This window comes from Anas platyrhynchos, chromosome Z, assembly GCF_047663525.1.
Source record: "Anas platyrhynchos isolate ZD024472 breed Pekin duck chromosome Z, IASCAAS_PekinDuck_T2T, whole genome shotgun sequence".
In the NCBI taxonomy this organism is placed as follows: Eukaryota; Metazoa; Chordata; class Aves; order Anseriformes; family Anatidae; genus Anas; species Anas platyrhynchos.
This window is the reverse complement of record NC_092621.1, coordinates 27,825,305-27,969,483: the sequence shown is the minus strand read 5'-3', so window position 1 is coordinate 27,969,483 and position 144,179 is coordinate 27,825,305. Positions and strand designations below refer to the sequence as shown.

Genomic DNA, 144,179 nt, shown 5'->3' with positions numbered 1-144,179 from the left:
CGAGAAGATAAAATCACATAGAGACAGATAGAAACCACCTTCCTAGCAGGACCCCGGCTGTGCCACAGGCTCTCTGGCAGCAGGAGGCTGCCATCAGGGCCAGCTGCTGCTCTTCTCTCTTGGCCCCACACACCCCCGCTGAGCAGCCCAGGTCCCTGTGGACAGAGCCGCTCTGCACCTGACGTCCCCGATGGGCATCTGGTGCCTTCGGCCTCAGCCTGGCAGCTTGGCCAACACACGGCCCCTAGGAGGGTCTGGCAGAGGACAATTTCCAGACCTTCAAGGCACAGAGGGAGGAACAATGTTGCTGCCTGCTCCAGGCTGGGGTGCATTGGTGAGCCAATTGCAGTGCTGTCCTAGCAGTGGAAAACAGCAGCAGAGCTTTACTTCTGGTTTCAGGGCCTTTTATTTTGATATTTGCTCTGATGATTTTGATATCTGAGCCGGCTAGCAGTCTTTTTTTTTTTCTTTTTTTTTTTTTTTTCCCTCTGAAAGCTCACAGTGATTGAATGACATCAGATTTTTGGAAATCCCTGCAAATACATTATCATTTTTCTAGTAACTAATGTTCATGCCCCAGTGGATAATAATCCTGTGTTTGCCAGCATATCAATCAGCTGTTTTTTGATCTGGCTATTAAAAGCTCTGTGGTAGAGCATCAATATTCAGTGCTAAGATCTCCTTGCCTTTTTTTTTTCTTTTTTTTTTTTTCCTTTATGTTTCTACTATGTGCTTAACTCTATCTACAGCATTGCTGTGATGTTTTGCCTTTAAGTTACCAATAAATACTTAAAGCCTGCATGAAAACAACGTTACGGTCAACTGAGAAAATAACTGCAAAGCAGGGAAAGGGAGAAAGAAGGGTGTAGTACATGGAGAGTTTGAGGTAAGGATGGTAAAATGATCCACTCACCTTGTAGGTCTATAGAAGCTTCATGGCTGCTGTAGCACTGCTGAAGAATATGCTGAAGAATATACTGGCCATCTCTGCCAAGAATATTATGCTGCTGAAGCCCTGCTGTTACAAAAGTTACATTCAACTTGTGTTTATCACAATTTTGCACTCGTGGTGGTCTATGTGTCTCCTGTTAAAGCTCCAAACTGAAGCACTCACTATAAACAGTCTCATCTGAAGTCACACATGTGCAAGGCATTCTTGCTTTATCACATAAGCAGAAAACTTCTAGTGACACAGTGGAAACCAGTTAATTATTAGGTCTATAACTTTGGGGAATTGTGCCAATCTTCTCTGTGAAAGAAATCTAAGTAGGATAAATAAAGACTGCAGAGATTCAGCAATGCAGTTGTTAACAATGATTCATATTTGAACAAATAAACGAGGGAATGCTGAGGAACATTGTTAGGAGGTGAAGACATCAAGGTACCAGGAGTACCTGTGTTTAAATGCCATCCCACCAGAGCTGTAAAAGTGTCTGAAAATTGCATTCTGCAAAGGTGAACATGGAAAATCTTGTCCTGGAATGGCTGAGCCACACGGATGTCACATCTCTTCTTGACAGGATGAGGAGGAATAGGCTAAAGTTGCACCAAGGGAGTTTTAGGTTGGATGTTAGGAAGAACTTCTTTACCAAAAGGATTGTTAGACACTGGAACAGGCTGCCCAGGGAAGTGGTGGAGTCACCATCCCTGGAGGTCTTTAAAAGACATTTAGATGTAGAGCTTAGGGATATGGTTTAGTGGGGACTGTTAGCGTTAGGTCAGAGGTTGGACTCGATGATCTTGAGGTCTCTTCCAACCTAGAAATTGTGTGTGTGTGTGTGTGTGTGTGTGTGACATTTTAGGAGCAAATGAGTCAGCACAAGTATAGACTCTGGCAAACAGCTTGTGAACTTGGGTGCCTTGAGCATTCCAGCCTGATATGTTGCAGAGGTCTTATTTTTGTGCTGAGTCTGAAAGTCATATCTTTTGGAATTAAACACCCCAAATGACTCCTTCTCCTTGGAGACCAAGATGAGCATTCACTGCTCACTCAGAGGGATAAGGCATGGACTTGTCTGTCCTCACATGATGACATCCACTTAACAGGGGTGCCACAGAGATTCAAACAGTGGAGAGATGGGCTTGAGTATCCTGTCGAGGTAAGATCCACCCGACGTTGGCACCACGGAGGTTCACATAGCTGAGAGTGTGGACTCCTGCCACTCTGCCAGACATCATCTCTCTTCTGCAGCACAAGATATTATAGCCACTGCATGGTAAGATGAGTGATGGAAAGCAGCTTTCAAAAGACCATAGCTGGTATGATAGCCGAAAAAAAAAAAAAAAAAAAAGAAAAAGAGATGCAGCCATTTTCCTAGCTGAACCACAATGTATGTGTTCATACTCTTACACTGGGAGCTCTGTACAGCCAAGTGATTTATAGCAGGGTGTTAAAGCTATCTTGTAGATCACATACACATTCCTTCTGTATTGCCACGTGAGATGCAGAGTGACAGGCCTTTGGCAGTGGTGTATGACCTGTCGCCTTGAGATCTACTGAGCCTGACAGCCCTGAGCCACCTCTACTTGTGCTCAGCCAGTGACAGGGAGGTGCACACAGCAGAACTCTGGCTTCTCCTGGGGAGGCCAGTGGTGTGTCACTGCCATGTGAGTACACATTGTATTTTTACCCTAGGCTATATACATACATGTAATATCTTGTGAACACTGCTTAAAAAATTACTACCTGCAGCAGCTCTTTCTCCATGCCTGAGAATGAAAACTTCTATGTTAGAGGGAATTCATTGTGACTTAGAATCTCCAGTTGATGGGGAGCTGCTGCAGCACACCTAGTTGATAGTTACTGGAACACAACTGGTGGGCCAGTGTGTCAAAGTGCACAGCTTTAGAGTATGCAATAAAATAACAGCATGATATTGCTGCTCATTAAGTTATGGTCTATTGTTCCATAAGCACCTTACACCCCTTGCCAGGGATTGTTGTATTTACCTGCATTGAACCTAGTCAGAGGATAGTTTTCTGTGTCTAATAGTCTAAAAGGTCAGACAACAAAAATTGAGATAGAGGAGCTCAAATCTAAGCAAGACAGCAAAGAGCTTGCATGTCCTCGGGTAAAAGTCTCGCTCTCCTTTGCTTCAATGCTCTGTTTGCATAGTGATGCCTAATATTTTTCTATGCCCCAGGAGGACTGCAAAAATTCATGTGAGGCAGTTGGAAACTATTGCCTTGGGAAGCAGATAAAGAAGCCTTCCTGAAGTGCACTTGTAACCTAGATAAGATGAGTTTCATCCCACAGAGACATGGGGATGCATTAAGAGCACAAGGAGTACCTGGTGGAGTCAGAGCAGCAACCTCCCTGCCCAACAATCTGTTCCCTGTCACATCAGTGGGAGAGGTTTTGGGGATGCAAATGTAATCACCTGGGACCCTTTTTCCTCCTATGGTTTTCTGTAGCTATTGTTATTGTGGGAGGTATGTTGGAGGGTTCATCTTTGACCAGTCTTGCCCAGACCCCTTTGTAGACCTGTTGTCTATGGGTTTGTCTAAACCTTTTCTGATCCTGCTGATACCATCTGCCCCAGTCTTCTGTGGCAGCAAATTGCACAAATTAGTGCTTGCTGGGTACACAAGAAGTTCTGTATAAAAATCAGGAAGTACTTTGTTACTGTGTGGGTGACATGCAGGAGCACTGGCACAGATTGCCAAGAGGCTGTGGAGTCTCCCTCCTTGGAGGTCTTCAAAAGCCTCCTGGACATAGTCCTGAGCAACCTGGACATAGTCCTGGGCAACCTGCTCTGTGTGTCTCTGCTTGGGCAGGAGGAGTGGATGAGATGACCTCCAGAGGTCCCTTCTAGCCTCAACCATTCTGTGATTCCATGGTTATTTCCTATTGATTTAATTGCATGTCTCTTAATTGCTCAACTGCAGGATTTAGATCTATTAGTATTTATCAAGAAGTGGATGCACAAGCATTTTCTATAGCAGCAAAACTACACGCTCACTCTTGGTCTCAGCACACTCCCCTGTGATGCCCAGTTTGTTGTCTCTTTTAGCTACCCTGGAGCACCAAGCCAGACACTCCAGGACTGCCCACAGTGTCACTAAGACCTCTGATGTCTGCCACTCCCAGGTTCAGTATTGTGCAGGTACAGTTAGAATTTACTGCCTTACATTTATTTTTGATACCAGTGTGCCCACACATTCCTTGGTCTAACGTCGTTCTGGAGGACTTCACCATCAACACAGCCAGTGACTAATTGAAGGAGATCAGCTGCTCTCTGCAAACTGAAGTATTTCACTGTTGAGCCTATTCTGTAGGTTGGTGATGAAGGTGTTGAATAAAAATTATTCCAGCACCTTCCTTCAAGGGCTCCAGGACTGATTCTTCGCTGTCCCAAGCTGTGACATTAAGCTCTGCTCTTTGCTTCTCATCCATTAACTGACTTTAAATCTTCAGAAGGACATTTCCATTCCTGGCAACACACCATCTATAACAACCTTTGTTGTGGAACCCCGTCAAAGGCTTGATGAAAACCCAAGCACACAGAGCCTACTGTGTTCATTTTCTCCACTAGTTTGCTGACACCCTTGAGGTTCCTTCTACAGCTCTTGGGTTTATAAATCTAAGCGGTCTAAATTGTCTGGGATATTTTTTCCTGGAAGTTTTGTTTGTTTGTTTGTTTTTCTCTGACATGTAACATTTTGTTCATTCCCGAAAATGCATCTTATCTCTGAACCAAACCATTTTTCTCAGAATCCCTAATCAGGTAATTCTGTGCGTCAGGTGATTTAATCCTTACTCACTGCCTCTGGAGATTCAGAGTGCAGAAACTCTTTTGCACATCAGTGCCACAACAACCTGGAAGTCCACTAGCTTGCAGGCTGAAGGAATGAAAGGAAGCATGAGAGAAAAATTGCCAAGCAATGATGCTTCAATTCTGCAGACTTCACAAGTGCCTGTTCTCCCCAAACTCCCTCAACTGTTAATTCAGTTGAGGACAAAAAACAACAAACAAACTTGAAAGTGAAGCTTTCCCCATGTGTTTGCATTACACTGTCACAAAGTTCTGCTGACTCCAGAATCCTGGTGGTACCAGAGGTTCATTATCACAGTCCAGGAGGAATTTCCATGTGTTATTACATTGCTTTATGCTTGTCACAGCTTAAATATGTATTTGTTCTTATTTGAAACAGCTGTTTTTTATTCTGCTTTGCAAAGTGCTGGTGGCTTTCTGATTCATCCATGCCCTTACAGGGGGTTCTGCTGCTTGTGGTGTTATCACCAAATGAGATCAGCATGTTCTTAACATGTGCATTGTAATTACTTGCTAGCTTCACAGAGCCCACAGAGCAGTGTTGTCTTTTCCATGCTTACTTACTGTCTATCTTGTTACTGGCAATGGAAAGCTACATGTAAAGATTAAAAAAAAAAAAAAAAAGTATATTTTAACAGTATCAAACTCATCACAGGTCTGGAGACAGGCCTTCCTACTCCTGTTTCAAAAGCAAATACATTTATTTGAAAATGTGCTATTTTCTGTTATGTCAAGAGGCTAAATATTTACTGATTGATAGATATTATGACATCCTGCTGGATGTAGATTGTGTGCCTGGTCCCATTTTCTAGTAAGAGTGGTGGCATGTTGAGTGCAAGCAAGAGGCTTCCTGCTGCTTCTTCCACCAGCAGCATTAGGCACAAGAGGGGATGTCTGCATCCTGAAGAAGTGGTGGTGATGGACCAAAACCTCTCAGAAACAGCCTATTGCACTGATCTCTGCACCCTCTGGAGAGATGAGAGCGAGGAAGTACTAACAATTGTAGAGATTGTTGTGCCTCTCCAAAGTGAGCTTGACATCTTGTATTTCCATGTTTTTCAAGTCTGACCAGTCTTGGCTTTTTTCTTTTTGGTTTACATAGGAACAGTTTACAAGCATTTATAAGCATTTTGTTAGCAGTATTAATCTGCTCTCAGTACTGAGACTACCTATACACTCCAACCCTTGTGGGTTTACAGGAAATACCTCTCTGCAGCAGCAAGTACTGTGGTCTAAGAGCTAATATTTTAAAGTGGTCTTCTTTAGTGTGCATTGAATTCTGCATGTGCAAATTTCTCAGTCCTGAAGAAGTTGCTCTTTGTCCCTTGCATCTCAGAAGGTAGAAGGTCGATGTATGTGACTCCTGCTGTTACTGGTCTTGCACACAGGTGGCTGGTGGCCCTGAGAGCTCTGACTGTCCCTTGTGGAAGTGTAGCTGCACCAGGAGCACCCAGTTCATACATTTATAGAAAGCAGAGTGCGGAAACATGATCCCAAGAAGGCTACGGTTATTTCAGACAGGTTAAGAAATACATATGTGAAATACAAATTGCAGAGCAAATTTGAGCTGATTTAAGAGATATGGGAATGCAATGATTTTGTGAAAGGCCTGATACAAACCAGATGAATGAGGCAGTCACAGTAGATGAGGAATGAATGAAACCACTGATAGCGGCACCAGGGCTTTTGCAAAGAGCTGCAGTTAGGGTGTTTGTTTTTGTTTTTGTTTTTGTTTTGTTTGGTTTTGTTTTAAACTGTCTTCACTGAACTGTAAGAAGAGCAATATCCCTAAAGATATACAAATATAAATGTTGCAAGGAAATTTTCAGGAAGCCACTCAGTAACCGTACCACGTTGCAAATAGGCTGTCCATTTATGTTCAGACTGGTAGCATCATGCAACCATAAGGATTACTGGGTGCCCCAAAGGAGATACCCCCACACCCTTCCACCTCACCAGCAGGTGAATGATGCAGGCAAAGGATAGCTGTTGGGATGTTGAGGTTGCTTCTGAGGGCTGCCAGCATCAGATGCCACTTAGAGTAGCCATCTGGGGGCTCTCAGTCACTGCCACATCTGCGTATGGAGAAGGCAGATGTGCCCTTGCCTCCTAAGTTTACTTCTGAACTTCAGCGCTCTTTTTAGCTTTTTACTCCAGCTCAGAAGCAGGTCCCGTATCACAAAATCTCCATCTTTGGTGACATAGGAATAAGCTGTCTATATGGGGACACTGATACTGCGCCTAGGCTATACACATAGACCTCTCAGTGTTAAAAGCTGTCTGTAGCTTATTCTTTCCCTTCAGAAATTTAAGCAATAAAGAGTAGTTCAAGCTTGGATCTGTAGATGACAGGTGAGATTTGGAAAATGAGAACTGTCCTTCATCAGTCTGAAAAATCACATCTGAGCCAGGACTAGAAATATTCAAATAATGGGAAAAGATGTCCCCAAAGTCTTTTGGCAGATAAGAATGACAATTTGTCTCAGCTGTTACTTGTAGAGTTACAATAAGCACAGTCCTGTGTGATGCTGTATTCATGAGCATGTCTGCAGAATTGAGAAGTTTTGCAAGGCCAAGCACAAGCAACAGCCACTTGAAAATTCATGCCCAAATGTTCCCTGCTTCCAGTTCCAGGCTCATGATTAGTTAATAACCTGTTCTAAAGTTTGCTGTTCAGGCAGGGGAATGAAGCCAGATCCTGTGACTACAGTAATCAATCACAACCTGGGAAACGAATGGCTTGACAAAGACAGATCTTGCAACGCCAGTGTGGAGCCGAGTCTCCCTAGAGCCCTGATGCCCTGAGTCTGAGATAAGGAGCATGATAGTCCCCCTCCCCCAAACACCAACACCATGCAGGGAAATGGATGATGCACAACTACTGTTAAATGAGAGATGGGCACATGCTATGCTTCCCAACTAATGACCCTGCTGAAGCAAAACACATCCTGAGCTGCTGGAGGTTCAACTTACAACTCCCTGGGAAGGTTTCAGACAGCAGAAGGTTTGCAGTACGGCTCGCAGTGAAGAAACAGATCTCAAAAGGAAAGCACTGCCCTGCCTTTATTGAGGAGATTTGCAGGTGCAAGTTTGTCAGTATTATCAGAGCATGCATCTGCTTTGACATGAATTTGTATATATGCTTGTATATAAATAAAATATGTAATATGTAATTTATCGCAGATTTGACCCATCCTTTAAACAGAGAGGGGAAGAAGAAAGGAGCTTTCTTTTTCTTCATGTCTGCAGTGCCAGAGCTGCCACAGGGGTGTGAACTGCTCAAATCAACAGTGCCGGGAGTGTGGTTAAAAAGGAGCAGGCAGCATGAATGTAGGTGTGGGAATGGGCCTGATCTCTGCATGCTCTGCACAGTTATCTCACCTTTGGGCTCACCACTGAAGAAACAGTTTGTACCACAAGCAGAGGGACACTGCAGGACCTCAGGATTTACTTCCTGGAAGAGATGCAAAAACTGTGTGAATACCATAGCTCTCTTTGCTCTAGCAGCAGTTATTCTTGGTGGCCACTGCTGATGTGTTAGAAGCAGGAGAGAGACCTTCAGGCTGCTGTCTCCTTTAGAAACAGTATCTTAAACCTTCTCACTTCTAGCACTCATATAATGACATTTCCTGTGCCAGCACTTAAAGCTGTTCTGGAAATTATGAATTAAATATTTTTCATTAAAACTGTATTTTATTTTATTTATTTATTTTTTCTGGTAGAAGAATGCTGGCTCTCATAATATTTTCATCCCATACTTTGCTTTGGCATCTTCAAGTGAAAATGTTTACATGCTCTTCTTGTTTTGAAATGTCTTCTCATTTGAACAGCAACACTAATTGAGGTAAAGGAAGCGAAACATACAGAATATCTGAAAAATATATGGAAAATATGTTCAGTGATTGAAACTGAAAATGTTTCAGTTTACCTGGATTACTTCTGGAGTTCCAGTTTGTGGAAATGTGAAATTTTAATTTTTGTCTTGGAAAACTCTTCGGCACCTCAAAGGGTGCTGAAAACTCTATCCACCTAGGAGCAGAGATGGTGCCAAAATCACATGGTGTACCATGTTTAGCACCTCATACTCCAGCAAATAGGATGGAGAAGCAGTGCAGAGTGCCCTGCAAGCATTCCCCTGCTTTCTGCTATGTGCTGTTCAGCACCAATGCAAGCTTGCAGCCAGGGAACAGGTGCTGTGTTGTGCTTTCTTGCTTCCACTGCACCTCAGAGCAGGGTCCAAATCTCCTTTCATTTTGATACATCTAAAGCCACATTTGATAGTAGGTACCCCCATGGCTACCTTTTACAGGAGGCAGGAGAAACTGATTATGATTCTTCCTTTTTTATTTCTGGGTTTCCACAGGTAGCAAGATTTGTGTTACATGAAAACAATACAAAACCAAGCTGTTCCCATGCTTGGCAGAAGTGTTGGAAGTGGATTTTGACTGCACTTTATCTGACACTAGCAAAACACGTGTCTGTTAAACAAATCTATCTGTGCTTTTCCCTGCCCTAAAACCTCTCTCACAACTTATTTTGTCACTGGGGTCAGCCTCAGATCTGTGCTCCACTGTGGTGTGAACAAGCAGGTGAAAGGTAGGCAAGAGTTTTGCATTTATCCCCTAGGGTCATACTAGGCTCCTTGTGGTCTGTGCAAAGCAAGAATCATGTCACACTTCCCCAGACCCCCAGGTGGAATAGTATTATTTGCCCAAGTACCTACTTCATTTCAATCTTCTCTTACACTGACTTCAACCAAAAACAGAGTCTCCAGCTCTCATTTTTTAACAGCAGTGTAGCACTGCACAATCATTCTACTCATAGCAATAATGAGGCATCAGCAAAATGCATAGGCTGCTTCAGCTGATCATTTTCAAAAAGTCTCATCTTTGAATTTTTTTATTTTTTTTTTTCCATTATACTGAATAGCAAATAGGTTTAGAATGTGTGGTGTAGAGGAGTAGAAATATTTTCCTTTTGAATCACAGACATCTAAGCAGAGTACACATGTGGACTGAGGTCCCGTATTAAGAAAATTGCCCCATTGCACTATGGAAATGATGACAATTGTACAGTTTTGCAGCCAGTATAATCTGAATGGATTTTTTTTTCCACCTTGCAGTAACCGTAGCACTATAGGATAGTCAATATATAAAAACAAGATTAAAGAAATCACATTGTAGGCCTCTGTAGTATACTTTGCTTAAGTGTATAAAGACTGAAAATTAGAGTAGTGTTGTAAGTAACTTCGGGTAGCATTGCAAATCTTTGTAAGCCTGCAAAAAAGCCTGAAAGACTACTGAGGTATTAGACCTCTGTGCATTTCTTATCCCTAGTGTCACATTCAGTCATCTAATTTAATGGTGGTCCTGTTTTTTCTGTACCTTTGAGAAGGTGACCAAAGACATTTTCTGCTATGTGAGAACCTAAAAGTTGTATTTTTGCAGTAGAGAATTACTTTTTTGTATTCCAAGGTAGCTGTGTAGTCATAATAAGGAGAAATGCTAAGTAGATAAGTGGACAGTAGAAGGGAGAAATTAAAGGGTTGAAAGGAAAAAGGAAAAATGTACATATATGGTATAGAGGAGTGTCGAGTAGTTTGTGAACCTGTAGTACTCAGCCAATGTAGTACTCAGCCAGAGAGGTGATCAGGTGTTGGGTATTAGGGAATAAAAGGTTATGGTTTGTTTACTATAATGCACTCCTAATTGTCAGGATGCCCACCATTGCAATTGCGAATAAAATAGCTTTACAGAAGATCCTGTCTGAAGAAAATTATTTGAGATTTTTCTCATATGCTATGCTTTAGTTGACTGTACATTTTTATTGGAATTTAGAGCCAACTGTGGAGAAAACACATCTTGAAGTTGGATCAATAAACAGGAGGAGACTCTTCCCATAACAGGAACTGAGACTTCTCCTGAGCAAGTTGTACCATGGCATGTAGCACAAAAGGTGGTGGCTGGAGAGATCTTTGTCTCAATTATTAGCATTTTCTTTTTACAGCTGGACATAAAATGGTAGTAGCAGAGATGTTCTAACATACCTTAAACTCCTTTCCCCATTCACTTCTGCAAGTAGCTATGCATGTAGCATTCTGCTTGCTATGAAGCAAATGTGACTGCAGTCTGCCACTGGCACAAATTGGCACAGCTCCCTTGACTCTCACAGAGGTACAGTGAGGATGCAGTCCTTGGGACCAAACTGAATGTGACTGAACTGCAACCTTTGAAAAAGATCCCACGTTGCCTGAAACACAGGTACAGTGCCATACTTGATATCAAAATCTGCCTGACAGTTCCTATTAATAGCATAGATGTAAATCTTCTGCTAACTAGCACATGTTCACACAATATGTTTGCCAAACAGTAAGAATCAGTTCGGTGCAGCTTCTGAAGTATTTTTTATTTTATTTTTTAATGATATAACGTTTGCTTGGACAAAGCTGGACATTTTTCTAAGGAGACGGCCTTTCTCCAAAAGGGGCAAGGCTACTCTGGCTACTCGTAGAGAGGTGTGGAGATCAGGTCACTCCCTTTCATTTCAGAGGGAGCAGGTGTTGATTTTTCTGAAGCCATTTCTATCTTTTTTTTCAACCAACATTTGTTTAGTGTAGCAAGTGTTGAAGAAGCAACTTGTAATTCTGCACAAGATAGAAGCTGATCTGAGACTACTTGAAGATCTCTGCTTCAGAATTTGCTCAAAAAAATAAAAATAAAAATAAATAAAAATAAAAATAAAAATAAATAAAAATAAAAATAAAAATAAAAATAAAAATAAAAATAAAAATAAAAATAAAACAACTACATGAAGGCCTCTGGGTGTGGTCCCTCATTTTTTAATGCATTGGAAATGATCACCAGTGAATCTTTTGACTATTGGAAGGAAGCATTTCAAACCCTCCTCATTAATATTCAGAAACAGCTTGAAAAGATACGTACATTGTGGCTTCTTGTCCAGTAGGGCACATGCCTTTATTTCTCTTGTAAATTTGCCCAGGGAGCGTTTCACAGGACACCCGCCTGATTTACATTGCTCCTGACAGTGATGTCAGACTGAGGAAATGCTGAGGTCATCTGTGAGAAACGCTGCCAGCACATTACAGCAGTCCCTGATTTGTAGGTGGCTGCCTTCCCTGTGGTGAGCAAAGCTCAGCCCAGCAGCACACCTGCCCTTCAGCCCCATGATTTGCTTGCACACACCATTTACTCCCACCTGCAGGGACAGCAGGTGACTGAGGCACTGTGAGAGAGGAGAGGAAGGGCTTCAGCATCATGCAGTGCATGGTGGTGTTGCACATCTGCTGGCATGGGAATGCAACCTCCCATTGCTGCCCTGGCTGTGTTTTGCTGTATTTCCAGTCAGTGGCAGTGAAGAAAGCCTCTGCCAGCATGGACCATGGGTCTTGGGGTGTCCTGTGGCATGAGGCTCACCTTGTGGTACCCAGTCAAGTGCAGGGCCCCCTCACTGGAGAGGATGCTGAGATGGCTGCTTAGAGCAAGCACGTCTTTTCTGCAGGACTGGACTACTTAGGAAGGATGTGTGTGCTTTTTTTTTTTTTTTTTTTTCCTCATTCACTGTTCCAGAAAGGAGAGGAATTATCATTGTGACTGCAAAGCTCAACTCTCTGCTGATGAAGGGAGAAAGAAGGATCAGCTGTCACTGTGGGAAGCGGATGGTAAATGCTGCTGGCAGTCACTAAGTGCATTGAAAATGCCCAGCATCTCCAACAGTGTTGCTTTGCATGTCTCAGGTTACATGCCCCAAAACCTAAGGCATGGAAATTTCAATAGGTGCCCAGATACACTGCTGCTGATGTTTTTTCAGAGTTACTTTTTATTCTGCAGAGCTCTATTTATTCTTTGCCATCTAGCCTCTACAGCATTTCCCTGCCACTTCTATAGTATCAGGGCTGAATGAATCTTTATTGCACCTGATACAAAGCTGCTTCCTGAGCATCTCTGTGCTAGTCCTTGCTTCTGCTGTACAGTTCTGGGTCTCAGCAGGGTGATGTTACTTGCTGTAGAAGAAAGTTGAGGGCTTTGGCCTCCCTGTAGAGTCTAACACTGGCTGCTCCAAGTTTGAGACCTACCTGGTATGCTTTGAAGACAGAATTTGTGTGGCATTTACAAGTGATTAAAAATGCCTTTAGAGAAAATAATTGCTAAAATTCTATAAGAAATGAGAGATGGTGTAATTCTAGGTTTATGCATAGTGTTATCAGAGATGTGAGCAACACAGTTATGGGGAGCAAAGCTCTCTCTGACCCGATGAAGTTGGGCATCTATAAGAGCAAGGAGGAGCAGGACCTAGTTCAGGACATGCTGCCTGAAAGACCCTTTGATCTGCAGTACAGAAAGGGTTTCCTGCCAGCACTGAGGATTTCAGTGCTGTGACCTCTTGTCTGGAAATACACAAACTATGCTGTCTGTGTGTGTCGGCACAGGCTGTGGCTTGCTTTTCTGGAGCTGACCCACTCATACCTTCTGCCAGAAGCCACAGTCTGCCTTCAGCCTGCCTTGGGCTAACAGGCACAGGTGTGGTAATATTCTGCTTTATATGGGGATCTTGTTTTGCTGTCTCTGACAAGATAACAACACTACAATGCCGAATATCCCCTCTAAATTTAGTACAAGGACCTGGAGTACAAGTGCATTACAGATCTTTGAACTGAGGCAAGTCATGTAATAGAGGATTCATGCCAAATCAAAGCTGCTGTTGAGACTGAATTCAGTGTAATAAATATCTCCCATGTGCTGGAGAAGTCAAAGCCAGTCTTCCATTCTTCATCTTAGAGGTAAATGCAGAATTTCACAGACATATGCTGTCCATGCATATCTGACATGCTGTTTTGAATTCACTGCTTTGAATACATGCATGTAGAAGTGTGTCTATGAGACAGCAGAGAGAGAGATGGTGTGTATATATATACATATATATTCATCTTCATGAGATACACTCTGCAGCTCCTTGTTGCACGCAGCACGGTGGCTCGGCTGTGATCTCTAGCCAAAGTCAGGCTCTCTGCTACCTGCTGCACAAACACATAGCCATAATAGTGTCTGTTATGATATATTTACAGCGTAGGTGAACAAGGCCAGCAAAGGACTTAGGAGAGTTTAATTTTGGAGCTGGGGACCTGAGGCACCGAGGAATTAAGTTAATTGCCTGAGGTCACATCAGAAACTGTCTGGAAGGTGCACACCCCAGCACAGGGCTGCAGCCCTGTGGAGAGTGCCCAGGAGGGCAATGAGCCTGCTTTACACACCCACAGTCCCTCCTGCACGCTGTATGCGTGGAAACTGCCTGTCACACACAGTATTTTAGATGTCCTGTGTGTAGCACAGGGCTGTGGGTTTTTTAACAATTGCAATCTGTCATGTGCGTCTCTTGATTTTGCTTTTAAGTCCCAGAGACTATTAGCAATGTAAAGTAGCTCTCCCTATGTTTCTGGAGTTTGCTGCCATCCATCATCCTACAGCCATGGCCTAGCAGGTTGGTGTTTGGTGACTTGGGAATGAAAGAGAGTCAGAGGAAAAAAAAAAAAAAAAAAAAAAAAAAAGGAAAGAAATAACTGAGCTTGTTGCTTTCTATCAAGAAGTATCAAAATGTAGGCTGGCATACGTCATAAAACAGAAACAGGTATGAAAGCTGGGTGCTTCTTCTGGACTGTGTATACCAAGAAGGGTTTTTCCCACTGCCTCACCTACAGATGGCTGGCCACTAAGGCTCCCTGCCCAAGGAGATCTGGGGGGCTGGCATAGCCTGGGGTAGCACAACATCTCTTCAAACCGTCTGCCTTTTCTCATGATGGTATTTCTCATTCCCATTTTCCCTCCCAGGGAAGAAATGATTGTGCTGGGACAGAAGACTGCATCATTTCTGCTTCATGTCTTTTGGCTTACTTAACCTGCCTGTTGCTTTTCTTTTGTCTTTTATTACTCCTTGGCTTCTCCTCTCACCTTCATCTGGTGACAGAGATCTGATCTGTACATTTAATTTTTTCTTTTATGAACTTCATAGGATTCGTACTGACACAAGCTTCACACAAAGATTTAACATGAAGTAATTGAGGGTGGGTTTGGGTTGCTGCTGCATGCATGGTTCTCATCTTATGGGGGGCTTCTGGGACCCTGTTGCAGCACATTGGATATACATAGGAACAAACTTTTTGTTTAAACACTTTTCTCCAATGTGGAAAACCATTCCTGGAGCATCACAAAAGCACTTTGACTGCAAGCTTTACCACCCGTGAGGCTAAAATCTCTTCCCCAACCACCAAGCCTGCAGACCTTCTGCCACAAACAAATCTGTGTAGCAGCAGTACTGCAAAGCTTGGACCAGTGATGGCACACTTTAGTAACCTTAACCAAAGTGGTATAAACTCAGAATCAACACTATGATGTAGGCTGTAATGACCTTAATATTCTGGGGAGCGTATTGTGTTGCTATCACAATAGCTTTCTCTTTTCTCCTGTTGATGACTTCTCTTCAAAATTAACTGCTTTATTCTGGGTGTTCAATAGGTGAGGCTGATAGCAATCTTTCTTGCTCATGTTATGCTACCAGTCAATGTAATTGTCTACAAAAGCAACAAAATCAATAACTTTTCTTCCCTCCCCCATGTGATGCTGAGACAAAGGGGATGAATTACCTGACTTCATCGGATGTGAACATTGCTTCCTCTTTTAAGACAGGATCATGGTGGCTGTGTGACCAATACAAATATTTCAGGTGATGTGTCAAAAAATGTACCACTTCAAAGCCTTTATTGCAGTTCATCTTGACTCTGTAGAGGATTATATGACATGTGAGCAATATCTTCTGGGTCCAAGATGAAGCTACATTTTACAAAAGTGTCTGTGTCTCAGGCCCTGCCTCAGTGTTGACATGTATTGACTTTCTTCACCCTTATAGGTTCACTATTGCTGCTTCAATATACTTTTTTGTTTGTTTGTTTGCTTGCTTGTTTGTTTGTTTCAATGATGTACTTCAGGGAGTGTTTTAGTTAGTGATATTGGCCATATGCTTTATGGTATTCCAGAAAGAGCAGGAGTTTCCAGACATCTAACAGGAGACATCTCTGACACAGAAAAACTGCCAGATTAGGGGAAGAAAGTCAAGTCCATGGCATTGGGCAGTAGTATGATTACAGGAGGATGTCCCCTACAAGGGAGGCAACTGCAACCAGGGAACGAGTTTCTGCATAAGAGGAATTTTTATGGCACAAAGTACACAGCTGATTGACCAAGAAGCTGACAGTCAGGACAGTGAAAGTGAAAAAATGAATGAAATGCAGTAGGCAGAGACTTGAAAGCTTAGCAGAGGAGTGCTGGCAGAGAAGAGTGAGCTGGGCAAATCTCTACAGCCAGCAGCAAGGCTGCCTCCAGTGCAGCCACATTTTTCCATGCTGTCCCATCAGCATGGGCTCTCCTCCCAGCCAGGAAGGTTTCTCTACACGGGCTGTTTGTTCTGCCTTCAGTGCATTCACGGAGAAAGTGCCATGTGGTGTCCAGCTGCACCATGACTAAGGCTCAATTAGAAACAACACAGTTAATGAGAAATGGTATAACCTACAGTCAGTCTGCATGAGAGGCATGCATTTAGCAGAGTGTATATTTAATGTCTGAGCTGGTACATTGCATGAATGCATTCAGCCATGTAGAAGTACCTGTGTGTGCTGAATACCCACCAGTACAGGCAAACCAGCTAGCATTAAAAATGTCTGCATTTCAAAAATTCTTAAAATCTATAATCAGGGTGATCTTACTGAAAAGCAATCCTTAATTTCAGCCGAGATTTTTTAAATAAGGCACTAATCTGGGAGAAATTTTGTAATGGTGAGTATATTTCCTGTTCTACTGATAAAAATGGGTGAATTATATATTAAACATTCCCATTTATGGAATAAACATTACAAATCAATCTTTTCAGCTCCACACAGCTCATGAAAAAAAGTTATTGCTGTCTGCTCCCACAGATTGACTTGGAAAAAGGTGTCAAATTAGAACAAATATGTGCTAGAAAAATACTAGATATATAAGAATAGACAGAATTTTTATATTGTCTATGTGATATGTGCTTAACAAACCACATATTATGTATTTGTTATGATATACTCAAGGCATGTGTTTAGACATGTTAAAGCACCTGTGTAAATGGGGTCATAGTCATACACATCCATGTACACACACGACAAGGTAGTAAGGTGTAATATGTCAGAATGAACGCACTGGCAGATATTTGGAGAAATGTCCAGTGCACAATATGGAACAAAATAAAAATGTAAATGAGGCATTTTAGGAAAATTATTAATGCCTTCTATTTCTGCCTGTGGAAGATGAATGCTGCCGTTGTTCTGGGTCTGTTTTTTCCCAGAGGTTAGCAAATGGCTAATTACAAAGTGTGATGAACAATCATTTTCTCAATACTAGACATTCTGAAATCAGTTTTAGTCTAACTCTCCTCTCTTCTACCTCTACAATTTACTCTCTTCAGTATTATTCCTCCATGGTTTTTTGGAAACAGTCTTTATGAACTAGAAACTTTCAGCAAAAGACATCCATTCAGAGAACAGGTATTGCTAAATAGTAAGACAGTGTAACATTTCTGTTTGAAGAAACACACAACTGAATCAATCAATGTCAAGTAAAAAACTTGACAAAAATAGCCTGGTAAAGAAAAAGGTTTAAAATAAACTTCCAGGGATAGAGTCCATCCTTCTTTAGTTAGGCAGCAGGTTCTGGTGACAGAAATAGGAACAGGAGAAGGCCCTTTAAATTAATTTGTGATAGCTGAATGAGGAAAATATGTAGATAAAAAATTGTAGATGAAAAATTTTTGGTTGGAAATTTTTGGTTAGAAATAAACATTCAAGCTTGGAATAGCTTTCCCATAAAATGTTTATTAAAAATAAAAAAGTGAAAACACTTGGTAAGGAGAGTAATAAACCTTTTTAAAAGGTTTTTAATAGGCTGTAGAATATTAAGTGAGGTTAATGAATCAGGGGATAGTCAGGCCTCGTGAAGGATGTTACCTGGGTCAGATGTCACCTGGGCATCAGGGCTGTGACACTCTGACATATGAATTCTCCAGGGAAACCAAGCTGCCCATTTAAGAAGAAGAAAGAGCAATCTGAATGTCGTAAACTCTAATCCCAGTTAAAATACAGTATGCTATAATCACGTTAGCTGTTATTGTTAGCTACGGTTATTGGAGGCAGTGCACTTGGTGAATCAAATGGGATGTGGAAAATGATGAGCACGAGAGAGGAAAATTCCCACAGCATAAACACAGCAACACAATAGGGAAAAAGCACGTACAAAACAGATTGTGATCTCTGAAGGTTAATAAGCAAAACTGTGGAAATGACTGAAGATATGGAGCAAGACACTTTTAAGATACAAATGAATTAATTATTGAAGACATGCTAAAAGAAGACAGGATAATATCAAAAAGCTTTCAATTATTTACACTTTATTGCACTGAATCTATAAGCAATGTGTCATGCTTTGTCTCATATTGGGGCCATGTGGAGAGAGCAACCACTGGAATAACACCACCAGCAATTTGTCTCCCATCAAATTTATGGTCATATAGATCCAGTTCCTCATTTACAAGTGAGATTTCACACAGGGAGGACTCACTGAAAAGTCACCTGCTGGGAAAATAGCTTCACGATCGCTCGTCTGAGTGTGCATAGGGACAGCACGCAGCTAAGAGGGTGTTATTCAGAAATACCCTTTATTATAAAAAGAAAACAAGGTTTATACAATCTTTGTCCATGTGAAACACTGTACTATTTATCTGATGTTTTATTTTTAAGTACTCTGATATCTTTTTGAACATATCTCATTCTAATATATTGCGCTATGATTTCTTGGACCGTGACAAAATGTCTGCTTTTTTTTCACTGGTAGCTCTCACATGCTTTCTCTCTCTCTCTCTCTCTCTCTCTCCCCTCCACCCTACACAACAGCAGTATACCAGCAATGTTTGATATTGCCCAGAGAAGGGTATATCTAATTTGCCTTAAGTAGATTATACCCACTTTAATCATATGTGTTTTACTGATATACTTATGCATATGTTTAGACTAGACCGGGAAGAATATTTTATTCATTACAGAGACAACAGAGTCCAGATGTGATGTTTCAGTTCTTGCCTGGTGTCATGGCATGTCTCTTGGCCATTTTGTTTTAGCAAGGTGGAAAATTTTCAGGGAGAAAACCTGTCTGAAAACAAGCATCTGCAGGTATTCCCAATCCCACTCTCAGACATTTCACCCACAAAAATATTGCAGGGATCATGTGGCTTGCTGTCCTCACAGAAGCAGTGTGCCCTAAATGTGCCTCTTTCTCCTTAGTACACCTTTCTTCAGGACCCCCAGGTGGGAGTGTGTGCTCTTTGTTTGATAAAAAAAAGGTTCAAGTCTCTAGTTAGATGTCTTGCAACAAAAGAGTACTAGTAAAAGAAAAAAGAAATCATATTTGTAGCTTAAATCTAATATGTATTTAAATCTCTTATTTAACTGTTTTTAGTCTACATTCTATCAGCTTAAATTGTAACTTCAGAGTACACAGCAGCATTTTACTTTCTGAACGATGCCATCAATTCTGGACAGTTTGACTCTTCCTCTGACCAACTGTACAAGCTTGTAGAATAAGCATTTGAGATATGGCTGCAAAACTCTTTAATTGACCTATCTAGGAGATTGAAATCTTGGGTGTTTAACAGGGATTTCCTTCTATCTTTGTTTCACTTCTAATCATTCATGAGTAGATAAAGACATTGTAAATGCTATTAATGCTTGGCAATGCATAGGGGAGGCTGGTTGCTATTGCTGTGTGAGACATTATACACTATTGATCTTTCACAAGTCCATCAGCAAGTTGCTCCCTGGCCTGACAGCATGGTATCTGTCATAGGAGTTAAAAGATCACGATTATCCTTATATATTGGTAAAACCACTATTTCTGAAAGGTAACCAGCTTGGTATAGAGTCCATGTCTGATACATAAATAAAGCTGATGACAGAATGAGTAACAACTTCCTTTGCATTAACACATTGCATCTCACATGAAAATCCTGTGAATTAAGGATGAAGGTTTTACAAAGATATTGAGTGCCTATGTAAAACTCTCTTTTAGTAAAAGTAGCATGCCTTAATTTATTTATTTTTTCACCATAACAGAATAACAGAGTTTGAAACACACTTTTGTATTTCCCTTGAGTCATACTCAAGGGAAAATAGGGAAATTTTTTTTTTTCAAGGGAAATTTTAGGCTGTGTTTACCAGCCTAAAACTATTTTTGAGAGCTTCAAGACATACTACTCTGCAGTAAATGCGTACTTCATTCAAGCGATTCATTCACAAGCAGCTCTTGGTGTGCCCACTACTAATGCAAATCCTTGGTATTGTCAGATATTTTAATAATTCCCATCATGGGTGACTGTGGAAGCCCCTGAGAACTGGCCATGAATTGTGGGCATCCCCTCATCATTGGTGACTCAATTTTCTTATGCTTTTCAATGTCCTTTTCTTATGAACAAATGGATTTCTTTAATAAGCACTGTTTTTAAGGAATATGTTTCTCAAGGGTGTTGTAGTCCTGACCTGTAGAAACACTGATACGCTTTAACTTCAGTGGCCAAGGTACATTGGCATTTTAGAAAGGAAGTCACAACATAAATTTAGTCAAAATTAACAGGAAAAAAAAATCTTCTGAAAAGCTGGTCACATAGTGCAAACTCATTTTCTGAATTGTGTGAAATCTTACTGACATGTCTGGGAAAAAAGAGACTGAACGTGAAACAATCATCCTGAATATTAAATTTAATCCAGAAAATTTGCAAATGTTTGAAGCCGACAATTTTAAGGGAAACACCTTTCTTTCTGCCCTGAAAACATTTCTGTGGACTGACAAATTCCACATGTGTTTGCATCTAGTGCATGTTCATAAATGTACATACATGCACACACACTTGCTCAAATGATTACCCATCAGCCTTTCATTTCAGACTGGTAGTATCAGACTCAATACGGAGTAACTGTGACATGCTTATATTTGACACGTGGATGCAGACAGTTGACATCACATTCTGCTGGACTGAAGAATTAAGGAAGTGATTTCTTCTGTCTTTATAAATTGATTTTTGATGTGATTTTCCTCCAGTGGGATTGTGCACATAATCCACAACACCTAGCATGAGTGTACACCTGAAGAATACTACTGAGTCTCTTATAACTTACTGTTCATGCTGAGGTCTTTTAGAAACACAATACTGTGATTATATATCATTTGAATAACATTTGTATATCAATCTGTGCTTCTGTTTCCTGTCAGGCGACCACGAAGATCAATCAGCAGCACACTGGAATTACACAATTACCATAGAAAGCTTCATAAGCTCTTGCTAGTGATAACAAAATACCGTGGTCTTTTTTATTATTTGGAGAGATGCTGAGATTTTGCAAAGTTGTTGTAAGCCTGTCCAGTGCCAATGTATGAATGAGACAGCCTAGCTCTTCATTTGAGTAGAGCAACCTGCTTCACTTACAGCAGCCCTGGCACCAAGTGTTTCAGGGAGTGCTTTCCAAGCATCCCATGTTCTTCATCAAAGTCCCTAGCCTAAATGATTGAAGTAATTCACCAGTTAGGGGTTGTTCACCAGAGAAATATGTCTTTTCCATACAAAATCTTTCAAAACAGTTGTAGGTGGTACTTTAATTCAGCTCTTAGAATCATAGAATATCCCAAGCTGGGAAGGAACCCAGAAGTATCATTGAGTCCAAGTCCTGGGCCTCCAGAGGACCACCCAAAAACTCAGACCATGTGTCTGAGAGCATTGTCCAAATACTTCTTGAACTCCATCAGGCTCAGTGCCATGACCACTGCCCTGGGGAGCCTCTCCCAGTGCCCGACCACCCTCTGGGTGCAGACCCTTTCCCTAACCCCCAGCCTGACCCTCCCCTGTCCCAGCTCCATGCCGTTCCCTCGGGTCCTGTCGCTGTCCCCAGAGAGCAGAGCTCAGTGCCTGCCCCTCCGCTCCCCTCCTGAGGGAGCTGCAGGCCGCCATGAGGCCTCCCCTCAGCCTGCTCTGCTCAGGGCTGAGCACACCAAGGGACCTCAGCTGCTCCTCATACTTCTTGCCCTCTAGACCCTTCACCACCTTTGTTGCCCTCTCTGATAGTTTTATGTCCTTCTTATACTGTGGCACTGCAAACTGGGCACAGTGCTCGCGGTGAGGCTGCCCAGCGCAGAGCAGAGCAGGACAATCCCTTCCCCCACCAGCTGGCAGTGCTGGGCCTGATGCACCCCAGGGTAAGATCAGCCTTCCTGGGGTCCCATAAGCCATGAGGGCACTGAGCTTCAGATCTTAAATCCATAACATCTCCCCTCCTTACTTAAAAGTTAAATTCACGTGTATTTTCTTGTTGCTTTGCTATCCTCAGGGATGTAAACATACTGATCCTTCTGCCCTTGCCAGGACTTGATGTGCTCAAATCGATGGCCTTGATGGAGAGGCTTCCTTCCTTGATGGCTGTGTAAGGCTCACCTTGTCTCTGATCTGCCAGGTTGCTGTTGTGGAGCTAGATTTAATATTGAAAACAAATCATTGTTGCAGAGTAGGTGCAATTTTTGCTTCAGAGCAGTCATTTGTCTGCAATGCCTTGAGAGGATGTCCCTGCAGCAAAATTCAAATCTCAATCTGAGAGTTAATGTGGCTGGGGGACAAGAGCAACAGGACAGTGTTTCTGTAAAAGGAATGAATCTTTCATGTGCACTAGTGAAGAGGATTTCCCAAAGAGAAAAAGGAAAGAAGATACTGTGAAACGGTGGAGAAGAATGTAGTATACTTTCTGTCTCTCTTTGACTTTGCAAAACTTGTTTGTTCCAAAGCTTGTTTTTCCCAGTGAAGAGGAAGTCATAAACAAAGATCACACCAACCCACAGATATATACCTCAAGTGTATGCATAGAAAAAATATTGCATGCCTTTTTTGTGTCTGTTTATCTGTTAATCATCTAACAATACTGTCACAGTAACATTTGAATTACATCTGAAATCAGCCCACCTAATAGCCACACATTGGCTGCTACAATCACTCTCACTTCAGCCAACCAGCTTTTGCAGCTGAGACTGACATGAAGCTCTTAATGAAGTGGCAGTGATCTGCATGTGAGCCCCTCCACCCAGGCATTTGTTCATTTGCCTTCATAATTTTTATGGCTCTTTTGTCATGAGAAAGTCCTCTGTGAAGGCATGTTAGCTAGGCTTACAACCAGAGAGGAAAAGTGAAAGTAATCCCCAATGGGCAATATTTCAGCTCCTGGTGTAAAAAGGGATTAATTCAATTACATTAAATATATGGCATGCAAGAATAGGGGTCAGTGTCGGTGACAGGAACTAAGTAACGGAGATAATCTCTTATTAGCACAGCACTGGTGAGAGAGAAGAAGAGATTAAAAAAAAAAAAAAAAAGCACTGGAGGTGAAAAATATCACTTCAAACTAGTATTTGAGGCTGCCCTACCTTTAAGACTGTTACAGTGTAGCCTTCTAAGGTCATTCATAACCACTTAAGAATGTCCCATCTTGTTTTCTATTTTTGGTGCTGCTTTTCAGTTACCTTCTAAACTGATGTGGTTGATTGCTGCCAGTTGTTTGCCAGTGTTTCCAGTCTATCTCCTCCTTATTGTATTTTTTTTCTTCACATTTGCTAATAAACATAAAATAATCAAAGTAATCCTGTTGACTTCCATCCTTTCCAGGAGAAGCACATTCAAATCCAGTAACCTTTTTCTAGGATTTAACCATAAAATCCACAGTGTCTCACAATGGAAGGCAACAGTACCCCACCATGATTAAAATATTGCAAAGATTTTTTTCTATCTATAAAGCATATGAACTTTTGCAACTCAATCTGCATTTAAGCACCTACCATTGTAAATTTTACCCAATTCTACAGGAAACTACAGAAGGAAAAAAAATATTTTTTCCCATGCTAGATCTCTACTGATATAATCAGATATTTCTTTTTCATTTTTGATTCTTCTAACCAGCTCTGACACGAAGTGTTAGAAAATTTTAGACTTATGCTTAGAACTTACACCTTTCTCCAAAAAATTGTCCCACCATCTTTTGTGAGCTAACATATGTGAATTCACAGAACCAGGCTTTTCCTATAAAGTTTACTGCAGCATCACATTACAAAATAAGAAGTAACACAAAAGTGACTGTGAGGACACCTCATGATTAACCTTGTTTTTACCTTAAGTCACTCCTTACTTATCAGATATTTTCCTCTCCAGCCTTTGATTACACTTCTTGTCCACGGCTACCTTCAGAGCAGGAGTTGGCACACTCTTTTCACAGGGATGTGATTGAAATGAGCCACCTGCAGCTCCTGCATAGCCTGTACTCTTGAGATGGAATTTCAATATGTGCAGAGCATACTGCCTCTGTTGAAGGGTATGGAAAAACCTCCCTGTCTTTTTAAGTGGATGGCTATTTTAGCTCTGACTGCTGTCACTAAAAGGGCCAACCAAATGCATCTCTAAAAATACGGAGATTATTTTTCAGCTATAAATAGATGCCTGGAGAAATGAATACAGTCTCAGAGAGATTTTAGTGGTTGCAGATACATGTAATGGCTTGCCCTGTGGTAGATGTAAGCCACCTTGCACTTACAGAAAGAGGTAAGAATGCGCAGCTGGGTGATAGATAGCCACTGATGAGCCACATGCTCATCTCTTTGCTCCAAATTGTTTGTCTGAGTAGCTGGCCTGAGTCTTTTGAAAAAAGTACAGCTACCAGCTTCCAGCCAAAGGTGGCATGAAGGTAAGGGCAAAGAGATCTGTCATGACAGCCCAGCTGGTGAGCTCCAACAGAACAAGAGTGCTCAGCCCACCCTTGTCAGCCTGGCCCTGCACAAACTACTGGAAAGCGTAAGGGGTGCACAAGAGCAGCACTTGTCTCTCATCCTATGACATCCCCATTACAACAAAGGTCAAACAAAAGGATTTGAACTTACTTGTCATTTTTATAGTTGGATACAATGATCTTAAGGCCCTTCCAAATTAAACTGAACTGTTCTGTTCTGTTCTGTTCTGTTCTGTTCTGTTCTGTTCTATTCTATTCTATTCTATTCTATTCTATTCTATTCTTTCTAATTTAGAAAGATAAATAGAAAGATGCAGAGTTTTCATAAGCATTTGTTTGGCAAAGTAGTGAGTAGTATTATCTCGTGAGTATGATAGAATGACAGCTCTGTTCATTTCCTTTTTGTTTCTTTAATATAAAAAAAAAAAACAAAAAAAAAAAAACAAGGAAATAACAAAGTTGCTCATTATAAAAACTGAAAGAAAAAACAAACACAGAAACAAACAAACAAAAAAAAAACAAACAAAAAACACATACACAAATGCTCTTTGAAGCAGTATGCTATTTTTACATGAAAAGAAGATGTGCCAGAAGCTCCCAAAAGTAAGTGAGGGACTTTGTTAATACTTGTTGATTTATGTGGAAATCAGTAAAGTAGCAGCATCTTATAAATGCCTCAGATCAATACCAACCTTGGTTTGTGAAGCCCACAAAGGATGCTGGGGCTGGAAATTAAGAGCCGCTGACTCCCCTGTATGCTGCTAAACTGCTAGCTCATGTCTTTCTATTAATGTTGGTAGTATTTTTAGAAATGCTCCATGTTACTTTTTTCACTTACCCATTCAAACATATTTGTTCTCTCTTGACCTACTGGCTGAACTGTAGTTACTGTTTTCACCTTTTACAGCAAAAGTGACTGACTTCTGGCAACACTGCAACATCCCTCTTGATGTCTCCTGGCTGTAAACTAAGGGCAGGCTAACATAAAAACAACATCTGCATTGTTTAGCATGGCTTTTAATCTTTAGCTTTTACTAGACAAATTTGTTTTCTGTGTCTTGTCTGGTGCAGTTTCTGGAGAGAGGATGTCCCATGCTTATAAAGATTTTAATTAAAGGCTAACTCAAATATTAGAGTTTATCAGCCTCTAGAGCTCAATTTTACAATGTGCTGATCTGTCTGACCTGGTTAATCATGGCGTGGGCTAGTAAGTGTAATGAATATATGTTGTACAAGCATACTGCTAGTGATGGCATGATGGGAAAGATGGCACCTGTGTCCTTGGAGAAGCAACCAATTTTGCTCAGTGGTATTTGGAAGAACACAGCCTTTTCACCTAGCTTTACTCAGGTTAGAATTAGGTGCTGTGAAAGATGAGAGTGAGCCTTGTAGTTTAGCCTGATGCCTGCAAAAGGTAGGGACTCCTTCCCTGAACTAGCTGGAAATTTATTTATTTATTTATTTTCCAGCAAAACATCAAATTTTTATGAATTTCTAATGAATTATCCAAACAGAAGTGACGTGTGGGGGCATTTTCATTTGATTCATGGACCAAAGAAACTAATGCCATGCCCACAAAAGGAATAGGGAGAAGAAAACGCAATTCTGATGTTGCTAAATCCTTTGTGTGCACAGGAGCTGGATGGTTTGTGCAACTCTGCTTCTCCATCTCAAAGAGAATAGACCAATAGTCAGAAAAGCCCAGCAAAGGGCAGAGGTGATTAGATATAAAGCACATCTTCTTCCTGAGAATTTTTATATTTTGTTGATTACCTTGGAGAAGAGCCGACAAGCAGTGGAGGTGAGGGGGTCCTGCAGAGCCCTGGAAGCTGGGGCACACAGGGAGAGGAACAAGAGCTCAATGCGTTCTCCACCACATGCCATGATGCAGGGGCATGGGTCTTTGCATGACCTGTGGCTGAGCCAGGGAATTCCTTGTGGCAGGGTACAGGAGGTGTTAAAATCTTCAGTGGAATAAAGGGCACATCAGAGCAAAAGGCAGGGAGATGCCAAATACACACCCAGCTTCCTGGGCTCCTGGCTGCTGGGGCACTATTCAGGACAGCTTCACTGCATTCTTGCTCTGCCTTTCCCTGCACATTGGCTGTTGACAGCTGCCAGTGGTAGGACACAAAAGAGATAAAATTTTGGTTTGACCTAGTGCAACACTGCTTATGCAATACCTTTTCAAAATGCCTAACCTGCTTTATCTGGATGCTTCCTCAGCAGAAAGTGTATGTTTTCAGAGAGAAAGTTTTTGTTTCAAAGTGCAAGCCAGTCTCAAAGGACAAAAACAAAACTCAAATAATAGCTGGTATCTGAATGTAGCTTTTGAAATTAAGAAAGCAAAAAGCTTTGCTTGACCCAGAGCACACTCTTCTGAGTTTCTGAAAATGTCTGAGCTGGTCTTATCTGCTGCTTTTGAACAGGATAAAATGCAAGTCCTAACCATTAGAGTTGAAGGAAATCTTCTCTCTGCACATTTTTCCTCAATGTCAGGAAGATACTCTGAAATTTGTCTGAGCAGAGCTATACATGTATGAGGTACTGTGACAGCTCAGTAAGGTATGTTGGGGTTTCTAAACACTAATGTTTAGAAATTCTATTTAAAATTGAGCACTTTTTTAGTTAAAAAAATAAAATAAAAAGTGCTTTCATCCCAAAGAACTAGAACTTGCTTCAATGGGAAATTGTAAAAAGAAAAAGACATATTTTTAAAAGTCTCTGTTTTTATGGTTCATATAGTCTTTTCTACATTGAACTAACACTAGCTGAACTGCTCCTGATACATATGAATATAAAAAATACCAAGAATTAAAACAAAACTTGAATAAACTGAAGAATACAAGGTTTATATTCTTCTTGAATGGGTGAGCATATGGGACACTCAGCCAAGAATTTTTTCTGAGTGACTGTAGAAGGGACAAGATGCTAATCTGCCAAAACATGTAATTCTGTTCTCCCTGTAGAATGAAAATAAAATAAAATAAAATAATAAAATACAGTATGCACAAAGGAAGTAAGACACTAACTGCTGTTTCAGTGGGGTGAAGAGAGTTTACTATGAAGAACATTAATTAAGCTACCAGGGGTTCAGCATTACAAACCCATGTCAGACTACATCTGCAGTGGAGGGCATGGTGAACAGAAGGTCAAGGTGAACTGAATTTTAGCAAAGCCTGTCAGAAGTAGTTCTAACTTACTAGTTTTAGCTAAACATCTCCAAACTGATAAAAGAGAAGACAGAGGCAGGACCACCTGTTCATGTGCTCATCAATGTATTTCCTACTGGACTTATTCAATTGAGGCTGCTACAGAGCTATTTTGTTTTAGGAAAAATCCCAAGGGAAGGCTGGCAATGTAAACAGCACCTGCCCGCCAAGGGGATGGGCAAGGCCCCATCCCTACAGAGTGCAGCCTGCAATTAAAAGCCTCTGTGACTACTGAAGGGGAACAGAAATTGCACTATTAACTGTCTCCTGTCATCCATCTGTAGAGAGCATCTTGCTTTCACAGATTACATGAGACTGGGCTACCAGTTTTCTATTTGCTGAGGGATATTGCATGGCTTTGATCTGCAGGGATGCAAACAGTGGAGTTTCAGTTGTTTCTCTGGTGGGCATTTGTCCCATGATGACTGGTAACAAGGGTCGCTTGATCAGGCACAAATCATGGCTAACAAACCCAATGGGATCTACTGCAGTGAGGTTGTCCAGTGAAGAGTCTTCTGCAAACAGCACCTGGGCTTCAATGTGAATGATTTTCAGTGATGAAAATCTTGGTGGAGGGTGGCAGGATACATTGCTACTGAGAAGGCTCCCAGCCAGAAGTCCAGACAAGCAGTAGGTTGTGGTCTGGTCACGGAGACCTATCATCTTTTGTATGCAAAAGATGCACCTTTTAATGCACTTCTGAAACAAGGGACAAACCACTGCCAAATGCAAAATGAAGGAGAAATGCCCAGCTTTCTAATGGAAGTGGATTTCTTTTTCTAATAACATTTCATATGAAATAAAGATGTGTGAGCAGGGTTTTTCTAGCCAACTCTCTGATGCAGTTATCTGCTGTTTCAGGAGCTGCATAGAACATTTTGTTGTTTGATTGATTTTTGAGTCCCATAAGTGTTTCATGTTTACATACAGGTAGTCTTTACCCTGAAGACCTGATAGGTGTATATATGGACAGTACCTACACTTATACTAGTACTTAGCTTACATGTGTTGCCTTCTCTGCAATGGGACACAGATACATGGATGTTCCATATCCTGGGTATGCTATGAGACCAGGTATTAGTTCCTACTCATAGTCTTAGTAACTGCTGGTATTGGTGCAGTCTTCTGGTTATCTACAACACCCATTTTCACTTTCACTGTAAGTCTTTGTTTCCCTCTTTTTTAGTCCATTTAACCTTGCTTTTGAAACTCAGGCTCCTTTCCTTTCCTTTCCTTTCCTTTCCTTTCCTTTCCTTTCCTTTCCTTTCCTTTCCTTTCCTTTCCTTTCCTTTCCTTTCCTTTCCTTTCCTTTCCTTTCCTTTCCTTTCCTTTCCTTTCCTTTCCTTTCCTTTCCTTTCCTTTCCTTTCCTTTCCTTTCCTTTCCTTTCCTTTCCTTTCCTTTCCTTTCCTTTCCTTTCCTTTCCTTTCCTTTCCTTTCCTTTCCTTTCCTTTCCTTTCCTTTCCTTTCCTTTCCTTTCCTTTCCTTTTTTTTTTTTTTTTTTTTTTTTTAATGTATTTGCACTGTATTTGTTACATTAGGTGTTGAGAAGCTCCCACCTTGCCAGAAGTCCTATCTGGGGGGAACACTACCAGTGTTCCAGCAAACAGTCCAGCTCCTTGAAGGAACATGGCTTTGTCCAGCTGACATCCACAAGCTGCTGCTGGGGGCCTCTCAGGATGCACAAGTGGAGCTTCAGAATTTGTATTCTGGAATCTTCATTTCACTACATCCCTCTAAGAGATGTGAAGAAAAGGAGCTCAGGAAAGTAAAGGCTAACTGGGAAGAAAATGAAGGACATTGACATGAGGCAGGTGGAGGCCTGAAGAAGGTGGTAACACCTGGTAGCATTAGAGCATGAATGAAGCATCTGAAGGTGGCCTAGTGTCTTTGCAGCAGCTGGAAAATTGAAATGATGTGAGTGCTGCCAGTAGACAAGCTGGACACAAAGGACAACAGCAGCAGCCGCTGGCCACGGAGGTGCAGATGACTTCAGAGGAACAGGGAAGCAGCTGAGCTGTGCAACACCCCTGGGCAGGAGCCTGGGGCCCCGGAAAGGAGTCAGAATAAGGCAGGCAGGTGCTTGTTCCCAGACTTCTCACTGTCATTGGATGCCTTTCCTAAGCTTGCTGGTTTGATTTGCCACCTGGTACATATAGTGTTTGTGGTCTGTGCTGCTCTTTAGCAGGTTGATCACCACACCTTTTCTTTTAGTGCTCATGGTATGCCTCAGGGGTTGTGAAGCTTTCTTCAGGCTGGTTCCTGGAGTTGCAAACCACAGGGATGGGGGATCCTGTCCTGAAAAAGCACTGCACTGCAACTGGCCCCTCCCTTAGCTCTTGGAGAGAGATGGATTACATGGACCTCTAAGTCATGCCTGGAGCAGCTGCTCTTACCATTTTGTAACTAGGTCCTAGGTATTAACTGAACTGTTCCTACCTCTAGATCTTAACTCCAGGCACATCTTTAGAGAAAAACAGGGGAGGTTGATTTAAAACATTCAGGTGAGAGAATTAGCCTAGAAAGCTGCTCTGTTGGTTAATTATATTTACTGATTTTTCGTTGTTGTGGTGGTGGTGGTTGTTTTTCAAATGGCCATTTTTTGACTGTGAATTCATCTGGCTTCTGCTTCTATCCATTTGATCTTATTAAGTCTCTGTCTGCTAAAGGGCTCTCTGCTAGCAGTAATAGCCTTCACAGGCAGCTGCTTCTAGACAGGGAGTAAGTCACCTCTTAACCTTTCCTTGGCTAACTGACTAGACTGTGCTTCTTTGGTAAATTGCTTTTCCTGGTCCTCCTATCATTCTCCTTGTTTTCCTCTGAGCTCTTTTCAATGCCATGGGCTCCAAACAGAGGCATGGGATTCCATGGTGGCTGAATAAATACCACATATAGCTGCAAGACGACACCTCTCTACTTCTTCTAGCAGCAGTCCTGTATTTATTAACATTTTGTTAGGTACACTCTCAGGGCAGTGTCAGCAGGTTAATCTGCTTGACCCCGAATCTTTTTGAATCCTTGCTTTCCAACCCACGACTGCATTTGTTTGTCCTGTAGCTTTCACTCCTACGTACATATTTGTAAGCATAATGAGAATGGAATAGAGCAATAATAATAGAAGAATAATTCAACACGTTGTCAACAAGAAGTTGTCTTACCAATGTGGTATACCATTCCAAAAATTTTGTCTCGGCTTCCAAATTTTCTAGCTGCGTGTTTGTCAGTATCTAGTTTAAAATATATCAAAATATATGCAAATGGCACTGGACTTTGAACTGGCTCCTTTGGCCCACCAGAAATGCCTCTATTTATTGTCTATCTTTGTAACTTTGAGATCCAACAGCAGGCAGATATATGAGTGTGGGTCTGCCAAGCTGATGCATGAAGGTATCTTCTGGCCAGCTTGATACTGGGTGGGTAGAGTTTATCCACTGTCTGACTCAAAACTGGACTGAAAACTCCGCTGAAGTAATGTTTGGTATAGATCCAGGATCTGTGCTTCTTAATTCATTCCAGTCTTCAGACTATGGCTAGTCTCCTGTGGCTGATTAACAGTGATTTTCCAGGAGTTAAACTAAGAAGTATGTCCTGTATGTTAAGGAAAGCTTAAAAAAGGAAAAGAAAAAACAAACATACAAAAAGAAGACAACCCAACCGAAACCAAACAGCCAGCCAAACAAGCAAACAAATAAACCAAAATAAATAAATAAATAAATAAAGCAAAAATATAAGAACAAACAAACAAACAAACAACAACAACAAATACTCCTCCTGCATTGTCTCATAGGAGTCCTTCCTGGGTTTGGTAACAGCAGAGTGAGAACTGTGGGGACTCTACATAGCCCCGAACATAGAAATGCCGGCATGCTAGGCTGTGTGCAGGCCAGAGACACAAATTGGGTTACGTTTCATTAGGCCAGTAGTTGCCAGTATTGTGGTGATTGTCTTTTTATATCTACTGCTTGGAGCTCCTTGTCCAGCTCCCAGGACTGTTGTCACCAGGGTGTTTTATACTGCAGCCCCACGATATGGGCACGAAGCTCTTGTCCTGCCCCAAGGTGTGTTTCTGCCTCTGCCTGCTGCTCCCTACTCATTGCACAGAGGGTGTGTGAGGCCTTTATTGTTTGCTGAAATTAAAGGATCAGTATCTCTGTCAGAGCTAAGCAGGTGAAAGCCTGCTTTGAGGCAAGAACAGATGGTATGTTGGAGAGTTTCAGGGTTGGGAGAGACAGAAAAATGAACAGGTAGTGAAGCGGGAGAACAGCATCAAGGGTGCTTGAGGATGTGTGGGGGAGCAGGAGGACATGAGGCTCACCAAACAGGCTCAGCGGCTGGTGCAAAAGGTTGCATGGAGTGAGAGGCTGTGCTGGAGGAGTGGGGAACATCCAGAGCATTTCATGAATGATTTCTGCACCTCAGAATATGTAACACGTTTATTCATGCACCGAACTGCACCGAACCTGACTGAATTTAAGAAGAGATTGGACTGTGCACTTAGTCACATGGTCTGAACTTGGGTAGACCTGTGCGGTGTCAAGAGTTGGACTTGATGATCCTTAAGAGTCCCTTCCAACTCAGGATATTCTATGATTCTATGATTCTATGATTCTATGCAAATAAGGCCCAGGAAACACCTGACAAAAAAAGGGTATTCACTGCTCGAGAGAAGAAAGTCCAGGCAGCACGTGCTTCAGCCATAAATCTTCCATCTTTTCAGTGATGGGGAAATAAAAGAAAAGCTAGACCTGGTTATTAGGAAGTGAGCCTTTGAACAAAGGATTTGTGGTCATCATTCCTGTAAGCTCCTGTGCCATCAGGTGATTATATAAAGTTCTCAGCTTTATTGTGGTGAAGGTAGTAAAATATCAATAGGTGAAAACAGTTTAAAGGTGAGTGGTCACTGGGAGGCTACATCTGCTATGTATTGAAAGCTTCATTGACTGTAGACATTTTACATGTATCAGTTCTTTTTGTGAGGTCTTATCTTTTACGTAATAGCTCAATAATCTGTAAAGTCAACGCAAACAGTTAGGTCTTCTTCCTCTGTAGATTTTTAATTTCAAATTACTGGCCATCAGACTTGGACCTGCTGGATTTTTGTGTGTTTGACCTTTCCACCTCTTCTTCTCAATGAGATGTGCATTGACAGTTTAAATACACTTATTTTTGTCTTTTTTTGTTGTTGTTTTTTTTTTTTTGTTTGTTTGTTTTGTTTTGTTTTAAGTTTCCTATCCTGTAATTAGAGTTCTTCCACACTGTCAAGAACTTTTGTGGCCATTAAAATAAAGATTTCCTATTGCTATGATTGTTTATTTATCACCAATGGATGCAGTACAAAAGAAAAGGAGTTTCCAAACAAAGGCTTATGTATCATCCCCCATTCAGTGGAAAAAAAAAAAAAAAAAAAAAAAAAAAAAAGATACCGAATAAATAATAATTTTTAAAAGGCAAACACAACCAACCAACCGGAAAACGACAGCTACTTACTGTGGAGTGTTTCCTAAAAGCTGCAGAAAATACAAATGCCTCATTAAAAAAGATATTCCATATCTCAGAGGCAGCATAAATAAGCGTATGATGTGGCAGTTTCTATAGTGACTACTTGCTTTCATTTGAAAGCTCACTAAGCAGTCAGACAAAACCCGGAGCAACTGGCTGAGGTGTAGTGTGATTATTTTTCCCCCCTCCTCCAAACACTGAATACACAGATTTTCTGCTTGTGAATTGGGAATGCCCCTCCCTGTGAAAGAGCCTTTGTTGCATGCTGGAAAGGAGGGGGGAGGCTCCAGAGAGATCTCAGCAGTGTCGTGGAGAGCAGAAAATTGTTCGTCTTTCCACTGGCTGTGGTCCGGCACCTGGCTGGCTCCAGCGGGACCCTCGGTGGGACTGTTCCCCACGGCACCTCCTCTGTGCCTCCAGGGCATTGCAGCCATCTCAGCCTCTCTGTCCTTGAAGGTGAATCATGAAGCAGAATAATGCTAAGAAAAAAAATCACCAGAAGCAGAGGGCTGTTGTACTTGAGCCTCCTGAAAACCTCTGGGCAGTGCTGCGGGGTCAGGCAGAGCATGGTTACAGACCTTGGGAGAAAGATACATGCTGTTAACTTCAAGGAAAAAGAAAAGAAGAGCTGCCTTTATTTCTAGAAGCCTTTTGTTCTCCTCCAACATCTTTGCCCTACTTTTATTTGATAGGGGGTTAACAGCAACACTTTTTTTGCCTTGCGTGCTTTATGGCAGCGCACTGAGGGAAATCACATGGCTTGCTTGATTCCTACTGTAAGTTTTCAGCTGATTCTTATGAATGTCTTGTAGAACACTAATTCCCAGAGAATGAAGAATAAGAGGTAGGCTCCAGATAAGCGTTTTTTTTTGTTGTTGTTTTTTGTTTTTGTTTTTTTTTTCTTTTTTCTTTTTTCTTTTTTTTTTTCCCTTGCAGCTGCTCCTTCTATATTAGTAGTTTCTCCCTTGACGTTGTCACTCAGTGCTTCAGGAGCTGCCAGACTATCCCCAGTGGCTGACAGCAAAAGGGAATATAAGCATTTTAGTCATGGGGAAAAAAAGAGAAAAGCGACAACAACAAACACCGCTCAGTGTTCGTAGAAGTATGACTCACCTGACAGTGGAAGCTGCAGTAACATTGAGTTTAGCCTCACCTCTAAAGAAATACTGCTCCAGATATGTCCTGGCTAGTTCTGAGTAAATAATTCAGCAGTGCATGATTTACTTGATTCATTTCATCTCTCTTACAGAATAGCATTGAGGCAATCCTAATTTCCTATTATTGAGTTTCTTAGTTGAATTTCCTCTTTCTTTCTTAACTCTGGATTTAAGGAAAATGTTCTGCAGTGAGAATTCAGTGCTTAAGAGTGGAGGCACATTAACTAGAAGCATCAATCATGTGGAGTTGCTTTGTTGTGTTTCAGATTTCTTACCCTTTCTGGATGGATATAGTTTGTGATCAAAAGACTGGGAGATGTTTCTGTTCATAGAGTAGTGTTTTGGGTATCAAACCTATGAATTTAAAATTTGCTTCTGCAGAAGTCATGGGAATAAAATGAACTTGCACCAGTAATCATGGGAAATGATTATTTCAAAAGAAAGATTATATTTCAATGAATAGTCTGAAAAACGTGTATACCTTTACTAGTGGCCATTTAAAAGACAAGATGGTACATTGACCATGAACTGTTCTTGTGGTAATTAGCTTTACTGCTGCTAAATGATGTTATGGTGTTAAAATAGAGAACAATTATGCTGTGAGTTTGTGTTTGGAAGGACAATTCAATGTTTTTGATTTATTAATATTCTAAAACACAGCAGAGACAAAAGGGTATGGCAAGGTTGGTTTTTGGCAAGAGAAACATTACCAAAATTGTTGTTGTTCTTAACATACAATGCACTTAGATAATGTTTTAATAGAAATAAAATAAAATAATAATAATAAAAAAGTATTCTATTAAAGTAGACCTTAACTTTCTCTAGATTGACCAGATGAGACTGACTTGTATATGTGATTGTGATCTCAGGTACTCCTCTTCAGTCTGATGTATTGTTTTGCTTCAGCCTCTGTGATAAGTCCAGCTGCTGTAGATGTACTTTCAGAAAGAAGCATGATAAATTAGTATGGTGTCCATACATAAATACTGTAGAAAGGGTGACAGGCTGGTTGATATAGTGGTTGCAGAAACATTCCAGAAATTAGAAGAGCTGATTTTAATCCCTGAGTCTGTCACAGACTTCCTCTGCGACCATGCACAAGCCATTGAAAGCTGGTCAACAAGAAGCAGTCTGGGCATGCTGTGAGCTGCAGCCCACAGGGCTAGGTCCAAAGCTGTGCCAGCATACGGTGCTTTATGCTAGAATGGCTTATCACCTCCTTAGAGGGGTATCTGCTTTATTGGTATGAGCAGTAGCGTTCGTGGCTGGGATTTTCAGTAGTTCCTAGGACTGACCTAGTTTTCTTCAGTGAGCTCAGTGGGATCAGAGTCAAGGTAGTGCAAGATGGTTTTGGAAAACGAGCCCTGCAATGTCATTTCAGAACTAACTGGTCTGGTTACAATGGGAACAGAAAATAATATCCCCACCATTTCCATGATTTCTATATCACCGTTGTAATGGCATTCAGATAATTTATGTAAGTAATTTCATACTGAAGTTTGTTGGTTTACTACCTGCCAGGGATTGTTTACAAATTGCAAATGGGCATGCTAAAGAAGAAATCAGACACATGATTTATCAAAACATTTTTCACCTCAGTTGAGTCTACTTGAACACAGGCATATTTGTGAATTTAACAGGCAGAATGGAGAAGAGCTTAGAGAAACCTTGCTTTTTTACAGGATGCACAAACAGGTTTTTGTATGAAACAAAAGTTGTGTTGGAAATCATCTTTCTGATGCATGTCAGATCTCTGCAGGAGACGAGCAGTGACAGGCCTTGCTGCTGTGACACTACCTGGGATCGAGCTGTTGCTTCAGTATTTTCTGTGCTGGTATAGATTTGGGTTTCCCAGGGGTGCTCTATCACCCACCTGTGCCCAGGCAAGCAATGGACTATGCTGGCTTTCCTCTTGCTATTTGGGTCTGGCAGTGCTAATGACAAATGGATGCACACATTTCTAATGTATAGGGGAGGAGTTCTGGTGAATTTAAACACTTCCATCTTCCTAGGTCTGGAGTCTGCTTCTTTCTGCCTGAGATAATGCTCCTCTCATTGCATTTCCACATCTGTGCTTTATTGTGCAAATACAAAAAACACTTCTTCAGAGCTGTGGTTTGAACCACTAACAAGGCTTAGTCACAAGCTCAATTGAGAAGAAAAAAAAAAAAAAAAAGATGAGTTTTTCACCTCTGTCATACTTCCAAATCTACTTTACACAGTGAATTAGCAACAAAGTTTTATAGCTGACTCTGGCTCTCTGTAGAGACTTTTAATTCCATAGTAATGAAATAGTATTATTCTGTATCACCGGAGATATTCAAAACCCAACTGGACACCATCCTAGGCAACCTGCTGTCTCTGACCCTGCTGGAGCAGGGGGTGGGACTGGATAATCTCTGGAGAGGTCAGCAAGCCTCCTTGATATTTTGACTCATTTGTCCTAATTCTAAAGCTGCTGTTGTGGTTGTCTTTGATTATTTGTTGTTTGTTTGTTTGTTGGTTTGTTTTTTCTTATCTTTTTTTTTTTTTTTTTTTTTTTTTGACAGAAATAGATTTGATAGGACAATCTGTCACTTGTTTTTAACGAACAACTATTAATGAAAGAGGCAATTGAAAAAGGGACAAATAGTATTTTTAACTTAAAATATATAGGAACTAGTTGGAAAACTAATGCTGAAAACAGCAGGTTAAAGTAAAACCTTCAAAAAACTAAGTAATTTTATTTATCCCTTGAGAAACGTGTCAGAGTATTCATGTCAAGGGAAAATGAGGCAGACCAGGCTGGTGAAGCTGAAAGTAAAAAGAAGACGATGCTCCCCTTTAGACCAGTGACATCTCATGGAGCTCCCTGCCCGCAGCCTTCATTCATGCCTCAGAAGCAGGGCCAGAAGTGGAGGCTGGTGCTGCTGGAGGCCACTGGTCCCTGACACAGCACTGCTGCTGGCTGAGCCCATCTTCCAGCTGGAGGCCCACTCACTCTGCCACTTGGTACTCTCTTGGTGCTTGCTGGAACCCCTCTCTTCCAGACCTTAGTCTTAATAATAATGAATAATAAAATATAAAAATATATAATGGAGAATAATATCAGACACTGCTTTTAATTCAGAGCTCCCTGTTGTCAACAGATATGTACCATTCTTCAGGGGCAGGTGCTGATTATAGGGTTTGCAATGAAATTAATGGAGTAAGATTTCTAAGCAATTATCTCAATTGTTAGAGAGGTGCATGCTCGCACAGCCACATCTGAGCTCACTGGGACCAAAGGAACAGGACGTAAACTGCCTTCTCTTGTCGATGGCACTGGTAGAACATGAGTTCTCTCATTTTGTTGTGTTAAGAATAAAAGTCAAGTGGCTTTGACAGTTTTGATTAAAATCCTACCCAGAAACAAGACAGTAGAGTTCAGTAACTTGTACTGCTGAATTCACTCTGACAAATCTCTCTGAATGGTCACCAGTTCTTTTATCATGTCTCAGTTTTCCAGGACACTTTGGCTATGGTGGCCACAAGACGAATGACTTTACATGAACCTTCTGCTTGGTGAAAAGCACCAGAAAAGCAGTAGCTGTAGCAACTGTAGCAGAACATCATGTCCACTTGTTGGGAATAGCTCCATGACCTCAAATAAATGCTGCACAATATGACACTTCCATGACAAGCTGTCCCTGGCAAAACAGCCAGCAACAAGTCTAACACATCAAAGTGTTTTGTGACTAGATGTCCACGCTAACCATTTTATAATGAAATATATACAAGAAGAGGATGAAAAAAACAAAACAAAACAAAAAACCTCTTATTCTTGGTGTCTGAAGGATATTCCGAAGGAAGACAAAAAAAATCCTTTGTAGAAATGTAATTAGAAAACACTGAAATGCATCATTAAATTTTAACACTTGACCATAATAAAAAAGGGTCATGCTAAAGGAAATTGGACAAGTGATTGATGTAGTCCTGGCACATCTCAATTCTATTAAGGTAGTGATATGACCGGTAAGCCTGAAATGCTCTGTCAGTGCTCCTTGAATTAACTTGCCAGCCCCAGCCATTCTGCTCCTGCAATGACACTAGGTCTAGGAGCCAGAGTGTGGATGTTGCTGCTGTGGGAAGAAGCAACACTGATGCAGCTGTGAGCTCTCGGCTTGTGACCATTCCTGCACTGCATGATTTCCTGCTTCCCTCTGAGTAGGGGGGCTTGAGGGGGCAGCAGTGAAAACCCTCTCTGGTTCCAAAAGGAAGATTTATTGATTCTTGAGAATATTACATTTTATAGTGATCTGCCTTTTCCAGCTAATGCAACTTGAATCTGAACCTTGAAAATTTATGGTGGCTTTTTAGATCAATACGAGCCACCCCAGAAGCACATTGTTTATGCAGTGACCAAAAAAAAAAAAAAAAAAAAGTGGGGGGAGAGAGAGACCAAGGTTAGATATTTCAGCTACATAGCAAGGAACAATTATGCTTTGCGGGTTAATTTCCCTACAAGGTGATCCAGCTCTTTGAAATTCCAAAAAGAGATAACAAAATATGCCACAGCTGACTAGTAATCTTGTTCAATTGAAAACAAAAATTTTGAGCAAGGATACCATAGAAATAGCACACTAATAAAAACACGATAAAGTTAATCAAAGAGAATGAAAGCATCCCTTCTCTTTCATGCGGTGCCAGAAGGAAAAAATAAAATAAAATGCAGTTTTCCAATGGAAAACTGTCACTGCCCCTAACAGCATAGCTGAGTTCTGTGGATGACTTTTCCACATCAACGTACAGCTTACACATTTCAGAAATCCAGTCTAATACTGCAATGTCAGTCCTTCTTTGCTAGTGGGCCAGGCTGGGTGATTTGTCTTGGTGTCTACCAGGCTGCCCTTCTCCCTTGAGGCTGCATCTAAGGATCTCAGAGGTAAGAACATAGGTAAGGCAGATTAATTATAATTGTTTATTATGGAGCTTTAGTTGTTTAGTGTTCTTTTAGTGTTTGTTTGTTTTTGTTTTTAGATTAGGCCTTTTTCTGAGATAACCTCCTGAGGCAAATGAGTACTCAGACGAAAAGACAGGAGATTTCTAAGGGCTCCATATATTTTTTAGTTATTTTCTTTCAAAAAGGGTGATATTGAAGATGTAGGAAAAAAATTATCACAATAAGGGAATACTCAAATATAGGAACAATGATTACAAATAGTAGCCCTCCATGGTATATCATAACAGATACAGTTGCCTGAGTAGTGGTGTGTGGCCAACAAATGGATAAGCGATTCTCTTTTAATATATATTTTTTTTTCTATCTGTGATGACTACGATGATTGTCACCTGAGTTTTGTACGTCTCTTACCCCGGTGTTGAATCAAGTGACACCCCTCCCCTGCTCCTTTTTTTCCCCATCCCAGCTTCCCCTTGATGAAACAGTGTTCCTCTGACTCTAATAAACTCTGGCAAGCATGAATTACGTGCTTTACTGAGATGTAACCTTAACTCTCATTTGTATGGACCACACTTACATGCTCCTGATAACTTTTTTACTCTGGTTGTTGATTTAAAAAAATTTTTTTTAGTTACTTTTTTTTTTCTTTTTTTTTTTTCCAGAAGCATATCCCAGACATACCTATCCCAAAATCTCTAAGCCCTTCAACTCTAAACCTTCAGTTTGGTGAAGATGCTGTTTTTTTTTCTGGCCAGTGCCAAAGCCATTAAAACGTGCATGAGTTGTCAATACTTGGCATTTAGCTAACAGCAGAACACAAGCACCAGCTCAGTAGCCAAGTAAATAAGAGAAGGCCTGTTCCACTGACCTTGTTGTCTGTTTTCATATTTCAGCCCTTGCCACCTTGAAATGTGCCCATTTGGTGAAGCTACCAAGGGGTTTCTGCTCTTCTGAGAGACTTCTCAGAGACTGAAGAGTCAAGAATGGAAGATACCCAGCTGTGGGCCATAATGCCACCAACTGCAGATGGCCTGGTGAACACGCACTTCCAGAACAATACCAGGGGAGTGGAAGACATTAGACAGAAGATTGACTTTACCTGTTGTTGATCTCCATAAATTACTTAAATGGTGCTCTCAGTTATAGCTTGCTTAGCTCCAAATCTGGCTGTGAAGCCAGACCCATCTGGCTGTGAACCCACACCCACCCAATCCTCCTTATATCAAGTGTTTCTCCTTGTCAGGTGCACTGTTTGCACTGTTGCAGATCTCACAGCAACACATTTGTGAACATAAGATGAATGCAGAAAATAAAAAAAAAAAAAAAGTTTTTTTTTGTTGTTGTTTGTTTTTGTTTTTTTTTTTTTTTGAACAGAGAGTGTCCTTTAGCTTCCTGGGAAACAATGTTGATGTTGTAACCAGTTGAGTGGTTGGGTTTGAATGGGTTGTTGAAATAAAAGCAAAATAGCTTCTTGCCTCTGTTTTGTAACACACAATGCCCAAGCACTGCTGTCGGGTCCCCACTGCCAAATGCTGCTGAATGCTGGAATTCACCCAGTTCCCCTTCAGCTTCTGAAATGCTTCATGCAAGTACCTAGGATCTGTTAAAGGGTACTGTGAGTTGCATGAACAGTAAGAGTATGACAAAAAGGAGATAAATGCTTTTAAGAGAATAAAAAGTCAGAAAAGAGACATGTTAGGAAAGTATCAAAATGTCCATTCCCAGTAGGCCTTTGTTTCTGTTTTGGTGAGGGTTTGCAAAGTGCTTTGCCTTCCAAAGGAAATGTAGGGTCCTCCAGAATAAACTTCTAATCTCAGCCAGTTTATGGTTTTCCATCACTGCTTTCTGAATACAGCTGCAGTGGATTGCAAAGCCCCTGTGATTCAGCCCTTTTGCCTGACAGTCTGCAGACAAATGCATTCATTTTCAATAAAGGTCATAAGTTAAAGGGGAGCAGGAGAGCTATAAAATGAAAACGTATGCTATCTGAAACACTGACAGAAACAATATAAAGCAGATATTGGTAATGCAATGTAAACATTGGATGCAAGCCCAGCAACAAAGCTGGAAAAACATCATTTCAGCTAGCACAACTCAGAAAGATGAACAGAAACTATGGGAGAGTTTTAAGCCTGTCAGCCTCTGTTTTGCCCTTATGGTTTGAAATTGTAGCAGCAGGGGTCCTTGCTTAGAAAGGCCGTCTTTCATCTCCATGCTGCCAGGGACTGTGAAAGGCATCACATGCGTGTTTTTCTATGGGCACTTTGAACAATGGAGGCAAATCAGAAGGGAAGGTGTAGCAAGGACTTCTCTGAAAGTAAGGAGTGAAATTATGTGAGATAATAGGTGGTGAGCTGAAAACCTGTTTGCAGACCTTGCCATGCAAAACCAGACCTGCTTTCATTTGTTGCTGCTTTGTGGCAGAGGTATATTCCCCTGGGTTAAATCCCCCCTTTTTTCATTGAGGATGCTTACTTGCCATGTTTAGAGTTTATTTAAAGTTTGATCTAGAGATTATTTACTGCGTAAAGTAGAGGATTAAGCACTACATTGTGAGTCTTTGGTCTCAGCTACAAGTTTGGTGTAGAATTATTGGTAGTTCTTTGTATGTTTAAAAATAACAGTGAGTTTCCATTTGTCTCTCTCCAAATGACGCTGTGTTTCAGCTGGGATTAATAACACTTTGTTCTTTCATCCAGAAGAAGTCTGAAATGTCTGCAGTCTCTCCTGGTGCTAAAATGATGGCCCAACTTCAGTAGAATCACTTTCTGCTCATGTTTGGATCAATTCAGAGCCTCCCACTCTTCTCATTTTTGCACATTTCTGCCTCTGAATTTTAGCTGGTAAGTGATAAAGGTCAAAATGCCAGTGAGATTCAAACTGCTATTTGAGGTCACATGTACATATGCTGAACTTTCATTTATTTCTGCTTTCAGAATTAGCATTTGTGTATGTGTGCAAAGGCCAACTAATAAGTATCTAACAATGAATGTATGAATTTGAATGAATGAACACCCATTTGCATGCAAAAAGACATGTCTTACATCAGCTTCAGTTACAGCCTTAGAGGCAGGAGTTCAAAAATTGTTACTGAAGATAGAACTTTAAAACAGGGAGAATGGCTAGAGGCTGGAGACAATTTGATATGATGCCTATAACAAACACCAGAGCTGCCAAGAAGCAGTGTCCACAGTACCAAAGTTGACTTGCATAAGGGTAGTCAATAGCAACATTGCTGTTGGTTGTTCACTGAGTAATGAATTTCAAGTTCTTAAGGCCTCAACCATTGTGAGATATACTATTACATGGCCAAAGGGGACTGATATGAGCAGTGATTAAATCTTGTGACCCTTGAAGCAAATTCAGTATTAGAGATGCAACATGCCAAACCTGTCACTGGGTGTTATGATAATCTCCCATTCACTTTTCTGGCATTTCCCCTTTCAGGGTGATGGCAAATGGCCAAGGGCTCTGAGGAAGGTGGCACTGTCCCAAAAAAATATTAGAAATGGAGAACCAGAAAATTTTGTTATCAAGAAATGGTTATTTTGGGGTTCAGACCATACTGCTATCGTTTTTCAGGTCTCTGTGAGAGAGACTGGAGGAAGGACTTCATCTTAAGTTTTAAGATTCCCCTGTTTGTCTGTGTATCTATATGCAAGCAATGAACACTGCTCCCTTCCTGCTGCTAAGTGATGAGCAGGGGCCCAGCTCCCACAGCTTGCCTGAAATCCTCACAGACCTCTGAGGGAATATGGTAATCTTTCAGACCTTTGTATTGTTTATCACCTTGCTGAAATCCAGGCAAAACAGCCACCTCTTCCCCTGCAGAATGGTTAATGCTTTCCTCATCCCACAGAGTGTAAATTAGAGATGGGACTGATTCTAAAGGGTAATGATTGACTATTCGGGCGTGAATTACTCAGCTCTATGTTTTGCCTTCAAAACTGATAGGAGATCATCATGTTTACTTAGAGAAAATATAAAACTGCTGGAGTGAGAGTGGAGATCTGGGACATCATGGGCTCTTGAAGTCAGTTTGCTTTCGGTTCTGGCCAATCTGTGCCATTGGAAGCAAATCTGGGATAATGGTATTTGCAGGGTTGGGAGACCCTCATGTGCTCATGGCCCTTCCTGCTCATTCCTGCTTCAGCACTGTGAAGGCTCTTTGTTACACTTGGAAGAAAATAGTCTTTACATCAGCTCAGTGGGAAGCAACTGAGATGTGCAGATGGGAGAGGAGGCTCTTTGAGGTTGGAAATGCAGCTTTCCCTACAGCCTAGCAACACAAGGCTCATCCCCACCAGAGAGCATACATCAGTCCAGGTCAGAAGACTGCCAATAGGAGATGCAGCCATAAAAGTGAAACTGACATCATTGGTTATATTTTTAGTCATTGCCTTATTTTAAATGGTTACTTACAAATGTAATTTTAAGAAGGGTTGGTCAATATGTTTGTTTCCTTCTCATACAAAGCTGAATAAGCAACTCATACAGGAAATATATCAAGACTTGTTAATTTTCCACTGATCCTGAAAAAAAGAGAATTTTCCCTATAGACAAGATGCTTATTATAGTAATAAATAAATAATGTGCTGAAAGCAGAGTTTGAATTTCTACTGTTGGCTTTCTGTCAAGAATGGCTGGGTATACACTTTTAGTGTAACTTCAAAAGACTGTTCTCCACATGTATGTGCAACTTAGAGTTCTTTAGGATGAGACGTGTGTGTTCATATATGTTTGTGTACGAATGTAGAGATAGCACATGCATGTGGACAAACAGACTAATTCCCCTACATTGTGTATACATTATATATACATGTATATAAAGAACCACAGTACTGCAGGGATGTGTTGTATATTTTTAGCATGGCTGAAATGCAGCCATCATTACGGGGTGGAAGGAGGAGGACCATTAGCAAACCATTGTGCAGGAAACAACAATTTCAGCCAAATGCATCAGGCAAATTCTTGCTCCTTTGTGAAACCCAATGCTATCTTGAACATGCAGGTAGTGAGGAGGCAGATGGTGGGTTAAACTGTGTGAACGTCTAATCTACGCAAACACACACTCTTGTTATCCTTGCTTTATCCTCCTTCTCATGCATCTGTTTCAGGCAATTGTTTATTTCTGGTTTTGGTGGGAAAATATTGTCCTTGAACACTGTGAAGTGCTCTTATAGTAAGAGCCAGAGAAGGATGTTTTCATTTGTCTGGAACAGTTACTATTATTTTCTTTCAGATATCTGCAGCACTCAGCACCAAATTACTCACCTTGGATTTGGGTTAGTGGGTGATGATGTGATACAAATTAATAATGATATGGTGCTGCCATGTGTAGGTGAAGCAAAACTAAGTAATTCATTATAAAAAAAAAAAAAAAAAAAAAAAAAAAGGATTTTCCACAAAAAGCTTATACATCTGGCAAAGCAGAGTGAGGGCCTGTGGCCTCTGTATGAGTGTGTCTTTTTTGCTCTTTACAGCACAATGTGGTTTTTTCTTAATTAGAGATATACATCTTTATCCTGGCAGACTTTCTTGAAGGCTGGGGAGCCATCCCATGTCCCACACATGTTAGTCTGGGAGCTGAGCCTGGGTGCAGCCTCATTTAGTCAAAAACAAAACCCAGGAAAGCACAGTGAGGAGGTGTTTTTCCAGACTTCCTCTGTGCCCCCACTATGCACCCAGGAACCCCGCAATACACTAAGGCACCACCAAGGCTCTGCCAGACAGTAATTTCTTTCACTGATGGAGCTTGAGCAGGGATGTGGGGGGGAAGAAAGGTTGTCATCCAACCTGGCTGCAACTGCATGATCAATGCCAGGGGAGTGGGCAGGGGGCTGCATGGATGCAGGGGTCTCACATGCACAAGGACACATATGGGACAGTGTGTATGTCTGTGTGGTGGTGGCACAGGACACACTCCTCCTCATGCTGTAGAATGAAGTATGTGTGGCTCCAGGCATATAACTGCTTCAAGGATGGGGGAATATAAGATATCCTTTCAAGGCTGCAGAGTAAAACATGTTTAGTGCAGAAGATCAGTGTGCACTGGGAAAAAAAAAAATCTGCTAGGAATTTCTTCTTATGCCATTTTTCTTATCTTTAGAGCCATACTGTGACTATTTAAAGTTAGTACACTACATATAAGATCCAGTCAAAGTGAGCTCACTTCTCTGTTGTTTCTTTGGTTGGTTGTTTTTGTAAATGAAATGGTGTATATGCTATTGAAAGAGCTTTGAAGTAAATCAAGATGTATGTAAAAGGCTGGCACATATTTCACTTTAATATGCCGCCCCATTCTCCAATTGCAGCAGCTTCTCATACAGCAGTCAGGATGCTGTTCTTATTTCTATCGGTATGAATCCAGAATAACTCCACAGCCTTTGATGTCAACGCATGGCAACAAGAACCTGACAGCACAGCGCTCTCATTCATTCACCAGCTGCCACCTATGACTTGTTGGTTGTATGCCCCTACCACCCTGTTTATTTTCTTATTTTACATGCACCATGTGGCATGCCAAAATGAGTTGCTCTACCTCTATGAGGCTTCTTGAACTGCCCAGAGCAGTCCTGCCCAGTGTGGGCTGGGCAATTATCATCGGAGCAAAAGCTGTAGGGCAGCCTTCAGACTGCTGGGCTGATGGGAGGCACTGAGCAGAAAAGGCTTCTTACCAAAGCAGAAGAGATTTTAACACAGCAGACAGCTATATATATGTTATCTTGCCTGATGGTTCAGGAAAAAAAAAGGAAAAAAAACACACCTTCTTGTCTGAAACCTTTACATTCTGAAGAACAGGGATGAGTCATCTCTTCAAAAATTACTAAGTTTCTGCAGAGCCCTCAGGACCCCTTTTTTAAAATTCTGGCAGCTGGATTTTCTCTGCCTCATACACTAAACCTTGCTGAACCAGCTCGATACAGTCTCAGAATAGCATTGCAAAGTGGAAACTCTGTGCTGTTTCTTATTTCTTGAATAAGAATTTGACAAGAGATGTAAATATTAGGAACAAATCCAGTCATCATGATTCCTCCATGAATATTCTGTCCCAACTGCTAGTAAACTTTGCCTGTGTGTGCTATTAAATAATGCCTGCTCAAGCAATGGAATTAATAAATCAGTATAGATTGGTGCAATGCCATTTAAAAGCAGTGCCCATTCTCACACTGATGTGACTGGATCTGGACAATAAGACAGTGGAAATGTTTTTCTTTTTTTTTTTTTTTTTTTTTTTTCTGACAGAAGAAAGGCTGCTCTGTAATTCTGCTCCTGGTATTTCATTATGGTGTATGCAAATGCTCACCAGTCTCCTTCAGCATCCACCGAAAAGCATTTTTTTTTTTTAAGTAGAAAAATTAATGAATAGAAGATCTGGGCAATATTTTGGAACCACATTACTATATTTATTTTCTATTACTTTAGTCCAGAAGCACGGCACAGAAGCTGTATCTGCTGTGAATCACTGTGTCACTACTGTGATACAAAGCATATGTTTCTGTGCTTCGAAAGAAAGCTCTGTGCCTTTGTAGTTTCTTTTTCCAGCACATGTATGCAAGAAACTGTTAAATAACATGCAAAAAATGCATGTAAAATGACTACAGAAAGACCATGATTCTATCTTAAAAGGAAAGAAAAAAAGCTGGACCTATAAAAGCAGGAGTTCCTTTACAGGACCCTAGATCATAAGCTTATGACTGCAGGGTATATAAGTCAAAATTGCAGGGAGTGATGTGCCACAATCAGAAGAAATCCCATCATCAGCCTCCTGGGATATCATTAAACTGATTGAGGACAAGATCAAAATGATCTGGATAGTCATTTCCAGGGTCATATTGATGATATCCATCCAATGGCCCCAGCATCACCGAGGCTGCAAATTAAAGGGGAATTGTCAAAAATAAATAAATGAATAAATAAATAAATAAATAAATAAATAAATAATAATCTTATGGAATCTTAGAGCACTGTTTTTTGTAAAAGGCCTATCTTCACACAAAGCAAACTTCATGTCACCTTCTTTTTTAAAAAAAATGTTGAATGTTGTTTTGCACACTTATCAAAGGTGCAGACAACCTTAAGCTATATCTTAGCTCAGCTATCACTGGCATATCTCATTAATATTTTTTGTTTCTATCAGAGGAAGGGAGAGAAGAATGAATAAGACAAGCTTAAGTGAGGGCAAAATGATACAAGTAGCATGTACCTGTTGTTTTGTAAATGCAGTGTTGGCAGAAGAAGGAATAGAATATTTCCTCTGTATTTATATTACTACAGTGCTTTCCAGTTTCTGGTGCCAGCAGTGAGAGGTAGACTACTGAATCACTTGTTTTGATATAACTTGTTCTGTTTACCAGAAACTATGTTCAGGCAAGTAATTAGAGACATATCTACTGGGTATTACACTCGAAAATAGAAGTGAACAAGCATGCATTTAAAAAAATACAGAAACCATTCTAACCATTTGTCCCACATGAAACATTTAAGTTAATGTCCCTTTACAATGCCCCGGCCAAACCACTGTCATCTGAATCAAAATAATTCCATTGATTGTCATGGCATTGCTCTTGTTTTCACTAATGGACCTGGGGATAAGCCTGGTCCTCATCTGTACTTGTACTTACCCAAGCCTACAAGAACTGTGTTTAAGAAACTCAAAGCTATTATTTGAGTAAAGTTGATTCTTAGCCAAATGTTGATTCATTAAATTGGCTGCTGTGCTTTGATTAGAAGAACGTAAGACCCAGTTACTGAAACAATCAAGGATCAGAGTGAAAGGTATTATTCCTTCCATCTTGGGAATTAATGGGCCAATAATAGGAAAACAAACAAACAAACAAACAAACAAACAGATATTTGTCCCAAAACAGCTAGGATATTCCTAAGTGATGGGATTTGGAATTTATGTATTTATTTTTGTAATGCATAGATTTGAGACTGTTTAGCCTGTTGGGGTAATCCATGACTTTGACTAGAATACTGTATATTGCTGCTTAGTAACACATGAAGCTATGTAAATTCCAAGCAGTGTACTGCCTCCATAGGTATAAAATGAGGTTCACATACCATCTTTGAGGTATTGATTGTAAAACAGCTCAAGAGAGATGATATTGCACTGCGAGCTGCAGATGCTGTATGCCTCGTCAAGGAGATGTTATAATGACCCTTTCTTCCTGTGCTAGCTGCAGTAATCTAAATAAAGCCATTCAGGCTACAAGCATGTGTGAGCTGTGAAGATGCAATAACACCGGGTTTCATGGAGTACCATAACAGTGTTGGATGGGAATTTCTAATGCAATTAGGGACTTGTGAAATTTAGAGAAAACAACAACAACAACAACAACAACAACAAAAAACTGTTTTCAGTGAAGGAGTACAATAAACTATGAGAATTGTTCTTGCTGTAGAGCAAATGAGGGACAAACTTTCCTATCAGGCTCTGTGAATGCTCTTTGTCAGCAAGTGCATAGATTGAATGACCAGACAAGCCTCTTTTTACAGTGACCCTGATGCTTTTATTTCTCTCATGTGTTGAAATAAATGGAAAAAATCCTCTGTTAGTGAGTAAGAGGGAGCTACAAGCTTCTTGAATAAGCCTTATAATAAATGTCCTTTGATCAAATTCTGCTTTGGACAATTACAATGAACTAAAAAAAATAGAAGATATATATATATGTATACATATATATGTCAATCTTAAGTGTATCCTCAAAGTTTCAGCTAATTAGTTGTCTTAAGATTTCTGCATTGCTCTGAATGTTGTCATACATTGGTTGTTGTGGTTTAATCCAGCAGGTAGCTCAGCATCACACAGCTGTTTAATACAGAAGAGGGAAAAAATATACTAAATGCAAAACAAAACACCATACCAGCTACCAGGAGGAAAAATAACTATCTCAGCTGAAAGCAGGACACTGGTGACCTTGTTTTCACAGTTACCCTTGCCTCTGTTTTCTCTGCTTGACACTCTGCTGTGTTCAGGAGTAACCTGGGAGCTACTTGTCCACCCTCAGATCCTCCAGCACTTTGGTGGAGGTGACAAAATTTACCACTGTTGTAACACTTCACAGAGATTTTTAACAACAGTGAATTAAACTACTAACACTTAAAATGATGACATTTGAAAAAGATAGGAGAAAGGACTGCTGAAATGGGGTCTTGGAGGAGAGAGTATACAACTCACAGCAAAGCATTTTTCATTCAAAGTACAGGATATTGGGAATTTAATTATCACCTCGGTTTCACTCAAACACATTTACTTTAACAACTCATTTCACAGGGGCAGATAAATAATCTTTGTATGGAGGTGGATTTTATATTGATTCCTGCAAGATAAATATAGTGTGGATAAAGAGGCAAGGAGAGAATGGTAGTCTTCAGTTCATCAACTATTTCTATTTTTCAAGACTACGAAAACAGTGATTCACTCTATTGTACCCCAGAGAAAGACTGAAGCTTGACTTCCTTTTTCACCTTTCAGGCCGTAAATGGAGGCTGACAGTAATTAGTAGACAGTGGGTGGCTTCTGAGCATGCCTGGTGTGGAGGCTTGCTTTTTCCAAAATACAGTTTCTATCTTGAGAAGGGAAAGACGGAATAGAGTTGTGCTGCATCACTCTCTTGCAATCTGTTCTGGCACAACTCCTTGTGCTTTGCGAGGGAGTTCAGCCATCCTGCAGCATTGCCTTCAGATAGGAGTGAGGACTAATGAAGAATGAGGACTGAAGGCCGCAGAAAGAGCTGAAAATATTGTAGTATTTTAGAAGGTGATATACTGTAATACTGTAATATATAACCCCTTGCTTTGCATGAGACTGATGATGCTGAGATGAAATGCTAACCTATTTTCAAAGCAAGATATATGTGATAAGCCTTGAGGTCTTCCATTTACTGGAAAAAAATGTGAGAAAAGAAAAGAAAGAAAAAAACAAACAAACAAACAAAAACAGAGTAAACCTTAAGTGCTATTGTTTGAGAGGAGCAACCTTCCCTGCCTGTATTTAAGAGATCGATCTCTGTGTAGCTCAGCTGATTGTAGGCTTTGCTTTATCATCACTGCTGAGCCTCCAGTTGGACTGGATCCTAGAGCTAAAAGCCTGAAGCTTCCAGAGAAGGAGCACACTTGGCAGCAGTTGCTGATGGTGTAGCACCCTTCAGGGTAGCTTGCTTCTGAGCAGTCAAACTGGAAATTTCTTCATAGTCTAGTGGTACAGTTTGCACTTGTCTTTAGCAGCCACCTGCAGAGCTCAGGTTTTAAACCAGCTTTTGAGCACCAAGGAGAGTAATGCAGTGAAAAAAAAAAAAAAACTTGGCTTTTTTTTTTTTTTCTCTACTCCTTTTTCTGTTTATGTTTTATGGAAAACTCCATGGATGGCATTCACATTGGGCTTGCAGCAGCAGACTATGTCTTACAGCAACGTTTGCTGTGCCTGTGCTCTCCCAGAAACACAGGGCATGCTGAACATTTTGATAGCAAGCTGCAGAAGCTGTGTGTTGGGCTGGCAGCAGCATAGTCACAGACCAGGTATCTTCTAAGATGCCAGGGAAGCAAGCAAGAGGCAGTGTAGCTGCTCAGGGCAGAGCTGAGGAACACGGTGATAGCTCCATTTATCTGGTGTAGCTCAGCTCTTGGAAACACGGAGCAGAAACCTCTGGTGACTGTGTTACTATAGAGACAATGCCCAGTGCCACTTGCCGTTTTACTGCAGTCAGCACCTTGCATGAATAAACTCTGCCAGAAGACTTCTGTTAAGTGTTTTCTCCAAGATGGAGGTCTTGCATGACATGCAAATATGCAGTCAGACACTCTCCTTATTAATCTTCACGTAGAAATCATGCAGGTTCCTGGTTTCTCAAAACAGCATGTCAACTCTGCTTGAATTCTTTCCTTCACAAGATTGATTTAAATGACAGGTTAACACTATGCTCCCCCAACCTATGTATGGGCACACAACTCGCTGCCTGTAGCACTTAGCTGGTTTTTCTACAGCCTAATTATTCATCACACTTATGTCGATTTGTTATTTGTTAGTGGTGGTGGATTTTGTTTTTGTTTTTGTTTTGCTTCCCTCACATAGTTATTTTACTAAATGCTACATTGATAACATGAAAACTAAGAGACAACTGGTCACAGGTAAGAAATCAAATGTCATTCTCTGTCCCCATCTGGTCCCTACAACAAAGCAAGAACAAGTTGTTATTAGATGGCCACCTAAACTGGTCTGCTGCTGAGCTGGGCAACCAAAATTATCATCACATGTTACAAATTCCTTTCTGTTTTACACTAAATTGCAGAGACTCGTGGAATTCAATCTGTGCTTCCAGCTGGGTTTCAAAGAGTGTGGGATTTGCATGATCACACTGTCTGTCTGTCTGTCAGCTTCCTTCCTTCTCCTCTGTGACTTCTGAATTTGTAGACAGGTTTCAAACAAGTCTGAAAAAGCATACAATGTCACAAATACAATTAAATTCTTGCATATATTATGAGCACTAGAGGTAGGGCAAAGGGAGAGAAATTAGCACCACTGTTTCAGAGAATGCAGTAAAATGTGATTAGTACATGATTTGGCAGTAATCCATGGCTAGCCAGCAGTCATGTCCTGTTGAGCTGTGTGTGATGCTTGGCCAATTTAGTATGCGTATGCATGTGGTGGTACCACAGAAAACATAGGGAGGAAAGCTGGATTTACTGCAGCAGAATCTAAACAAAGGGAATTAGCAATTCCTTTAATAAAGTTACCGAAATCACCCTTCTTAGATATTTAATATTTTTTAAAAGAAAATGCTTGTTCCTGGAATTCTGTGAATGTCAGACTGCTTTTATACAACAGTTTCTAGCTTGCAGGCTTTTGATTAAAGCTTTGAAGCAAGACCCATGAGTTTCAAAAGGAAAATAATAATTAAAAAAAAAAAATTAATCTCATATTAAAAAAAAAAAGAAAGAAAAGAAGAAAAACATGATCTGGGTTAGGAAGACAATTTATTCTTAATACAATACACTTGCTCTAACTTCATAAGAAAGGAACTTTATCAAATATTCTGCAGTATGGTAATACATCTGCAATCAAGCTGCTTGCCCAGTGACTTCCATGAGCTGAATTCTGCAAACCTGTGAGCTGCTCTAAAAGTAGAATAATTGATAGCCCAGGATCTGTTTATATGGAAGAGAAAATTTAAAGCAATAAGTGAACTTGGTTTTCAGACAATGTGTTTCTCTCCCAGAAAAAATCAGTTTAATGAGTTGGTGAGAAAGCAAGTCAATAGCTTTACACATAAAATATTGGTATAATGCTTGTGGTTACCAAATAGTATGTATAGATGTAATAATAAGCAAAGAGAAGAACAATTTAGACTCTAAAGGTAGAAAAAAATAAATAAATTACTGTATTTAATCTTCATTTAACTTCAAGTTTGAGATCAATATTTTTCTTACACGTGGGCTGTATTTAAGTTACAAATTTTAAAAGCTTTCCCAGGTATCATAGTGTGTTATATCAAGACTGAAGACACCAAAAGGGTATGTATTGTGTATAGTTTATATATAAGCTTAGAACTAGAGAACCACCATGGATAAAAACAAAGTACATATATTTTTATGTGTTTAGAAGCAATGGGGAAAAAAAAAAAAAAAAAAATGTATATTCCTTTTAGCTTTTATAAGCTTTTATATTTTCATATTTAAGATGTTTTTTTCAGTGGTATTTCCTCTGTTTTTTGCTACTTTTTTTTTTTTTTTTTACTAGAAGAAGAAAATTTATAAGGCAATTCAAATTTAGACAACCACATCAAACTAAGCAATAAAATCATAAGAAAAGCATTGCTGCCAGCAAGAACCAAATATACTACTCATTATCTCTGCTGACAGTACAGTTGAACTGTGAAGTTTTTACTAACATCTTGAAGGCAGCTGAGTCAGATTCCCAAAACACTGCAGGTGCATAAAACCCATTGACAGAAACCTGTTCCTTCATTGCTCACTGAGCATGTGAAATAGGTTTTTTGAGGCTGTGCCTGAGTACTTCTCATTAGCCTTCCTTCATGGCCGTGGTCCCACACAGGTTTGCCAGTGTCCATGTCACGTGTAGGGTTTTTCAATTGAGCCTCAGTGATCACACAGAAAGTTAACCATACAGAGAATATGTACAAAAACAAGGGCTTCAGTCAGCAACTATCTACTTTGGTATGTTATTACCTGATGGGTTAAACATCAGGGAGGGTGTACACCAAATGGAGGACAATTGCAAAGATGCTCTGGTGCATATTTAAACCAGAAAGTATTGGGAGTTAAAATAGTCGAAAAGTTGTTCTGCATCCCAGTTGCACTGTAGTACGTAATGGTTGGAGATTGGATTTATATTTCTCTACATTTTGTTTGGAAATTACTTTGATTTACTATACATTTCTCTGTGGATGGCATATCTATAATTGATCAATTACTTACTGCTGTTTTAATTTAAACCTGAAAAACAGATTTACAAGTCTCCAAGGACACAAAAGATTGGAAAATATAATGCAAAGACACAACTGTGTGGGCATTGGGATATGCTATATATATATTTTTTTTCTTTTATAGGTGTCTACAATAAGATTTCTTTGCCTATAGAAACCCAGCAATGAAACTCCAGTTAGATTGTGCTTTAAATACAGATAAGAGTCTCTCAGTTTAAGAGTTCACCCTTTAAAATGTTTGCTCTCATGCCTCCAGAGTCTGGACCATACGATTTGCATCAGTTTATAGCAATACCTTCAGAAAACGTTGTCCTTTTTACCAATATTGATGTGAGTGCAGTAAAACCACTTGGGCAGTCAGATCAGCCAGGCCAGCCCCATCTGGCACTGGGGTTCCCAAATGTTATAATGAGCGTGTGAAATAGGTTGTTTGTGGCTGTGCCTGAGTACAGTCCCATTAGCCTGAGAGTGGAAAGGGTGTAGCCTTGGTACATGTATTCTGAAATTTATTAATGTTTTGTGACTTTGGAACATTTTGTGACCTTGGAATATTTAAGTATATTAGCACAAGACAGCAGAACTCTCAGGGAAGAAAGAATGAAGGAAAATGATGCCATGGGACTAAAAAACCTTCCTGCAAATTCTTGGGAACTTTGGAGTTTGGTGGATAGCAGATCCAAAGGGTTTGGTCTGACCTTCTGTGAAGTTTAGCAAATAGGTGGTGAGCAACATGTTAAGGAGAAGGAAGTGGCCAAGGTAAAGCCTTGCTAGGCAAAAAGTGACAAATTTGCAAGTATTCTTTTTTTGCATGCTGTTTCAGGAATTAGAGAGCTTGTCTAGAGGCTTTGCCCTTCTCTTACAGCCTGACCTGCTCCTATCATCAAGTTGATCAATACATTGTTTTAAAGAACCTACCATATTCACCATCAGTCACAAGCTCACAAAGGGACTAACGTCAATACTGGACCCAGTCAGGCCTCTTGGGTAAGGGTGATCAGTGCTCTCATTTAGCACTTAGCATAAAAATGGGAAAACAGCATGAAGGGATAAAACTGTGGACCTGAGAAGAAGCTGAGTTGCAGCTGTTTGCCTCTCCATGAACATTGTTAATTTACAAAATATCTCCACATCAATTTTAGTTGGAAATATTTTTAAAGAAAATAAACCTCAATTGTAACTGATTGGTTGTAACTGGCCCATAGAATTTTTTGTTAATGCATTTGCTCAATTTGCATACTGAGGCATAGAGAAAACAGCACGAAATGGTGTTCCAGAGGCAACACAGGGCAAAACTGCTTGTAGGCCCTTGACATATTTAAGAACAGAACACCTTATTCAAAAGTACTTGAAAGCATCTGAATAATGGAAGTTATTAATGATTCTGTATAGTGACTCACTGGTTTGTTGTTTATGTCTGGAGAGAGCTGAATGCTTAGCAAAGACCCACCAAGCTTTTTTTCACTCAGAAAGCAAGAATGCATGGCACAATCTCCTCCTCTTCTGGGACTTTGCCTTCTATGCTTGAAGACAAGCATTTTAGAAATCCAGTGCAATTTGTAAATTGCTCAGAACAGGTTCACAGTACCCCACTGCAGGCATTTATATCAGGGACCTCAGCTGGAAGGCTTCTCTTTTTCATTTTTCATTAAAGTCAACACAGCAGAAAGCAGGGGAACACTTGCAGGGTTCAGTTCATTTCTCTGACTGCCCCAACTAAAAATAAGATTTAAGTAACCTTTCCTGCTACTCCAGTTGACTTCTGCACCATGTAAATGAGAGTGGTGGTGCATATCCCACTTGGAAAACAGGAAGAACTAAATTACAGAGCTGATGTTTCTGACAGTAAGAATTTATATTGAAGAGACCTTTATTCATTAATGAATATTTCGGTCACTGTTTGCACATTTGAGGTACATTCATGTATTTCATTAAATTTAAGTTTTAATACCAGTGAATTTTATTTGATAGAAAACAAACCTTTTGTAAAATGATCTGCATTACAAAATGGTTGTGACATCTGTGCTGCTAGGGAACCAGGTGATATTCACCAAGAACAAATGCAAATCAATACTGTAGGATGAGGTTGCAGGTCAGCATCTACCAATATAACATGGAGGCAGAGGCAAAGTAAATGAGCTTTCTTTCATCTAAAGCATACATCAATTTTGTTTTGTTTTTGTTTCCTCTGGGCATCCTGGAAGTCAATGAGTATTTCAAGAAGTAAAATCAAGAGGTTCATCTCCAGTTATATCTTTAGCTACCATTCTATTTGGACAGTTTAGATGAAACACAGCAATGAGTCTGCTGAACTAGCAGCAAAGTGTCCATTTACTTTTGCAGGACTTCACATTCCACTTTTACAAGCTAACACTAGTGGAAATGCAGTATCTTCTAATAACCAATGCCCTTTTTACTTGCCATCAGCTGAGAACCCAAAATTACATTACTCAGTTACTTTCCGCATACAATATAAAATATTACCATTATAAGCTCTGGTTACCACAGTTATTTTTTTCAGGCATTTAATCTAGTGGCATGAATTCAAAGATTCACCTCCCTCACTTCCCATGGCAAAGAGTAGAGGAAAAGGAGTGTGGCCCCTGGGTGCTGTCACAGCTCTGAGCACCATCTCATCCTCACCTGATGACACAGGGAGCTGAACAGTCTTCCTTCCCAACCTGGACGCTCAAGTTTGGCATCTTGCTTAGGGGAAATGGCTGTAGCCAATATTCGCAGTGCATTTTTAAAATGTAACTTGTAGTTGTCATTTTTGGGAAATGCAAAAGTAATCATCACCTTAATGCACACACATGCAGCATAAGTAGCAATGCACAAGGACAGACTGTTTCATCATTATGGCTGCTGTGAAGACAAGAGATGCAGTTATTGTGGTGTAGACTAGAGAAGCGATGAAGCTGCAGAACCACCAGACCTCAATTCTCTTCCCATTTGAACAAGTGAGATTTTTGCAGTAGCTTCATTAGGACACAGATTAGACCTAATGTGAGCTAAGGCTTGGAGAGATGCACAAGCAAATTAGAAAAGCCAGACAATAATTGAATAAACTGGACATAAGAGGACAAAGTGTAAATGTTAAGGATATCCACTTTTCTGGACATGTAACCTTTCAGGACAGGTTAAGCCAATTTAATACAAGTATATTAAGTTTTCCAAAATGAAGACTTGAGCTCTTTGGGCCCATTTCCACATTTCAGAACCCCTATGAAATGTTGAACATGCATTTAAATCATATGGCTCATGCACACCTTGTTCCCTTGGCATACCCAAGGTTGCTTATGCCTTATTCTGACCCATCATCCAAACCTGGAATACCTGCCATCAGTCTCAGTTTATAATAATGCCCACAGCTGCATTTCAGGGCTCCATCTGGGGACTGATGGCTTATTGCTGTGCCTTGGGCCATGTGTTTATACCTGTCAGTCATTAAACCAGCAGCAATGCTCACCCCTGATCATTATTACTAAAGTCAATATCAGTCTAGTTACTAAGCAGATGAGCTTTTATCGAAGTGGTTAGGATGTGATAACTGCATAGCTGCAAGCAAATCAGATCATCTCTATCCATATTATGTATAAAAATAATTCTTCCAGGTGGTTCAAAGCAATTGGCTGTGTGCCTAACAACTCACCTAAGCATTCTGGGAGTGCATAATGAAATACTACTTGTCATGCCTTATTGCTTAATTATTGCTATCAGCCTCCAGAATTTCAGTAAACTCGACATACTGCATAATGAGGTTATACTAAGCCAGAGGCATTGTATTCCAAATACAAAGAGAACTATACTGTATTGTACTGTATATATTATTGCCCCAACATAGTAAACTTTTAAATCTCTTATATTTTGACTAGAAATAAAACCTGTTTATAGTAGACTTTTTGTTTCCAGCATGCCTGGATTTTAAATTCCCTGAGATATGGTAAACTCCATTTGTTAATATTACCACAGCAAGCTAAAAGTGCCTCTGGAGAGTATATGAGCAGATCCCTCAGGCTAAGAGACAGCAAAAAGGAAAGCAAAAGGAGAATGATCATTCTTTCATGCTACAAAATCTCAACTTCACTCATTTGCATAGAGACAGCATCTTCCTTTAAAAAAAAAAATATATATATATATATATATCAGTGGCATCAAAAAGTAAAAGCTTAAGGTAAAGGATACAATTCTGTAACACTAGGAGAAAATTACTTAGAAGTAAAATATACAGGTAGGAAACTGAACAGAGGAAAACAAATGTAAACAGAAATATCCTGAGAAGACACACCTCTGGCTTTGCTGTTCTGCAAGAACTGAGTACCTTCTGGCAGGATATGGCTAAATGTGGCCTAACATTTGAAAAATGTTTTTTTCCTTGTTATATCTACCTTTTCTGCCCCATATTTCAAGCAGCTTTCCAAAGCTGAATAAGTGTTCCTATCTGCATTTTATAAATGGGAAAACAGAAGACTAATGAAGGTTAAAGATGTGATTTACCATAAATGCATTTATGTGACAAATATGAAATACATCGTTTCCCTTGGCAGAGTGTCTCCTCATTCTTTCAGAATTACCTAAGCTTACTTTACCCACTAAAACAAGATTTTACTATTTTTTACTGCTATTAGCAGTAGAGAAAAAAATTCAGCTCTTGGAAGATGAGAAGGATTTTATTCTAGGTTATTTACCATCAAAAGAAATGTTAATTAAATTATCTGTACAAAATATCACTGTAGATGCATCAACCCAAAATAACCCAGCTTGACTTTCAGTATTTATTAGATTCCACAGTATGTTTTTCTCCTCATGTTCAGGAAAACAAAACAAAACAAAGACAATGCAAAGAGAACCAACCACTAAAAAAGCTTTTAGACGAAAATGTGCCCTGGAAGACACTAGAAAACAACTCACATGAAATGAAAGTTTTAGTGGTTACTTCTAATCAGAGAGCAAGGCAATGCCAAGCTGGAGATCCATCTGATCAGTGCTTGTGCAGTCATTTTTAGTGCAGTATTGGGTGGACAGGACAAGCTATCAGTGGCATGGTAGAGAGGTAGAGGGAGGCAGGGGTCTGTAAGCAACCCTAAGAACCATCTCCCCAAAGGAGAGGAGTTCAGAGATATCACAATAAGTTCAGTCTGGAAAATGCTTACTCACAAGAGCATTCCATTAGCATTCAGACTTGGAGCGTGAGCACATTGGCATTGCTTGAAAAGAATCTGAAGAGCAGCATGCTGTATAGCAATCCCACAATGTGATGCTGTGGTCCTGCTTTGGACAAACAGTCCTGTTGATTACAGCAGGGTTTTTTGCTGTGGTCTGCAGGCCCATTGGAATCTGCAGGAGCCTTCTTAGGGACTGTGGAAAGCAAATCAGAAAATGTAGTCTGTTGTCAATAGTTTAAATTCTGTGTGTTAATCTGCACCTCCACAGGACAGTCTGCACATCTGATAAAGTCTGGAATTGGATTAAAATCACGGGGAGCTGTTTGATCAGTCTTAAAATGCTGGAGGTAGTTAATGAGCGCAATCAGTAGCGGTCACTTTTCAAAGTCCCCAGAGGAGAAAATGAGAGATGTTACAGGTATCCTGGCAGCCAGAGGGTTGCAGAGGTGCTGCCTGTGGCTGGTGCTCCTCTCCATGGGGAAGGCAGACGACCACTGCTGCAAGAAGTCATTTGGCAAGTCCAAGGGGATGAGGCAATTCCTTTGGCCAGTGCTCACTTTGTTTTAACCTTGGTGCAGTCCCCTGGGTTTTGCTGTGTTGAGGCAGAAAGGGAATCATGCTAGAATCAACATTCTCCCTCTATTTTTTCCCCCACATGATGAATTCCTATCCCACATCTGGGACACTGACTTGCCTGAGGAGAGAGCATGGGAAGAGAAGTGATCAGATTCAGTGTTTGGATTCCTACAACGTCTGTCCAAATTTCATGCTTCAGCTGCTCATCCTTTACTTATGCATTTACTTTCCAAATTCAGTTGACAATGCCACTGCCCTCTTGCTACTCACCTCTTCCCCCTTTGCTTTTTCCCCAGAGCCCACTGTCTGCATGCAGGCACTAATCACTGTTATCACAGAAAGTTGAACACCATCTGGACATCTTCCTCAGTCAAGCTAGACTTAATTTAGTGTTGTTCTCAGTCAGAAACTTTTCGTTTTAATGATATTTCACAATCCTTGGTGCTTACCCTGCTTCTGTGCTGACAGAAGATGGGTGTTGCCATCAGCAATGCCTTTCAGGGCAGAACAGCATGCTAGCCCAGTAACTCGACTTTCTGAAAAGTTTATCTGCCCTGATCATGCTTGGAACATGAGAGCCAAAATCCAGACTTCAGAGAACGTTTCTAAAGTAGAAAATAGCTCTTTGACCATTTTGCTATAATTTCGCCAATTGAAGTAATTTCACAATTTCCTTTGTATTTTGTGGCCCAGTCTTTTCCTTTTCTATTCGTGACTCCTCTCAGTACTTTGCTCTGTAAACTGGTTTTAACAGCTTCCTTCTATATATAGTTCTACTGGTCTTTCCACCACAGTCTTAATTTAGTTTTTGATAGCAGTGACCATGGGCAGCTGCATAATACTCCCTCCTGAGTTTGTTAATATCAAACGAGATTGAGATACTAATTGAACCCAAGGAAAACGTAGAGGTCAAACTGGAAGTTGTCCTTGGCACTTTGAGATGTTCCAAAATAATAAAAAAAAAATAATCAGAGACTCTTCTGGAGACAAACAAAACTTTTCATTGAATAATTTTTCTACAATTATTTTAATGCTGTTAAAAATAGAATGTGTGAATGCGCATATAACAGTGATTATGGCTACTAGGACATATGATACATTTTCTCCATGATGACAAAAGCTTCACACACACCTAGTGCAAATCCTCAAAGAAAATATGAAGTCCTTGTGGTACGCATGTCCAAACTAACAGCCCCGTTCTCTTAATTTATTAGTAAACTATATCCTATTAGAGAGTTGACATATTATGGTTTGCAAAACTGTGATTTTCTCAGTGAAATGTGAAAACAGAGCTCTGACCACTTGTGGTAGAATACAGAGCCTTTCTATTACCCAGAAATGGGGATTACATTCTGTCTGTGCAATGTAATTCCGTGACTTTGCTTGGAAAAGATATATGCCTTCACATCCCTTCACAAAACTGAGTGCAACTGCAACATGCTGTTTTTCATCCCAGAAATAGCAGCATTTCAGTGCTGGACAAAATCATTCCTATATGTACAGTTTTATATTTGCAGAACTAACGGGTGGATAAAGAAGCTTTACATATAACAGATGGCATTTAAAAATATACTATTGTGCCACATAATGACAGTATAATAGTGGCCATGGTAAAATAGTGCAGGGTGGTTGTGGTATAATATATCAGATATGGCTAATATAAATTTTGCCTTCCTTGAGTTTTGAAGATTAAACCAAGTTGGAATAAACATGAACAGCAAACGAAAGAAAAAAAAATTGGAAAACATCAACAAAATAATACTCCTTGATACTCCTTTTCTGCATTACTAAATTTGCTTGGTAGCAAAGCCATATTTATGTATTGCAAATCATAGTTTCAGCAACAGCTCTAACATTGCCACTATACTGAATTTGCAAATAATGAAGATTTTTTTTCGGCATTTCAGCAATATGACAGCAGCATTCTAGCACTACCCAAATAAATTAATATATGACATTTGTCAAACACAGGTGCCAGAAAAAAATGGGACAATTCTTAGGGAGAAATCACGGGGAGCCTTTGTCCTCCCCCATGCACGGTTCCAGCTCCAGAAAGGCTGTTTGGGCACAGCAGTGCCAGGACCAGCAGAGACTCCCAGGGGTACAAAGGCAGACAGTGGCTGTGATCCTCCCCTCTATGTCACAGCACATGGTGGTGGTGGTCTCTAACTACTCCCATATTAGGGTTCCTTGAGCAAAATGCTCTGCTTGCTGCTCTCTCTGCATTCTCAGGACATTGACTAAATTCTGCAGTGTGACCCTTAGTAAGCAAATCTCAACCTACTACAAAATGCTAGGAATGACTTACTAAATTAAACAGCAGATAAAGTAGAAAGAAAGGAAAGATGAAAGGAAAATCATCCTTACATAACCTTCACTTTGTATCAGCCCACTGGGAATGCATGGAACAAAGAGATAAATAGTAGGAAAAAAAAAAAAAAAGACAAAAACTAGCCAAAATGATGCTGCAAAAATGTATTGATAGTAATGTTGTTATTAAGCCACAACAGAAAGTGCAAGGAGATGGGAAGGAAGCAGATGGTTAGTCTTGTAGGTGGTCCGAATAAACAACTCTGGTGTTTTGTTTCCACAGACATGTAAAATGAAGTTAACCATTCCTTCTGTTTTTTTCTGTAAGCATATCAATTCTTTGGAAAAAAAAAATAATAAAGAAAAGTTTTTCTTGCAACTGCAACAGTCAAAGGACTGGATTATTATGGTAGAAAGACTAAAGGGCACTTTAGTAAAAAGGTTAAAACCTGTTTAGGCAGAGTCCCAAATTATTCAGATAGGAATACATCAGATTTCATTGCAACTTTACACATCTTTAAGTGAAATCCAGAGACCTTGAAAGAGAATGAGAATGAAAGGCCACATCGGGACCCTTGTAGGAACATAGTCTGTGTCCATAATAAGCCGTGTGCCAGCGTTCAGAACAGTGCACTACCCTGGCTGCATCTGTGAGTTACATGAAAACTGCAGTGACCTTAAAGATCTGGCATGTTCCCAGTGCAGGACCATGATCTGCTGGACTGGTGCAGCATGCAGATCCAGCAGTTCCCCAGTTTCCATGTTTACAAACATGACAGTGCACTGCATGAAGAAATTCTTACATGGATTTCCTCTCCATACAGGAGCAATATGGCATTTCTATTGTAGCATGCTCGAGAGAATATGGGAATAGATACTTGTAAAAGAGTAATACTCATTTTAAATATTGCAGAACTAGTAGAGCTAGGCTACCTCTGAAAAGTATTTTAAAGCAGGACTTGAGGCTAGATGAGAATATCGTGTAAAATATCTGCTTGCTCTTGGGTCCCCAGAGGGAGCTTTAGATGATTCTAACTGGAAGAAGAACCAAAAAAAATCCTGTGCTCTACAGCACCTCCACATGCTTTTGTCATCTGTGTTGCTAGGACTGACAGCCCACTGGCATTTTTCCCCCTGTGCTTGCAGTGACTAACATGACTAATGTCTGACACAGAAGACTGCTGAGGGCCCCCCAGCATGCCGCTGGTAGGATGTGCTGTGGGGGCAGATGGGTTACGAGCACATACCCAGGCTGAATGTAGGCGGTGTGGTGGCCAACACCACCTTGCAGGAGTTCTCAGCTTCCAGCCAGCCCCCAAATTAAGCAGATGATAGTGTAAATGTCGCCACTCAGTACCCGTGGCTTGATTCTCCTCCCTCTTAAGTCAAGAACAGGCTCTAAAAGTGACTTGAAAGGCAGCATATGCTAGGTCTCTGGACTGCAACACTCCTCAGGTTGGTGTCATAGGAGAAAAATCATATTTTGCTCTTAGGAGCCAGATACAATTCTGTAATTTGAATTCCTTTGACAGGAATTTAAAAAACAATAGAACTCACTCCCTTAAATCCAAGCTATGCCCCATACGAACAGATCCCTCCCTTGTTCAGGAGGGATCAGATGATCTCTCCCTTAAATGAAACTAAAAATCTACTCTGTCATGCTGATTTACATTCTCTCACCATTAGTTTTGTTGATGATGTTTTAATTATAATTCCAGCTTTGTGGTACAATGGATGTCCCTATTATCATCTATCACTGAATTTTAAGCATCATCCTAATTATTTCAGGGTCCAATTGCTTAAACCTGCTTTATTTTCTCTCTGACTGTAGAGAAGAAATCATTGTTTTTCGTGCAAAGCTATGTGTTTTTCATTCAAAAATTGAGGATAATTTTATTCAAAATAAATGATTTCTTGTTTGTCCTTTTTTAATAGTCAAGAGGAAATTCATTTTTTTCATTTCATTCTCACTAGTGAAATAAAGTATGTCTTCACTTCCATCCTTTTTGAGTTCTAACTTCTCCTTTCTCCACTGAAAAAAAAAGGGGGGGGGGGGGGGGGAATTGGCTGTATATATATATATGCCATTGGAAACTAAAGCAGAATGTTGCTTGGTGTTATTTTTCTCTCACTTTGACAAAGTTGAAAGTGAGAGAAAATGTTATTTTTAAAAGCAATAGTGTTGCTTTTCCTCACTTTTTTTTTTTTTTCCTAATATTTAACTCCCACTTTTCCACAGGGAAAGTGGGAGGAGAGGCAAACAGCAGGAAGACCACCAGAAGAAAACAAAAACTCTCTCGCATTTGGTGTTTAGAGAATAGTAATTAAAATTGAAGTAATATAATTTAAAACACTTGAAATGTATGGCAGCCAAGTAATTTTTATTTACTATGTAATTAAACATAAATTTCAGCATCAAATTAAGTACTTCCCCTCTCAGAATATCTTTCCCTGAGTCCAAGCCCTTTGCTGCTGTCCCAGGCACAGCTCTCGTGGTGCCACGAGCCTGCTGCTGCAGCAGCTCCTTCATCCCTGCCAGTCTGAGGATGTTTGTTAGGGATGCCTCCCTGCCCAACAAAAAGGGGGAACACAACAGGAGCTGTTTTTATGAACCACACAGCCTGGTTCTTGCAGAGACATGCAGGCCCCATGACTAATCTTGTTGTGCCCAGTGGCCGCAGAATGACACATCTGCTCTACTGGGGTCACCATGACTTGTAGTGTCCCTCTGTGCCTGTGCTCTGCTGAGCTGCTGTGAAGGAACAGCACACAAAAGAGAGCCTGGGGGGTGAAAGCTGGACCGTGTGGGCATGATAGACCATGTGGGCATTGCTGCTTTTAGGAAATGAGGAGTGTTGGGTCTCATATCTGGGAGTGTGCACATCGGGAGTAACAGTGGGTAACACTGGGAAGGCATCAGATGAGGTATGAGATATGATGGGTATTATTTGCTATAATGTTGGTGGAATATGCTTGACTTCATCATGCAATGGGAAACCCTTTTTCACTGTGTGGACACTGGCACACTCTTCGTGAACCCACTCCACGACATGTTGTGCAGTCTTCAGATCGACGTTTCTCAGTGAAGAGAGACTATGTAAGAGCCTTCTGAACCACTTTACTTTCATTAAGAGCTTAAATTGGTCTGAAGTAGCGTGCATGGATATGTATTTCTTTTATGCTAGTGTAGACATCTGACCTCGGACAAAGGGCCAGCCTAAGGGTTTGTGCATCACTGAAACCTCATTTAAAACTTGAAGACAGGACTTGAACAAAACCTGGATATTAGTGGGTAACAAATGGCATGCACCACCAAGAAGTATGTTCTAGTTTTAGATTCCAAGTGCTTTATTTAAAACTGACTGTTTACTTTAAAAACACCATATCCACAAGAAAAATACAGCTTTGTGTGCAATGTTTGACTATATTCAATTGTGGGATACCAATTTGGTATTAAATGCACTAAAGAAACCAAACCAAAACAAAACAAAGCAAACAGAAAGATGGAGCACTGGATATCAATCATTGTCTCTATAACAGAGCAAGACATATTCCATAGTCCACATGGATTTTGCTATTTCTTCCACTGGAGAGGCCCATCTATGTGATTTTGCTGCAGCTAGAAAATTGGTATCCCTTCCAAACACCGAGGATCACATGACACTGAGTCAGCTTTATACAGCACTTCTCCACATTTCACCCAGCAGTGGATCTGTTGATATGCTCTGTCCTGCAGCCTGCCAGTGGGTTTCCACAAGCATAAAGACAACAACAGAGCTACTGGAGTGGGGTTCCAGCATGGCCAGATACATCCTGAGCACAGAGCTGGGAACCTGCAGCTTTCTCGGAGACACATCCATGAGGTTAAAACATCATCTGTTGTCTGACTTTCATATCAGATGGAGTGGCATAAGCTTGTGAATATATGAGGGCAGAAGTCTGTGTCCCTTGAAGAGGAACAAAACCATTTTCTTCCAAAGGCAGCCCCTGGTCCTTAGGGTTTTACTTCTCCCATCACCACAGAGTTTGGCTGTAACTGTTCACCCGTTCCCACGTGATGTTCTAGTTGCACATTCTTTTACAGCACAGTATAAAATAGAGGACTGTCTCAGCAGGCTATTTCAAGCATAGCTGTATTACCTACTTGCATGTAAACATTTTCTTCATTGATGCAGTATATTCATTTTGCCTTTTACTCTTCAAATACACAAGCATTTTTCTAGATATATCTTTTTTTTTTTCTTTTTTTTTTTTTTTTCTTTTTTTTTTTCTTAAAATAAGGAAGAAATAAAAAGCAGGTATAATGCCTTTTGTATACTGGCATGCATTTCTCAGAGCAATGCTTTTAACCTGCTGTGCTTGTGAAGCTTGTGAGACATCATTTTACCTTTATGTCTGGGAACCATTATCACTCTGTTTTGCAACCAGTGAGCAAGACCCCTTGAGCAAGACACTCCAGAGACCAGATGCTCTTGCTGGTGATTGAAATGAAGACATACCTCAAAGCTATACATTGCAGAGGGAGAAGCCAGAAGCTGGCTTCCTCCAACAGGCATCATGAGGCAAGTGTTGAGGACATCTATAATTAGAATATAGACTGTGAAGGTGGGGGTCGCACAGGACATGTCCCAGGGAAGTGGGCATTATTGCTAGGTAGATATCTGCACCTATATTAATATGGGCCTGTGTTCTTTGTCTCATGGAAATTGCCAGGCTCAGCAAGGAAACACCAAAGTCATAGCTGGGCTCAGACGAGCTGTTACTACTTCCTCAGCATCTATGTGATTGCATTTGTTCCATCGGCAGCATCAGCTCTGGCTTAGAAGGAGGGCTGTTGCTCTTTATCACCGTGACATCTCAGCCACCTGACGATGGCTGTAAAAAGGCTTGCCCGCAGTCTACAACCTTCCATGTAGCAGCAGACCAGAAAAACAGTCTGCTTTAGATGCAACATCCCAGCACAACACACTGTGTTAGCCAAGGATTTCAGTGCTGAATTTATGTAGAAGAGCTATTCATATTAAAAACCCTAGGTGCTGTAAGCAGAGATAATGCTATGGACCAGCACCGAGAACAATGGGATTTCAGTCCTTGTGGGTGACTGCATGCAAATACCATCTGAAATACACATTAATTAGAATGAGTGTGTTGCACTCAAAGCAAAGTACATATTCTAGGAAAGCAGACCTGAGGTACACGTTCACCCAGGCAAGCACTCCGTGTTACTGAGGAGCAGGCAGAGAATGTGAGCAGTCGGTACTGGAAAGAGCTGCACACCAAGGGAAGAATGTCTCCTTTGTGAGGGACCAGAGGTTACCTTATAAACCAGGCTATAAAAGTTTATATCCTTTCCTGGTCATGGTGAGATATCTCCCGCATCACTTCAGCCACATAAAGAAGATGCTTAGTGTAAACCAGTGCCTGGCTTCTGTCAGTAAAGTGAGAGGAACATCCCAGGGAGGCTGATTTATCTCATCCCATTTTAGGGGAGGATAAAACACTTTTAGGAGGTAATTGGATTTATCTCTCTTTGTCAGTATCCAGAGCAGCTGTCTAAGTTTATATGGAAATCCAGAGGAGCCCATCCTTTGCATTTGTAATCAAAGATGTTTTCTGATGCCACTGCTCCCTAGAGTTGCTCGAGCATGGTCCGAACTAGTTACCTGAAACCCTTTGAAATTCTGGAGCCTTAAGACTATGGGGTTTGAGAAGCTTATCCAGAAACAGCTTGTCCAAAAGCTCTGGGGTGAGTCATACAACCACGGGCCTTGAATACAGGCAGAAAGCCTGTGTCTGAAGCATCTCATGAAGCAAACTGCTTTCAAACAAACAAACAACAACAAAGCCAAACAAAAGAAAAAAACGACTTGAGGTGAGAAGAATATTTAGACTGACAAACGCAAGGTGGGAAAAAGAAAAAAAAAAAAAAAGAAAGAAAGAAAAAAGGAGAAAAGAAAAGAAAAAAGGAGAAAAAATGCAAAGCACGGCTCAGATTTTGCTGCAGTGCTTCGGCGAGGCGCGGGCTGCCGTCCCCGAGCGGCGGGGCTGCCGCTGCCCTCCGCCCCCGGGGCTGCGGGGCGCGGGGGGCGCGGGGCTCCCGGGCTGCCCGGCGGCGCTGGGGGGGCTCGGCCCCGTGCCCCCGGGGCGTTGTTCGCACCCCGCGTCCTTCCTGCTTCCGGGGGCCGCCGCGGGGAGGATTTGCTGCAGATGACATCAGCCGTGGATGCTGGAAAAGCGGCGGCGGGGATGCGCCGGCTCCCCCCCTTCCTCCTCCTTCTCCTCCTCCTCCTCCTCCTCCTCCTCCTCGTCGCCAGGTCCCAGCCCTGCACCGTCTCCGTATAAAAGCGCCGCCGCCTCCCCGCCCGCCCTCACTCCCTGCCGCCTGCGGAGCCGCCGCCGAGCGGCCCTTCTCCCCTCATCGCCCCGGAGCCGCGGGGCGGAGTGGGGGACCGCGATGGCCACCGTGGTGGTGGAAGTGGACTCGGAGCCCTCCTGCAGCATCCCCAACCCCACCTCCCCCTCGCCCAGCCTCTCGCACCGCTTCCTGGACAGCAAGTTTTACCTGCTGGTGGTCATCGGCGAGCTGGTGACCGAGGAGCACCTGCGTCGGGCCATCGCCAACATCGAGCGAGGTGGGGTGCGGGGGGAGAGACGTCCCGTGTCCCTCAAACGGTGGCCATAGGGCGGTCGGTGGTGGGGTGGTGGTGATGGTGATGGGGTGGTGGTGGGGCGGTGGTGATGGAGGGGAGGTGGTGGTGATGGGGTGGTGGTGGGGAGGGAGTGAGGATGGTGCTGGTGAGGATGGTGCTGGGGTGATGGTGATGGGGTGGAGGTGATGAGGATGATGGGGTGATGGTGATGATGGGGTGGTGCTGGTGGTGATGATGGGGTGGTGCTGGTGATGGGGTGCAGGTGGTGGTGACGGGGTGCTGGTGCTGATGGGGTGCTGGTGGTGGTCCGAGCCCCTCCCTCCCGCCGTGCACAAAGCCCCTCGCCCCCCGCCGCCCCCGCCGCGCTATTGTGGGGGCTGCGGCTGCCGGCCGCCGTCCCGGAGCCGCCGCGGGGTGGGCGTGGCGCGGCCCGCTCCGCACTGCGGTCCCCGGGGCTGCCCGCCGCGGACAAAGGGCGCCCGCCCCGCCGCCGGGGCTCGGGCCGGGGCCGGGGCCGGGCACCGGGGGGCGGCTGCGGGGCGGCTCCTGCGGCTGCCCCCCTTCCCCGGCGCTCGGCGGGCGTTTTCCCCCGGGGCGGGGATGCGGCTCCTCTGCGCATTGTGCCCAACTTTGGGCGCCCGAGCTCTGCAGACGCACGCACCCGTGGTTAATGACACGGGAGCGAGAATAATAAAACGAGAGGCGGGTGGCGGGGCTGGTGTCCGAGCGGCCAGCCTCCGCTGTTGTCCAGCTCGGGCTGCCGCAACTCGCTGCCTGTTTGCCCTTCCCTTAAGAGGGCGATGCACGAAGGCGTCGCAAGTGAAAGGAGCGAGTTTTGTTAAGTTCTCGATGCGGTTCCCAGTCAAAGGGATGGCAGTGTGCACGGAGAGGCAGAAAGCCCCGCGGCCGTAACGGTGGTGTGAAGCACAAAGGAAATTGTTGCCGGACACTCTAGTTCGCTAAACTCTACTGATATGTGGTTTTTTTAACCTATATCTTGTTCTGGACTGATGAAAGCAGAGATATCAGAACCCTGCTTTTGTTAGAGAGGAGAAAGAGACCCTGAAAAAGAGGGATTTGGTAGCAGCCTTGCCGTGTAGGTGTGGTTCAGCACTCCAGCTAGGACTTCGCTTGTCTCTATTGTTGTTTTCCCAACCGTTGTTGCTGTAGTTGGCGATTTATCTTGATTCTTTTTCATGGCTGTTTGTGGCAAAGGGCTGCCTCATCACAGCTAACCAGCTTCACCGTGACCTGTTCATCTTTCTTGCGACCATTGTCTCCTAGGGAGAACTACTGAGGCAGATGCTTTGTCATTCAGAGCCTCTTCAGCACTGCACTTTCCCAATTCTGTCTAATTTTTGATTGTGTCAGAAGTGAATTGGCTGCATTTCATTTAAATTAATACTATTTATTGAGCAAAAGGATAAAACTTCTCCCCTCAAGACATCTGATGTCATCCTTCCTCTGAAGAAAAGCTCTTCAGCCTCTTCTTGAAGCTTCTATTGTACAGTTGCTGCTGCATAGCTCTGTTGCTGCTACCTCTTGCCAGTAAGCATAACACCCACTTGCAGTTTTAGATGTTCAGAGGAAACGCTTTGGCCTTTTTATTGATCATTTTGGATTAGAAGTCACCTCACTGCTACTGGTGTCAAGCTATCTGACTGGGATTTTGCCTGCTAGGAAAAAAAAAGAAAAGCTTGATGAAAATTTGAGGTGCATTGTTCTGGATGAGCACACTGTGAGTCTGAAGCCCTCTCTGAGTGAGGCAAATACGGGCTTCACTAATCTTTCTCTTTGGAAAGTACACTGTAGTCTGGACAAACTGTCTTCTTTCATCCTTTGTGCTCACCAGAACCTTAAATGCATGTAGGGTTCTTGATCATTCTGCCTCAATGTCTTCTCTGGTACGTCTCCAAAGTACCACCACAGAAAAGTGTGGATTCACGCACTGAACTGCAGAGCAACGTGTCAAAGAAAACATCTGCTGATAAGACATCAGTGGCGTGATGCTACGCAACCCAGTGGAATGCCGAGTCATTTCTTAATATATCATGAAGTGGGAATGGCTTGGCAACCTGCATTTTCAGTAATTACATTTGGGATGTCATTTTGCTGAGGGGGCAATCCTCCAACCCACCGTCCAACAAAGAAGAAGAGGGGAGTGAGGAGAAAGCTTCAAGATCTTTCCACTGATTTGGCAGATTCTACTGGGTGTGCCCTGTCTGCTGTCTGATCATCCCTATGTCTAGTGGCATTGCTCTCCCAAGACTGCAGAAAGAAAGAGAGAGCCCCAGCTCAGTCATCCTCCCAGTCATTACTTCCATGCTGCTAATGATATACATCATTGGATTGACCTTGGATTTTAGTTCTAGATTTACTTCCATTGTATTCAAACCTAATTTGATTTTATAATGTACATAATACATCATACTCTGTTATAATGTGCATGTATAATATTTTTTTTTTCTTTCACCCAGAGTGCTGAATCATGCAGCTGCAAATCTGGTATATTGTAGCTGAATCCAAACTTCACCTTCTGTGTGCATAGTATGTCTAAGCCGTTTTTTGTTTGTTTTCAGTTATTTATTTTTCATTGAGTACTATATTTTGGACACTGACTGGCTCAGTGGTCTGACTATGCCTAATCAGGATCTTTCCCCTACCACAAATCTGGATCCACAACAAAAGTGGTTAGGGATGGTCGACAGGCTCTGTCATTAGCAGCATTGCTGAATCATAGTCCTTATTGCTTAACTGACCTCCAGAAAGCTTTGCAGTCTTCCCACACAAGCTTGCTGTCAGAGGCCACCAAGCTGTTATCTTGTCTCTTCTTCAGGTCCAGCACTCACTTATTCAACACACTTCAGCTTCATGATCAGCATTACATTACTTCTCATATACTTTTCATATACACAGTACATGCGTGGTATTATATCATATTTACTTTCTTGCTCTCAAATATTCCAACACCTGGAAAATATTAAAGCTTGCTGAGCTGTGGTTGCCTGCCAAAACTACGCCCCAAAAATGTACCATATGGCCAAGAGATTTTTGAGAAATTAAAATAAAGAGACTTGCAGAAGAGAGTCACTGCCTATGCCTCTGAACAATGATGCATAAGTCAGGAAGTGGAGGTGGTTGATTATAGTTCAGTTATTTTTCTCTGGAGTGGTTATGAAACATACAGATGATACTGTATTTTCAAATCTCTCTAGAGTTTAATATTGCAACAACTTAATAACTGGTAGCATATCCCAGTAAGAAGCGTGCTCATACCTCGACTGGACTGCTGACAAGGAAAAAGCACTGGATGAATTATCTCTGCAGAGGCTTCAGGCTCCTGAAATGCAGATACCCATATTTGCATGGAGAACCTCCTCAGAGCTGCAATGGGAGACCAGCAGTGCAGATCTGGTTTCTCTGCTCTTTCTCCCCCTCATCCTTCAGCCCTACAACATGGCCTCTACCAGAGGGAGGCTTGATGTTTCTGAGAAAACATAGGAGCCAGCGTTGACAGGAAAGCTAGCAGTCTGAAATCCTGACAGCTACGAGAAGTGCCACCACTGGTTGCACAATATGAGAGGTTGGCCACACATCTCTTCAGGGTTCTCCTCCAACCCAAAGGTAGCAAACCCCAAAGGGATTTAACTCAACAACTTCATGCAAAGACATGGCCGAGTTTGTGGGAAGGGGACAACAGGCACTTCCTTAGGTGCAGTCTCTTCTGCATTTGCCAGCTAATTTGTATAAGTCTAGTGACATTCCCTTAAGAAAAATCAATCAATCAATCAATCAATCAATCAATCAATCCATCACTATGATGTTGGTGCTTAAAATCACAGCAGTGTCTGGACTTACCTGTACTACAACAGCCTACTCATTTGTTTTTGAAAACTTAACAACAAAACCAGAAAAATACTAAAACATATTATCCTGTTAATAGGATTTTTTTTTTTTGAAGTTGTCATCAAAACATCATGGTAGGAAACTAAACTTGTGTTTTAGCTACAGGGATTTTGTTTTTCCCTGGTCAAATGTCAGACCTTAAAATGTTTGATTCCGAAATATATTTTTATGGTCATATGTGTCAACTGTATCATTTCCTTAGTAGATGAGGAGGAAATAGAGATGTGATGTTTATTAAAATAAAAAAAAGATCAAGTGTAGCATTTCTAAATCTCAAAAGTAGAATTTTGATACTTTATAAATAAAAGATCACTTAAATTTTAATTTAAAATGTGGGACTCTTCAAAGCTTTAGAATGAAGAAGTCAGCAATGTAATACTCTTTATTTAAATATTAATTTGCAACATGTGAGGGAACATTGTCCTTCTCTTTCAGTTTTGTAAATAAGTGTACTGCTATTTTAAAGTCGGTGCAGGGACATGGATGGCTTCTCACAATGTGGCTGCTAGGTTGTAGGACCAGCAGTCACAAAGCCGGGGCTTTAAGGATTGCCCCCATTTGGAAAGCCAGATTTCCTCTTTCTTCTGGTTGATCCCTGTCCAGAGTGCTTCTTCTGAGCACTCCACACTTTGCAAAAGATGGCTGTGTGGCATGCCAAGAAGAGAGGCTGGTTTTGGAATTTATAAATATACAAATAATGTGAGTGTAAACTGAGGAACAGTATATATATGCTGATATATCTAGCTAGATGTCTTTTTGTGTTTTGAATTTTAGGAATCCGATCATGGGACACAAACTTGATTGAATGCAACTTGGATCAAGAACTGAAACTTTTTGTATCTCGCCATTCAGCTCGATTCTCTCCTGATGTTCGAGGTGAGCTTTTGGACATGTTAGAGAAAGCTTTGTTTTGCTTGTTTTTAAGAACAGAATTCATAAATACACTTGGGTATTACATGGCCCATTTTCATTGGTTGTTCTTTACAATGAATACTTTTTTCCGTATTTTTAATACATACCTTGAAAATTATATATATATTTTTAGCTTTCTGACAAAACAAAATGCCCGAAATGTTAAACTAATCAGACCTTTAGGTTAGTTTGATGTATATCACCATGATTACTTTGGTAATAGATATTAATGTTGGGTCCCCATTAAAGTTAAGTGAAGCTTACCTTTTGACTGGACAGTTTGTTTCTGTAGCACAATCTGGTGATTCGAGAGACCAAAGCTACTCCTTACTGCAGTAGGCAAAGCACATACAAAAAATAACCTGAAGGTTAGCTCCACAGTTCAATAGAGCCAGAAATGGTGTCACGGCTGTTGTGCAAGTGTGTCTCAAGCTTTGTGTTTCTCCCCAGAGAGCTTGGTACTTTTTCTCGGTATAAAAAGCAGAGAGGTGGAGGGTCTGTCTTGACTCACAGGAACTTTCGTTGGCTTTTATGAAGAAATTAGTGATTTAGAGGACTTATGAGACTCAATCATTTCTTCTGCTGCCTTTTCAAGCTTGTCCTTCCTTCCTTTAGAGGATTCATACAATTTAAAAAAGAAAAAAAAAAAAGGTTTTTAGGTATAAAATTTGATTTTTTTCTGGTTGCATGGGAATCAAAATATTTGGTCTTTTTTTTTTTTTTTTTTTTTTTCTTTAATGCAAACACTGAGTAAGCTTGTATGAGGTTAATTTTGGCTTTCATATAAAAATATATAACCTTTGCACAGCAGTATAGCTTGCTTTCCATGGTGAACATATGAACATATTGTGGCAGTGTACATATTGACTAGTACAACCAAGAATTGACAAATACTATAAATTCTGGTTTTAGGGACATCTCTTAAACACAGTGAAAAAGGATATGAAATATATCATACCATCACATTCCTAAGGGTCAGTTGTTACATGCTGTTGACAAAGAGATCCTGATATCTTGCTAGCATGATAGCACTGACCTGCTGGTCTTGAATAATGCACTAAAAGATCTTGTATAACTAATTCCAGGATTGGTTATAGCAGGTATTGCTATCGTGTTCCCATATCTATAGAGATTTCACTGGATTTAAGAAAAAGATGTACCTTTATGATTTTTCACCTGATTTAAAAAACAACAGAACTGGTACAGGAATACTTGGGGCTGAATTACATGGGATTAAACTCAGGGCTAGAATACAAATCTTCATTTTAAATGTCCAGAAGGAAATTTATCTCAGTGACACCAATCACTTCATTTTACGGAGAAGTTATTCTAATAAACGAAATTAGCTTAACATATTTTCAAGAAGTGTACTGTAAAGTAGAATATATCTTTAACATATGTGTGTTTTAGTTTAGAAATGCAGAGAAAAAAAAAAAAAAAAAGGAACCTGTACTTCTCCTTCAGCACAAATGTTCCAGTCAGTTTAATATGTTTGTTATCTCATTAAGATGAACATTTGATAGCATTGCTCTTGATAACATTGCATGACTTAAAAGAAAGCAAATACTCTGGTTTCATATGATAAATGAAGGAAGATTATGCACCTCTTTTTTAAAAATTCAAATTTTGATTCAATTTCAACAAAGATTATAAAATTCTCTAGGAATCCTTCTCTAGAAATTGTGTACTTTTCATTTATTTATTTATTTATTTTGACTAGACTTGCCTGTTTAGTCTGTCATTGTGTTGAATTACAGCTTAATTGCATGTGACTGGAATTCATCAACATCTCTATGACAAGCAGTAATGAATGTGTTTTTCAGCACTGCTCAATCTTTATACAATAAGCTGCCAAAATCCATGTTGAAAGAGACTAAAAGCTAGAAAAAAAAATGAACACCCAGGAATAAAACTAGCCCTTTTGACCATTTTCTCTTCTCTCAGATTTTGTGTGGAAACCCATTGGCTCCTTTTCAGTCCAATAGCACATATCAAAAGACAAGATTTGAGTCTCTGTGGTTCTTTGTTGCTGAATCTGCCTCAGGCTCCTTTGTGTCTTCTCAACTATTTGAGAACAAGGAAGGGTGGTGGTTTTTTGTTTTTGTTTTGCTCTGTGGCCATAAAGTTACAGAATATTTGTTTTCTGTTACAATAGACAAATGTTGAATTTCAGTGAATGTGAAACTGGCAGCTCGTACTAGACATACTGAAGAGATTGTAAGGACATACTCCTTTATGGACTCAAACTCTGTGGAATTTGTGTAACTAGGTGACCTGTTGTCCAAGGAAAGTATTCATCCAAGGTGATGGGATAGTGTGTGGCATGTCAGATAGGATGTAATTAAACAGCCTTTTTTTCAGTCTTTTTTGAGACTGAACTCTTTGTGCGACTCAAACACAGGGACAGTTTACTCTTGAGGAAGGGTAGACTCATTTAGCGAGTCTGCACAGTCCTTGGTACAGTGAGGTCTGAATACTGACTGAAGCCTGTTTGATTATCATGTTTAATTATGATAATTGCTGTGCTGGCTCAGTACATGCTTGTATGCTTCTCAAAGCAGCTCGAGGATACACGCAGCAGTAATGCGAATGGTATGACTCGTTCTCCAGGAGGAAGCTTGCAGGAAATTGGGCCAACCCTGTCCCCATGCCATATGCCTGCAGTGTTGAAGGACAGACATGTGAGAGAAGATGTATGTCACAGCATTCATATGTTTTCACTTGAGGAATTTGAGGTGTAATCCTTCTGTTTGTAGTGAATAGCCATGTACATATTGAATTTGAAGGGAGCATGACCGGGTCCCAACACTCTTTTTGTGCTCTTACCAAGGGAAAGGTTTGCCACAATGGTATTTGCACATCCTATACTCAGTTGCATGACAATTTGTGGATGATTTATGATTCCCTGAAAAATAGGATTCTGAATGGAAATGGTAGCAGATCTTTTCTGATACCTTGTAAAGCAGCTGAGTTAGCAGACTCTTTAATAATATCAAATCTTGCAGGAATGTTGTTATCAGGTGCTGGTGAAAAATGAGTAACAGAGCTTATTAAATGGTTGCCAAGACAACAGGCAACATGACTTAAAATGGTTGTTTGCCTCTGTTTTCTCTGTCACATACTGATGATGACTTCCATCTTATGGTTAGCTTCACAAGGACAAAAAATTCAAAGAGTGAGTTATAATGTATATACTGGAAAAGGAACTGTGTCTGGTAATGAGGCAAAGCAAATGGAGGTAGTTGAAATTGCAGCTGTAGCTAGCAATCCTTTCTCAATTAAAATAAATAAATATATATATGTATATGTATATATGTTTCAACTGCATAAAGCTGAGTATCCTGCTTCACAAAAGGCCAAGTAAGTGGATTTTGCATGGAGGTGGAACAGCTGAGCGTCCTTCCCTGCAAGACTTCCACACCTGCCATTTTGTCCTTATGCTTCCACCTGTGGACACTTAAATGTTGTATTGGTGTCTATTCAAGCCCTTGTCTAGATAAAATCAATTTTATTTAGATAGCAGATCAGTACATAGTCACCTCTAACCTTCTTGGTCTCTGTGAAGAACTGCTGCTCAAGCATTGTTCAGTGGCTACTTTATCCTTCAACCACATTTCATGAAGAGCGTGCATCTGTGGAAAACGCATTTCCTGCCTAAGCAGAACCAGAAGGTCTCTTGTTGCCCACCAGTCAGCAGCTGGTGATTGCACTGGCTTAAGTGAGTCCTTTCTGCACAGGACTTTATTTTCACCAGCCTGCCTGTGGCTAGGAGAAACTTGTCAAAATGCAAGGGGTTTATGGATTTGCCTTCTTCAGGTTTCCTAGGGAAGGCTCTTGTTCTCTGATTGCCATTGCCCCCCAAAAGCCTAACACCCTTAAATCTGAACAGTACCATTTCATAAGTTACAATTAAGGATTATTAGAGTTCTTTGGAGAGGTATTGGGTTGGGAGGGGCTTTGGTTTTCAACACTTGTAGCATTGAGTTTCTCATTGCCGTTGTCAAAGCAGATCTGCATCCAGTTAATATCACGCCTAATAGCTTGTAATATGAGTTTGTGAAGTTGCTGATGAAATCCAAAAGTGCAAGAATTTTGTGCTGTCTTACTTTTTTTTTTAAAAAAGCTAAGAATTCAAATTTCTGTTTTGCTTACTCCTACCTAAATCACTGAGGGACAGCAGTCATCAGCCTGGCTCTTTGCCCACTTCTGCTGCGAGATCTGTCTAGAAGATGATGTAGTCTTGTGTGGGTAAGAGAAAGGGGTGGACTCAGATGGTATCTCAACACTGTCACCAAGTGCCCAGGAATTAATTCAGACTAAAAAGTCAAGTAGTTTGGTATGCACATTTAGGGACAATCTATAAATATGATTCTACAGCTATTATAGGCTGTGATAGCTGGAATAGCTATCGAGTGGAGTCATTTTAGCTCATTATATGTTTGGAGAGGTTAATTTTAGCTGGCTACTAAACTTGTTTTGTGTTTTAGAGTATTTGTGTCTTGGAAGAAAGAAAATGGAGGTGGAATGGGACTTGAATAGGGAATTGAGCTGACTCATGCTGCTGCAGCAGTGGCTGGTGTCCCTGCAGGATGATGCTGTCCATGTTGCAAAGGTGCAGCAGTGATGCTACTGGCAGCACTGGAAGCACAGGGGCAACCAGAAGGGGCAGCGCACGCGGTGCCCTTGTCTGCTCATGAGCTCTTTTTGTGTGCACTGCTAGGGTTTTGGTGGCTTGGGAGAGGATTACAGTGTAACTGCCTACATGCCTGGGTACATGAACTGACAAAGCCTTCCTATTTTAGTACTAATCAAAACACCAGAGATGGGCTAATAAGCTTTTTTTTTTTTTTTTTTTTTTTTCAGTGAATTAATTCTTGCACTTATGTGACAATCATTTTGGCACTGACTTCCACTCCTGCTTTTTTAGGAATGATCTCATAGAAAATTAGCATGAATTTACATTACTGCCACAACACCAGTACCTGCTGATGCTAAGCTGCTAACGTGAATCAGCAAAACAGCTAGGAGTTTATTTTTAAATGCGTTGCATCACAAGAACATACAATGAGTTCAGTTGTGTTAGACTCAACCATGTTTTACAGGAACAGTTTTTTGACCTGTGTGAGATGGCTAACAGAGGCATGGGATTAAGTTAATTATGAATAATGATAGAATTTTAACACCATTATGAAATTTTTATCCCCATTCCTCTTTATTATTTGGATAATTCAGCATACCTAATAGTATATTCACAAGGGTTATTTTGTCATGGGTTATTTTACAAATGCTTACAGAATTATACTTAATTCATCCTTTACAAGACCCCTCAATCTCTCTTAGCTAGTGTTTTTTCTATTTAGGATGTCTGAAACTGAAGACTTCAACTGTTTGGTTTTTTTTTTGGCCCTTGCTTAGCATCATTTATAGATGAACTGCCTCTCATCTTCTCCATCATGGATTCAAAATAAATCAGCATCACTGATTTTTTTTTTGTTTGTTTGTTTGTAATGGGTAACTTTTTTCTTAGATCTCCATTTTTCTTGATTTTGTTAAGATTTATCTTTGTTTAATTGCCTGAATTTTCTGTTTATTTCTGTTTATCAATCACTAGAGAGAAATATTAAATATTTGTAATTGGACTTTATCATGGAGAGAAAAAATAATTGATCTTAGTATTTTTAAGGTTAAGTAAGGACAAAATTGTATGTTGTAAAAACAGAGAAAAGGCAAATTTAAACTTCCACTTCTTGTCTGATCCAAAACGGTGCTTTATTGACAGTGAATTGCCTACTGTTGTGTTCTTCAGTAGGACCAAACCCAGCCTGCACTGGGAAGAATAGTTTAGACTCTACTTGTTTCTAGACAGAGTGGAATGAGGAGCATGTTATTCCCTCTTTCACAGTGTTGCATGAGAAATGGCACTATGACTGCTTCCATCAACCTCACAACAGCATGGAGAGACCCAGCCCTGGTGCACCTTGTAGAAAAAAATGCAGAAAGCATAGCAAGAGATGTGTTAGTGCTGGCCACAGATCCAGGTGCTCCTGTCTGTAGACTGCTGGGTGTACCCCTTAGTACCTCACCAGGCATATAAGTAGGGAAACTACTTGCTTTAGTTGATGTTAGTCACAAATAGGAAGGTGGGTATTTTTGTAGCAGACACCCATGTATTTACATCAAACTTCCTGATGGTTCCTCCAAAAAGACATGATGGGTTCATTTGGCTTATATTTACTGGTTGCAAACTATTCCTAGAGTCAAGCCGAAAAGTCTCTATTCCTGATGACCTGGGATTGTATGCTGTCTGTGTGGGGGGGGTATGTGCAACTTAGACCCATAAGTGTTAAGGACATGACTCTTCTGGTTCCTGGCTTTCCTACTGGTTGGAATTAGGCTGTTTGTGGCTCAAACCTAGTTGCCGATACCAGGCAAAATTAAGTTTAAAAAAAATAAATAAATAAGATAATAAATCAAGCAGTGCATTCAGAAACGAATTTGTGTGAATTTCAGTATATTTGTGATTGAGTTGAAATTGAGGGCTTCTCTGTAATGGTGAGATGAGTCATTGACCTGTGTCTGTCTTCTGTATAACTGTATGTGAGAAGCTTAGGGTATTATTTAAAAACAAAACAAAACAACAGCAAACAAAACAGAAATCCATCCAAGGAGGCAGACCATGTCCTTGTGGTATAATCTCAGGCTGTATAATGTCTGAGTGACTCTAATGTGCTACAGAGACCATCAGCTGGAAGTCAACTCCCCCATGCCAAGCTAGGTAGATTTAGGAAGTTGTTCCAGTGTAATGGCAACTCCTCTGAGAAAAAGGTTTCAGCTTCAGCTCCCCAGTCTCAAGACACAAATAGGCTCTACTAGCTCTTGAAAGCTCTTTGTGGTGGGTTGAGCCTGGCCAGCAGCTAAGCACCCACACAGATGTGCACTTACTTTCCGACACCCCAGGGGAGATTGGAAAGAGGAAAAGCAAGAAAATTCATGGGTCAAAATTAGGACAGCTAAGATAGGTAAAGGAGAGAGGAGGAGGGAAAAAAAAAAAATCAACGCAAAGGAAATCACTTACCATCTCACATAGGCAGGCCAATTGCCATCTGGTCTCTAAAGAATGGCCACTTTGGAAACAACAACAACAACAAAACAACTCCCCTTCTTTTTCCTTGACCCTATCTTTTATTGCAGAGCATGAGTTATGTGGTGTTTCTCTCTCCTCCAAAGTTCTTGGCAACCCCCTGCCTACTGGGGGCAGACTGGGAAACAGAAAGTCTTGACACTGTGCATATGGTGTTCAGCTGGAACATTGGTGTGCTATCAACACTGTTTGAGGCACAAATCCAAAACAAAAAACATACAAGTTGCTGTGAAGAAAGTTAAGTCCATCCCAGCCACAGCCTGTACACACTCCTAAGGTGGGTTACCTCCTGATATTCAGTTGTGTATGGGTCCTTTCAAAAGACCGTCAGAAAAGGACCAGTGCTTCCTGGATCACTTTTAGTGTGAGGAAATCAACATCATGAAATCTGTCCTGACAGCACTGGGCAGACATGACAGACAAGAAAAGTATTAAAATAGGGAAAGGGCAAACAATACTTTTACCTGTTTTGAGTTTGAGTCATGCTTTTGTTGGCACCATTGTTGAACTTCTGGGATACAAATACATGATGCCATCTGATGGTCCCTTAAAAAAAGAGTCCAGCTAAAGAGTTCTTACCAGGACACCTCCTGACATGGGTGTTTTAGCAATCCAGCATGCTTTCATAGCCTCAGGCTCTGTCTTGAAGTTTTCAGTCTTCTAAGACTTGCATGGAGCTTAGACAAACTGAAAAAGTGAATGGAAAATTATTTTCTATACGAACAGGACTTTAGATATAGAAGGCAATGCCTCTAAGAATATCTCCAGTAGGATTTAATGCCTGTAGCAAGTTACTAATTTAATGGCATTAGTCATAATTATTTGTCTCATGCTATTGATTTTTTTTTTTTAACTTATCATTTCTAGCTGCAAAGCTTAGATTCTGAAAGTTCATTAAGCTTGGAAGATTTAAATATTTTTCAATGCTAATTAGGATTTTGTACATTTAACATTTCCTGACAAATTAGTAAGTTTTAATCTTTCTGTCTACTTTTTCAGTAATTGTATTACAGAAAGCCACTCTTCTTACACTTCAATCCACTATCCATGCATTTTATATATATATATAAAATTTCAAGCTTTTGCTATATATATATTTAATTGTGTCCTTCAGTGTGAGTTGCTGGGTCAAATGGAAAACAAACCACCGTTCAATTGAACACATGGAAGTCACCAAAAAGAAATCCAAATGGAAATGGTGTATTGTTTAGGTGACTCCTTAGAAGTAAGGATGGGACCATTCGATTCCAGCACTGTCTCAGCTGCATAAATAGTTTGGCTGTACCAATTGTATTCCTGGAGAGTCCCTGGTGGGAATAGTTGCACTGCAACTAACAACCTTATGTACCAACTAAAGCCTGTAATTACAAGAATTGTAATTTGTCTCCAGCTTTGGTGGGATAACTTCATTTCATGTCAAGTAGGGGATTACCATGTGGAAGGAGGGAGAACTTTGCGACATTCATATTTCATGTTAAACATGAAGATCTGATTGTATTAATTTGTTGGTAGGAGCCATTGCCTTTCTACAGTGGAGAAGAAACCCATTTACTGGGATATACTATTGGGTGTGGGTCCTCTGCAACCATTTATTGACAATAACCACAGGAAAGAGGAGACACAAAACATTCCCATTTCCGTGAACAGTATAGGCTTACTCTTCATTCCATTGAACACTGTAATACAATCACACATTATAGCTGTACTTACCAAAAAAGACATAGTTTCATCCTTTAGATTGTTTATTGGCCTGTGTGCTCCCTTTTCAATTAAATTGGTTTAAACTGAAAACAGATTCCAAGTCAAGGAATGCATTTCTTACTTGTTATAGATTTGTAGAAATTATGTTGTTTGTTTTTTTGTTTTGTTTTGTTTTGTTTTTGTTTTTTTTTAACTTTTAGTCCATTTCTAACTTGACTCTTTTTTCTTGCTGATGTTGGAGACAGCTGGGCATCTATGAATTTACCTGCCTCCTGCAATGCTGTCAGGCCTTCCTGAGTACTCTGGGAGTCAAGTTTTTAACATAGTGCCTTCTGCTTTCAAGGTCAGTGCTGTGTTCAACCCAGGGCAATGTTCAGTCAGGCACAGTAACACTTTCTCCCTTGCTGTCTTGCCTTGTGGTCACGAAATAAGCAGAGCTGAATTCAGAAGGGGCCATTCCAATACCTTTCTTTCACTGTCAGAAGTAAAAGAGCAGTGGTGCAGACAGCCATACATGAAGCTACCCTACCAAGTTCTAATGAGCTGTTACTTCAGCCCAGGACACTGCAGCTCCATGGAGGTGCAGCCTCAGTCTTCATCCTGCGGAGCAGAATTATCCCATCATTTACAGATGGGACCTCTCAGAAGACCTTCAGAGGACCTTCATCCTGCTCATAACATAAGCATTTAGTATTGCTACAAAACTGTTTTGGCACAGCTCTACTACCATGTTTCAGAGACCAGGTGTCTCTGCAAAGGAGCTTTTGCTTGGACTAACTATAGATGACAGACTTTCTTTGATGACATTCACATCTAATTTTTTTCCCCATTTTTCTGTTTTGCTTTGTTATTTCATCACCTTATTTTAAAAATTATATCCTGTTCTCTTCTGCTTTCCTAAAATGTGTGAAATGTTGAGTTTGGATGTTAGCAGATGTTTTCAAGGTGACAGAGGAGTTAATGTGGATCACACTTACTATTCTTCCTATCCCTGCTGCCGTTCCTCTTCAAATCTTCCTATATGTCACAGTAAGTCAAGGTGATATGGTGGTAAAATGCAAATGGCACATTGCTAGTACTGGGACTTCCAGGCTTGCTCCCTCTCTTGGAGCCACACCACAGCTAACAACAAATTAACTTCTTAATTTTTAAAGATATGTGTTTTAAAAGCTGTGGTCAGGAATGTCTCAGATCACAAATAATGTTTTGTAATTCTTCCTCTGTCTACGTCTACCTTTCCTCTGCTACTAAATATGTTAGAGGCTTCTTCAAACACTTCCAACTTCTTTTTTTGATGTTTCTTTTGAGGAGATTGTTATCTCTGTCAGTGATTGTTATCTTAGTCTGGACAGTGATCAGATCAGATTTAGACCAAAGTCCTTTCTCAACCTCAGCAAATATTATTCCCTGTACTATTCCATACCTGTTACTTACTTGCAAAGGTAGGAAACTCAGGCAGAAATGGCTCAATATTAGACTGTCTGTTTTTCATTAGCTGTTCTAGGTCATTGACTAGGTGTGGACTGGACACAATGAAGATCCCATCAGTAACCAAAAAAAATAAAAAAAAAATAAAAGCAGAGCAGCAGAGGTGTAGCTTAAGTGGATCTGCCTTGATGTAGTACTAGAACAATAATTATTGCTTTGTGAGTGTAATTAATAGGTCAGATATTCTCCACCAAGATGATTGTTTGTGATCAAACCACAAACTGGCTGTGTAAAGTTTGAAATTGGGGTTGATGTAGCTGAGAGTGTAATAACAATTCCACTGCTGAGTTTGACACTGTTACAGATTTTAGTGTCAAAGACTTAGACTCTGAATATTCTCACCAAATATTTAAAGGACTTTCAAGACTTGTTTTTTGAAAGCCTGTGAAATAAGAAGAATGGTAGAAAAGTAAAAGAAATCTCAATCTTTCAGTTCTATTCATATTTTATGATTATCTCTCATATCGTTTAAATTGTTACTATTTTCAAACATTACCTTTTTCTGGTACATAATTAATTTATAATAATAACTCTCAGATGCAAAACTCTTTCCAACCAAATTTTGTACATAAAATTCAGCATCATATCACATAGTCAAAACTATAAATTTTAAGACTTGACAAGAGCAATTAAAAAAAATATAGCATTCCACATCAGGTTTTCTTACCCTTTCCCTTTTTTGGAAATAGCCTGCTCTGAAATTAATGCTCACTCATGCTTTTTTTGCCAGTAGATGGCATTCTCAATGCCCATACTTCTTGCAATGCAGCAAACTGGCATGTACCAAGCCCAGTATGAATACTTCTCTACAGCTTTTAAGTCATAGTACTTAATATGATACATATGTTTCTACTTTGCTCTGAGATCTTGCTTGGAGTTCAAATTTCACACAATTGAGATCTGTTGACTGTGAAGGACAAATTCCTCAATGAGAAAAAAGCTCAGCAAATTTTAGATTTAGAAGGAGAGTACTGCTTATACAGGGCGATAGCTGTTACAGCTTGAAAACCACAGGTAGTGATCATGACAAAAATGCTTAATATTAAATGAACTCTGCAGAGCCAATAAGGAAAAAAGAAAGACCATCATACAAATGGTTGCATTTGTGCATAGATTAGTGATTGCTGTATGTGTATCTGAGGAAATGCTTGTTACATTAGCCTTACAGATGATGTATTCTGTGTATTGTTAAGTTGCCTCTAACAGACCTGAGCTTCTTCCTGTTTTGAAGCTGGCATATAACTACACCAAGACATGAAATAGTGCTTCCTCTCTGGTGCTGAATTCAGAGCATGGCATGAAATAGAAGACCTGAGACCTAAGCAAGTAGACTCTGACTCACTTGTCAAGTTTAGTACATCTCTTTTTTTTTTTTTTTCCGCTGTCTCAGTCTGTGGTATGATTGTCTGTTAGGAGTAGAGCACTACAGCAGCATGTACTTTGACAAAGCATTTCAGTATTGTCTACCTAAAAATACTTGTTCATACAAGTTAAATCCCAGTGTAGCCTTTTGACTTCCTTAAGGATGGAAGAAAAACAAAACATAACAAAACAAGACACGTCCTTCTAAGTGACTGTAGAACATGATATATCCCAAATTAAGAGATATGGAACTTAGTTCTTAACTTTGTACTGTATAAAGACTTTCTGAGACTGTCTGAGACCACGCAGATGCTGTGGACAAATCTTGATCTGGTTTGTTCAGTTGCAGGGATGTAATAACATTTAATTCTTTTTGTCTTGCTTCAGTTTTCTACCAAGGACTGCTCTGCCAACTGTGCCAGTAGGGAATCTAATGTCAGTGATTTATGCAGTGTGGTCTTCATTAAAATTCAAAATGAGGCCACCATCTCTCTTCAAATAAGCTACCAGCCAGATGTTTGAAAATAATCACTCCAGCGATCACTCAACTTGGCTTGAGAATAACACAAAAGATGAAAAGCTGAGATTAGCCATTCACCGATTTAACTCTTTCAGATTTCTTCATTGTATTAAAAATAATAATAATAATAAAGAGAAAGAAAGAAAAAAAAAAGTGAAGGACATTTTATAAGACTGAACACCTGCATACATCTGCATCAGCAACCTTTCAGCTTGGGAAAATACTAGTAAATTGACATTCATATACTTATCCATTTAGCTGATTTATCTGCAGACAATATACCAGGGCTCTGGACTCTTAAAGGGAGCAGGTGTCTGTTATCATTTACTACTACTGCTACTACTACTACTACTACTAATAATAATAATAATAAACAAACACAGCCAGATGTTTATCTTAAATTGTGATAACTATAACATTTTGACAAATTCTTCTTTTAAAAAGTGTAAATTCTGAGTAATTTTACTGGCAGCAGAATGGTTCCTCTAGATTAATCCGGCCATTTATTAGGACAACATTGGAGTGTTTTTGAAGAGTTGATATTTGTAGAGCCTATCTATAGATGGTTTGAGAGAATTGGTAGTGAAGAACTTACTTTGAGTTTGTAATAGAGGTGCACATAAAACGACAGGCGTCACCACTGAGTTGCTATGGCACCACAGCAACTTAAAATCCTTGCTAGTTTGGGCACTGCTGGGGCTGGCTATAAATCAGCTAACTTCCATTAGACCTAAACTGCTGTAGGAAGCTGAATGCTTGTGTGAAGCATAATCCAATCTGGTGAAGTAGTCTGCCATCTCTAACAAAGTTTATGTCAAGTGGGAGTGAAATGCTTTTAAGCAGTGCCATGTGTCCATGGAAATATGTGCTCTGTGGTTACTGAAATGTTCTTACCAGTCCTAAATCCAGGTAAAGTAAAAATGTCATGGGAGGATGAAATAAATGACATTTTGATTACCCCTCCGAGCCTGTCTTAGTGACTGAAACAACCTTCAAATCCTGGGGGAAGAGAAGTGGCAAGGAGGGGTCCATGCCTTTTGTCACCTCTGCGAAGCCATCCCCACCTCCACACAGCTGCTTATCTCATGGCAGACTTTGAAGCTGGAGTTGTGGAAGATAATTTGAATTCCATCTGTGTGGATTTCTATCTGGTGAAGTTCATTAGCATGCAGACAGAGCTTGAGCACATATCTTCCAAGAGGCCCATGACTTCCAGGCATTTTCACACTCCTGCAGATCTGTTGTGCCTTATGGGCTTGGCCCACATTTTTATATTAGCACAGTTTAATTAGGCAAGGAGAGATTGCTGCATTTCCAGAATGATCTACTGATACAATAGATCAATATTTATTACAAAGATTCTTTCAAATAAATGTCTGTTCTCTTAAGACAGGTTTGCTCATTCAAGGGCCCTAGAGCCATTTGAGAAACAACTAAATCCTCTCTGGTGTGAAGTGGAATATTAAAAAGGATTAACACCGACAGGGCAAGGCTTCTTGCTAGTTTAAACTACATTCCCATTTCTTGCTCTTCTAATTTGATATTTAGGCTTGATGGAAGAGGTTGTGTTCAGCAACAGCTTCCCACCCCCTGCAGCAGCATAAGTGTAATGGGGGAAGAAAAATGGGCGATCCCAGAAAAAATGGGATGTTGGCTAAAAATGATCAATCCCAAACAGAAACACAGAGCTGTAGAGGAATATACAACCAGTATGCTGAGAAGAATTTTGGATAGCTCAATTCCATACATTTGTCATGATTATCCAAATTAGAAGTGTAAGGCAGGTGTAAGTGGTCCAGTCTTCTAAATATTCACGTGAACAGCCATCATTATGGTGCCATCTAGTAGATGTTACATGAGGAGAGACTGCATGTTCAGGTCATTTATTTTGTTTGTATTTATAAAAAAGTATATTATACATATTCTTCTTCTTATTATTATTATTATAAATTGCACTTTTCAAGTTAACGTATTATGAACTACTCAGTAACATAACTTTGTAGAAATGTATCAGTCTATAAAATATGCAGTAAGGACCATAATCACCAAGTTTAAAAGTATGCCTAAACTGGCAAATATGGCTAATTTGACAAGTGCAGCATAAAGGACCTTAACTTTGCTGAAATCTTCACATATAAATTGAATTTGTAGTTTAGGAAGCCTTTTTAGCAAGAAAAATCTTGTACCTGAAATTTCTTCTGTTGGAAATCAGTCAGGTTTTTCCTACTAATTCCAATACATGCAGGATCTATCCCAACATTGTTTATTATCTCTGTTCTTCAAGGGTAAGTAATTTTTTTTTTCTCTCTTAAATTAAGAATATTCTTGTGCATTTATACTATTTCAAGTTATCACCAGGTATAGGTGAGTTGGTTAACATCTAAGAAGAGTTCTCCTTAGAAAATGAAGTGTGTCAGACAGCATGAATTGTGCTTCATACGAAAGTAAAATAAAATAAAATAAAATAAAATAAAATAAAATAAAATAAAATAAAATAAAATAAAATAAAATAAAATAAAATAAAATAAAATTAAAATAAAGCCTATAATACAATGCAGTGAAAGCTTCCATTGGAAATCTAATGTCAACCTTTAGATTTCTTTCTCAAGATAAAATTTTAAAATTCACAGGGTGAGTGAACACATTAAAGATGAGAAAATACAATACTGAATTACTTTAATTTCTGGGATACAAAATGAACCGCAGTGATACCATGTACCTTAAAGTACCTGTGATATTACAAAGGGATATCATGTACTCCTGCACTGATTTTTCAACTGATCGTGATCCTGAAGTATATCTGAGTTATAGTCATTTAATATTAGGTGTGTTAAATGTCTCACCAATGCTGACACTTTGTCATGTTCTAATGGAGTATAATTTATGAATGTCTGAATTACACAGCTTGCATGTAATCAGCAAGATTTTTAAAAGGGGTGTATCATATCTAAAATAACATTTTCTGCATTACACAGTCCAATTTCACCTGACATTTTGCCAGACAGGGCACAAGTTTTCTGCAGGAAACAACAAAGTATCTCTGGTCTCCTTTAGACAAAAGAGGGTGGAAAATTAAGATTTTAAAATTTGCTTCTAATTATGTTGATAAAGTATTGCATCATGTAGATCAAACTACTGTAGATCACAGATACTTCTTTTATTGTTTTAGCAACTTGCTGTATTTGTTATGCATGAAAAAAAATATTTTTGATACTCCATGTTGATCATACTTGCTAATGAGCCAATGCCTACAATTACTGCACTTAAAGAAATCTTCAGAACATACAGTGTTAGAGGGTAGATAATGAGCACACACAGTAGCTGAAGACACTGATCAGTTTAATCATGGTTATTTTGCTTGCTGTTGAAGTGTAGGAGGACGGGTGATGCCACTGGAAAATGCTGTAGTATTTAACCTATGGTTTTGTATTTATGGAAAAATCAGTTCAGCCATTCTGTTTTAGAAACACTGGTAATGAAAAATATTTCTCCATTTTAAAAGGAGTAGGAATTTACTACCTTGTTTAGATCAATTTCTTATGAAGCAGCATGACACTTAGCACTACAAATCTTAATAATGCCCAGAGGCATCCACATTACATTTGTTCATTTAATTTTCACTGCATTACTTTTCTCATTTAAACAACAGTAGTAATGTAAAGTTAATCACAGAGCTCCAATAACTTGCAAGGGTCCTTCCATGATATTCTCTACCTAATTCTGAAAGATTCATCTCCTAATATGCAGCTTCAGATTTCAAAGCCAGATCAATATTTTAGATAGATAGTTAAACACCTGTGTGTTTTTATTGTAAGGTGGTTTTTTTGTGTGTGTGTGGTTTTTTTTTTTTTTTTGTTTTTTGTTTTGCTTGTTTGTTTGTTTCCATATTTGGGAAGCTGGATATTTGCTACTAGTTCTCCTAGTTCAATCAAAGGAGAGTACTTATGGCCAAAGACTATGAGATATTCTTTAGGCAAAACCTCTGACAACCCAACTGACTGAAAGAAAATGGGTGAGAAACACAATTTGCACTGGGTCAAGGTTTTCCACTGTCAAAAAAGAGGTGTCCAGTGCAACATTTTACTTTCCTGTGGTTGGAAACCAGTCATGTAAAAGATGTACTTTATCTTTGAGATGGATATTGGTGATAGAATTGTCTGTGAGAGTGTTCTCTGCCAGATGATGAGTAGATCAGTAAAATGACAGCCAAGTTTGTCTACTGTTTATATGATTGAGCAAGGTCTGGGCAAAGCTGAGAGAAAAGAGCCCCAGAATCAGTCTGGATTTTTTAGGGAAGAACTGGGTTTGTTTCTTGTGCCAAGTTTGTTTTGAGAGTTTTTCAAACAAGGTCACCAGAACACTGGGCTTGTCATGTTCTCCATCCTGTACCAGACCTAGAAGAAAATTAGGCTAGTGCTGAGAAGAATAGGAGAAGGTGGTGATGGGAGAGACTAGAGGTAACTTTCTCTTTCTAGATATTACTAGGAGACACACTAAGTGGCATTTGTTTCTTTCCAGGAGAAATGTTTGTTGGTTACATCAAACTGCAATGTAACTAGTATGGTCTTCAATTTATTATTGAAAACTATAGAAAACTATAAAGAAAGTCTGTTGAATATAGACCTTAAAAAGAGTCTGTTATTTTTCTTATAGTAGCCCAAGGGAAATCTTGATATTTTCAAAGCAATATAGTTCTTCCCTCTTCTCTCTCCTGAATGTCCTACAGTGACATTCAAACCTGGAAATTGCTTTTGTGTTCTTAAGAAGAAAAAAAAAATAAAAATCAGTGCGGTACATACTCCATGTTTATATTGCCATTCAAACACCATTTTCAGATTAATCAGTACTAAAGGAGAATTCTACCTAAATTTAGGCCTTTCAAAATATTACTAGGTGAGTGGCTTTTCAATAGCCAGACAAGCTGTTCAGAGCACTTCTCAGTGTAGTAACATTCAAGTGAAAAGGTAGTTCAGTATTGTATTGGTGGTGGTGTGGTGTCTTTTTATTATTATTATTATCATCCCCTTCCTTTGCTAATAGGTCCCTTCCACTCTACTAATGTGATAATTAGCAAGAAATTGCAGCAAATCTTGACGTGGTCACATACTTCAGAACTTTAAATGGTTGGTTTAATTACAAAGAAATCTGCATTTGTTAACAAAGTAATAAAATGCAGAAACAGGGAATAAGTCCCCAACTGGGAAACCATGCATGCTGCTACTGATCTTGCAAAGAAGTGCTTACTCTGCATAAACTGTTAGCTGTTTATATGTGTATGTATAATTTGCATAAACCAAAGCTGACACAAGACATTTTGAGAAATGGTTTTAGTGTTAATTTTGCTTTCCCTTCTACTTTAATGAAACAAGAGATGGGAAGCCAAGCCTTCCCTTTGTGCCGTGTTTAAACAGATTTCCATTCTGGACAAAGATGAAGACTGACAAAAATTGTCATTAATATCAGAAGGACTCAGTATGGTCCTTGTACTATTATGCATGACAGGTTAGTGCTATAAAAAGCCATTATAAATACAGAAGCACTGCTATGCAGATGTTACATGGGTCTTATGGCCCACATACCTATGTGGACCACAGCATGGTGCAAGCTAACAGATATGAAAGTGTATGGGAGAGTTGATTCCCACACTGGGCATCCAAGTGTGCCCTTGTTCTGGATGCATGATCCTAGGACCCCAGGTGCCCATGGTGTATGCTTATCCTATCAGAAACCCTTGATACTCCAAGGCCTGCTAAGTCCTTCTCCAGGTGGCTGCCAGCCCAGTTTCTCTTCAGTGGAGAGAGATCCTCATCATCCTCTCCTTCAGTGCAGAGAGATACTCTCTGCATTACCATTTTTAAATGCTTCTTTGGACTCTCTCATATGTTTCTTATCCTACTCCCCTTCCTTTGTGGGTTTCTCATCTATTTAGACTCTAAGGATGTCAGCATAGGAAACCCTAATATTTTCATAAAAGAGAAGACCACCAAATTATAAAAGCTGAAACTGGATGACTCACAGGGAAAATTTAAGCTGAGGGAGATCATTTTAAAAGAGAGTTTATTTTTGTCTTTGTTTATAAAAGAAATAAAAACAACTTCAGTACTGGAAATGTAATGAAATCCCAATGTTTTTGTGAACTTTCATTACTTGTTTAAAAACAGTACAATCGACCTATTTCTTCCCATGTGTTTTTTGAAGGGAAGCAATTTACAATAGTCAAGTTATAACCATCCACAACAAGCAGTTTGTGAAAAAAGTGCTGACAATGTCTTATTTGTAGCTACACTGCTGGGCCATTCCCGTTATGAGGTTACAATCTAGCTTTGACAGATATACTACAAAGGATCTTACACTGTCAGATTTCTTCTGAATAGAAATACACCTATATCCCTGGAGGAAATGCAATAAACAGGTTTTTGTCAGGAAATTACATTATGGTTGTATCTGGTTCTGTGAAATCCCTTTGCCAGATTGGATGACTTCACAGAGATTTTCATGGATCCAGACATCATCATACACTTATTCTCTACTCCACACAGAGAGCAGAGAGGGCAGCTGACGAAAGGTCTATGTGTTGGTCCTAGTATTCAATGTATTATTATAAAATGTTGCCAGGATTTTTTAGACTAATCATGGAATAGTATAATGCACAGTGAACATAAGAAAAAAACATGAGAAACTCAAGCCTTTTATCAAGGGAACATTAAAAGAATTCTTAAATCCATCCTAGACTAGAAAAGTGCTGACTTCGTTTTAGGCCTTAAGTCATAATGTTCAAAATACAATGGTATATGAGAAGAGCTGTTTGCCTACACCAAGTCCCTAGACTGCATTTTCCGAAAGCAGTCTTACAAGGTGTTTTCTAAAGTGTGTGTTTTGTTTTATTTTATTTTATTTTATTTTATTTTATTTTATTTTATTTTATTTTATTTTATTTTATTTTATTTTATTTTATTTTATTTTATTTATTTTATTTTTTAAATAAGATTAATCAGCAGTGCAGAATCAGCAGTGCAGATAACATTTTCATAATGATTAAAAAAGATAGATAAAATAGGAAAATCACAGAATAAAAACTGAGGTTATGTTTTCTTAAAAAAAAAAAAAAAGTAACATTCCCAGTGATTTCATCCCACTTAGAATAATGCATATGAGTAAATTCCTAATCCAGCATACGATTTCTGTAAGAAATCTAAATCTCTCTTGTTTAACTTTAGAAATATGAAGTTTGTTTCAATGTAATATAAGCCAACTATATGCTAATGGGCAAAAATTGGTGTTACAATTTCAAACAGTTATTTGGAAAATGATACCTTTAAACTGTTTCCATTCCAGTAATATAGCTAACATCACCGTCCAAGGACTTGAATCACTGTGTGCTCTATTACAAGGTGCAAATACATAAACTGAAAGGAAAGCCTTCAGAAGGATATTGGATGTATTTTTGTTATGTCAGCCGTTTGCAAAATATGCTGAATTTGCCTCTTTGTAAATCAGATTTCACCTCTTACTAACAGCCAGACAGAAGAGAACCTCTTCTTTTCATATTTGTTAAGGCCAGATGGAAAAAGAAAGCAAGAAATAGGAAAACACACAAAAAGCTGATATGACAAAATGTCTTGAATTCTTCAACTCAACTTTTTTCCTTCTAGTGTTTCTCCCATGCCCTAGGGCAAAGACAGGTGCCCTTTGATCATTGTTAGGGTAAGAAAAAAACACTTAAGAGTTGAAACTGGGGACTTTAACTAGTCAGTATTCATGGAGTGTTTTAATGGGATGAAAAGAATGCTAATACCCATTTACGGTATTTTTTTTTTTTTTTTTTCCGCTGGAGTTGGACATCTCCTTCGTTCACAGACATTTTTTGATCCTCATGCCTCCAACTTGAACTGATACTGAACCTTGAGGCTTTTGCCTGGCCAGCTTTCTGCCATGCCTGGAGCAATTGCTTATTAAAATGTTATAAATATGTTAAGTATATTAGAACATTATAAATAATTTATTAAATGCAATAGCTGAAGTTGTTGATTTTAAAATAACTCTGTGTAGAAAATGTTGCCTTTTTTTTTTTTTTTTTTCCGTTGAAACTGCAGGGATCACCCAGTTACTCAAGGCACCTGAGAAACAAACTAATTACTAGTTGCTAGTAGCATTTGAGATAGCACTGCAAGAAGTTGAGGGATGTCAGAAGACAACTGTACCTACCCTTAGGGACGAGGGTAGAAGTCTGACCAGGCAGTTTATATTTAGCACATCTCTTCCTGCTGTTGTAGAATATTTCTTATGCATTCATTTTTGTGTCAGTTGATAAGCTATGTGCTGTACAAGAGGAGATCACAAAAGACAGGCAGAATAAAATCAGACATGCTAGCGGATAAGAGAGAGAAGCGAAACCTTTTTTATCTTTCACTTGTCCTTAAGTTGTCATTGTCCTATCTAATATGATAGGACTTGTCTTCAACAGCAACTAGAAGGTCCTGGTACTTTGTGGACCAAAGGAGGGTGGCAATTTGGGTGGTGACTTCCATGGATACTTGAAGAGATAAGTACCTATGAATGTTAAAAGATAATGATTTAAAATGGCTGATTCACAAATATGTTTCTTAAAAATATATTTTAAACATAGTAAGACACAATAAAAAGCTAATATGTAGGATGAAAAAGTAAGAAAACAAGAGATTGTCTTCTGCAATGTTTAGAACAGCCTTCGTATTGCAACACCTATACTGCATGGTTGGGCATACTTCTGAACTTCGGTTACTCATTCAGAGGACTTTTGGATTTGGCTGGATCCTATCCTTTAAAGATTTAAGCACTTATTTATGTTTTAGTATAATGATTTAGATTAAACAAACAAACAAACAGCACTTTGAATTGTGTTGTGTTGTTTTTTGTTTGTTTGTTTTTAACTTTCTCTTTGTCTTCTGGTATGTCTCTTTTGTCTGATATCAATACGAAAAGCTTGAATGGGATGATAAAATGCAGATGGTTGGACCTACATTGCTAAAACAAAATCCATCCTTTAATTAATTAATAATAAATAATAATAGTAATAATAATAAAGGACTAAGCAACTAAGCATTATACTGAAATACTGTTTTTTCTTCATAAAATTTGGAGCAGCTGTTAGTCTTCTGATAGATTAGAGTTTATTCCAGTATTGCTGTTGCACCCACATATCTCAAAATGCCATCCACAGAGTCTGCTCAGTTCTTAAAGATACTATCAAGTAGAATTTCTTCAGCTTATTGCTAAGTGCTTGCTCAAGACAGAATAACTGTGAATTCACTGTTGCTATGCCAATTTACATTAGTTGGAATCTGAGCCAGGGGGTAATTTCCATCTAACTTGCAGATTGGATATAGAGCTATATGAGAGATGATGAATAATTTATGACTGAGTTCACAATATTATAGAATAAATCCACAATTAGCTTATTCTTGAAGCCATGGGAAAATTCAGGTTGTGGTGCATGGTGAATGTATTAATTCATTGAAAATCTGTCGCCATCAATGTTCTTGGGGATTGCTAATTAGCAAGTTAAAATATTTTTGGCAGTGTGAAATCCTGTACTTTTTATCTTGTAAATCATATTTTCTAGACAGTTATTTTTAATGAATCTGTCTCCAGTGGTTTTATCCAACTCCTACTGAAGTCAGTGGAAAAAGTTCTGCTGTCTGAATACCAGTTGGATCAGTCCTGTGTAAATTAGGATATTTTGTTTATTTGTTTCCAGCATTTATGATAGATGTTGCATGAGAAATAACTTATACTTCCTAGGATTTCTGTTACTACAAATGTGCAGTAGCCATAACCAGAATGTAGATCTCATGCACAGCAATTTTTAAAATCCAAGTATTTCCAAAATGTTCATTAAACAATCTTATAAACAGAAATACACACAGTAAACAGATTTATCTGAAGTGCAGTGGTGGAGCAAGCACACAGAAAATTATCACAAAAACTGTTAAGTGTATTAGCCAGGGAGATACTAGTAGGTAGAATACAAACTACCTCTAGGTGGGTATTGGGTTGTGAGACACAAACTATTCTGCAAGGTGTCAGGAGATGCCTTGTGGACAGGACCTTGGTTTTGTGTGTATTTAAGCCACCGCAGCTGCAAGTGTGTCTTGATATTCAGATGGGACGAGATGAATCCCTGCAGGATCTAGCCACCCTTTGACCTTTTCCCGTCTTGAACTGGAGGAAGTTCAGAATGCAGAATAGTGACCCTGATTCTGCCACTGCTTTTCAGAGATGGTTTGTCTAGGCATATCTCAACTCTGAAGAGGGGAAAATAAAAAGGGAAATGAGCTGGGGGAGGACTAATGCCTAATTATTCACACTGAAGGTACACTGGGGATCCCAGAGGTCCATTAAGAAACAAAGTACTCTTGTTATTAGTGTCCCAGCCATCAGTTTAAGAGGTCTGATGTCATAGCCAGGGGCTCAGTATGGCCATTTCTAATCCCAGTGCTCCCCTCCTGCCCTTTCCCCCAGGGTATATGCTGTTTTTGCCAGTAATGTTCTTTGGTATTTGGAGGCAATGATGTATATCCTTTGGAGGTACAGCAGGGCATGGATGACAGTGCTGTTTGGAAGCAGAGAGGAACAAATGGGATTAAATTACACTCATGGCTTTTATTAGAAGCTTGACTGAAAGCTGTCTTTACAGCAGGAGTGGCAGGCGCACTTAGTGTCTGTAAGGATGGGAGAATGTGCCCCCATTCAGCTCCTTGCAAAAGATCTGCCCACTTGCAGTCATACTAGCACAGCAGGAACACCTTGAAGACATGCTGCTGTGTCTCAGAGAAATGTATAAACTGGGGCTGTGTTCAACCATTGTTGTAGAAAACTTGCATGGAGTTTGTATGGGAATGCCGGAGTTCCTCTCTGGCTTTGCTCCCTTATTTTCTTTTAAATTCTCAATTTATTACACTGTCTTCACTTACTCAATTATATCTGGCACTATCCTCCAAATACATCTCCAAATGCTGGATCAGCGTGTGAGAAACTAAGTTGTGTTTTTGCAGTAGAGAACTACTTTTCTGTATTCCAAGGTAGTTGGGTAGTCATAATAATGAGAAATGCTAAGTAGATAAGTGAGCAGTTATCTAAAAAGCAGGATGAGCAGTGTGGGAATAGTAAAAGATCACAGGATTGCAAAAAACAAGAAAGGGGAAAAAAAAAAAAAGAGAAATTAAGAGGTTGAAAGAAAAAAAAATGAATTGTACATATATGGTATAGAAGAGTGTCAAGTAGCTCCTGGGAACCAAGGATCTGGACTTGATGATCCTTGTGGGTCCCTTCCAACATGGATATTCTGTGATTCTATGAATTGCAAATTCCAGCCAGGAAATACAAACTTTTATAGTGAAGGTACTCAGGAGAAGAAAAGAGGAAGAATTAGAAAACATCAATTTATTTTCTATTACACTACTTTCGGAATCATATTGCAATGTGTTTAAACCGGGCAACAGAAGTGATTACTTATTGAAACTAGGTTACTATCAGCTGTAGAAAAGCTTTCCATTTTAATTTAAAGTTTTTGACATGTAGTTACTCTTGATCTTGCCTGACAAGGTACTTGGAATTAGGGACTGTGTAATCTTACTAAGTTTTTCTTGTTTCAGGAATTCAGCAGCTGAGTCATATTAATAAAAGAACTTCTATGAAGAACTTCAATTTAGTTTTTAGTTCATTGCTCCCATTGATTCTATTTGAAATGCAAATAATGGCCAAAAAAAAAAAGGGTAGGCCAACAGCTGCTGCTGTGAAACATGGCACTCACGCCAAATGTAAATGCAGCACACAGAGAGAAACCCACCAGCCCTGGGGCCTGGGGGTGTGTGTCTGGAATAAAGCAAGCAAGTGCTCCCAAGAGCTAGGGAAGTGAGCTGGAAGGAGTGCTGAAAGGAAACCAAAAGGAGAATTTCAAATTTGATCACTAAAAATAAAGATAGTGGAGCTTGTCAAAGATTTAAGCTAAGCATATTTTAATTGAAAATTCCCTTTAAAAAAATTTATATTCTGTTAAAGTGACTTTTTTTTTTTTTTTTAAGTGAGGACTTTTTGAGATACAAGCTGAATGTGTCCTATCTTGTCTTCCTTTTGCTGCCCCCACAGTTTCCAAGTTGAACGTGGTGTAAAATTTCAGTTCATTTAAAAAGCATTGCAAAACTAGCATTACTGAAGATATTCATACAATGTCTTCTTTTTCCCCTGTTTATTCAGGAAGAGGGGTGAGAGAGGAAGGTCTGCATAGCCAAGGCAGGGGCACTGTGGTCTGATGTGCTGTTGATTCTGCCCATTTCCACTTGCCAGGGTGCTAAAACCAGAGGGTGTCCTGGGTGCACTAAGAAATCACTTTGACTCGGTGCATGCTGGGTTCATGCTGCTCATGCATTTCATGTTTTTATTGCATGTTTGTATTGGTTCACCTACTTCTCAGGAAAGCTTTTGCTCTGAAAATTACAATTCAGGAAGAGGGGAGACAAGGAACAAGAGGAGAAAAGGTCTGGCCAAGAAAGACAGGTTGTAAACCACCAGAAAGCATGAATGATTCTGGTTCCTCTGATGGTGGGGATGGATTTAGACCTTAGACCTCGGACCCTGGGGATGGTTTTACAAACAGGGAAGAACAGAGCATTGGAGTACGTTGTTTAGAACCAGTATTAATATCTCCTGTGATTCAGAAAATCTGGAATTTACTGGCTATGAAAACTGAAAATGTACTGTAGTCTGTTAGGGTTAAGTCACTGAAATGAATGTATTGTTTAATATATTACCTGATGCTAAGATGGGCAATGAATGTTTTCCTTGGATATTAAAAGTGTGCAGTGGATAGGGAAAATGTGGGCATATTACTGTTGGCATAACTCATATTTCAAATAAATGCGAATGAAATATCACCTCATAGATACGTTAATATACAGGAGATGCCAAGTGGGGAAAAAGAAGTTCTGATGTAGGGTGCTCAGAACAGTTTCAGTACAATTAAAACTTCAGACCTACTAATTGATTTTAAGCTTGTGAATATATATTCTTCCCCCACACATACTTTGTGTAGACAACTCATGAGGCTTGAAAAATCATAGAATCTACAATCATAGAATCCTGAAGGTTGGAAAAGACTTTCAAGATCACCTGGTCCAACCATCACTGCACTACCAATGTCACCCACTAAACCATGTCCCTAAGCACCATATCCAACCTTTCCATGAACACCCCCAGGGATGGTTACTCCATCACCTCCCTGGGCAACCTGTTCCAATGACTGACTGCTCTTTCTGAGAAGAAATGTCTCCTAATTTCCAACCTGAACCTCTCCTAGCACAACTTGAGGCCTTTCTCTCTAGTTCTACCACTAGTTACCTGCAAGAAGAGGCCAACGCTCAGCACAACCCATCCTCTGATGATACAAATGAGCCTTTAATATTTTTAAGGATTGTATAGTCTGAATTTGTTGAATGTTATGAAGTGTTTCTGAGTGTTTCATGTATAAATGAAATATTACTATGTCAACTGAATTTTCATATCTCTAAGCAGATCATAAAAACAATTTATAGCATTCTGACGAGAGCAGGAGGGGACATTTTATAAATATATTAAAATAACACTAAACATGCTGTGGCTTCGTAGTACATCTATAAAGTGTAAGTCCACATGCTTTGACCTGAGGGAACAGCAGAGATGTGTTTACAGTTGCATATCAAGATTTAATATTCACTAACAACAAATAGATTTAATCTGTACATAATGTGAGCTGTGCCAAAGAACTTGTGTTTTCATTTTATAGCAACCAAGCCAAGGACAGTTTGTAAATAAATGTGCCAATTTTCATGGGATACTTTGATTTTAATTTTTTATTCTTTGGCATATGAAAAAGAAAATATTTCGCTAGTTGTAACTGTAATTACGGGGGTTTTACTGTTGAACATACGAAACATTATTGTCACAGTCTAATATTCATACCAGACCATATCTGTGATTAAAAGTTGATTGGATAGCAGCCTGTGTTTTGTTGTCTTTTAGATTAAGGATGAAAGCATGGGTATGCAATGTGAGCAATGTCTCACAGTATTTGAGGAAAACGGAGCAAGGGAAAAATATTTGAAATGCTGGAACCTCTTTCTGAGGACTTCAAATTGGGAAATAAGGGATACTAGAGAGAGTGCCAGAGACATTATTTTGAAATCTAAATCTGATTTATTCCTACACTGTTGGCCATTACTTAAAGCACTGGAAAGCATGGCGTTGACTCACAAGTATTTTTCTGGAGGTGATGTGGGTACAGATTTACCCACCTCAGCAAATCTCTGTGATTGATGAGCTCTGTACCCATCACTGCAGCCCTGAAGGGATGGGTCCTAAAACTAGGATCATGACAATGGAGGTTGTGAGAGGTCTCCCTCATGTCCAGGTGAAATCTGCTCTTCTCCAGGGTGGCCTTTGTTTGCTTCTAAAGCATCCAAGCCTGGCAGATCAGTACACAGGTCTTCTTCTCTTTCTCTCCTGTAACTGGATATATACGAGCAGCCTCAGGGTAAGTGTTGAGTGTTCCCAGCAGCAAAGTCCCTGTGTGGAGATAGTTATAAACATATACTTTTCTTTTTCTCTCTCTTAGCTATGTGAAAAAAATAAATAGTCTCCATATGTAAATATACAGTTATTTACCCCATGCGCACCAGCAATCATATACAGACTGGTATAACGAATAATGTTTTGCCCAGGCAATGACCTATTAAAGTTGAGTAACAGCCTACAGGATTTGGCCCACACTACTTGGCTTGTGTGGAGAAAGCCACTGTAACCAACAGCTCATTTCATAATCACCGGGTATTTATTTTTTCCAGGTGCTTATAAAACAGTCTCAAGGGCTATTTCAGCACTGAGCCGTGACAGTTCAGATGAGAAAGGTAGACATCTAACAGGATTGAGTGAGAGGTTTTCTTCAGTCAAGGTTGGACTGTGTGGTAATGAGGGTGTGGGACACGGAGCATATCCTGCGTCATTGTGTGGGATGCAAGTTGCATAAGAGACTCATTTTATGTATCAGGTGAAAAAAAAAATCCTGCAAACTAGCTCTTCTTTGAAGATGAGCCCTCCAGAAGTTCAGAAATTCACGTAATATAGAACCTTTAGGTTCAGAAATTCAGGTAGTATAGAATCCTCTTTCTTAAGAGAACAAGGTGAAACCTCACTGTTTGTGCAAAGGTGATGCTGCCTTGCTTCATGCCTCGTGTGCAGACCTAATGCATACTATTGGCCCTAAGGCTGATGTGGCATAAGAGTTACATTCAGTTTGAATTTCACTTTCTTCATTTAATGAGTAGCTATTGATTCTTAGACAACACACAGCATTACACGACTGTAACTGAATAAGGAAAATGTTTTTCTTTTGATTTTTCCAGTGGTTTTCTTCAAGGGATCCTGAAATAGACCTCCTTTTGTTTGTGCCTGTCAAGGGCACACTGTTAAAACTTATGAATATTCTCATGGAGTCTTACCAAATGCAACAAAATTCCCATTTTTGCAGCTCTAGATTCTGCATTTTGTTTGTTTGTTCATTTGTTCTTTGTTTGTTTGTTTGTTTGTTTTGGGGGGAGAGGAAGAGAAAGGATGACTGCAGGAATTTTTGAGACAAGCTCAAAATAAAGGTGTTGATTATTGATAAATGATTTATATATACAAAAATGTCAATAAAACTGTCCTTAGTCTGCCGAATTTACCACTCTCCTTTCTTCTCACCCATATGAGAGCTGAGTTTTTTTTCATGTTTTCTATATTGTGTGCATATCACCATCTGTTACCAAACTCTGAAGTGCTGTTTGTTTGTTTATTTGTTTGTTTTCTGTATCTCATATTCACTGATTGTTTTATCTGGGGAAGCTTTGCTTGAAGATAATTCAACAGTAAGACCCCTGTGGCTACTGCTTAGAGCCTCCAGAGGGGAGGACTGATGGAGCTTGTTTCCAGGGGCAATCAGTGCAAGATGATGGCAACGTCTGGAGCCTGCTGAGTAGAGGAACCAGACAAGTGGAAGGACTATCATTATAATGAGAAAGTGAGCTGGATCTCTTTAAAAATCTATACTTTTCTAAATACCTTTTTTTTTAACAAAACATTACATCTCTAGATCTCTCAGGGACTGTTTAAGAGCTTACCACTTCAGATAAATTATCTGTGTGAATCATGAAATCTCCAGATGGAATACATATACAAAACATAATTTAAAACAGACAAAATAAAAATACTGTACATTTATTTCTTCAGTGTTGCCATGTTAGCTGGAGTTATTTTAATAATGTTCTGCCAATACATCTCCAGATTTCATTTTTGACACATTTGTAAGTGCATATTTTTCTCTAATTATATTTAATGTCTCATCTTGGAAATTCATTGCTGAAGGCTAGCTGGTGTCAATTGCCAAAAGTAATTAGAAAGATGGAGTTTGTTTAAAAAGTTGGTGATCACTGTTCATCCTGCTTGTACCCTAGAGCATCACAACTGGATGCAAGACAGAGAGATTCATTCTAATCCTGAGCCTAGTGGAAATGTCTCTTACTAATGTTTGAATTTTCTAAATTTTTTGATACAAAAAACAGAGGGTACCAATATTTTTTATTTTATTTATTTATTTGTTTTTCACAGCATGGTGAAATTTGTGTGATGAAACCTACTTGAATTACTCAGTCAGTGCCTGCAAATTGTCACTTAATGATTAGTGGGCTTCCTTTTCAAATCTGTGGGAAAACTGATTTGTGGATTAGGACACTAGCTGGTGTAAATCAGCATGACTCTGCTGATTTAATTCATACACACCAATAAAAAAGTTAAAAAGTTAACCTAGTTAAAAATGTCTCCATACATGCTTAAAAATAATATGAAATAGCCTCTATACACAAGGCAGTGAAGGCCAATGAAAGAGATATCTTGTATGATTTTCAGTGTAGTCATTTTGCTTTTACAGCTGTTTTTACGATTTTACTTTTGGAAAGCACTAGGTGAAGCTGGTCTTATGGTAACTCAGGAAGACCAGTCTGTGTGAAGATTGCACTGAAAAACGTCACAATGTGTTCATTCCTAAATCAACATCTTTATATTTGAATACATGATTCTCCACCAACCTCAAACAAACAAACAAACAAACAAAAAAACACTTATGTTTTTATTACCTGCAGTTAAAAATAATTTACAATGCTCTGTAGTTTAGATACAAATATTCAAACTGAAAATAAAACACATGTTGTTCTCAGTGGGGGAGAAAGTGTCAGGAGAATAGAATTGTAGCAGTTTACAGATTAATCTCCTCTGCAGAGACTGGTCTGTCCATGTGTTGAGGGACCAGTCTTCCAGTTACAGGGCACCAGGTGGTCACCTATGGTTGATTTAAGAAGCAAACACTGCCACAAATGCTATTAGTAGTGTGTAATGAGATTAACTCCCCATAGTACTTGCAATATCCTTGAGGTTTTTCATAAAGCAGCACATGGCTGATCACTACATCTTAAACAATGAAGAGTTTAATCTTTCATTGCTGTATGCACATAACTCTCATTGGCATTAATAGGTGTTAAACATGCACATAAAAGGAAGAATAGACCTTAAAGTTAAAGCAATCATGGTATGCTAAAGGTTTCTAACACTTTCACAAAGAACCAGACCAAAATTGGAGGGCTATTCCCACTGGGTGAAATTATTAAGTATTTTCAGAGGTTTGTGTTTTTGAGGCATAAAAGGTGATTAGAGGTTCCTAAATAACAAAGAAGATTTAGGAAAAGGCAGGAAGACCTAGCTGCAAAACACTGAACCTAAGGTAGAGCTCATATTTAGTTATTTTTTCATTTCTTGACAGGGTGAGCTCCTTGCTTGCTTGAAGATTAAAGTAGGTATTTTCAGCAAGAGATCTCTTCTTCTCTTTCTTTCTTTACTTATTTGTCCATATTTACATAGGTGCAGGGACAGAAAGGAAAAAAAAACAATCCAAATTGGTCTCTTGACTGGCCTTTGGAGTCTGCCCACTTTTGTCATATAGATGGCCAGCTTTTGCTGTCACAGTTGCTGGTTCATTGATTTCTGATTTCTGAACCCTTAGACTTCTGATAATGGGTATTTTTTTCTTTTACTGTATCAGTGATTATGAGCTACCATCATTGTTTATATATTGCTTTTGATATTGCAGTTTCCACAAGTGATTAGTGTAATTGCTTTGTGAAAATTTAGATTTTAGGTACTAAAAGACACTGACTTTTATTTGGATATGATAATATTTGGATATGGTTTTGTATTTATTGAATATATTGCCTTTTTTCCCCTTCCATCCTTGTTTATGACATTCTAATTACAGGATAACATTGATTTTTTCAGTTTTATACTACTGTTGATTACTGTTGTAATCTGTTGGTTGTACTTAAACATATCATAGGAAAACTTAAGGACAAAGACTACTTTAAGCATTGTTTCCAGAAATGAAAGCAAAAAGAAGGTCCACTTCGTGCTGAAACATGTTGCTGGTAGACATGCTTTCTCATTTTCTTCTATATGAAATCTTGGGATTAATTAATAGCACATGCCTGTATTGTACTTGGAGGCTTTATTTCATATTACATTTGCAGTTTGTATAAAACCAAAGAGAATTGCATACATCCAATCAAGAGTCAGCAGATGAAAGAGTTTTGAGGCTTTCAAGCGAGTTTCTTGTCTGGAAGAGGAAGATCTCTGCCTTTGTGTAGAGCAGTTGATCTCTGCTTTCAGACCCAGAAAGCTTGTGTTGCTAAAATGTGACAGTGAATTGAAGTTCAGAAACTGATTAATAACACTAATAGCACTGTTAATCTTCATGGCGTTTTTGTTGTTTTGATGTTGTTTAATTGATCTATTGATTTTCTTTCCTCGCTATATAAAGCAAAATAGAAGCTTTGGGCAAGATGTCCCGTGGATGGTTGCTGGGGGAAAAGACTAAACCAAATTCTTATTAAAGGCTTAGAAACAATGTATCTTGTTAGGGTTTACAGTGGTTGCAGAGGCTCAGAGATATTCCACAGCTGGTAATTTAGTTGATAGTAACAATATATGTTTGAAAGAATTAGAAGTTTCTAATGGTTATAAAAGTAAAAGCAAGTTTTTAAAAAATAAAAATTTTTGCTTAACATAGATATTATGATTGTATGAATTGTTCAGGAAACAGCAAGAAAGCTGTGATGCTACTTGTGAAACAACTTCACCAAAACATAATTTCTTTCAAAGTGCATCATTAGGTTAATCATGTTTAAGGAGGTGTTTTGGTTAACAGCCTGGGATCTTTAATTTATGTAATAAATGTTACATTACAAGTATCAAGGGTACGTTGCAAACTGTTGTTTTTTGTTTGTTTGTCTGGTTGTTACCCAAGAAAACTTATTGCTTTTCAGGCTAAAGGAAGATTCAACTATAAATATTTTTTTATACTGAAATTTAAGTGTCTGATCTTGAGTGCAAGGCTTGCTTCAACAGCCCTTAGTGCCTGTGAACAGATCTGTCATTCATTATACATGGACTGCCAAACCAATGAAATTATTCTCTGAACTGAAGTAGGAGGAAGGATAGAAATTATATATGAACTGAGAAACTCTGTTTTTGTTTTTTGTTTGTTTGTTTGTTTGTTTTTTTAATAAATATGTGTCAAAGAAAATCTGCTTGAGGGAGATAATGGATTCCCCATGTGTGAAACCCCTACTGGTCGTATTAAGACTTTTCTGATTTTCAGAGATGGCAGATGAACTTAAAAATAAGTTGCATTTGCAGTAATGACCCTAAGACCAGAAATATCCCCCAGAGGGTTTTAATTGGAGCTTTGGGTTTGACTTCAGCTGCCACAGTGATGAAAGCCCATTAGTAAGTAAGCTAAAGCAATTTGGTAACATTAACAGAGACCTTCTGAAATTATCAAAATCCAGAGGCTTCTCACTGAAGGAAAGGAGACTAAAAATGCATTCGGGTAGAGATGGCTGGGAAGGGAAATGGCAGATTTCTGAAATAATTTTTTTTTCTGGAATGATCATTTCGGTATTCAACCCTTTGCTGCACATTTTGCGTTACGTGCCTTTCCCTGATTTTTACTGTGCTGTCTTCCACACAAAGCTGGAATTCACTGTGAAGTGCAAGCATCCATCAGCACAAAGTGCTGCAGGGAAGAGGAAAACTCTTGGGAAACTTCCCCAGTAGTCAGAAAGGTAAAGGCAGAATGACTCAGCCAGGCACTGCAGCACAGGGAGGTAAAACTGAAAGGATGTTAGAAGGTTTTAGCAATAGCAGCATTGGAAGGGAAGTGAAATACATGTAACCATTTTTTTCTTTTGTTTTTCAATACAGGAAGAATCTTGTCTAGTTGCTTAAGTTCCATTAAGGTGAAACATAATGCTGATGTCTTCTGTCTTATTTTTAGCAGTAGACAGTTATAATCAGAGAAACTCTTCCAGTCATCATTGAGCTCAGTGGCAATTTTCCTTGTTCATTTGTATTTGTGTTAGACACCATGTTGTTTAATGCAAATTGGCACAATCATTCTTTATTGGAAGAAGTTGTTAAAATTAATCTGATGTTTCTTTTCCATAAAAAACAGCCCTTGGAAATAGTCCCAAGCATTCTCCCTTTGATGCATGAATTTGCTTAACGCCTTTAACAGCCCAGTAAATGGTTTTGCTTGTAATGGTATGAGCGTACTGGGCACTCATTATAACAAAAGAACACACATGCTTCTAACCATCCTGTATTATGATATTGGGTGTTGCTTGAGAAACTCTGGAGTGTGAGATAATGAGACACAGAGATATTGGGGGAGAATCTTCCAAACAAGATTTTGTTTGTTTATTTGACAGTTACTCCAAGCTGAGATGTGGAAGAGAATTTCTTTTTCTGAATAAGTCAGCAAAGTCAAAAATCACATTGTTGTGACTATTGCAGAAGCAATTCTACTGGGGAATGGACTGTTCTGCTTGTGATTATTTTGGTTTCTGCATCCAAGATACTTTCTGGTTTTAGAAGAAGAAATTTCCTTGTAGACAGAAGAGATCATTTCCAGAAGAGGCCTGATTTTGTGCAGTTCTCTTTTCTTTTCCCTGATTAGTAATGCTTCCAAATGCAGGCTCAGATGAGGACTTTCGGTGACCTTCAGGACTGATGAGTCAGCTCTGCATCACTGCAGTCTCCCATCGCGTTGTGAGTTGGCTGCCAATTTCTATGCAGTACCAGGGTAATGCACTGTGCAGCTGACAACTAAAACTCCAGATCCATGGATCAATTTTGCAGCATATCTTAGAGCTGCCTTTGCCATTTTCTATGCATTTAGGATTTAAAAGAAGGAGAGAGATTAGTATGAAGCAATGAAAGGATTACAGTCTATGTTATTATACAGGGCTGACCACAGCATGGATGCCATTAACTTCCTCACTAGCTGTTAACAGCATTTTAAGATTATTACTTGTAATGGAAATGTGTAACTCAAGACCACTGCTTACAGAGAATCTCACATTTGCCTACCTGTATCAAGTTTATGAGGTACAAATTCTAGGAGAGGAGAAGATTAAGTTCATTTGCTTGATAGTCCTGGCCAAATCTCTCCCTAACTTCAGTGGGTGCTGGTTTCAGTTTTCTGTTGCCATTTGTAGGTAGAGTTTCAGTGTCTGGAGTGCTGAAGGTATTATTTGTTAAATATCTTAATATCCTGGCAAAGGGTTTACAGAAGAATTTCATCCATGGACAGTAGTTAACAGAGATCTTCTAAAAAGTAATCCATTATGCATAGCTTTTTAAGTATTCAGTATTTTATAATGCACAACATACTGATCTACCCAGCAGAACCAAAAGGATTGTGTAGCTAAGGCACTCTGCCTGACTTCTAAAGATTCAGGTTTCTGTTTCTATATGACCTTGGAAATTGTTTCCTTATCTCTATTTTATGAGTTTAAAATGCTTTCACATCTACCAGATGAATCTTTTGAACCCAGATTATCTTTTGAACCCAAAAGATATAGTTGTAAAAGTAGTTGTTCAGAGATCACAGTGTTTTTAGGTTTCTAATCTACAAAAAACACTATATGGGAACATTCCTAGGCAAGATCAAAATATGCATTTGAGGAAGCCACTGGGAACTGTGAATACTTTGGGGGGAGATCCTAAGTTTTATTTATGTGGAACTACCTATAAATGCCACCTACTGCCTTGAAAATAAAAGACCATGCAGTTTATGTAAAATGGTTTTAGGGGCAAAACGATTTAAGAATAAGACATAAAATTAGACATAAAAATGCCTATCTACATATCTATGTTGATGAGTGCTGCAGTCTCCTAGCTGTCACTGAAACTTCTGAAAAAGTAAAACTGGAGTTCAGGGACAGCCATGTTTGCCTATAGCAAAAACTGGGCATTAAAAGAGAAAGCAATGACTGCTGCCAGGAGTCTAATATCTCTGTAACAACTGGTTGAGATACTAGGTGGTTTCCCCAGAAATATGAAATCTTAGGCATTCAGAATAATTGGTAATTGGTAATTCCTAGGGTAAGGAAAGTTTGGTCGTGTAATCAAAAAAGGATTTCAGTAATTAAAAGACTGTCACTCACCCACAGAACACCTTTTTCTTCAATTGCTTCTCAAAATAGTTTGGTATTCTTTAGCTGTTGATTAAAATTGGCAAGGAAATGCTGCTTTCTTCAAGAAGAGGCTTGTATTTTTGCCTGTTTGTAGCAAATTTTAATGATGACAACAGTAACTTGCAGGTGAATTCATTGAACGGATTGGTGCTGCTGACTGACTACTGGTTGTATTTTTCCTTTAGCAAAGTCAAGTGTGAACCCATTTATCTGGAGCATTGGAATCCATTACAATTGCAAGTGCATTATATAAACAGGAAGTTTATTTTCATTCTCTTTGGCAGTGATTTTATTGAGGTCTTCAGCCATGCTTAAGTTTCACTCCTGTCCATCGCCTCAGTGAAATCAATAATGAAAACTCTAGGTGACTTGGTTTGGTTTCTAAGGTATATCTCTTTTTTGTCAAAACAAAAAACAAAACAAAACAAAACAAAAACACAACAACAAAACCCACCAGGTTTGTAGGCATTTAAAATGTAATACATAAACTTTTATTTGTTGTACTTCAGACTGGTTTGCTTCAAGTTTTTTCAGAGTACTTTTTGTAATATATCTTTATTCAGAAGAAATTTTTAGCATTTTAGCAGTCATCCTTAGTGCCCTGAAATTGTAAAACATGAAGAATTATGTGAAAATTGCTGTTTCTGACGGTGAGTGATGATAGCTGAGGGTAATAATTTGCTCCTGAGAGTATCAGATGGAAGAGAAAGACCAGCAATTTGCTTCTGCTTGATGAATGGCTGTAGTTTGACAGCAAATTGGATGTCACATGTAGTTGGCAAGAAATTGATATTTATTGTGTAAAGTTGATACAATTAGTCTGTTGATAACAGGGTATGTGAAAATGTGATTTAATGCATTGAATTCACTTCAGATTTCAATGTGAACTGTGGAGTCCCCTGTGTTGCTTGATAGGGGTGCAGCACTTACAGCATCTCCTAGTACAGCTCAGCTCAAGTCTGCAGGCATTACAGGTAGAAGATATGAACCCAGATATGAATAATCATGTAAAGGGGTTGGCTTGCTTTCCCTGATTGCTGCTCAAGAGTACTGAGCAAGGATAATGGACTGGCTTTGTGTAGAGTAATTGGGGGCTGAATTATGCAGTTTCTTTTCAGGCTGCATCATCACCTTCTGTCTAGTCATATATTTTCAGGGATCTGTTACTATCTCAAAATATAAACTCAAATTAAACCTGATAGATAAGGAGTTATCCAAGAACTAACATGCAAATATATCCAACTCATCTTATTTCATTAAATAAAAATTAGTTTAAATATCTTAAAATACAATATGCTGCAGGACATCACCTCTCAGGACTTGTAGTTGCAAGGCAAGTGTAAGTAGGAAAGACCTTAAACTATCACCAGGCTGCAGCTGAACCATATGAAACTTGAATATGAATTCCATTTGTATTCAGAAGCAGAAGGTAAAGCAGGGATTTACAGTTCTCATAAGGCACAGCAGAGTTTATAGTACGGCAGATCAGATGCAAGAGATAATCTAACTCTGCAGAGATGATGCATAATTCTCTATTAGAAAGTACATTGTGTTTGATTTGAATCTGAACTAACCATTATGTTCAGGGCAAACAGGTTTAAGCAATTACAAGGAAAAGAGTAACACTTCAGTCAGTGTCACTCTTCCAAATCTTCGTCATTGTCAGAGGGTTCAGCAATGTTAGTAGAGCTGACTTTTAGTTCACAGCTGTCACGCCGACTCAGCATCCTAGCCACTATGCATTTTATTTTCACTCAAAAATGTGTAAAGTATTGTGATGTTCCTATATATCTATAACAGTTCTTGCTGGGAAAAAAAAATAATAATAATAAAATTATATATATATAAGATATTATTCCTTCCTTGCACCCAGCTAAAATGTAAGAAGCCATTGGGTCACAATGAGCCCTGGAGGTAGTGAATCTATCTTCTCTGATGTAAATGCAGTTATGCAGTTAGGTGTAAATGTACACCCCATCATGTCAGCTAGTTGTAAGACTGACTCTTCAGTCTCTGCAACACCCTGCATCACCTGCAGGGATCTCAGAGCATGCCTTGAAGGGGCTTTCTGAAGTTCTTCTCCCACTGTCTAGTGAATTAATATTATGTGGCCATTTCTCTAACAAGTCTGCAAATCTCAGTTGTAGATAAGGAACTCTAAATTTTTAAATCATCAGAATTTGTTTTGGCAGCTCTGTAAAACCCTCTACTTGACTTAATGCTGTAAATTTACCTATTTCCTTAGTTTGCAGTTCAGGCCAGAAAAAGCCTCTGGTGACCCCGTTTCATTGGAGAAGGTAAAGGGGATGGAATTCTGCATGTCATATATGCAAAATATCTTTAGATAACAGATAATCTGCTGTAAAGGAGGACCTTGATCCTCCTTGGTCTGGAATTGTTGCAATGTAGTGCCTCCAGACTGACAGTGGGGAAGTTTAGGGGCTGATCACAATTATGGTGTTATTTGATAATTTACGACTGATGATCTTTGTGTTGAAAATAAGAAAAAGAATAGATTTATTCTGTTAGTTTAAAAAATGGCTGACCAGTCATCCAGAACTCAGCATACCCTATCGGTAGCACAAAGCAACCATGCTGACCACAAGGTTACCATGATCTTTTTGAAATCCCTACTGAAAAACTAAGGTGAAACAGGTAGCAGTTTGAAGTTATCTAAAAGGTAAGGGCTATTGCACTATTGTTTGCTAGGGAAGAAGCTCAAAAGGAATTTATTATTTTAAATTGATTACATGCAAAGGATATGATAACTTTCCAATAAATTTCATCAGGTATGGTAAAGCTGAAACCAATGTGATGATTCTTAAACATCACTTATTGCTTTCTAGCATAGTGGCTGATGTACTTCAGTACTTTTTTGGAGTCCTAGCAACTCACATACTGTGCTCTATCTGACATCTTGTTGTGTGCCTCAGTCTATTACTTCTTTTTCTGCTAAAGGTGTATCTTGTTTTATCAAAATAATTAAATACAAAAGAGTGTCTGTCTTGCCCATACCTTGACCTTCAGTGGTTCAGACCATCCCATTGCCACCAAGCCCTGTGCACTCAACATGTATGAAATCCGTAGCTGGCAATATTTTTCAGTCATCCAGCTCTCGCTTTCCATGGGCATAAAGCCACTAAAGTTTCTAAGGGGTGACTACATCTGTAATACCCACAAACTGTTAATGTCACCCAGCATGGTGACTGGCAGAACATGGTGGTAATGTCTTTTGATAGAGAGACAATACTTTAGTGTTTGTGTGTGTGTATGTTTTGGTTTTTTGTTTGTTTGTTATACAGTGACATAGAAAAAAATGTTAAAAAATGTTAAACGTTAATAAAGGGTTGTGTTTGAATGTCAGCTCAGCTGCCAAACAGTCATCATCTTCAGAGAAAAGGTGTTCTCCCATCACCCTCCCTGCTAGAAACATGACAGAAGATATTTTCCTGCTTCCTCTATGGATGGGCTGTTCTGAATGTAATTTGTGTGGAAACGGCATTGATGGGGAGTGAGGGAGTGCTGGTTTTCAGACTAGGTGGTGGGAAGGGCTGCTGGAAACTCTTCTGTTGAACGTCTTGTTGCCTATAGCATGCATCCCCATGGGCTGGTGTTGCACAGGTGGAGTAAAGAGTGTGTAGTGGTTCTTGGTTAAAAAAAGCCTTAAAACAGGGCTTGCTTGTTTTCCCTTGCCATTCACTTACATTTTGTGCTTGCAAAAAATTAACTGCAGTATAGTTACTGTTAGAAGTGCGTCCCATGATTATGGTGCTTGGTTGGCCTGAAAAGACCAACTGCATAAGTTAGAAACGTCTTCAGTCACTTTTCAATGTTACTGGCAATACCAGTCTCAATAATCCTAGGATATCTGTTATCAACGTTTGGTCAGTGGGATTCTGTGGCCATAAGAATTGGAATGATGGTGGAAATCACCCTTTAAACAACTATCACATGCAGTCTACTTCTCTCTGTTGGACTGATTCTGGATCAGACAACCGCCATGACTATTCATAACTGGTTTAAATTTGAAGCTTTACTTCATAAAATTGGGAATGAAAAAATACTTAGATTTCTTCCAAACAGAATTAATATTTAATATTTATTTCCTGAAGTTGTTAGGTAAGACTTTGACTTGCCTTTCTGAAACTAAATTTGGGTAAAATATAGCCACCCAATTGCTGCTGTGCATCCTAGAAATTTCTTCCTTTCTTCCTCTGTCGCATCACAAAAACATTCCTTTAAATGTGTAGAGATAGGCTGTAAAAATCCAGTAGAGTTAATTTAGAGAAACTTCGGGTCTTCTACACACATCGCCAATCCTCGTACTCCATCTATAGTTTTAAGAAGTCACAGTTTCTAGCCAGCCTGTGAAATGGTCATGCTACTTTCTTCTCCTGCCCTGCAACATTTAATTTCTCTTTGGTAAAACTGTTTCCCTGGGAGACTTTCCTTCATCACAGCCAAGCATCTCTAAGTAGCAACCACAGCAGCAACCCTGTGTTACTCCTACAAAATTGTCACGTCCATAAAGGATGTACTTTTTATTATTCAAGCAATGGCATAGGATCATTTTATGGTTAATAACAATAGAGCCCACTCTAGAATTTTATATGAGGGAAGCCCCTGTAGTGTCTTACACCCTGCCAGTGCTCAGTCCCCAGCCTGTGTGGTCAGCAGTAACACACATACAGATGGAGGATCTAAAGAGGGGGCAGTCACAGCTCCAGTTGCAGCTCCAAACAGGCATGTGTATATGGTGCAGACCACCACACTTGCCTCTGGAAATCAATCTCAAGTTGCATGGAACCATGCAGCTATTGGAGCTGGACGTCTGCACCATGGGGGTGTAGGTTGTACATTACTTCCATCAGTGCCACTCAGGGAGAGCTGGGTCTCAATCTGGTCAAATCCATCTCAGCTACAGAGATGAGTTGAAGTAGAATCAGTGAGGTCCAAAGTCGGTGCTTTGAGTCGGGTGGACACCATGCATCTTTGTCTAACTTCGCATGTGACTGAATGCATTTTTTTATGGCTATGTTTAATGTGTTGTTGTTTAATGTGTTTGAGTGCACCCTCAGTAAGTTTGCAGATGACACCAAGCTAGGTGTGTGTGTCGATCTGCTCGAGGGTAGGAAGGCTCTGCAGGAGGATCTGGATAGGCTGCACCGATGGGCTGAGGTCAACTGTATGAAGTTCAACAAGGCCAAGTGCCGGGTCCTGCACCTGGGGCGCAATAACCCCAAGCAGAACTACAGGCTGGGAGAGGAATGGTTGGAGAGCTGCCAGGCAGAGAAGGACCTGGGAGTGATGGTGGACAGTTGGCTGAATATGAGCCAGCAGTGTGCTCAGGTGGCCAAGAAGGCCAACGGCATCCTGGCTTGTATCAGAAACAGTGTGACCAGCAGGGCTAGGGAGGTGATCGTCCCCCTGTACTCGGCTCTGGTGAGGCCGCACCTCGAGTACTGTGTTCAGTTTTGGGCCCCTCGCTACAAGAAGGACATCGAGGTGCTTGAGCGGGTCCAAAGAAGGGCGACGAAGCTGGTGAGGGGCCTGGAGAGCAAGTCCTATGAGGAGCAGCTGAAGGAGCTGGGCTTGTTCAGCCTAGAGAAGAGGAGGCTCAGGGGTGACCTTATTGCTCTGTATAAGTACATTAAAGGAGGCTGTAGAGAGGTGGGGGTTGGCCTGTTCTCCCATGTGCCTGGTGACAGGACGAGGGGGAATGGGCTAAAGTTACGCCAGGGGAGTTTTAGGTTAGATGTTAGGAAGAATTTCTTTACTGAAAGGGTTGTGAGGCACTGGAACGGGCTGCCCAGGGAGGTGGTGGAGTCACCATCCCTGGAAGTCTTCAAAAGACGTTTAGATGTAGAGCTTAGGGATATGGTTTAGTGGGGACTGTTAGTGTTAGGTTAGAGGTTGGACTCGATGATCTTGAGGTCTCTTCCAACCTAGAAATTCTGTGATTCTGTGATTCTGTGTTAACATCTAATCACAGATGAGACTTAGTTTGGCCTGAAGCAAAGTGTGTGTTCTGTGTCACCCACTATTACATGAGAAATTTCTGTGGCAACTCAAGGGTGACAGTTTCTTTCATTTCCTTCCCAGCACTAAAGACTAGATTCAATACACTGCTTAATCTCTTCATTTGATGGAAGCCTGCAGAATAACTAAAATATCTGATCATAGGGCATCTTCTGAAGGAGTCTGTGGTAACAGAGCCATCTGGATGCTTTACTGAATGCAACCTCATGTATGCATTCCTATTAGGCAAGGAAGCAGAGCTATTAAAATAAACTGAATTACAAAGGCTAATGCCAGAACTGGACGCTGCAGAGGGAGACTTGCCATCCTCCATTTTTGTCATATGCAGTCTCTCCTTCTTGCAAATAAGTGCACCAAGAATAGATGTTATGAAAACAACTTTAACTTGATTTGATTATTATCCACAAGTCTCCAGGTACTGTCACACACAAAACAACAAACAGCAACCTCATCTCACATTTTAACTGAGAGCATTCTTGAGGTTTTTTTAGTTTGTTTTTCTCCTTCTCCTTTATTTTCTATCTTTTGATTACAAGCTCTTACATTTATGAATGCAGAGCTTCCCCAGAGCAACAGCAGATGATGCATCAAATTGAGAGGTGAGGAGGAGGTGGGTGCAGGACGGGTGAAGGCAGGGCCAGGGGTTGTGTGGGAAAGGCTGGCAACCCACCCTCTCAGACTGCCTTGATGGTGCTCGTGTCTTTTCAGGAATGCAGAGCTCTTTTCACAATCACGGTTCTGGGCCTTGTTATTTTAAGTCTCTTTACAGGGGAGTTTTTCTAAGTTGGCAAATAGGTGACTTATTTTGTTTCCCCCCTACTTCCTTCTGAGTACAATTAATTATTTTAATTAATTAATATTATACCAAGCAGTTTTCTTGGAAAGGAAAGCTATTCTGGTTTTGGTCTAATTACCAGTCCACATTTCTGAATGACAATACAGCTGCTAATTAATCTCTCTGCAGTTCTCACAGAAAGAGATGCTGATAAGCATTTGCCAATTACCATAAGAAAAAAAAATGTCAAGAGTCCTGTTGTGTTTTTCTGGCATCCACTCTCAGTCAGATGAATATCACTATTAAATACACAGACAGACTAACTACTGAGTATGAAAGCCAGCGGGCTGTGAGGCTGCACCAAAACTGCCCAGACATTACTCATTCAGGAGCTAGCTGTATTTTGCACGTCTGTTCACTCTTGTTGCCTAACATTGCTTGTTACAGTTTTTGCAAATGGGAGGGAGGTGAAGCAGTATGGCAGGGCAGCAGGGCAAGTGTCAGACTGTCCTGAAAGGGAATTTTTCAGTGTCCTGGTATTAGTCGATATTAGGGGAAGGCTGGAAGAGGACTTCTGTCCTAGCTTTAATTAACCTGGTTGTTTTGGTGTGGCTGGGGACCTGGGATCTATGTGGGATGCTGCCTGGTTCTAGAGCACTGCCACAGTGAGTGTGCTTCTAGTGGTGTGGAGTGGGGACAACCCCTGGGCTCCTCTGCCCATCTCACAAACCGTGCTTGACAGGCAGTACCGATGTATAGCACAAGTATTCACTTTGCTTCCTGTACAGGGGAAGTTTGCAGCCCTTGCTGACTTCCCTACTGCTGCAGCTAAGCTGCTGATATGAGAAAGCTCATTTAAAATCACCTGGTCATACTAGTGTAGTATGACCATACTACCTGGCCATACTGTGTAGTCTCTGCTCTATCCATGGTGTAGATATGTCCACAGAAATACAGGGCCAGGTGCTCAGCTGGTAGCAGTTACCCTGGTCCCTGATCACACCAGCTCAGTGAGACCAAGCTGAGTAACAGGAAGGGAAGGCACAGAACTTGCAGCTATTGGCAGTTTATTTCCATTACCTTGAATTTCTCCAGATTTTGGCATGCAGACCCTCATGGCATTTGATGTTTCTGAAAACATGAGCCAAACATGGCTGCTGTGGCCATTGTGTGCAGCTGTGGTGAACCCGGGAGCTGCTGCACAGTGGGACGCATAGCTAGCTCATGGAAAGCATTGGTTTAAACCATGTTGCACAACTGGTTTGATTTAATTTCTTTTTCTTTTTTTTTTTTTTTTTTCCCTCTCTGTGTTTCAGGTCAGAAAATTCTTCACCACAGAAGTGACATCTTAGAAACTGTAGTCCTGATCAATCCCTCGGATGAAGCAGTTAGCACCGAGGTAAGTCACACAGAAATATTTCACTGGATGTGTTACTAAAGCTCCGTTAAGTGGACAGAATGAGAGCAGGTCCTGATTGTGGCTGAAAGCACATGTTAGTAGTAAATATCAACATTATCAACCATCCATTGATTTTCTTACTAGTTTCTCAGACTCCTGGTAAACTGCCAAAAGTGTAAACAGAAGCAGATCTCTGAATGTAGCAATCCTTTCTTCATAATTCACAATTTCCCTTCTTGATGAAATGGAGGCAGTTGTGATAGAACCACATCCATCTGCTTTTTTTTGACTCTTCCATTGTTGGTACCCTTAGATGTCTATTTTACACATGAAAAAGTGCCTGAAGAGCAACTGGTACCCTGATAAAAATTCAGGTCTTTGAGGAAAACTTCTGTGTGATAGTGACTCTAGTTTGATCTATGTGATTTGTCCTCGAAAAAAACATGTAACATAATCACTGGACTCTGGAAAGCACCAGTTCCTCATGAAATCAGTAGAGTAGAGTTGAAGAACTGAGCACACAGTTCAAAGAGAAAATTGAGAAATTTAGATACTGAGACTGAAGGTTTAGAAAATAGGGATAATTGCATTGCTAGCTGGTGCTGGGGAGCACTGACATGGTACAATTTCTGTGGGGAAATGAAGTGGTTTTACTTGCAATACTTTATTTGAAAAATCTATTTTTTACCAACCCAAAGGATATTAAATACCAACAGGAAGAAACACACTGAAGCAAATTAAACTTGTAAAGTTTCATTTTATTTTATTTTAAATAACTAATCCACCTTAGTTAACAGCAGCTCATTGACTGAAAAACTATTTGTGAAAATCTCTTGCATTCATTAGAGATGACTGGAAAGGAACAAGGAGGGCAGCTGGGCAGCAGCTCTTAAGATTGTCTTTAATACATTCAGGCTTTCAGAGTAAAAATAAAAAGCTTTAAAGTGTGTGTGAGGGGGCTGGAGAGCAGAAGAAACTGCCAAAAGCAAGGAAATGCTGTTTCTATCGCTGTTTCTTGTCTTCATTTGATGGATGACCACAAGGAAGAACATTGTCTGAGGCCAATTAATGACTTCTGAACTCTGGCTTTACTCCTTTGGCTCTGGAAGATGTTTGTCTAGGTTACTGCCAACTTCCTTTCACTAGGCTGTGGGAGGCAATCTTTACTTTGCTTTCATCTTGCCAAACTGGTCACAGCCAGAAGTTAGAAGCTGATCTTTACCTTGGCTGACTAAGCAAGATCCTCACTGGACAAAAGCCAGAAAGACGATAAGAAAGAGCTAGGAGAATTAAATTGGAGGTTAGATGAGATGTGGCTTATATGGCAAATAGAAAACTTAGCTTCAAGTATCAGTAGTTTCCCACGTTGCAACTGAGGAGACAGTGATATACCATGGAGCTTTGACTTCATTAGAAGATGAAAGTGAATCTATCAGTTCAGGAAAAACAAAGGCAAAACTTGTTAGAACAATTATTATTATTATTAATTTTTAACTGGCTGGTAACAGCTATATTTGTGGGAGTTTGCACATGGTTCTGCCCAAAGCTCCTATCATGTTCTGTCAGCTGCCAAATCCTTCCCAAAAGAGAAAAGTCCAAAAGGAGACAGACCACATATCCTCTAAGAAAACAAATTTCTGAAAACTTTATTAACAGTTACTTAGTTTTTAAGAAGACTCCACTCCATTGCCATAATACTCCTCCAATTGTGTATGTAATAAGTTACCAAGTTTTGGCTGAGTCTTGCTGTTTGCTATCTTCAAACAATTTGGGACTTCAACCAAGGGTAAAGTTGAACAGAATTTATCGCCTTGCAATGTTTCTTCTTAGATGTAGTGGTCTTGAAATCAGAAGACAAAATTCTGATAGTCCCTCAGAATGCTTTGATTATAGCCAGACACAGAATTTATGTGTCTCTGGAAGTTCTTTCATGTGTATAATATGTTACCCTCTACAATCTGCAACCATATATTTACCTTTTTTTTTTCCCCTGCCATAGTTTTCTAGCTCTGCAGAATCTATTTATTCTGCAGAACCATAGATTAATAAAATAAGTTAAAGGGGAATTATGTGACAGTCGCATATCAGTGATTCATAAATCAGGAAATAATTTTGCCTAGTAAGTTTATACATAAGTTGGCAGACTGCCCAGGGCTGCTGCCAGCAATGAGAGAAAAGACAGCAGAGGAAACCATCTTTTTTTATGGTTTTAACGCCACTGGAACAGACGGGGTTTCAAGACACACATCAGACAGACCACTGCATTTATCTCTATTCTTATCTGAAATAGACAGACTCTATCCATCAAGGATCTTGTTGAATTTATAATCATCTAAGTGCAATTAGTGACAAGCCAGCATTACTTTTGTGCTTAATTAAAGGACCTTACTGCTGTTTAAAGTCAAGGGCACTTATTTAATAAAATAACAACGAAGATGTCATAGAGTTGGCATCTTCTTGAAGCTACAAGCTCTTCACTGACTCTTTTCTAATTGTACTGAAAACATGAGCTCAGCAGAGATTTAGGTCAAGCCTTTCTGGCTCAGCTTCCCTGGCGTGAGAGGGAATTATTTAGAACAATTGATTGCTTAACGATCAATATATAAATTTGAAAGAATGGCTTGCTAGGAGTGCTGAGGTGATTATGTCATCTCCATGGAGATAGTGTTTGGATGCAGTATCTACATGTGGAGTTGTTCCAGACGGACTCTTCTCATTTAGTTTAGTTTGGATAGCACTGTTCTGGAATCACTACTCTGTTTTAACGTAATTCTTCTTGGACAGAGGAATTACCGCACTTGAAATGCAAGCTTTACCTTAATCTGAGTTGATTTACTGGTGCTGGGAAAAAAACAAAACAAAACAAAACAAAACAAAACAAAACAAAACAAAACTTTTTTTGAAATATTAGCAAAAGGTTTACTCAACAGCACAGAATTTTATGAAGGTTTTATTTATTCTTATTCTTCAATTTAAGTTGAGATCAGCCAACAGAATGATAGTGAACGTATGAATATTTCTTAGGATACAATTAAATCTCTCCCTGAGGTAGAAACGGGAATTATTAGTAGCTGTTGTGAGGGTCAAGCAAAGTAATGAGAATCTACTTCAAAGTAGTTATTTCAAAATGCAGAAGAAAGCTATTTCTGAATAGTAAGCTCCCTTAAGCCATCAGGCATCCACATAATTTACTAATTTATATGAAATAAGATCTTTTACAGGCACACTGTAGAAAGCCCATAGTTAGTGACATCATGAGGAGTAAATGGTGCATGTATCTGAGTGCCTGATGGTGAAGTTTATGATTTTGGTGAAGCAGGATTGTGATTTGTGACTATTACTTTTCAGTGATATGTTTTCAACTGAATGGCAAGTTATGTTGTATACAGGGGAAAAAATAAAAATAAAAATAGGATGGTCTTCCAAAAACTGAGTCTGATACGTGTAGTTGTCCTTTATTAGAAAATGAGGCACAGTTGACCAAATTTGTCCTGATATACTGCTATTAAAACTTGCCAAGAGCTATACAAGGAATATATTTGTTCATTGAAAATATTTCTTGTCATTCCAATTTTATTCTCTTCTGCTCCTTGATTTTTTTTTCCATGTCTTTACTTTGACTTATTTATCAAGCCTTCTCCCTAATCAGTTCTTGTGCCTCTTTTGTTTCTTTTTGCTACAGAATTTCTTTTTGTTAGTTTGTTTCTTTTTGTTAGCAGCATTATAACTTGATGATGTTTCACCAGTACTGTGAGACTGCTGCAAAATATGTTTTAAATTAAGAAAGGTAAACTGCTCATTCTCATAGGAATGTAGAAACACATGGTAACTCCTATTATTGCTGTTTCTCTCCGTCACTGTAGGTGCGTTTAATGATCACAGATGCTGCAAGACACAAGCTCCTTGTACTAACTGGACAGTGCTTTGAAAACACAGGAGAACTCATTCTTCAGTCAGGGTCCTTCTCCTTCCAGAACTTCATCGAGATCTTCACAGATCAAGAGGTGTGTTCGTAAAAGTAACTTCCATTTATTGCCATGTGATGGCACAGGTTTCTAGAAGACCAAAAATGGCCTTCTGTGTTAGGTTGAATTTAGAGTTGGCAGCTTGATGCTGATGCTCTTTACTCTTCTTTCTTTAAAAATATATGCTTTCTTTAAAAACATCTATTTAAATTCCCTTTTTTTTTTTTTTTTTTTTAATGTGAGTTGCTTAACTAAAGAATTGCATTTTAATTTGGGGAATTGAATTTTAACTTTGAGAAACAGGAAACCAGTGAACTTTTTAACAACGGAAGGAGATAGTGTTGCTTCTGAAATGTACAGGTTGTTATCTAAGGTGCGCATACAAAGCAGGCAAATTTGACAAAGGTTCTTGCCTGTTGGCAGCTGAGCAGTAGGTGACATTAAGTAAGATAGAGACTGTCTGTTGGAACAGCTGGAGAATTTTGCACCACCTACCCGCTTGGCTTCTTTACCGTAGTGTTTAAAATCCAGCCAGAGAAATCTGTAAATTTTGTGATCTTTATACACCAAAAACACAAGTATACAACATACCAGTATTTAATGCTGTTTGTTTCATGGCTTGTTATTTTGCTGTCCTGCTTAATGTGCTGTGTCTGAAAGCTCCCATAGGGCAGGAGCCCATAGTAAACAAGCTGTCACACTTAATTTGGCTGCTGTGTAAATCATATATTTAGATAAACTATATGGCTATGTCCATAGGATTTTAGTTTCCAAAAGTAATTAGGAGAATTTCAGTGGAGTGATATTTGAAAGTTCAGTGCTGAAAAAGCAGAGTTTGCATTAACTCTGGTATGACCTTACTGTATCTATTTGATCATGTTCTCAAAGCCTCTTTGTTCTGCATGTGGTTGTAGGGTTAAGGATTCCTGCTGGAATTCCAGAACTGGATTCCTGCTCTCGGAAATGCATCTTGCACCTAAAAGTCAGTTTGCAGAGTTACTTTTCTGTGGAATTGCGAGACTGAGCTCCATGTGCTTCTGGCTAAGTAGGAACGCATGAACTACATGCAAAACCAGCGGCAAATCCTACTGTTACAGTTAATAAGCCAACAACAGTTGGCTGGAAAGCTGAGTGGTGATGTCTGGCAAGACACTAGAGCCAATGTGGGATTGCTGTGGGGCATGTGGGATATATTCCTTTGGCCCCAAGAAGGTTCCCATGGCTCATCTCTGCTAGTGGCAGCATGCTCACCAGCCAGCACGACTCTTTTAAAGCATTGGCATCCAGCTTGTTGTCCCTGAGCCTTGGGCTCTCACTGCTTCTACACGTTTCAGAAACCCAAAGAAAGAACCTGATTCCCATACAGAAGCCTGTGAATGTGACATTTTTTCAATGCTGCCATCAATGGGAAATTTTCAGAGAGTCTACAAATTGGAAACAAGGTTAGAAAGAAAGGCTATAAAAAAAGTGGGCAGTGGTTTTTCAAATAGTGATTAAATTAAATAATTCTTATGCTGTCCTGACCCATAAGCACATAAGGTTTGATGAATATTATGCGAAGTTCATGTTTCTGTTTTCCGTCCCTTTTGTTTCACTGGACCAAACCTGAACTATGGTGATGGTATGTGCCTACAAATATGTGAAGAAGTATTTCCCTTCACCAGGGTGATACTCTTTTGAAGTCCAGTTCAGTAATCCATGTCTAGCTTGCAGACCTCCCTGCAGGCGATGCCTAAAAGCATTGTTTTCAATTTCTCCTGTGCCAGAGCGTTGAAGATGTCCTATTACACCACCTCTGCAACAACAGCTATCAGAGGAAAAACATTTTGTTATTGCCTTTGTGGTCCAGGCTATTAAGCGATGTTGTATGCTCTCTGAGCAGCCACCTTGCTGTCTGCCTTCTATGGCTACAACACCTTAAAACTTGAGGATTCTTCAAAAGTGGTATCCCAGTGCTTTAAAGATGTGGCCATCTTTAAATAGGTTCATAAATAGGTTTCTTTGCTTGCAGACTGACCTTCAGTCCAGAGGAAGGAAAAAGCATTTGCATTTTTGTGTTATCAAATCATGTAAGCAGTGAAGCTGTCAATGCCTTTTGTGTCATCGTTGGAAATATAAATCCATTAAAGCTTTTACTGGGGCATTCCTGAGCTTGCTGTTCGTAACAGATATGATCTATGTCTGGAATTTTTTTTTTCCAACTCTTCATTGGCCTGTGCTACCAATAGCTTAACAGTATGTGCATTATGTGTGCCAGCTTTTAAGAGGAAACAGAGATTGAATTTAGTGGTATGAAGCAGAAATCCAAATATGGTATTATATAAACTAGACAGGACTAACTGCGAACCTTGGGACAGTATATTCTTTAGCTCACTGTATTACTACATGATTTTCTGTCTATCCAGAAAGTTGGCCCTCCATGAGAAACAGTCTGTACACAAGTTATCACCTTATGTGTGCATTGGGCTTTGATTTATTCGCATAAAGGAAGTGATCTTTTACTACTTCTAATGCTCCCTAATAATGTATTTTCAACTCTGACTAGAGCGACAGCATAAGGACTATACTGAAGATCCTAAATCCATTTCAGAGTTGTGGTCTTTGCTGCCACTCTTATTTCTGTGATAAACAGCAGGAATGGATCTCCTATTTTCCTTGTCATTTATCCTCTCCCACCTTAACACCTTTTATTTTGCCTTTTTCTTTGTTCTTTTTCAGACAAAACCAAGTCTGACATACAAATGAAATTTCTTTAGACTCCTATCAAATGGTTCAGATACTATGTAAGGCTGACAAAGAAAGATAGAAAATATTTATTTTCTGCTTTATTTAGGTACTGGTTGAATTATTTTTGTTTGGATAACAGCTACTGCATCTTTGATGAGTTTTATTTTTGGTAAATGTTGAAAATAAATAATGTAACACAAAGAAAGGAAGTTAGACATAAGCACACAGAGACCCACAGGAATCACTGCAATCAAACATCATTTTAATTTATATATATTTGTTTCTTCTGCTGATTGAGTTTGTGGTCCAAAACTTTCAAATTGTTCAGCTGTAGCATAATAGGAACTGTTCTTATAGCTTAAATGACAGTTGAGTCTCTGTAAAGAAGATGATGGTATTTTCCATGATACTGTGTGGGCATATTTTACACTGATGTTTTATATCTGAATTACTTCTTTAAAGAAGAGTTTTAAATAATTTGGTGTTTTTTTTGTTAAGAGCAAATAAGATAGAGATGGGCTGTGTTTTTCTAACTGGCAGAAGGTTTAAAATATGTTATACTTTTATACTTTAAAATGTGTTATATATTTGTTTGTGTACTGATCTGGAACAATTAAATATTGTTTTTTAGATCAGACTGGAACAGAAAAATAGCCTTTCATACTATGGCATGTGGTGGTTTAATACCAATAGGTAGTTCAGCAATGCTCTCTCACTACCCCTCCTCAACAGAACAGGTGGAGAAAATATGATGAAAAAGGCTCATGGGTTGAGATAAGGACAGGGAGATCAATCACCAATTAGTGTCAAGGGCAAAACAGACTCAGCATAAAGGAGATTAATATTATTGCCTACTGCTAACAGATTAGCGCAGTGAGAACTAAAAGCAAACTAAGAACACCTTCACTCCATCCACCTCTTCTACCTCCTACCCCTGAGCAGCATAGTGAAATGGGGTTACGATAATTCTTCATCTTTGCTGTTCCTTCATGATCACTCTCTTCCCCAACTTCAGCATGGGGTCCCTCCCACGGGATGCCGTCCTTCACAAACTGAGCCTGCAGGGGCTGCCCACAGGCAGCAGCTCTTCAAGCACTGCTGCCACACGGCTCCATACCATGGGGTCCATCCATCCCCCAGGAGCAAACTGCTCCAGCACAGGTCCCCCACGGCTGGGCGGCAGCTCCCCTCAGACCCCCTGCTCCTGCGTGGGCTCCTCTCCACGGGCTGCAGCTCCGGCCCGGGGCCTGCTCCTGCGGGGGCTCTCCATGGGCCGCAGCCTCCTCCAGGCCACATCCACCTGCTCCACCGGGGGCTCCTCCACCTATGGGGGGGCTGCAGTGTGGAGATCTGCTCCATGTGGGACCCATGGGCTGCAGGGGGACAGCCTGCTCCACCAGGGGCCTCTCCACAGGCCGCAGGGGAACTGCTGCTGCCTGCCTGCAGCACCTCCTGCCCTCCTGCTGCACTGACCTAGGGGCTACAGGGCTGCGTCTCACTCCTCTCTCTCCCAGCTGCTGTAGCACACCATTATTCCCTTTCTTCAATCTGCTTTCCCAGAGGCCCAACCAGCATCACTCATTGTCTTAGCTCTGGCCAGTGGTGGGTCCTTCTTGGAACCAGATCGAGCTGGCTCTGATCTGACATGGGAGAAGCTGCTGGGTTCTGCTTACAGAGGTCACCCCTGCAGCAACCTGCTACAAAAACCTTGCTAAATGAGCCCAGTACAGCCTGTTCAGAGGATGTGCTGTTTCCTATAGGTATTTGAATGGCTCTTCCAGATTGACTGGAGCAGCACAGAGGCTCATGAGCCAGTGGCAGAGATAGTGGCAGCACTTGCAGTTTTAAACTCATAGCTCTCATCCCCTCTGAATAAAAAAGCTTCTACTGTCCTCCTATAAAGGGTGAAGGAAGGACGGGAGAACCTTGGGGTAATTTTCTCCTTTGGGCAGAGAGGAAGGGATCAGGAGGAAGCAGTTCCTTTGTATTTAAAAGTAATAATAATAATACAGCAGTAAACTAATAGTGTATATAAGTTCCTTTGGCTTCTAGGATGGGTACTCACCAGTGAAGAAGGTCTAACAAAAGTCTGATCTGATTAGATAATATCATGTTCTGTCATTAATTATCATTAAAAATTAATTTATGTTTATCTTCTTGTCTTTTTGTTTCACAACCCTAGATTGGTGAATTATTGAGCACCACACATCCTGCCAACAAAGCCAGCTTAACTCTTTTCTGCCCTGAGGAAGGGGACTGGAAAAATTCCAATCTTGATCGACACAACCTTCAAGACTTCATTAACATTAAGCTCAACTCATCTTCCATATTGCCTGAAATGGAAGGACTTTCTGAATTTACAGAGTATCTGTCAGAATCGGTAGAAGTGCCATCACCCTTTGACATTTTGGAACCTCCAACCTCAGGAGGCTTCTTGAAACTCTCCAAACCCTGCTGTTATATTTTCCCGGGTGGAAGAGGAGACTCTGCATTGTTTGCGGTGAATGGATTCAACATGCTTATCAATGGAGGATCTGAAAGAAAATCTTGCTTTTGGAAGCTTATCCGGCATTTGGACAGGGTAGATTCTATTCTACTCACTCACATCGGAGATGATAACCTGCCAGGAATCAATAGCATGCTTCAGAGAAAAATAGCTGAATTAGAAGAGGAGCAGTCTCAAGGGTCTACTACCAACAGTGACTGGATGAAAAATCTGATCTCACCTGATTTAGGAGTTGTATTCCTTAATGTACCTGAGAACCTGAAGAATCTGGATCCTAACATTAGAGTTAAAAGGAGTGTCGAAGAAGCTTGCTTTACACTCCAGTATTTAAATAAATTGTCTATGAAACCAGAACCTCTTTTCAGAAATGTGGGAAATACCATTGACCCCATTATTTTATTTCAGAAAATGGGAGTTGGCAAACTTGAGATGTATGTGCTTAATCCTGTCAAAAGTAGCAAAGAGATGCAATATTTTATGCAACAGTGGAGTGGTACTAACAGAGATAAAGCTGAATTTCTGCTACCAAATGGCCAAGAACTAGACATTCCATTATCCTATTTCACTTCTGTTTCATCCCTGATTGTGTGGCATCCAGCTAATCCTGCAGAAAAAATAATTCGAGTTCTGTTTCCTGGAAACAGCACCCAGTATAATATTCTAGAAGGACTAGAAAAGCTCAAACACTTGGACTTCCTTAAACAACCAATGGTTACACAAAAAGACCTAACTGGAAACATTGCTAGTCCAGCTGTGAAACAAGCAAAGTTGAAACAGCGAACTGACAGCAAGGAGAGTCTCAAGCCTGCTGCAAAGACACCACCAAGCAAGACTGCCAGAAAAGAATCTAAAGAAGAAACTCCAGAGCCTGCAAAGCCTAGTCCAGCACCAGAAAAGACTCAGAAATTAGAAAGCAAAGAAAAAGTTCCAGTTAAAAAAGAGAAACCAGCAAAACCAGAAGCCAAACCTATAGTGGCAGAAAAAGATATAACAAGTAAGGAAGAACAATTACTGAAATCTGAAACTCCTGAAAAACAAGCTACAGATGTAAAACCAAAAGTGACAAAGGAGAAACCAGTGAAAAAGGAAGTCAAAGCAAAAGCTGAAGAAAAGAAAGAGGAAAAAGAAAAAACAAAGAAAGAGGTTGCTAAAAAGGAGGAGAAAACTCCCATCAAAAAAGAGGAAAAACCCAAAAAAGAAGAGATCAAGAAAGAAGTTAAAAAAGAGGTGAAAAAGGAGGAGAAGAAGGAAATTAAGAAGGAAGTGAAGAAAGAAGCTCCACCAAAGGAAGTGAAGAAAGAAGCTAAAAAAGAAGAGAAAAAAGAAGTTAAGAAGGAAGAAAAAGAAGCCAAAAAGGACATCAAAAAGGTTCCTAAAGAAACAAAGAAGACACCCACTCCTTCAGCTGAAACCAAAAAGCCAGCAGCAAAACCTAAACCACAAAAGAAGGAGGAACCTGCTAAAAAAGAAGCAGTACCTGCTGGAAAACCAAAGGAAAAGGGAAAAATTAAGACTGTGAAGAAGGAGATCAAAGTCAGTGGAGCACAAGCTGCCCTTGCAGCCGTTGGAGCTGCTGCCACAACAGTAGCTGCTGTAGCAGCTGCAGAAATTACAGCTAGCGGAAAAGAACTTGAGGCAGAGAGGTCCCTTATGTCTTCACCAGAAGATTTAACAAAGGATTTTGAAGAATTAAAAGCTGAAGAAGTGGAAACAATAAAAACAACAAAACCTCAGGTTGCACTCATTGAGGATGAATTGAAGCTCTCCGGCAAAGAACAAAAAGAGGCCTTTGATATCCAAAAGGAAAAATTAGACAATGAAGGACCTGCTGAGTCCTCTGACGAAGGCATAACTACCACAGAGGCTGAGGGTGAGTGTGGACAGACACCTGAAGAATTAGAACCTGTGGAAAAGCACAGGGTTGATGACAATGAAAAGTTTGAAGATGAGGGAACTGGCCTGGAAGAATCATCTGAAGCAGGAGATTATGAGGAGAAGGCAGAGACAGAAGAAGCTGAAGAACGAGGTGAAGATGAGGAAGAAAAGACACCACTTGACACCACAAAACCATACATGGAAGAAGCAAGAAAAGTGGGTAAGAGTGCAGAAGAAATAATGGCTGAAACAGATGCTAATATCAAAGATGAAAAATATATCGAAAAGGCAGATTATGAGGCATCAGATGAACGGGCTGAGGAGGACAGGGAAGAAGCAGTAGAAAAGGCAGAAACTGAAGAGACTGAAGAAGAAGAAGAAGACAAAGCAGAAGACATCAGAGATGAAGAGGAGACTGAAAAAATAGAAGCTGAAGAAGACTATGTGATGGCTGTGGTAGACAAAGCTGCAGAAGCTGGTGAAGTTGAAGATAAATATGGCCTACTCATTATTACACCAACAAAACGCTCAGAGCCTCAGTCTCCAGCAGTTGAACCAGCCTCTTCAATCCATGATGAGACATTACCTGGTGGTTCAGAAAGTGAAGCCACTGTTTCTGATGAAGAAAATAGAGAAGATCAACCTGAGGAATTCACTGCTACTTCGGGTTATACACAGTCTACCATTGAAATATCTAGTGAACCGACTCCAATGGATGAAATGTCTACGCCCCGGGATGTTATGAGTGATGAAACTAACAATGAGGAAAGTGAGTCACCGTCTCAGGAGTATGTGAATATTACCAAGTACGAGACATCACTGTACTCTCAAGAGTTTGGTAGGCCTAAACTTTCTCCACTTCCAGATGCTCTTAATGGATTATCAGAAGGATCCAAAACAGAGGCCACAGAAGGTAAAGACTATAATGCCTCAGCTTCTACCATCTCACCACCTTCTTCATTAGAGGAAGACAAATTCTGCAAATCTGTGTTCCAGGATGTGTACCGGCAAAAAGAAAGTGAAATCCAAGGCACTGCCAAATTAGAAATCAAAGAAACCTGTCCAGAAGATGTTTCTGGAAAACTTAGTCCAGCCAAGAGTCCAGCTGATAGTTTGTCCCCTCCATCACCAGTTGCCAAAACACCACTGGGTGAACGCAGTGTCAACTTTTCACTCATTCCTAATGAGATCAAGGTCTTGGCTGAGCCTGCCCCCGTTGCTGCATTGCCCAGTGTACGTCAAGAAGTTGCTGAAGAGCACTGTGCAAGCCCTGAAGATAAAACATTAGAAGTAGCATCTCCCTCACAGTCTGCTGCTGGTAGTGCTGGTCACACACCTTATTATCAGTCTCCCACTGATGAAAAATCCAGTCAGCTTCCCTCTGAAACAAGTGAAAAGTCAACAGAAGCTCCAGTTAGCTTTGAATTCAGCGAAGTCAAAGATGAGTCTGCAAAACCCAGAATAAGCCCAATGGATGAGCCTGTGCCAGATTCAGAATCTCCTATTGAAAAGGTTCTCTCACCTCTACGGAGTCCACCACTGATAGGTTCAGAGACCGCTTATGATACATTTTTGAGTGCTGATGTAAAGTCTCCCACCAGAGATTATGGAAGTCCTTCTGAGGGGAAACCTGAAAAAGAAAAATCACCAGTTCAAATGAGCCCAGCTTCTGAAGCCAGCTCAGTGGGGCTTTTCCAAGAAAGACAAGATGAAAAAAGCATGGAGTTTATGGTAATTAAGGAAGGCTTCAGCCTAGAGAGAAGAATGGAGGATACAGAACCCAGCAGCTCCCAGTCTTCACTGGTCTTGGATGAGAGGAAGTTGACGGGTGATCTCTCACCTACTCAAATAGATATCAGTCAGTTTGGTTCCTTAAAAGAGGACACAAAAATGTCAATTTCTGAAGGCACTGTTTCTGATAAGTCTGCAACTCCTGTTGATGAGGTCGTAGCAGAAGACACATATTCTCATATTGAAGGAGTAGCTTCTGTCTCCACAGCATCTGTTGCTACTAGTTCATTTCCAGAACCAACTACTGATGATGTATCCCCCTCTTTGCATGCTGAGGTTGGATCTCCCCACTCAACAGAAGTTGACGATTCCCTTTCAGTGTCAGTTGTACAAACACCAACAACATTTCAGGAAACAGAAATGTCTCCATCTAAGGAGGAGTGCCCAAGGCCTATGTCAATTTCTCCACCAGATTTCTCACCTAAAACTGCAAAATCAAGAACCCCAGTGCATGATCACAGATCTCCTGAACAGTCAACTATGTCAGTAGAATTTGGTCAGGAATCCCCTGAGCAGTCTTTAGCAATGGATTTCAGCAGGCAATCTCCTGAATATCCTCCTGTAGGCACTAGCATACATCATATATCTGAAAATGGACCAACAGAAGTAGATTATAGCCCTTCAGATATACAGGAGCCTACTTTTGCACAGAAGATTTCGCCTGTGGAGCAGACATCTTACTCTCAAGAGAAGGATATTTCAGAAATTATTTCAGTTTCTCAAATTGAAGCTTCATCTTCAAGTTCATCAGCTCATACTCCTTCCCAGGTAACTTCTCCACTGCCAGAGGAAACATTTGCAGGTGCCGCTCCACCCAGAGATATGTCACTTCATTCTTCTCTTACCTCAGAAAAGGTGCAGAGCCTAGGAGAAAAGCTGTCACCAAAGTCTGATCTATCTCCATTAAGTCCAAGGGAATCTTCTCCTCTATACTCTCCTAGTTTTCCAGATTCGCCTCCTGCAGTCACAGAAGCAGTGTCAGCTAGTCATGCATCTTCATTGTCATTGGAAGTGTCCTCTGACAAAGCCTTTGGTTACCAGGCTGTGACATTACAGGAACCCCTAGAAAAGCACAGCCCAGAACCTTTATTCAGCCCAGAAAAAGAAGATTCAGAGAAAAGCAGCAGGTCACCAGAGGAACTTAGTTATTCTTATGAGGCCACAGAAAAAACTGCTAGATCACCAGAAGATATTAGCTACTCCTATGAGGCAGTTGGAAAATCTACTAAATCGCCTGAAGCCACAGATTATTCCTATGAGACAACAGGGAAAACTTCTAGGTCACCTGAAGCCACAGATTACTCCTATGAGATGACAGGGAAAACCACCAGGTCACCAGGGGCCACAGATTACTCCTACGAGATGACAGGGAAAGCCACCAGGTCACCTGGTGAAACAGATTATTCCTATGATATGACAGGAAAAACCACCAGGTCACCTGGGGACACAGATTATTCCTATGAGACAACAGGCAAAACCACCAGATCACCTGAGGCCACAGATTATTCCTATGAGATAATTGGGAAAACCACCAAATCACTTGATGTCACAGATTATTCCTATGAGAGAATTGGGAAAGCTACCAAATCACTTGATGCTATGGATTATTCATTTGAGGCAACAGGGAAAACCACTAAGTCACCAGAAACCATGGACTACTGCTATGAGACAACTGGGAGAACCACTAGGTCACCAGAGGCCACAGCTTACTCCTACGAGACAACTGGAAAATCCACCAGCTCACCTGAAGCCACAGATTATTCATTTGAGACAACTGAGCAAGCCACCAGGTCACCTGAACCTACCAGCTATTCCTATGAAGCAAGTGCACATTTTACTCCAGGAAAATCATTAGCAGAATCTCGTCAAGATGTTGATTTATGCCTTGTGTCCTCCTGCGAATATAAGCATCCTAAAACTGAACTTTCACCTTCATTTATCAACCCTAATCCCCTTGAGTGGTTTGCAAGTGAAGAGCAGTCTCAAGATCAAGAAAAGCCATTAACTCAGTCTGGGGGAGCCCAGCCACCCTCCGGGGGAAAGCAGCAGGGACGGCAGTGTGATGAAACACCTCCCACTTCAGTGAGCGAGTCTGCCCCATCTCAGACGGATTCAGATGTTCCCCCTGAGACTGAGGAATGCCCTTCCATCACTGCAGATGCTAACATTGACTCGGAAGATGAGTCAGAAACCATTCCAACAGACAAGACAATTACATACAAACACATTGACCCACCACCGGTCCCAATGCAGGATCGCAGCCCTTCCCCTAGGCACCCTGATGTCTCCATGGTTGATCCAGAGGCTTTGCCTGTTGACCAGAATCTGGGTAAACCTTTAAAGAAGGACCTCAAGGAAAAGACGAAAACAAAAAAGCAAGGTACTAAGACCAAGTCATCTTCTCCTGTTAAAAAAAGTGATGGTAAATCAAAACAAGTGGCTTCACCAAAGCCAGCTGTGAAAGAATCTTTAGAAAAAACTTCCAAAACAGCTTCTCCAAAAAAGAAGGAGTCTGTGGAGAAGGCAACCAAAAATATCTCTAATCCAGAAGTAAAGTCCCGAGTAGAAGAGAAAGATAAGGACACCAAGAATGCAGCAAATACAACAGCATCCAAGTCAGCAAAGACCGCAACCACAGGTAAAAGCACATAAGAGCTCTCTAGTTGTTAAGATAGTGAAGTTAGATTGCCTTTATATCAGTTGAGAATGTGGTTTTCAGCAAACCCCCAAAGAAAGTCCATGTTTTAGATACAAGCACAGTATGTAAACGACCCATTTAAATGAATGAAATTCTCTGACTTAATTCTTTTAATCTGAGAAACTTGATGTGTCAGTTTGCAGAGATGTAAAGAATTAGTTCAAGTACCTCAAGTATAAAAAAGCTTAGTACCAGCTGTCTAAAGTGTTAACTGACTAATAGAATTAAAAGTACTACTCTTGTAGGTTAAGTGAAATTAGCAGTGGAGTGGTCCACTTTATTCATTTCCAGAATTATGTAGGCACAATGCTCTTAACATAAACTAACACAGTTTAATGTTGTAAGAGGCGAGGTGCTGTAGGACATCGGATGCTTTTATTACTTTGCTGGATTATTTTTAAAAAGAGTATTTAAAAAAATTATAACAGTAGCAAGAGCACTTTCAGTGAGCTAAGCATGTATATCACATAATCCGGTTAAAGTCTTATGCCATCAATGATGACTCAACATGTGGAAAGTTAGTGTCATTTTGAATGACTGTTGTGCCTTCTAAGTAGTAATAAAATACATATTAAATTACTGAAGAAGGCATTGTGCTAATAGGTTGTTTCCAGCAGATCTTATTACAGAGTTTTGAGGATACTCTGATTTTACTGTTACCAACAGGACTGAAATTTCTTGAAAGCTTTTTACTCCCAGCAGGTCTGGGATTCAGTACAAGCAAACCAACATTCATGTCCATAGCTCTCCCATTTGAAGTAGTACACTGTTCATTTCTTATACCATAGTTCGCATGTCTCTGTTAGTAGATGCCTTTCAAAACAGCAGTTTAGTTCCTCATGCTGTACATTTCTCTAGAACTTTAGTTCTATATTAGATTATTTTTCCTTGAAGCATATTTCCCAGGCATATGCTAGAGCTTAAGACAAGACTCTTATTTGATATTGACATTTAGGTTTAAAGTAAAATGCCCAATATTGTACTCAAAGTTAGTGTCCACAATTCCAGAAGATGTATCATTGATATATTTTATTATTATTATTATTATTATTATTGTGATAAAAGATGGTAAAAGATTTTGTAACATACCCAATGGTTAAAACTGCTCTAATTCAGGAAATATTTTCATATTATGATGCTTGTTTGGCATATTGTCCTCTGATGAATATCAGATCAAGATAGACAATTCTAATGGACTTTTCTGGCCTTTCAATATGTGACCCTAAATAAAGGATACTGCTCAGATAATTTAGTTTTCCAAACTTTATCCTCTATAACATCACAAGGAGGCTAGTAATCAATAAATGGCCATTATCTGAATACGATTACTGATTGAACCCTCATTGCCAGTTCACACTGTGATCCAGTGTATGGCAAAAGCAGATTTTTTGTAACTATGTGAGTGTTTAAAATTTGGACTTCCTTTTGAATGAAGCTCTTCTTAGCCACTGCACTATGCATTGCAGTTTCTTCCCCCTGCTTTTTGTGATGTGGCCAATTTTTGTATATAAATAAAGATAGCTTCAAATCTGCATGGCTCCCTGTGTGACCCTATGTTTCATCATCATGCAGATCTGAGATTTTCAAAAAGCTGTGCTTTTTAACTTAGAAATTAAGGCTGCCATTTATTGAATGGTAATTCAGTAATCACAGATTTGTGTAGTAATTGTTGGATAATAGTAGCGTATTACTGGGAAATGTTCAGTCAATTGTTGGTTATGTGGCAGTGAGTTTTTATTGTATTATATAGTTAGTTACATATGTTCAGGTTTTTTCTTCCTAGTACAATCAGCATTTGGATTTGACAAAGCTGGAAAGTGTCATTAGGTGTAGGAGGGTAATGCCATAATTGTTTCAGAAGACACAGAAGTACAACTGTAACACTTAACCAGCAGTAGCTATTTTAAGGAGTATCACCTCAATGATTTTAATGGTCACTAATAAATACATGTTTTTAACCACCCCGGGATGTATTCTTTTGTTGTTTGATTTCCAAAGGACCTGGGACTACTAAGTCAGCAAAATCTACAGCTGTGCCTCCAGGACCTCCAGTGTATTTGGATCTGGTGTACATTCCCAACCACAGCAACAGTAAGAATGTTGACGTTGAGTTTTTCAAGAGGGTCCGGTCATCCTACTACGTGGTGAGCGGGAACGATGCCGCAGCCGAGGAGCCAAGCAGGGCTGTTCTGGACTCCCTGCTGGAGGGCAAGGCCCAGTGGGAGAGCAACATGCAGGTAGGCTCTTTGCTAGTATTTCTGCCTGGAAATTAAAACTTTTCTGAGAAGCAACCATGGGTAGCCAGTGCACCTGTAGAGTGGACAGCCACTGCTCTGGACAGGAGGTTCCCAGCTAGGGCACCTCATTTCATCAGTGGTGAAACCAGTGAGAGGACACATGAGTGAAGTACGGAGCTGTGGTACATGAGTGAAGTATGGAGTTGTGGTCAGCTGCACCTCCATTCCTTGCTCTTCTGACCTGACCCTGTAGAATACAATGGTTGGAAATGCATTATTTACAGGGCCATTTCGCTGTTTCACGTTATTATTATACCATAAATGATCTGGGTTTGCTAACCTTTCAGTTTGCATGTAGGAAAGAAAAAAATAACATTCTGTGGTTTGTACAGCAACCATGTACACTTGGAAACTCCTTGTGCCTTTCCAATGTGATAAGTAAATAAATAAATAGGCCATAATCAGAAGGGATATCAGTGCAGACTATACCTTGCTCCTTCTCTGAAAAGCTGTATTTGAGCACTTTACAGAAGCAGGTTTTTTAATTTCTTTTTATCCATAAATTTATCTTATTATTTACTGCATAAAGATATGATCTTTCCAAAAGGGAAATGTAGCTGTTGGTTGGCACTTTTAACAAAGCCATTTTTCTTATGATTTTCTTCTGTTGCTCATGCCTGAGAAGCTCTACTTTTTCATGTTGCAGGTGACCTTAATCCCAACACATGACTCAGAAGTGATGAGAGAATGGTACCAAGAGACCCACGAGAAACAGCAGGACCTCAACATCATGGTTTTGGCAAGCAGCAGCACGGTTGTTATGCAAGATGAATCTTTTCCCGCATGCAAGATTGAACTGTAAGAACAAGACCACGCACCACAACGTTAAACTTTGTTTCCAGAAATTCTTCAGTTTGAAAACACCTTTTCTAAAAATTCAACCCATCTATTTCAACTGCTGAACTATATACCTGCCAAATGCTATACTGTGTCACGGTGATGCAAGTCACTAATATTTTTCAGTCTTTGCTGATTGCTAAGGGAAGTAACAGTATTCCTATAGTAGGGTTCAAATTACTGCGAAAATACAGATCCAGTTTCATCTCCGCTGAACGTTTGGAAACCATGCACTAGCAACCATAACTGACTTCTGCCAGGTAGAGGCATTTGCCCTCTAAAGAAACACAACAAGAGAGAAAGAGAGAGAGGGGTAGGAGGAGAAAGTAAAAAATAATTAGATCTGCATTAGTCTTATGGCAATAGATGTATCGCTTACTGCAGTCTGCTTATGCTCTCATATGAAAAGAAAGTTTTAAATTTGTATCAATCCGAGCTATCACAAAGGGGGTCCTTACTTTACAGAGTTAAGTTAGCTGGAAAATGCAAAGAAAGAGAACGTGGCTAGGAAAGGACATAAAACTTAAAACTCTCATTAGCAGTTTTCCACTTTAATTTGAACTCTGCATACTGACATACCATAACAATCATAGGCCAAATATGCACATTGTCTGAACCCCATCCAGAACTCTAAAACCTTCCTTTTAACATCCAGAATTATTGGTCTAAGGCATACTCCCAGCAAAAGTCCACTTACTCCACTCAGAATTGACCAGTCCACATGCTTAAACACCCATGTCAACTGTTGATTGACTGAAGCAAAATACCAAAGCAGTTGGGAGTACATACAGTAGACAATTTGCCTTAGAAAGTGACTTGAATGTACAAAGAAACTCGATGCACTTATTTTTTACTGTTGAGACAGCAAATTTATAAACACCAGTGTAGGATCATAGTTACACCAGTAAAGAAGTGTGAGTGTGCATGTGTGGTACTAGAAACCTATCTGACTGGTCAAATGGCTCGGTGCTATGAATTACATATCTTAGTCATGTGAACACTTCATTGGTGCACCTGGACAGCAGAAGAAGGCAAGACAAGCATTTCTTTTGAAAGCTTCTTTTGTACTGTGGAAGCAGGATTGAAGTGGTGTCCAGTATCAGAGTTGCAAAACTTAGTGAAATTTTCAGAATGATAAAAAGGTTACCTGCGAGTCTGTACAGTATTCAACCTTCCTTTGTCTTACATTATTTTATTTGTTTAATTTAAGAATGAATATGGGAACAAATGTACAGAAACCTTTTTTTAGCAATGTGTGAACTTTTAATAGATGAATTTTTAACAAAAGTTTTCATTTACAGGAAAACGCAAAGAAAAATTTTTCAGGTGAAGGCAGTTTTTTTAGTAGTTTTGTAAGATAAATGAATAATGTTGTTTAAGGTTCTAGTGAGAATGGATATTAAACTAAAATTTATTGAAAATAGTCAACTGCCAAAACCTTTTTTGGGGATAGGTGCAGAGGGGGCACCCTAATGATAAAATTAATCTATTGATGATGAAAGAAAATGGAATTTGAAATGTTGATTGCCTAATATTTACAAGTGTCTACATTCTCAACCCTCACAAGATCTTGAGAAAAGATAGAATAAGCAATAAGCTAAAATAAATCCTTTCCTTTCCTTTCCTTTCCTTTCCTTTCCTTTCCTTTCCTTTCCTTTCCTTTCCTTTCCTTTCCTTTCCTTTCCTTTCCTTTCCTTTCCTTTCCTTTCCTTTCCTTTCCTTTCCTTTCCTTTCCTTTCCTTTCCTTTCCTTTCCTTTCCTTTCCTTTCCTTTCCTTTCCTTTCCTTTCCTTTCCTTTCCTTTCCTTTCCTTTCTCCCTTCTTTTCCCCTTTCTTTCCTTCTCTAGACTGCCTGCAGAGGAACAGCATGTAGAACAGTTCCATGATTTAAGACAGTTTGGATTTTTTAGTCTCAGAAGTTTTACCCCAATGAAAAAAAAAATACTTTGTAGAAGCTTTGCAAATCAGAATTTAAAGAAGGTATAAAGGCCTCCGAAATGGAGATATGTGCTGGTCTGTATGATTCACTGTTATGGCTGATATTAAGTTTCACAATGTAGTGAACTATGACCTCATTTTATTTTCTTTACTTCTAATTTATTTCAAATTTACATAGTTAGGATATTTTTGTTAGGTATAAGTTTGCACTCCTAATTTTTATGATTTTTTTAATCCTGCTTTAGGGTCCTTTAAATATGGGCTCCTGAGGCCCATTTAATGCTGTGAATTACTGTTTGTCAATTGTTGGGGTTTTTGATTTATTTTTAATGTCTTCTTTTTTTAGGTATCTCTAGCAATGCTGTTTTATTTATTGCTATACCTTTTAAGTTGTTAAGAATAACTCAGAATGACTATGGCACAAAAGGCAGGTGGAAATGTATTGTGAAAGTAAGCATGTTTGCTGGGCTCATAATAATTTACTTAAAATTATGTTAGTAATACATAGTTTTCAAAGTTATAGGCAAAATATTTGGCAGAATAGTTGTATTGTTTCTTCAATTCTTTCTGCTTTGTCTACTTTCTTACATAGGTAAGATCTCAAACATTTTGAGTGGGAACAGATCAACAGATTTTCTGATTTTATGACAAAATCTGAAACAGTTTGTACCTCTGCTTTGGAAGAAAATCTGTTTTAAGTACAGAAGTGGTCCTGAGATAAATCCCACACCACTGAGAGTCAAGATCAATTTCACTACAATCAGGGAAGTTACAGTCATTCAATCCTACTGTAAATTAAATTAGAATTAAGCCTTAAATCTCCCCAAGCAAGTTTGTGATGGCTCAAGCATTAGTTCTACTTAAAAAAATAATAATAATGTAGTTACAGCTGACTTTAAAATGTGCATTTTTTTATTATTATTATTTTTTTTTTCTGTTACAATAATATTAAAAGCCCAGCCTGGCTCTTCTGAGGTTTTGTAATGCCTGTTCCATCCATTCCCTTTTAAATGGCAACCACCCCTGGGTGCAACACAGCGATGAACTCCCTCCTCCATTAGCTCCTCTTGCCCTTAATGTCTTTCCTGCCTGTGGAACTAATCTAACTGTGCTAGTTATAATACTACACAATTAGCTTAGAACAGTCATCAAAATGTACCATGTACATTAATGATGAGTGCTGTTGATCGGCATAGATTTCTAGGAGCATGGTTTGTTATTGATTACTCTAATTATAAAGATTCAGTGTCTGAGTGTAAAGGACACTCCATTTAAATGATGGTGTTATCCATAATAGCATCCCAGTCATGATCTTTATGCTACTAAGTATACTGCTTAATAAAATTCAATGAAGAATTAACTTTAGAGATCACCTCCCACTCCTGAACTTAGACAGGGCCTCTCTTGCATGCCTTTTCAAAGTCCTGTGGTGGGCCTGACTTCATTGACCTTTACTTTTCACCCCATCTTTCAAAAATTCACTTTTGTTTTTTTTTTTAATTACCTTACATGCTGTGGTGAATGGAGCTAACCGTACATATGAATGTTGTTTTTTTTTTTTTCTTTCTTTTTCTTTATTGTCTGCAATAGCTTACACTATTTAGGAGAGTTCCGGTACTCATTTTAGTAAGATTTAATTGATTTGTTAATTGAATTTTCAATCCCTCCCGCCACAAGCAAGTCAGCTCCAAAGAGCGCTTACTGTGCATTTGGAACATTTATGTCATATGCTTCTCTCTGTTCATCTGTCGCCAGAGGTTCTTGCTCAGTAATGATGTTTTGAGAGAAATAGTAATTTTGTTGGTCTGGATTTATTAGAAAAGGAAAAAGTATAATACTTACACTTGGAAGAAACTGTAAGCTTTCATCTTTTCACTTAATAATTGAACAAAACACTAAAACCAACTAAGGGTAAGCATTTCTTAGAATGCAAGTATACTATTCACCCAGTTTAAAAATGTTTGCTATTTAAAATAAAAGGAAAAAAAGAAAAAATAGTCTGTTTGTTGTGACTTTACAAAAAAATCTAAAAATTAAATAACTAAATAAAACAATTGCATAAAAATATTGAAAGGAGAGAAAAAGAAAAAGGGAGAAAAATAATACAAAGCTTCTCTGCACTAGACTTGCTAGGAGCTCCAAATGGCCGGAGCTACCTCTTCAAGACTGGGCTGTAATCACAATTGTAAAAGAGCAAATCTGAAATATGCTTTCACGCATTTGCATGCAGCCATTATCTTCCAAACCATGGAAAGAAACAGTCTTGTTGCTGGCTGAGAAGCACCTCACACACCTCCTCTCTCTTGTTCTGAATGGTGTTTGTGTCAGTCTGCAGCTGTGTATGGTATTATGTCTTATAATCCTGCATCACTTCTATTCTATCCAGTCATATCTAATGTAGAAAATTAGTTTCCAGTGAAAGTAATATGTAGTGCTTTTATGATATTTGTGTGCAATATCCCCTCTTCCATTGAGGATATTTGATGTAAAGGAAACAAACTCAGTTCCACAATAAAATACAAAAGTGGTAAAGTGGTGTTGACATGTTTCTTGTCTTTGTGTGTGTACGTATTTGTAAGTTTCCCCTTTCCTTCAATCATGGTTGCCTATTATATGGGGTTTAGCTCAAAATATCAGTGATTATTTAAGTATTAGATTAGAACCAATCTCTATTTAGAAATTTGAAAATAAATTAAGATGACTTTTATCTCTCGTGGTGTAAAACATTACCATGATGTACCATGATGTGGCTTCTTTTTGTTCTCATTTCTGTATTCCCCGGCAGCATGAGAAAACACCTCATTTTCAGTAAGTACACATTCAAGTGGCTGTGTCAGAGATGATAACCAATAAAGCTACATCAAACTGAGCCCACCCTGGTTTGAAAAGAGATCTTTTCCAAACCAGGGAGTTGTTGCAGTTTAACAAGACTGAATTGCTCCTTCCTGTTTTTTCTCCTTGGTCAGCAGCGAGCCAGTGGGTGATGGCCATCAGCAGGTCAAGGCTGGGGTGGCAGGGAGCAGGGGGTGCTGGCTCCCCAGAGAAGCTGTGGCACAGAGCGGTTTCCTTCCTCCTCAGACAGCAGTCCTGCTTGTGCACCCCTCTCTGTCTCTGACTTCTACAGTTTCATTTATAACTTCCAATTATATTAATAAAAAATGTTGTGCTTGGCTTGAATTGGGCTGACTGCAGCTAAGCAGAGGAAAATGAAGACCAGATGAGGGGAGCGAATGCTATGAATCTTATACCTCAAGTATGTTTATGCCAAGTTTTTTTGAGCTGCTGTGCTCAAAAAATGCCTTAAGATATATTAAATATTATATGTGTGCCTTAAAATATATTAGAATGAACATGTAGAATAGGCCAGGTCAGGTTTCAATCCCAATTATTCTTCTATACTTGCAGTGTAAGGCTTAACACTGGTGGGACCACCCCTAGTACCTGTCAAAAGGATAGACAAGCTTGGTCTCTAGCATTGGTTTGCTGGTTCCAGGGGCCACATGAAAACTCATCTTCAAAGCACTTGATTACGAGATTTTTTATTTCCACTACTGTTATTAATGAACAAATTCAGTCAGCTTGTGAAGTACTATGAAAGACACAGGAAAATGACGCTCCCTCAGGTCTCTTGGGTCTCTCTAAAATGAAGAATCTGCTTGGTGGCACCCCAGACCTGTAGGCTGTTTAATATTAATTTTTAGTTCTTTACGGTTGGGAGGAAATTGTAGCTTTTCCTGGTTCCTAGAATGGGATGAAAAAGGGTGTGTAAGGGTCCCTTGAGAAATATCCCTGGTGGCACATCCAGCTCATTCCCAGGGTTACAGCGAAGCTCTTTGACGTTCTAGGGGGTGTCTCCGGGCTCACAGTGATTCTGCTACATGAGCATTGCACATGGCCTTCACCCAGCAAAGAGTCTTTCACTGCTGACTGCTGCTGAGCTCCTTACCTCCACCTCCAACAGATATGACTAGTCCAGGCTAGCATGAATGCTCCCACAGAGCACTGTCCTCTGTTCTGCTGTGTGTGTTTTCCTCATATTCAGCCCCAACCCTATAGAGGCAGAGCAAAGCCAAACTCCCCAGCACTTACCAGGAGATTTACTGGCTTTTGACTGCATGCTCAGCACCTTTCCCACCAGAAATTAAAGTATTTTTATTCCCCTAAATGTTGAGGAGAACTAAAGAACTAAATCAGCGGGCTCTGCAGGCTGCCTGAGCTCGGTGCACTGTTTTTCACAGACCCTTACCACTTGATGTAGCTGCTTCTCCACCTTGTGACTCCAGCAGTACTGTCCCCAGAGTGAACAGCTGGCAAGGAGGAGGCGGAGTGTGACTGTGCATCTGCTGCCAGCTTCACTGCCAAAACAGCTGCATACACCACGATTCACACATCGCACCACTGCTCTGCCCGTCACCCGTGGTTGTGAATTACACAGAGAAGACAAACAAAGTAGGTGGAACATACATCCTGACATAAACAAAGCTAGCAGTTTCTATATAAACTGTGGTTACATCCTGTGTACCTGTGAAGGTGCAGAAAGCCCCGCTGAGTGAACCTCACGTTATCCCAGCCCAGCCACGTTACTGAGCTTGAACAGTTTACGGTAAGCTAAACCACTGAGCCACTTCAATACTTAATGTGAACCCCCTGGACTGCAACTCAGTATTTCCAGAAAGAGTTTGCAGTTTCCACAGATATAATTATAGCAGCAGCTACATTGTGTGTTAGAGCGGGATAGACTTGATAGTTTCTTTCCCAGTTCATTTAGGGGAAGAATTGTCAGGATTTGCAATAAACAAGGTATTTTGAAAGCTGAATTTTATCCTGATAATCTAAAGTGTAATGGGGCTGCAGTGCTATTTCTGTGCCTGGGATATCTGCAATTTACACTGAGTTGGTCTTGATGTATCAGAAAAGTTTGGGAGCAATAACAGAGTCAGTACTACGGTGGTTGCTGACTGAGCCAAGCTTTGTAACTACTGAAAGCTGTATTTCCATAAGGAGACTGACCCAGAGTAGATAGCAACACATTTACTACCTTTCCTCTTGAACTGATGTTTTGTGACTAATTCTTGGCCTACGATTCATTCTCAAAAGTTTTGTTCTGAAGGAATCACTGTCCCAACTTAAAGTCATTTGTCACTTCTGCAGCAGTAGATTATCTCCATCAGACATGTCCTGATATTAACATTTCCTACGATTACATTTCTAGGAAGTTAAATTTAACTTTACTTTCCACAAATGTCCTCAAGCACTTGCTAGACCCTTTTGTGAAGTTAAATTGTAGTTTCTGCATAAATACGTCCAGCAAAAAAAAACAGCAGCAGCACTTGCAGGATCAGATGGCATTCTGCAAACCAGAACTTGCATCACCCGAAGTCCTGTGCAACTTCTTTTTGTAAATATGACTCCAGCTTTCTGAGGAGGTGGGGGAAAGCAGGACATTTGCTAACCTGTGCCCCAGGATGTCTACTGCCTGTGTCGGTGGCACAGCGATGAACAGATGGGGTCAGAAACCAGCCTCGTACCAACCAGCCCTCCTCTGCGGCTGGGAGTAGGTCCACAACTTTAGGGAGGGGATCGGTACCAGCAATGTGCACAGAGCAGCGTGTGGCCAGCCCCACGTGCATCTAGTAACCTTATTTTGACATGATCGGGTGTTACTGTAAATAGAGCCCATCTGTGCAAGGCTTCAGGCAACATTTATTTGAGCTGCAAGGGAATAAATATGTAATTTTCCTCTTGTGAATAATGCATAATGACCTTCAGTGCTTTGCTGGAAGTGCTCTGCCAGTGACACTTGTGGGAGGAAGAGTTACATATTTGCTTACCTAATCAGCAGCGTATTTGCTGTCTGCCATGGATTTGAATTGGGAAGCTGCTTTTTGTATTCTAGGGGAGAGATTTAACCCTTAAAGTGCTAGTGTTTCTCCCAACAGCAAATACATTCATGCCAACGTATCAAACAGGCTTTGCTTTTGCACTGTTTTGTTTCTTCTGGCCACTGCTGTGGAGAGAAGGCTCTCTCCCACACCTGGGGAAGCAGGGGGAGCTGTTAGCACTGCCTAGTATGTGCAATCCTGACAGTGCTGTACCATGGGTGACAGTGCTGGCAGGTGTTATTTAGGCTGATAGTCACCACGTTTGCATGCACAACTTTGTGATTGTGCATGTAAATGCATTACTTTCAGTACTGAGAACTTTTTCTGTGCCTTCAGTTATATAAACTGAAACAGGATAATGAGCAGGGAAATTATTCAAAAACTTTTATGAAGGAAGATGTACTCCAATGATTTTAAAATATACTTACAAGGGAGCAACTTCAATAGCTTTAATTCAAATCACATCTGTAATCACAAAAGAAAACAGGATGTGAAGGAACATTTCCAGAAGAGGAGATAGATTGATACAAAGGACATAGTGTTACTACCAAGAAAGATTGTGGTCTCTCTCCTCCAGGGAATATTTTGACAGTCCCATCCATGTGTGTCTAGACATGAAATGTCTCGGCAGCTGCCTGAAGTGCTGCAGCAAGGAGCAGCAACATTTCAAAAAAAAAAATGTCTCCCAGTGAAGAAGTGCTAATTGGTTTGTAAGCTTGCATCTAATGAGTACCAGGGTGAGAGACTGGAAGAACTCAGAAGCTTTTGCATTTGTAGAGAACACAAAAATAGTTTTAGCCATGATCATGGCACCCCTCCTCCATTAGGGAGACGGGAGGGAGAGCCCCCTCAGCCCAGTTAAAACTTGCAGTGCCTTATGTCCAATCCCCATCCTGATGCCCCGCAGCCCATGTGGTCCCACCACTGCCCCAGCCCCACAGCTCACCCCCATTTGTGGCACTGGCAGAGACAAAGCAAGTGGTGCCAAACTCCAGGTGAAACAGGCAGCTCTTCCGTGCAGAGCAATTCACACAGAGCAGGGCAGAGCAGAGTGGTTCGCCTCCTCCCTGCAGTCCCCACTTCTCTTGTGGGGGAAGCTCCAGGCCTGTATCTTCTTCAATGCTGATGCATGAGCACTTCTTTGAAAAGGGGTGCTGCATTTTCACGTGTGAGCAAGCAGCACACAGAAAAGCAGGGTCAT

The 144,179-nt window shown here is 40.0% G+C and overlaps 1 protein-coding gene across 1 annotated transcript; it reads left to right on the top strand.

Annotated features, from left to right (window-relative positions):
- The first annotated feature begins 68,381 nt into the window (after nt 1-68,381).
- MAP1B (microtubule associated protein 1B) lies at nt 68,382-139,628 on the top strand. Its single transcript, XM_038169916.2, has 7 exons — nt 68,382-68,574; nt 73,273-73,374; nt 116,381-116,463; nt 120,327-120,467; nt 125,338-131,965; nt 134,024-134,262; nt 134,969-139,628. The coding sequence occupies exons 1-7, from the start codon at nt 68,397-68,399 to the stop codon at nt 135,122-135,124; spliced, it is 7,527 nt and encodes a 2,508-aa protein (XP_038025844.2). The 5' UTR covers nt 68,382-68,396; the 3' UTR covers nt 135,125-139,628.
- Nucleotides 139,629-144,179: the final 4,551 nt, after the last annotated feature.

What these genes read in the sequence shown, in the direction of transcription:
- MAP1B (XM_038169916.2), top strand. Translation starts at nt 68,397, where the DNA reads ATGGCCACCGTGGTGGTGGAAGTGGACTCGGAGCCCTCCTGCAGCATC. An exon ending in CATCGCCAACATCGAGCGAG is followed by an intron (nt 68,575 to 73,272) that starts GTGGGGTGCGGG and finishes TTTGAATTTTAG; the next exon opens with GAATCCGATCATGGGACACA. An exon ending in ATGAAGCAGTTAGCACCGAG is followed by an intron (nt 116,464 to 120,326) that starts GTAAGTCACACA and finishes CCGTCACTGTAG; the next exon opens with GTGCGTTTAATGATCACAGA.